The sequence below is a fragment of the Tasmannia lanceolata genome, unplaced genomic scaffold, assembly GCF_043159265.1.
Source record: "Tasmannia lanceolata isolate RefF3 unplaced genomic scaffold, GAP_Taslan_0.1 ptg000021l, whole genome shotgun sequence".
NCBI lineage: Eukaryota > Viridiplantae > Streptophyta > Magnoliopsida > Canellales > Winteraceae > Tasmannia > Tasmannia lanceolata.
The window spans coordinates 9776705-9920883 of record NW_027518698.1 but is presented as its reverse complement, the minus strand read 5'-3'; the positions used below and the strand labels follow the sequence as shown (position 1 = coordinate 9920883).

Below are 144179 nucleotides of genomic sequence, written 5' to 3'. Positions count from 1 at the left end.
GTCTTAACACAATCATGATCTACAACTTAGACATTCAAACACATTAGTGATATAAAATCACTTGTGTATTGGAATCATCAAAAGAAGATAGGAATGCCAAGGTGGGAACCATTAGGCTCACAGTATTTCTCTATCTCTCTCTCTCTCACTCTCTTATTTATTTGTGCTTGCATTTTTAGATATTTGGAATTGAGTGAGTAGTTAGCATTTTAGTTTTGATTGAATATTTGTACCTTCCTAACTAGGCTATAAATCACCTAATTAAGTTTGATAATCAACAAGGGTTTTTGAACTAATATTAATTTGTAATATTATTTAAAGTTCAAATATTTCAAACTTAATTAAACAAGGAATAAGTCTCGTGTGAAATTTTAGGAAAAGTTTTTAAAAGGCAAAAGTCTTATAAACATCCTATTCACCCCCCTCTAGGTTGCCAAACCAAGTTACTATTTGGATTTCAATTGGTATCAAAACTTGGGCTCTTGATTAAGACCCTAATCGGTTAAGAGTTAAACGATCTAGTTTTTGGCAACTTAAAAGATGGGATCTAGACTACCTATTTTGGATGGTTCGGATTATGGATCATGGTTGATCCATATGAAGACCTACTTAAAAGGTGTATATAAAGATATGGTAAAGATAATTGAAAATGGTTTTGTTTTAAATGTTAAATCTAAAAGAATAAATGATTATGATAAAAATTTATCTTTACTAAATACAAAAGCCCTAATTGCAATATGTTGTGCATTACCACCTAACATTTATGAAAAAATATCATTTTGCAAAAATGCTAAAGATGTTTTAGACTCTATTGAAAATCGTCAAAATCAAACATATGCTTAATGGGATTATCAAATGAAAACCCCTTGGATAATGCCGAATTCACATTTGAAGAACTTTTAGAAAATGTCCAAGAATTACATAAGAAACTTGAGGATCAACTAGCTAAGAATTCAAACTTGAAAAATAATTTAGCTAGTATTAACAAGGAGTTTAGGGAACTAGAAAAAGATCATGCACATCTTAGTGAAGAAAATGAAATGCTTAAAAATAATTTTATTGAATTAAATGAAACTATTATATCACTAAGAGAAGAAAAACAACTCCTTAAAGAAGACGAAGAAAAGATAAAAATATTTTCATCTCTTGAATCAATCAACTACAAAATGAAAATAAATGATTTGATAATCAAGAATGAAACATTAAGGTTGGAAAATCATAAGTTACAAGAGAATGTAAAATTCAATTACCATCATGATCACTCTTGTAATTCATCATGTTCATCCCATCCATCTACCTACTCTTATGCATCTTGTAACTATTGTGGTAGATTTGGACATTACAAGTTTAAATGTACATTTAGACTTGTAAAAAGTAGTAAGTTTGTTTGGGTTAGAAATGACTTATCACCTAGAACAAACTTGCTTGGAACCAAGATGGTTTGGGTTCCAAAACCCCTAACATGATCTATATTGTGTTTATTTAAGATTAGGGGATGTGCTTTAATTGAATATCATTTGAAAATATATTTGTTGATACAATGTGTTTGTTCTTGTTTAATTTTTTTTTGTATCAATACATATTGTGCCTAAAATTAAAAATCCTTTCAAAACATGTATATATAGATATCATATGCTCATATTTTCTTAAATAACATATATCTATATATCACCTTAAAATTCAAAGTCTATATGCTTAAATGTAATTAATTTGAGACTTTGATATGATGAGCCTAATTGAATATCATTTTGAGTTTCTTAGTCTAAGTGCCCACATATACTCAAAAATCATCATGCACTTAGAATATGTCATCCATCCACATGACAACCACAATAAAGCATTCAATGTGAAAATCATAAATTATGCTTATAAAATATTCAACCACACATCTTGCCCATGTGTTCAAATTAAAGCTTCAAGTACATCTTCAAAACTTGAACCCTTTTTTGGTAGTTGCTAGGAGTTAGGTTAAATGATCACATCATTCTAGCAAAACCAAAAGAAAAAAAACCCATTGGTTTAAAGACTTGAACTTAAATGAAAATTTTTGGCAATCAAAATTGTACTTGAACAAAAATTTGAAAAAAAACCAAAGTATCATTCTTTAAACTCTATCTTTGGACAAATATGGCACTTGCTAGATAATTATGTGCTTAAATTGTTTTAAAATATCATTTCTAGCAAAACTAAGATATTTAATGCATTGTCTAAGAAATCAACTCAAATCATTTCTTAAACATCTTTATATGCCCTAGGTGAATAAACTTGTTTATTACTTTGCACCTAGTTGTCCTATCAAACCCATTCTATTACATGCTTAATAATTTTCATAAAATGTAATAAGAATCATAGATGGGTTAAAAATTTGTATATTTCCAAAAAGCTTTAATTGGATAATCTCATGACTAAGATGAACCAAGTAATATGTATAGGTATTTTATATGTAATTCACTTCAAGTAGTCATGAAAGCTGATATTGGAATACATGTGTCCAAGGTGGTTTCTATCATGTGATAAATATATTCTAAAAAATCCTTGGTCTACTCCCTACAATCATATAAGGATATATTATATAGGGAAGTTAAATCATGAATCTAGATTCAATGTATGACTTGAGAAAATATCATAGGAATCTAGAATCATATTTGGGCATTTACTCACTTGAGTAAAATTGAAATTCACAATAGTGGTTGTATACATTAGATTGTGATGGGAACATGTGTCTCCCACACAGTGTTGGTTTTCAATAGGGCTTATGCACCTTGTGCCTAATGCCTTGTCATTTTATATTTGGATGTAGGATGTAGATGTAATGTTTGGATCTTGTACATTATGTGTAATGTCCTTTGTGTCCAAACATGGTAGATTATCCATGAAAATCTTGATGATCATATCTTTCTCATGAGGTATACTCTCACCTTCATGAATCATGGATGTCTCTCAGACATGGTACTTTATCGACCATTTTCACTACGTCTCAGTCCTATAGAATTGAACTAAAATTGGTTTATACACGTATAGTTATTACCCCTTGTTTGATAATATCTACACGTATGAGATGTTAAACCTTAATCTTAAAAGTCACTCAATTGGTGCCCTTAGCCTTCTTAGTTTCTAAGAGGGAGATGGTACATTCACCTTAATTAAAACACTTAACAATTTGGCCTTGTGCCAACATCTCAAACATGAATAGATATATATGTGTGTGTGATCTCCCTAGCTAGTTATGTATGTTACATACATAGGGAGTAAAGTATGAATTTGAAAAATATTTTATCACATTTAGGAGGAGCATGAGCCAAAGATTGAAAATCTTTTGTGCTATGCTTGTTTATCATGATGAGCTTGACTATGGCTATCATTTTATCATGATAAACTGACACTTGGAGAGTAAGTGTCATTGTAGCCAAATGGTTGAGTTTAACTTGGTATCTTTTGGAAAATATATCTAAAAACCTTTGGAGTCTATGCAAGAACATCCATTTGGATTAATGCATTGCATGATTCATTTTCAAAGGGGGAGCTTAAAGGTAAATTTGTCCTTAGTTACTTATCATATGGTTCCTAATGTGTTTATCACTTCACATATGATAAGTACACTCATTTGGAGCATGGTTGCTCTTTATGGGTTGTCCGGGCTTGTCTTGTGTTCTTACTTTGGTATCAGTTCATTTTTGTACAGACAAAAAGCCCATAGCCTAAAACTTAGTGTTATATCCTTTAGGCTTTTGACTTATCTTGGATAATCGAATGTGCTATCATCCATTCCAAGGATAAGGTTTGTTAGCCAAGTATTCAATTGATATATCTTTGGCCTATTGTATCATGTCATGTCTTGATTCATATGGTTTATATAAGGCCAATGACAAATACAAAGGGGGAGATCTAATTTTTGCTATTTTTATGTTTACATGGATCATTGTGAGATGCTCACATTATCCATTCAAACATATCCCCTCTAATTGTTCTAAAAATTTGCATATCTTAACAAAAAATTAGAGCTTAAATGATTTATCCTTTTACACAAGAGCTAAAAATTGCATATCTTTCTAGATGTATATTCATAGGAGAAAATTAAACTTGCTAATCTATCTTCTATGAATTTGAGTGCCTATCATGTGTTTTTCACTTGGCTATCTGTGTATCCATGATAGAGCTAGCTGTCATGCCATATATCTGTCATGCCATATATCCTAATAGTTAGCCATATTATGATCAAATGTCAATTTCTATGCATGACAATTTAAGAAAATATTTTTAACTTGAAAAATATACATTCTTGCTTATCATGATGAGTCTATCATTACACATCACCTCATGATAAGATTCTAATAGGAATTTCAAAAATAAAATGGGGCTTATCATGCTAAACTTTGAACTTGCTTGTTTTTCTTTCATGATAAGTAAAATATAAGCTTTAACTTGCTAATCTATTATTATATTACGGGTCATAGAGTAGATTTATATTGGATTTATATATATATACTAAGATATACCCTAAACATTTGTGCTAAAATTGGAATGTCTCTTTATTTTTCCCACATATGCTTGATTTGTATTAGTTTCTTCCTTTCCTATGTTGGTTATCTCTTATCATGCTGTATAAAATTAATTTCAATTGGTAGATAAGAAGCTAGGGGAGCATCATATTCTCATTGAATATCTTTGATGCTTTATGTAATTGTGCTTAAATGTTTAATCCTTCCTTTTTACTTATGCTAAAAGTGGGAGAATTTGTATAATTGATTAGATCCATTATCATATGCATTCTTGTATTATAACTTATTAATTATAACTCATGCATATGTTGAAGGGGAGTAGTAATGAATAAATTGTTTATCTAATCCTCATAGAGGTTCCTCCAACCTATCTAATTAATTTGGTTTGTCATCATAAAAAATGGGGAGATTGTAAGCCCAAGGGTTTCCCAGGGTTCATTCAATCACCTTATTTTGATGATCAACAAACGCAAATTGATTAGTCGTTTATGGACTAATCATCTGCCTTGAGTGTTGTGCTTTAGACAGGTTCTACACAAGTTAAATCATACTAGCACACACCTTGTTGGCCTATGCTTGAATATGAACCAACCAATAGACAAATGAGCTAGAGCATTCTTGGAGAAATCACACCTTGGAAGATCCACTAAGGAGAAGCTCAACATCATCCATATCAAGCATTGAACATACAGAGAAGTTCATGAAGGCCAAAGCTGGAGGATCAAGAACCTAATGCAAAGGACCAAGGAGCTTGTACCACAACTTGAAGATGTCAAGCATGGAAGCTCAACCATAGAATATCCCAGCTCAAGAGAAGAGTTCAAGAGAGTGATAGAAAGGGTAGAATGTATTCCCATCTCTCTTGCATTTTCTCTTGTCAAGGTACATTGTTTTAAACCCCTAAAACTAGTGAAAAATAATATTTTCCAAAGAGACTACAACACACCCTTAGAGCCTAATTGGATTAGTGAATGACCAAGTGATGTTCCATCATTGTGGAACCCTCATGACATTCCATTTAACATGATAAAATTAAGTTTCAAAAGCCTAAAACAAAACAGCTCTAAAACCAGGAATATCTTACTGTTCATAGGCTTCTCGGAACTTCGAGATTTTTCTCGAAGCTCCGAGCTCGGAACTCTGAGAAATGGTCCAGGAGTATAATGTCATACTCTGTCCATGTTTTCTCGGAACTCCAAGGATATTTCTCGGAAATCCGAGAATGTCTCGGAACTCCGAGAAATGTTCTCGGAACTCCGACAACACTACGAACTCAAAACATTATAGCTGTTGGAGGCCCAACGGCTAGTTGACTGTTTGACCCGAAAATTGCTGTTTTGCCCCTAAAACGGTAATATTGAGTTGGGAACTTATATATACCCATTGTATGGGTTCAAAAGACTCGATGAATATGTTCCAACCTTAACAAACCCTAGAAATTTATTTGCAACCATTTTTGGGTTAATTTCTCTCACCAATCCATTGTGCCTTGATTTGTGAAAATCATTTGAGATTGGTTTAGGCTTAAACTTGTTTATCTTTGAGAGAATATTGTGAGAGCTTCATTGTGCATTGTAGCCTACTTAGAGGCAAAGCTGTTATCTTCTACTTGGTCTGTATAGGTGGTGAGGGCATCCGTTTTTAATTCTCTTGGAGAAGCACTTAGAACTTGGCGTAGTAGGAGAGTCTTTGTAAAGGTGGAAGGGCATCCTCATTTAATTCCCTTAGAGTGTAAAAGTCTCGGAGCCGGGCGTCGTGGAGGTCTCAATAGTGGAAATCCTCAAGTGAGACCTTGAGTAGAGTGGAGTAGGCCGTTAGCCGAACCACTATAAATCTTTGTGTCACTTATGTTAGTATTTCTCCACCTCTCTCTCCCTCTCACTCACTTATTTATTTGTGCTTGCATTTTTAGATATTTGGAATTGAGTGAGTAGTTAGCATTTTAGTTTTGATTGAATATTTGTACCTTGCTAACTAGGCAATAAATCACCTAATTAAGTTTGCTAATCAACAAGGGTTTTTAAACTAATATTAATTTGTAATATTGTTTAAAGTTCAAATATTTCAAACTTAATTAAACAAGGGATAAGTCTTGGGTGAAATTTTAGGAAAAGTTTTTAAAAGGCAAAAGTCTTATAAACATCCTATTCACCCCCCCTCTATGTTGCCAAACCAAGTCACTACTTGGATTTCAGTATTGGAGGGAGGACCAGTATTGTGAGTATCATCACAGCTTAGGTCACTGAACCAACAGATGCTTGGCTCTAAAACACAAGATCCGAAACATGATTGAAGAGGCAGAACTCACAGTCGAGAAACCCAATGTCACCCGTGATCAGCTGCCAACTCACGCGGTTGTTAGAGTTGGTGCCCTAAAACTTAGTATATTTCGCATGTTAATCAAAAAAAGTTTCTTTTCATGACAATTTATGGGTACTAAAAGTTAAATATGTGTGATATGTTACTTGTTATTGACACGTAGGTAGCAAAGTAGGAAACCCATGCTCATGGATTCACAGATCCTAGGGAGCAAGGAGATATGAGATTCCGGTTCTTTGCAGACCTTAGTAGTTCCTAGTTGGGGTTGAGGTTGGACACCTCTTCCTGCACACAACTAGCATCTATCTTGCCTACATGCATGAGATGTTGAGTGACTTATCTCAATCACTTGGGTAGTGGACCCTAAGCAAGATAGAATGGGTACGACAATGAGATTGTGTACTAAACATGATCACATTAGAATAGCTTGTGGACATGAGAACGTTGAGCTATTCTACCAGACATGACCCTTTACATGTCCTCTGACATGAAGGGTCATATTGGTCTGTTGGCGAGTCTCTCATTTTTTGTCTATCTAACCATGATTCCATTGGAGTCACCAGAGGGTAGTACTGGAGTGTTGGACAAACCTTCAAGGTCAATAGTGATACCTAACATGGAATTCTCCGCCTATTTAATAGGATAACATCTACGGTTTTGGTCAGAGTAGTAGGCCTAGAAAAATACCTGGCCAGGTGAATTTGATAAGATGTTTATCAAAATGGATTTAACAAAATAAGTTTTTAAAATAGTTTTAGCAAATGCATTTGCAGGCCGACACTGCTTGACTGAAAGGTATATCATGAGTGAGCCCAGGGGGTAGTTAATGTCCACTCCCTGTAGGACTCAACTCGGTAGATGTGGACTCTGAGAAAGGACTCGCACATTTGATGTGATTAGGGGTATGATGATTTGACATTTATCTTAAGGTTTAGTCTCGATGGAGGCCACTGACTCAATGCGAAGTGGGGCCTACTTGTGGGTTCTGTAGATCTACCGTTAAATCCCTGCTACAATCCCACTCACAAATCGAATGACCTGTTTACATCTATATGATAGGGTTCCCTCATTTATTGGTTCGCACACACGAATTATTTCTGCAGCATTTGATGCAAAGGGAAAGATTTAGATAGTTCTAATGGTGCATACACACCATGGGACGCAATGAGAATACTAATTTAGTTAAATGTTAACTAAAGGGAATTTTGGGAGTTATTAAAAAATATGAATGGAGCTTTTATCCCATTGGATGGGAGGAAATATGTTTATTTAATTAAAAAATTAAATAAACAATTGTAAGTTTAGCTTATAGACTCGTTTTACTAAAACAGTCATAACTTACTCACCTCTTTGCCAAAATTAATGTGTGAGTACTCGTTTTGAAGAACGTTGAAAGATCTACAACTTTGTAGTTTATGATGTTTTCTAAGTTATCCATTTACTTGTCCAAAAATAAAGTCAAAATTTAACCTACAGCATTATAGCGGGAAAGTAGAAAAATGATAGATTGTAGGAGATATTTTAGGGATTGTTTTTATCCAATAAATCAACCCACTTTTTCTACTTGGAAAATGCCCAATTTAGGGCTTTCTAAATGTCCAAGAAATTCTAAAACGTTCCCCACATTGTTTAGTTTCTATTTTGAAAAAAGCAAACTAGTTTGTTTCTAAATTGGAAGTTCCCAATTTTGACTAGTTTCCTTTTTTTTTAAGAATTCTCTAGAAACTTTGGATTGTATCAAAGAAAATTCAAATCTCTATAAATACAAGATAAAGGAATAGAGTTTTCTACAACTCTTTCATAATCCATGTGCTAAAAATTGAAAGAGACACAAGAAAATTCGTCCCCTTTGTTCTCTCTCTCTCTCTCTCTCTCTCTCTCTCTCTCTTCATCAACTAATTTTGGGTTTTTGAACTCAAAGGCATTCATCCAACTAATCTTCATTGTTCTAAACAATAATTCACATATTATAATCTGATTAAGATCAAATTATAAGGTAAACAAACATTTGTTTATAAGATCCTTCGTGCAACAAAATGAATCCATCGATTCAACTTGCGGTTTCGTCTCGATTAGATCGTCGGCGAATTTTTGAGGAGTAGATCAAGCGGACGAGTTCTTTTATACAGCAACTTAAAGGTATTTATACTTGTGTTTATTAAATCACAATAAAAATCAATTAGTCCTTAGGAATCCTGGGTTAGAGCAAAAGTTTTGTTCTACACGGTTTATTCTTCAGCTACGAGTAGCGATTTTGCTCGGGGGTTTTCAACCCTTCCAACAAGTGGTATCAGAGCAAACTAAGAAAAATATTAGGAGGCTAACGAACCAAATATAGATCATGCGTTAATTCGCTGTGAGTCTGGACGTTTATTGCGGCTATCCGAGGTTTTTAGTCTTCGTGTGTTTTTTAATAAACATAGGACTGTTTGTAGAAAAATAGTGGAACTGAATTGAACGGTGGATTTATGGATTGATCTCTTTACATGGTTGGAAAGTACACTTAAATACGAATCCAACGCATAAAAAATTATCAAAATCTGACTAGTGGTTTAGGAGATATGATTTTTCAAAGTTTGGTACAAGTTGTTGGAATTCAGGAAATTAATTCCGAAAATTAATTTGGTTTTTGTTTCTCCACGCAAAAGCAATTTGTAAAAAGCCTATAACCTAGGCATAGACTTTTCAAATAATATCTTGGCATGTATGTAGCATGACCAGATTATTGAGAAAGCATTCGAGTAACTATATCTCACTCAAAGTTACTCGAAGTGTCATGCTATCCGGATTGTGTTCCCGGTATGGAACAATTTTGTTTTTCATGACTCAAACGATCTTGTTTTCCCGCAAAATATTGTACACTGATTTATTAGACCATATAAAGGTTTTTATGATGTTTTTAAATAAAATCAGGATGGTTATGTGTTAATCAAAATTGAATTAACCCGATTTTTGTGCGAATTGATCGCTATTGGTGAAAGATGGGCAAAAGGGAGATTGGACCTCACTTCATGCATGAGAAGCATGATTTTTCTATGGATATGTTATGATGTTTTATATTATGGTTTGAAATATTAAAGTGTAATGAAATTTAATAATTTCAGCTTGTAAAGTACTCCCTCTGGGTAGTTGGGCGGACGACTGATTCCCCATGGAGATTGATGATGATGTATAGATTACCTAGGCTAGTGTAGGACAATAGGGGCAGTTTATATTTATTTTTCCAAGACCAATTGAGGATAAGATCATCTCTTGGAGCTAAATCGATGGATTGTGGATACTACGGCATAAGAATGCTCCAGATTGACTGACAGATGGAGGCAGATTCGATCCAACCAAAGAGGGACGCACTTGCTAATATTACTGATGTTATTATGCTTCATATAATAATGAAAATCTGATTACACTCTTTTAGAAATTCGCTTCGAGGACAGCGAAGTTCCCCTTGTGCCGTTGCACAAAGTTGCCCATAATTCACCCTCAATTTGGATTTATGATGTTGTAGGGATTCCCTTATTCAAATAAGGTTAGTGGGAGAATCCTTATGATCCAAGATGCCAAATTTGGTTTCATGGATGGTGTGTGATTATTTCCATGGTTTATTTGTTTGTTTTTCATGTGATGGATGGCATGGCTTGGTTTGCTATGTATGTTTTATATTCATGCAATGGTTGCCTAAATTTTTACTCCTACATTAAATAACCCTCTTAATAATATTAAGTTGATAAAACGGGTCAAGTCGAAAGGACAAGACCTCCTGACCTTCCATAGCCATCTAACCGTTAGCTAATCTAGGAAATAGGACGGTTTAAAATAGAAGTCGATCATGTTTCTTAACTAGAGTAACCATTAGGTTCCTACTAGGATACTAAGAATATGCATGATACATTGATCACATCCCAAAGCAGAAGACATTGTAGATTTGTATAGTTTTCCCAGACGGTGCGTATAACTTAACCAAGCAAAGGGTATTGACGCCTAAAGGATATACATATTGCAATGCTTGGAGGCCGAACATAAATCGAATCTCATAGGATTAGATGAATCCACTTATTCAAAGTTTTTGAATAAGTTTCAGATGCCAATTGGAGAAATTATACATTTCTCTTTATTCCTGAGGTTGACGGGCCCGTGAATGAGAATGCAATGGGCGGCTCTATCGTAGATCAAAATCCCAGATCCGATGGACATGTTATGAAATTAACTAAAATGGTGTTTTTGCTAATTAAGCCTTTTTCCTTCGCGCGTAGATACCATGGCTTCATTTAACCCATTAGCTAAGATCCTAGATGAAAATAAGAACAGTGCCTTTCTAGCAGAGGGTAATGGACCATCAACACGTCAGCCAAAAGCTAAAGGAAATGGAAGAGCAAAAGGCCAAGGCTCTAAGAAGAACATGCTAGTGGTAAAGAACAAGAACTTTAAAGAGAAGAAGTCAACCAAAAACTTGATTGTGATATTATAAATAACCGCAAGTGCACAGATCGCGTGTAGATACTTGTCGAACTCAGGAAAGAGAATTGTGATTTCTACCCTTATACTGTTTGAAAAATAAACTTACGATATATTGTTGCATGGAATGTGCTCAGGATTTCCGTGGACTACAACCTCGGATCCAACAATATATTTAAATTTATAAACTAAATAGATACGGGTTGAACACAATGAAGAAACGATTACCAATTCAATCCTTATATTTAGGCAAAATGAACCAACAAAGGATTTCTATTAATTATCTAACCTAATTAGAAAACTAAAATCTAAAACCTAAATTAATTGGAAATTGATTGCAAAACTACTCTAAAGTAAATTGGAAATTGATTGCAAAAGTAATTAAAAATTGAATTGAAACCTTAATTCGATTAAAAGATTACTTAGGGTTAGAATCCACCATGAGTTTAGATTGTATTTTTAATTAAACCAATTTTTGTATTGAATCACATAATTGATAGTTATGTCCATGAGAGATAAGATCAAAGGATGTTATTTCCCATGAGTAATCTATCAATTATACTATCCAATTTTTTTGAATATATAAGTATTTATAGTGTTTATTGGCAACTACTCATACGAAAGGGAAAAGCCAATGGAATGAATAATTGGGAATCCACAAATATAAACCCCTATATATGATGTTATTTTATGCCATTGATTTTAATTAATCATCTTTCTCCTTCCCATGGCTTCATCTAAACCCCAAGTATATGGGTTTAGTTACTCATGGAGAAAGGGAAAAACACAATAATAAAGAAAAATAATGCCATTGACGAATTTAGAAAAGAAAATAAACAAAGTGAACTTTTCTTTGATTGATATTGAAAGCGCAAATACATCAACTTGTAAATTGAAATCAAAGAAAAAAGTAAGATAAACTTAGTCTTTTTCTTCTCCTTGCAATGCTTGAATGCTTGTACCCCTTCAATGCTTTGATCTCACCCTTGTATTGTTAGCTCTTCAAAGTGGAACACCAAGACCTCCACTTGATTGAAAGAGAATAGAGTTGGGCAAAATTTCTTGTGGAGGGAACAAGAAATAAGTGGGCAAAAATATTATGTAAAAAGAGAGGGCTAATAGGTTGAAATTAGGGAAAATAAAATAAAAAGAAAAGCAAGAAGAGTGCAAGAGTTAAACGAAAATTGGAGGAGAGACGACAAAGATAAAGAGATGGAGTGTGATAAAAAAAAATTCTTTTCAAAACCGAACGTGTGTTCTTCCCCTTAATTTTTTATATATATTACACCACCCTCTTTTCCAATATATTATGCTCCAAAAAAAAAAATCCATCGAAAATTTCCAATAAAGAGTCAAAGAAACAAATTGTACTTTCCTCTTTTACAAAACTGACACCCTCTCCTTTCTAATAAAATGTCAAAAGAAAAAAAATAAAAACTTTTGCAGGCAAGGAAAAACAAGCAAGTTTCCAAAGTAATTATAACCGACCCCACCTTGAATGGTTTTTCCAAAACATGACTAACTTCCTTTTATAAATAAAATTTTCGAAAAAGAAAGGGAAGAGAAAGCTATTTCGGTGAAAAAGAAGAAGAAATGGCAAGTTGGTTTAAAAGTAGAAAGTGGGAGTCGGCTGCAAAAAGCAAGTCTTGCCTTTCTAATTCCTAAATGAGAGAGATGATTGCCTTGTTTAGAAGAAAGAAAAAGGAAGTTAGGAAACAATCCAAAACATGAGATTCTAAAGGAATATACATGACCTGGTATGTATAGGAAGGAGAGATTGGGTCGGTTGGGCTTTTTGGGTTTTTTTTCATAAACCATCGAATTTAAAACTTTCCAAAAATAATATAATGTCCACCAATTCAAAATGCCTTGCTGTCATTTTTCCATGCATGTGTTTTTATCATCTTTTGCATGCAAAGCATTAATATACGTGGCCTTGTAATACAACACCCAAAGTGGTTTGACGTTAGTGCATAGGTGTGGTGGTGTAATCCGAACCATCCATTTTAATGCCACAATGTAAATTGGTTGTGTGACCAAAATGTCATTTGTATTGATTGATCTAAACCGTTGATCAAAAGCAAAGTTAGCATCCCAAAATATCATTTCCCTTTATATTTGGAGAGAGAGAGAGACAAATTAGGAAAAATAGCTAGTTCGTTGGGGGTATACTTGGAGAGAGAGAGAGAGAGAGAGAGAGAAAGAGTTCTATTTCGGTGGGGCAAGGTGGAGGAGAGAGAGAGAGAGAGTACTACGAAATAGGGGAGAAAAACAAAAAAAAATCAAAAAAGAGAGGAGAGAGAACTAAGTCGATGGCCACTTTTCCCTCTTTTTTCTCTTTGTGTTGTTTGTGAAACTGCCAAATTATCCCTACTTTTCCACATAATTGCAAGCATGCCACATATTTTCGCAAATGGAAAACCTACCCTCGAATGTAATGCACATAAACAATTAATAATCCAATTCTCCTCTTTTGATCTTCAAGGAACGATCCAAGACATCCAATTGACGGTCCACTTGTAAATTAATTGCACCACTAAAACCATTCCAAGGAGATGATCCGAATCATTGAATTGATGGATCCCAATGTGAATTTTGATTTTACTAATGGTCACACCTCTTGCATCATTTTTGTGGGCTGATCTTAACCGTTCAAACGACAGTCAACAAATGTGAATTAATTACCCTTCCAAGCCCATTTCCATAGGTTGATCTAGACCGCGCAATTGATGAGCTACAATACAAATTGGTTGCACTCGACAAATTATTTTCCAAAGCAATTCCGAACCAACCCATTGATGAACCATAGATCATCTAAACCCTTCAAATGATTGGCCACAATGGTGGTGTTCTCGTATTGTATCTTTTCTTTAGAATTTCATTTCTTTAGCTCCATTTTCCATGAAAATCTATAAATAAGCCTGAAACACCAAAAAACAAGCAAAATACCTTAGTAGTACTGCTCTAAATATGAAATATGCATATTTTTCCTACCTACAATTCACACATAAATGTGCTCATCAGGATACGAGAGGCTTTTTGGACTGAGTATTTTTAGAATCGGAGGGGGCTTTGCTGAACCATCCTTGGGCCAAGGAATCCTCAATTTTGTTACCGATATTGATGAAGTGTTTGAGGCTGGTGAAGCTTTGAATGGCCAAGGGACGTTGGAAGGACAAGGTCAGGTTCTGCTGCATCATGTTGATCTGCTCTTCCTCGGTGGGCAGCTTAAGCATCTGAGCTGTCTTCTGACACCAACACTTTACAAAATCGGAGAAGGCTTCCATGGGTTCTTGTCTAGTGGTCTGAAGATCTTGACGAGAGGTTTAAGTGCCGTCTTCATAAGAGAACTGCTTGATGAATTCATTCATGATACATTCCCAACTCATAGTCGGTAACTCAGGCAAACTTAGAAGCCACTTCTGTGCCACGCCCTTCAGAGACATCTGAAAGACGAGGGCTAACTAATCTGGGGACAAACCCTGTGATCGCAGCATGCTTTCGAACACTGCGATATGATTACGAGGACAACCAGTTCCATCGTACTTACTGATGTCAGGTAATTTGAAGCTGGCTGGGAGCTGAACATCTGGAAACAACGAGATGTCTCAGAAAGAGAGTCCTGATGACCCTTGAACCTTGATAACTTTGAGGTCTTGACTAACCTCGGCAAACTTATCTTCCCACTGCTTCAGAACCTGGGCAAAGGGATGGTTCTCATCTGCATACTATTCTCCTAAGAACGGGTCTAGAGGCTGAGCTGTAGATTAGTTAGGGGGTGTGGACCCAGATCCGAGAGAGAGGTGGGAGACGAGCCCCCAGCGGCCTCTTGGATCATCCACGTGTGAAGGAGAGCTCTACCAAGGAACTCTCGAAACGGATGCCACCCTCATAGCATAGCACGAGTGGCGATATAAAAGGGATACCTCTCGATTCGGGAACAAGTCCGGATTCGAAACGTATCTAAACAAACTCAGAGTCGCCATCCACGGTATACGGCCATGGATCCTTTAAACAAAAATAGGCTCTGTATACCATGCATAACCAGAAATATATATGGGTTCGTGCCTGATTACGAATGGAGAAGGCCTGAGAGCACCCCCAATTCGTCCGAGTGCAAGCACTTGGTCTCTTATGCCATTTATTATTAACCTCGAAGAGTTTCGGGCGAAAATCATATGAAATAGGAACAATTCTCAAGAATCGTCTACCTAAGCATGCATTTCCTGAGAATAAAGAAATAAGCATACACAAAATGAAATGAAAAGAATGTGTCACCTAAGCAAAGCTAGGTTATGAGTGACATGTCTAATGGATGTCTAAGTTCTGGTGGACATATACATGCAAACTACACCTAAAGGTATAGTACCAGTACAAAAAAAGTAAGAAAAACACATCAAAACACACAACACTTAATCAATTCTATATATGACAGGACAAGACAAGTCCTAACTCTAATGCGACTTGACTCGGACCAAGATGTCCGTACATCCCAGCTGCTCTACGTATCCCGGCCTCGGGAAGAATCGGATCAACGTACTTTGATGATCTATTCTAAACTACGATGCCTAATCGTCTAGAACCTCTATCCTAGACTCGATCCACTAGACTCGACTGATTTTTAAATCTTTTTTACACAATTGCTTAAGTTCATGTGAATTGTAAGTTTTAGGACTCTTTATATGCCCTAACTAAATGCAAGTTAATTAGCCTTAAGCTAATGCAGGTGGGCCCTACATCCTATGTGTAACTAGGCTGTGCAACCTAAGGAAAACCATGGGCTGACTATATGCTTCCTAGTCTAGCCATCGGTTCGACTAAATGTCTAACCGATCGACTCGAGGCCTCTTAACTCTAAGGACACTCACACGACAGGACACACCATATCAAACAAATCAGGACAGACTCCTAACTCTAAAACAAACCAAACGGCTAGGACAGACCCCTGACTCTAGGGGAAGATCTCTTTGAAAAAGGTTTTGAAGAAGTTTTTTGCATTTTTGGAAGGTTTGACAAATTTATTTTTTAAGGTTTGGCTGGACCTGGGATGTGGATCCCAAGCTGCACTACGTACCCTGTAGAAAGGGATCAAGCCAACGTAGTTCGGAATGCGAACTCTCCTAATTACCACTAAAAAGCTTAACACTCCAAATGATTTAAAGAATTTGATATTTTTTAAAGTTTTCATATATTTTTGAATTTTAAGATATTTCAAATGTTTTGTTTTGAATTTTTAAAGTATTCAAGTGTTTTTTTTTTAGATTTTTAAAACGTTTTCACTCTTTTGGTCAAAGACCCAAAGAGAACACACAAAAGCAACAAACTAGGGCAAAACCCTAAAGCTACGGGGAAACCCCGAACAAGCAAACTAGTGTCAAAGACACTTGAACTAAACCACAAACAAGTAGCTGAAATCTAAAATAAAAGAGAAAGGATAAGGATCCCGAACAGGTCAAACTCGAACAAGACTAAGCTAGTCTCTAAAACCTCTAAACAACACTAAAGGGGGTTACAAGTATATCAAAGACACTCTAAAGGAGGGCAAATGAGTTAAAGACTCTAAAACTCTAAGAGAATGTGCAACTGAGTCAAAATATGACTGAAAACACATAAGAGATAAACAAGGGTGCTAATGAGACTGAGAAAGTCTTCTATATACAAATGGAAGGGAGCGCTATTTGGACTGAGCAAGTCCCCTAAGGATAGGCTTGGGCTAGCGCCTTCATCGCCCTAAAAGAACAAAATTCTATATCAAGAGAAAGACTCTTAGACTAGTAAATGAGATATTAAGTTATCAGAATAACTTTAATAAAGAAATCTCTTAATATGCAAAAACTTCAAAACAAGTAGAGTTAGATCTAACTCAAAACAAATGATCCAACAGTAAAGGATATCTTAACAAACCAAAAAAAAAAAAAAAAAAAATTTTATTTTTTTTGCCGAAAAATTATCTAATTTGACAAATTGATGTACATCTGCGTATTCACCCGTAAGAATATCTGGATTTAAACAATAACCTTAGTATTGAGTACAAAAATAAAAAAATAAAATCTAATTGAAACAGGAGTTGAATTAGCATTATTTCTAAAGAAAATTTAAATCATTTCCATTAAACTAACAAGGTTTCAATCATTAACAAGCTACTAGTATGAGCCTAAATATCACATGTTCACCACAATATAAACATGACAAAACAAAGGTAGCATGATCTAGTAAGCTATGATTGTGCCACTATATATATATATATATATATATAACCGGTTCAGTGTAATAACTTCATCTGAAGAATAACTCCTGAATAATGTGCTCACATAACTTACACAATAAATACTCTGCTATAATCCCATGGTGAAACCCTTTTTACTTTTCTCAATCTACACAAATACTTAAATGATCTTACTCATCCCAATTTTAGAGTTTTACCCAACAGGACCTTAGATGAAACTCCTGTTCAGTCTTATAATTTGAAAAATATTCTCACCTTTAAACCAACATCATGTCTTGATGAATAGACACAAACGAATAAACAACATAATACAAATCCATTATCATTTTACAGTTCATTTAGCTAATTATAAGCAACATCAGCTCGTTTGAATAACAAGTACACAATATATTTTAAGGGTATGATTTGAACTTAAAAAAAAAAATCTATCACTAGATAATCATCAAATTCTAACACTACAAAACTCCATAAAACAATATTCATAAGACAAGCTAATTCAAACACATGACAGGCACAATGAGTATAACTTCATATATTTTTGTTCAATTCCGAAATGTCATTATAATTCCCATGACTCTTGCATGCCAATTAAAAGAAAACAACAAATAATAGTTATATAATATATATATATATATATATATGATGATTCAGACCTATATGAGCAAGCTTAATGAGAACATGTATGGGAATACCTTCATTGAAATGAAATAGAACCATCTTAATCTTATGATCAAAACAAAAGTCCAAGACACAAAGAGATAAGAAATTACAACTTATAGGTGTTAAAAAAAAAGGTAGGATCATGTTAGGCTACTAACTTTTCACACCACATCTCTCTTAGATCTGCTCCAATTTTATAACCTCAGATCATTTGAAAACCAAATTATCATAACTCATTAACAAGAACAGGGCTACTATAATCATTTCCTTGTTATACCTAATAAAACATGAAGGCTGCTATGGACTACACTATACCAAAACAGGGGCTGAGATGAGGATAGATTTGCGCCAAAACTGAGGCCAAACTGGGGCCAAACTAAGGACAAATTTGCACAAAAAACTGGGGCCAAACTAAGGACAGATTTGCACTAAACAGGGACAGGTTCTTCTTCAAAATAGGGACAGATTTAGTGGACAGAATCTTGCCTCAAATAGAGATAGATTTACGTGCATGAACTGTGCTGAACATGGACAGATGTGTGTGTATGAATCTGTACTAAACAGAGATAAATTTATGTGCATGTACTATGTCAAATATGGACAAATGTGTATGCATAAACCTGTGCCAAACAGGGACAAACTATGGGTGAAAACTGTACTCAACAAGGGGTTGAAGTTGATGAAAAACTATGCTCAAACAGGGAGCTGAACCGGACAGATTTTGTGTAAAAACTGGGATGAAATCTGGACAGATTTTAAGCATAAAGTGGGCTGAACTGTGAATAGATTTTATGCATAAACTGGGATGAAATCTGGGCAAATTTTAAGCATAAATTGAGCTGAACTATGAATAGATTTTATGCATAAACTGGGATGAAATCTGGGCAGATTTTAGGCAAAAACTGGGTATGAAATCTGGACAGATTTTGTGCATAACCATTAAACCAAAACATGAATTGCACAGTGTTACAACAGATGCATAATTAAAATATATGAGTAATTATTCAAAAAAAATGGCAGTTCCCAAATAATCATTCAACTGCAACCAAATAAAACCATTCAAACGGAACAGAACTAGCTAATTCTTTGCAATTTCTATCCAGTTTTAATTCCTGTTCTGTAATAGTTCACTTCAGCTATGCTCTTCTTGTAGTTGTTCAGTTCAAGAAACAAAAACATATTGTTCAAGAGATACTTATGCATACAACTCAAGCTTCAAAATAAATAGACTCCCAACAAAAATATGAGAACCAACACCTCGATTCTAAGCCTACCACTAACCAGGTATACCCCTGCTCAACTGAATGAGAATAATTTTTGCATAGTTATTTAGATATTTACACTCACACTTTCAGCTAGAACCAATAGTACAGGCCATATTCTCATGTTAAGGAGTAGGGCTGCAAATATCGAACAGGTGATGGGATTTGCTATACAATTTTATAAAAAACCATTTCGTGGCTTATTTTTACAAACAATTCCTTTCGCAGGCAATTCAGCCATTTCATACCAAATTTTTTTTTTTATTTTTTTTTTGAATTCCTATCTAGTATGAACAAGTGGGTAAGAACATTTGAAGCAAACACTATGACAATAAGAAGCCAAAATAGTAGAAGAAAAGTCAACATGAATATTCCAACATAGACCCAAAGCAAGATATGTATATAAATTCAGACTTGAGTAAAAGGAATATACTTATCCATACGCTATGTGTATACATAAAAGCTAAGAGGCAAATCATTTAAACAATTTAAATTCTAGAATGGGTGGTTGTTAAAAAAAAATTTCCAAAAACTTAATTTAAAGCCAAATAAAAGACATCTTCTTTTTTTTTTATGATAATATGCTTTCTCTAAACTCAGTCCACCTTTCTTTACTTCTTTAAACCAGCTCATAAGGATATATATATATATATATATATATATATATATAACTCAAAAGTATCTTTTAACCAATTTATCATCAAAGTAATTTAAAAAAAAAATTTATGAATACATATATCTGACTATCATCCAATTACACGGTCCTGACTTTAAAATTGATTTAGAAATAATGAGTCATTATCTAATTGAATCATGTATGCAAACCTTTAAAACTAGAACAATTTACGAATATAAATTTTTATTCAACTTAACAGGCAATTCATATTTAAAACAATAGAATATTTGTAATCATATAAGATTGAGAATCTTACATAAGCAATGTATAGGTATTATTATAGGACAACTTCAACAGACATGGACAGATTTTATGTCAAAACGGCACCAAGCTATGGACAGATTTGCATTTCAAACAGAGGCTGAAATACTGACCAAACTATACCCAAAACAGAGACTGGATTATTGTGCAGAAAATGTGCAACACTTGCATTAAAACTGGGTAGTTTTGAGGATTAAATCTATACGGGAAAATGAACAAGACTTGTACAAAGACTGGGCAGATTTGAGGACTAAATCCGTAGAGTACAGGGCTAAACATATGGACAGAATTTCATGCTAAACAGGGTTGAATATAAAGACAAAATTTTATGTGAAACTGGGGCTGGAAATATAGATCCCCTGTAAAACTTTAACAGGGTTATGCTAGCATGGAAGACACCATTTGACTTAAATCCACTGCACAGTGCATTGTGCACACATATTCCCATCAGACCCAACCAAAGTACTGCGCATAAGACTCCCACTGGATTCCCCCAATATACAGTTCATAAGTCACTTCAACCATATTAAATCCATAGGCTTTATGTGCAAAACTGGGCTGAAACAGAAACTAAAACAAAGACTTGATTGCGCTAGTAAGGGCTGAACCAGAAATTGAAGAAAAATAATCAAGGACATGATCCCATATTTATATTATCAGGCTATTTACATAGCAGACACTTAGAAATGCAAGGCAAGAAGAAATGAAGCCTTAATGATAAAGAATCACACACACACACACACACACACACACACACGCACACACACACAAGCCTACAAATAACCAACAGGGAAGATGAACCTCAATTCAATGCCTATGTAATGTACAGTTCTAATAGCAGAAAAGGGAACTGAATCTTTGCAACTATTAAACATACAACATTTATTGTATAAAGAATAACATAAACTGCTGAAACTACCAAACTTGTGATGTCTATAGTGTAAAGAAGAACACAACTGGTGTAACAACTATCTCTGTAATATTAATAATGTAAGGGAGACAAGATTAATTTATCAAAGACTAATAAGGGAATTATACATAGCATAACCTGTGAACAGGAAATGGAGAAAATAACAAGATTTGCATGTCTATCAATATATGAATCTATCTCATCACCTAATTAAGGAAAAGCATTAACCTTTACATCTGAGTCCATAAAATCATAACAAATAATACAAGAACAATGCTCTTTAATAAGATTTTCATAAAATAAAATAAGATAAGGTCACTTACCTTTAATCTCACTTTTCTTCTTCCTAACTGTGAGAAAACCTTCAACTCAATCCCTTGCTCCAAGATACTTTTGATGAATCAATAAACTTCTCTTATAAACAGATCCGTAATAGAAAAGCTCTGATTTATGCTTAAAATCACAGATTTGAACTATGAAAATTTCTTTCAAATACAAGCCAAAGAAGAAGGATTAGCCAGAAAATGGACCAGAATCACGCCGGATTTTGATCGGAATCGGAGAAGTAGAAAGCTAAGGTTAGAGTTTGTAAGAAAACTAGGATTTCAATAGGGAAAAGAAGATTCAAAAGCTTAAAGCAGCAACATAATCGAACAAAGGAAAGATCCGGCTGGAGCTTTTAGCCAGAGATCCGACGAATTGCTCGGAGAAGACGAATCAGCCGGAAAACTAACCAGAATCTTGAAGAAGATGATCGGAAAAAATAGAGGAATGAATTAGGGTTAGAAGCTCTAGATCTGAGATTTATAACATCTAAGAAGAAAACAGAGACAAAAAGACTGAGCAAAGAAAACAAATCAAAACTTTGCTGGAAAACTAGACCTGGCCGGCCGGAGATCCATCGGAAAAATATGATCGGAGAAGAAGAAATTCAGATCAAGGGTTTATAGCTGAAATAGTGAAAGAAAAAGGAAAATAAGAGCAACTAAGGTAATAAGGGAGGAAAACAAAGGGATCGGAGTGCAAATCTGATCGGAAAACTCAGATTTTCCGGCGATTTTGCCGGAGAAGATGATCAGATCTAGTTTCTCTCTCTAGCTTTCGCAGAGTTTCTCTCTCTAAAAGGGGAAAATGAAAATTCTCTTTTTTTAAAAAAAATAAAAAATGAGCGTAAACATATATTTATAGCTTTTTTTCTCGATAATTTTTCACCCCCAAATGTGCTCTGGACATCCCCTTTCGAATTTAGCCTAACTTGCTTTTAGATAGATGCGGTGGTCCACAAGAAGAATTTTTAATGAAAATAAAAGACAAATTTGCACCCCTTTAAATACCCAAGAACACCCATCTATTACAAAAATACCCACGTTTTATTCCCAACAGGTCACCTCCTGGTCAGGACAATGCACACCCCTTATTTCTACAACATACACACTACACCACCTACCTCTCTCGTTCGCTAGGCAAACCGCGACGGATTTAAACGAAATTTTGCAAGGACTTTGATAGGACCCCAAGCTAGCCTAGGGTGAAGTTTGGAGTTTTAAAACATTGGTTTAACGATGTTTCACACAAACATGGGAAGTTTAGGGTATGGTCAAAATGGGGTGTCTACAGTGGGCTAGGCTGGTATGGTTTTCTGGATAGGAGGAATAGGTTGTTGAGGTGTAGTAGGTGCTACAGTGGCCTAAGGAGGTGATTTGAAAGCGGTGTTCTCTTCTGAGAGTTGACGGAGACTCTAAGTGAGTTCAGCTACTGCCTGTTGCAGCTCTTGGAGAACCTGAGACTGGTCCGTAGGTTCTGCCATGATGGCAAGAGGAGTTGCAGGACTAGACGGTTCTGAAATTTCTTCCGAAGGAGTAGGAATTGAAGAAATAGGTAGATCCAAGGTTCTTTCTAGATGAGTTCTGGTACGGGACCTTGCTTTTGATTTCTTGGGTGCAATAGTTTCGAGTGTAAGAACTTTCTACCTACATATGAGAATATATACTCTTTTTAGAATTTTTCCATGCTAGGCGGAAGAGTTATGCAAATAATTGGAAGCGTACAAACAAAACCTTTATTTTATTTATATGTCTGACCAATTTTTACAACAAGGCCTGTGCTAGCCTGATTTCTAACAACATTTTTACAAGACTTTACAAAAAGGAAAGAAAACTTGATATCTTCTGTACAGAAGTAGTCCATAGGCTGATAGTTATGAGCCGAGAGGAGAGTAGCAGGGAGCTATATAGCTTCTGGAGGCTCATCATCCGAAGGAATGTGAGAGAGGAGTGCCGCATAGTAATCTGGATGTACCATGTCTTCACGAGGAACATAGATATTGTGCATGGAGACTACTCTGCGATTTTCCCATGCTGCGTACAGAGTCCTAGCAAGATTTGAACTGAATTCCCCCAGTGGATAGAAATGAGAGAGAGGTTCCCATGGTCATTGTTTTCCTCCGAATTGACGCATAATCCGGTGAGGAATGTAGAAAGATGTATTCTCTAGACCAAGAAGGCAAACATCTTCGGTTTTGGTAGTATTCGTGGTGAAAGAATTAGGACCTGGAACTCTCCAAGAGATGTCATAACTTGCACAGGTTCCCAACCAGTTGTACCACTCGGGCATACTACTAAGATGAACTTGTGGTCTCCACGACCTAAAGTTCGAAATGCAAGGGATCGTCCGAGAACGAGGGATTGCTGTGCGAAGCTTTAGACACAACCAAATGTAGAGAAGGGTTTGAGATCCTGTAAAAGGAAGATGAGGGTATTGAGAGACACTGTTTAACCCTTTGAAAGTTTCAGCAAGTATGGTGGGTATAGGGTTGGCATTTAATGACAACTGGTCCACAACACTGAGTAGGGCGAGAGAAACCACGTCAGTTTCTTGACATGGGAGAAACTTAGCATATACACATAATATATATATGCTTCGTGACGACACTGTTGAAATATCAGGTCTTCTAAATCTCCCTATGAGGCATAGGCATCGATGAGCCTATCTAGGTAGACACCATCTGATGACATGAAGTCCTCGGGGTCTTGTCCTGGCATACAAAGTAGCCGAAGACACATGAACTTGTTGATTCCAAACCTAATTTCAAGGCGAATGATAGGTCTGTTTTGCAAGTACTGCAAAAGAGTACAACCTTCTTCGAATGTGGGACACACTTCCTGAAGACCAAAGCGAAAGACGTGGTACTGGGGATCGCAGCACCTGGTCGCTGCTTTGAGGAGGTTCCAATCTATTGTGATAGAATCAAACAGAGGAAAGGTTTGCTCGTGCTGGGTGAGATGACTGAACCACAAGTAGCTCCTTGACTCACCATAACTTCGAATCCATTCGGACATCATTTCGGCAAACATGGTTTGTTCCATGTAGAAGATAACAAGGAAATTTTAAGCAAACAAAAAGATACGTAGAATACCTATGCACATTAATTTATTTATTCTTATTTATTTTTCTCTTTTACACAGAAGCCTTTAGCAGGCTATATACAAAACAAAAGCGGTAAAAGAAAAGAAAATGGTGTTCTTTATCTTCCACGCAGATTGGATCAGCGACCGAGAGCTAACATCCTTCCAGCGACTTCTCTCTGCAAGGCGAGGTAATAGTGGGGTGACACCTCGTCTCCTCAAGCTGCAGCAATGCTGAGGATAGGGATGATGTTTCTTTTTTCCATTTGGAGGCGACTTTGTTCGCCTTCCACTGGGTGCACCCTACTGGTGGAGAAAATTGGTAGAGGGGGCTACAAATTTCCTGTTTGGCCCCATACTGGTGCATGATGCGATCTGGAATATAGAAAGGGGTCTTTTCTAAGGCCAGAATCTTGACATGATTGGATTTATGGGTTGTTAGAGCAGCATATGTATATCCGTCTAACTTCCATAATATGTCTCCTGAAGAGCGGATACCTAACCAAGCAATCCACTCGGACTCGATATCGAAACGCTGACCAAAGGCCCAAGCATTGAAGTTGAAGATGGAGATGTTTATCCTGGATCTCGGGATAAAAACTCCAAGTTTGAGGGTAAGACAAATGTATAACAGAATGGGACATCCTGAAAAAAGGGAGACTCGAATCTGCAGAAACTGCATCTAGGCCATTAAGGGTCTCTCCTAAAATAACTGAAACAGGATTGGCTCCATCTGAGATTTGATCAACAAGGCTGAGGATGCTATGAGAAGCTATCATAGAATTTTGAGCAGTAAGGTACTGGGTGCATACACAAAACAGAAGGGTGCTACATCAATGCATCTGATAGGTGGAATCTTCCAAATCTCCATCTGGGGAGAAAGCACGGAGAACAAAATTGGTTAATACGCCGTCATTGTTTTGAAATGTGAAAGGTTCAAAATGATTCCAACAAAATAACCGCTGGACGGACGCTTGGTAACGACCAGTGATCGTAGGAGCGGTCATGGGCCCATCAGGTGACACTCTTAGCAAAGTGCAAAATTCTTCATACGTTGGACATATCTCTTCTGTGCCAAAATGGAAGACATGATACTTTTCTCTCCCACGACTTTGATAAATTGATATTCCATGGAAAAAGCTTTCATTGGAGCCATACATGGTCATAGAGAATCCAACTACGCCTTGAATTCTTGAATGTCGGTGCCGAATAGGGCCATTAAAATGTTCCTAATTTTTTTAGATATTGTAATTATAACAAAGTATGAAAATGATTAACATATTCTTATTCAAGGGTTTAATTTCAAACAAATGGCACCACCACAAAAGTTGCTAGTGTCAGCCTATTCGTAGTCTAACATGTAAGGATTAATTTCAAACAAATGGCACCGCCACAAAAGTCGCTACTGTCAGCCTAGTCGTAGCCTAACATGTAAGGATTATAACATCTAACATTCTATTAGAAAAATAACAATGAAAAATTGGGACATGATATTTTCACCCCTATCGGTGTATTTTTTACTATGGTTTCAAATTTCAGTTTCGGAATGCCTTTCGGTCCTCACCAAAACCGAAATCCCAAACACCAATTAAAAATAATATTATATTTAATTATAAATTTCGGCCAAAATTTTGGTAATTTCGGTTGAAATTTAAGGAAAACATTATATACTCAACTGAACTAAGCCTTCGTCCCAAACTGGTTAGGGTCGGCTTGGGAAAACATTATATAATTAAAAAAATCAAAATTTTTGGGTTGAAATTTCGGAAAAAATGAAATTTTGGAATTTCGGTCGAAATACAGTTTCGGATAAGAAAAAGGGCTATTTGTCTCATCTCTCAAGTTAGAAAAAGGGGCGAATATATTGGTTCCCAAAAATAAATACCATTTTATTAAAAGGGATTTTTGTTGATTAGTCCCTACATGGCAAAATAATTGCTTATTAGTCCCTAAGAAAAGCATATTAGCTTAACAGTCCTACTTTTAGAAAATATTTACTAAAGGTCCCTAAAACTCACGAACTTCAATTTTCTCCGGCAAAAATTTTAAAATGGCAAATTTACCCCCAAACCCATTTAATCAGTTTTAACGTTTTGTTATTTCCCTTCTAATATTTTTGGAAAAAAACTAGGAAATAAGCAACAATATTATCTCTTCCATTATTCTCGTCAAAAAAACTTCGACAAAAAAAATCATTTTAGGAATTAAATAAATTGAAAATCCTTCTAAAATAAATTAAATAAGGTTGGTTTGAGTTATCTTTTCTTCATAGATAAATAAAGTAAAAAATTTTAGGAATATTTTTCGTTTCTAACTTTTCTAAGAAATTCCTATCATGGTTGGATTGCAAGAAAATATCTCTGATGGAAAATTATTTCTATGGAAATTTTTTTCCATTGATGAATAAGACTAGGGTTTGGCTTCTAATCTTAAGAGGAGAAGAAGGGAGAATGTCAAAGGGAAAGTCAATATTGGAAGAGATAATATTATTGCTTATTTTTAGTTTTTTTCGAAAATATTGGAAGGGAAATCAAAAAACGCTAAAACGGATTAAATGGGTTGGGCGGTAAATTTGCCATTTTAAAATTTTTAACGGAGAAAAATGAGGTTCGTGAGTTTTAGGGACCTTTTAGCAAATATTTTATAAAAGTAGGACTGTTCAACAAATATACTTTTCTTAGGGACTAATAAGCAATTATTTTGCCATGTAGGGACTAATCAGCAAAAATCCCTTATTAAAATAAAGGGACTTCCATGTTTTTCTTGTTGTTTGGTTGTTTATTGTATATGTTTGGAGGAATGAGATGATTTTTTCTTTAATTACTCTCTTAGATATTTGAGAAAAGATTAAAACACATGGTCGTGCATATATGTCTATATTTAGTTCCCTTTGTTGAATATGATTGTGCGCTCGAGCGCATATAGCTTATATGCGCTTGAGGGCACAAAACTCATGTGGGCCCACATTGTTAGGATGATTCAAAGCATTCATTTGAAAGACTGTTACATAGATAGGGTGTGTACAGAAAATCAGCTCCATTGGTTCATCCTAGCCCATCCAAAAGTGGAGGGCAAAATGGACAGACACCGTTTGCCACAAATCTGCCCATTTTTGCCCTCCACTTTTGGAGGGGTTAGAATGATCCAATGGAATTGATTTTTTGTACAAACCCTATCTATGATGGGGCCTTACAAATGAATGGTTTGGATCACCACAAAAAATGTGGGACACATATGTTTGGGCCCACAAACGCATATAAGCTTATATGCGCCTGACCGCACAATCATTTTCCTCATTCCCTTTCCTTTTTATTACAACTTTTATTAGTGAGTAAATGAATGAGAAGGGTGCTGACCTCATTGTAAGCTTTGAGTGATCTAAACCGTCCATTAAAGAGAACGGCTTAAACATCTTTTTCATAGATTGGATCGCCGTACACGTGGCATGTAGTACATCAGACAAACTCACATGAAAATCATGCCTAATTTTTTGCTATGTCTAAAAGACTCTAAACCACCAACGCGACAAGAAGAAAAGACATTTCCGGCCCTTGAATCCTTGACTCGCTTCGCTGTACTTTTTTAAAGGGAAGTAATATATCAACTTCCCTTTCTTACTCAGTACACACCAATTTAGATTATTTATGACTACTGTTTAAGTTTTTTACGCTAAATGGGGCTGTTCAATGTGAAAAGGGGGAAAAATTTATCACTTACCATTTTAAATTCTCTCTCTTCCCTTGAGTCTCTCCCCGCCTTACTCCCCGCCATTTGTTCTCCTTTTCCTTCTCCGAAAACCAGAGACTCTTTCCAAACCCTAGATTTTCAGATCCTTTGATCTTTGAATCCTCTCGAAATTTCCAGCTCGTTGAGCTCTCCAAATCATCTCCATTACCAAATCCAATCGTTAAATTGTCCTGGCGATTTCTGAACCAGTTTCAAGCTCTTCTCTCTCCTTCCAGATCTAAAAATCAGCTCAAAACCCTCTCATTTCATATCCACAAGCAAATTCAGGGTTTATATGTGCTTAATTTTGTCCATTTCAAGTTTTTCTTCATCTTTTCTATTACCGATTTTTCTCAGGCATTGGATGCTTTCAAACATCCATGATTCTTACAGGCAATGCTAGGGTTAATATGTCCTGGATTTTGTCCATTTCAGGTTTTTTGTACCATTTTATCCAGCTCTAATTTTCTAAGTTCTTTCTATTGAATAATTTTCCATCGCGGAACCTTTCCAAGATGGAGATGAGGAATGCTAGGGCTAAATTGAGACAAATTCCAATTTTTCCTGTCATTGTTATTGTTGTTTTGAGCTTTTCATGGGGAGTAAAGTGTCAAGTAGATGACTATAATCAGTCGGATAATCCAGAGGTTGTACCGCTCTTCGCTGAGCTTGTTTACAATCGGCTTTCCAATCTCACAGCTATCTTGTCCCCCGAGATCCTTCGCAAATTGAGCTTCTGCATAAAGGATGTGTGCGTTTTCTACTTTAGTCTTTTCATTTCATTTCATTTAAAATTTTTATTATGTGTACAAGGAATTGGAATTTAGATTTGATATTTGACTCAACATTGCCTCACAGGGATGCTGATTGGAATGGCGCATTTAATTTTTCGTCGAATTTGGGGTTCTTATCTTCTTGTATTCGGAAAACAAGAGGTATGAGCAATGGTCTTTTATTTCTTATGTTTTTTCCGAGGAATTCTAAACTAAGGGGCGCCCTTGCAAAAATGGGGTGAAAGGGCGTGAGCGCCCCCCACTGGCCGAATGTCACCATTGTCCATTTAATGCTCTTTGACTTCCAACCATAATAAGGGGCGCCCCTCATTTTAGCATACCACTTTTTTTCCTGTTGATTATTGGATGGATGCTGATGACAAAGTAAACACTATGATACGTTAAGAATTTTCGCCCCCACTTGCTAGCGAATTGAAAATCTTGAGATTTTTTTGGTAGGAAAATTCATAAATGCTCCTTACCACGGACATGCATTCACTAAGAAGTGAAAATAAAGAAGACAAGTATGCATGGTTAGATGTTGTACATCTAGTCCTCCATCATTGAAGAAAAGGTTTTTGTTACTGTTATCAGAAAAGATTAGTGGACCTCAGTTCTCATTCAGACAGACCGGGCGTTATGATTGGCCTAGTGAAGTTTTTTTAGAATAATTATCCCCCAGGCGCATGCAGTTTGGATCTATATTGCTGGTAAGGCCAACTTATGGTATCTCAATGATGGAGTTAGAGTTCAAGAACCAAGAAAAGATGATCCAACTATGTCGGTTAGAGTAACAAGTGGTGTTGTGATGTCTGCTGAACTCAATGGAGCCATTGAGAGTGGATTTGTTTTCTGAAAGGAAAAACAGTTAATGGAGTTTTAGATATGTGAACTCAATGGAGCCATTGAGAGTGGATTTGTTTTCTGAAAAGAAAAACAGTTAATGGAGTTTTAAATATGTGAATGAGTTACATCAACAAAGGAAAAAACATTGCTGAAGTATACTGGCTAGTATGGCTTCAACAAAGTATTGTCAAGTTGCATGAGGGATATCTCCCTCATGCAATACTATGCAGCAGTTACACCATTATGCATTGAATTGCATTTCTTTGTTCTCATTGGTTCTAATCAAAGAAGCAGGATTCGTTTCTTGGGCTGGGGAATCGCGATTCCCCCGTACGCGGATCCGATTCGGGAATCAGTTCGAATCCCCGAAAATTGGGAATCGGGGTTCGTATTCGTCGGAACCTCGATTCCCGCGATTCCCAATTTTTAGAACTGTGATTCCCAAGTGATACCCCGCGAATCCCCGACGAATCCTCGGCGAATCCCAACTCCCCAGCGACTCCCGGCGATTAGGCAAATCTCCGTCGAATCCCCGGCAAACCCACGATTCCCGCTCCCAATCATCCCCGGAGCCTTTGATTTCTGCTTTCTAATCCCGAATCGAGTCCCGCTTTCGGTTCCCGCTCTGGCAACCTTGGTTCTAATTCCTCCAAGGATGCATAGCTTAGTTATAAATTCCGTTCCAGTCGCCGTTCCGTTTTGGCTACCGGAACTTGTTCCGGCCGTTTCGTTCGGCGTTCCGGTCGAAAAAAATAGTTAAAAATATGAAAAAATCCTAAAAAATTAGAAATTGTTAGACAAATATAAGAAACACTTAAATGAACTAAAAGACATATTTATTACTTAAAAACCAAAGTTTAATACAACTAAGACATAAAAAAGTAGAACATAGAAGAACAAAAACCAAATACATAGTGCCAGCTGCCAGTCACATCTCATATCATCTCTAAATCTAAATCAAAATGGTGGTGAATCTGGTTGAGGATCATCATACTCAACCGACTGGTAGCCCTCATCATCGCCGTCACCACCACCTCTTGGAGGAGTGTCCTCAAGGTTTGCGTCCTCGTCCTCGTCGTCGGCCGCATCAACTCTAGAAGGCGCTTCAATATTTTCCCATCCAATGTCGTCTGGTGTCAGAATGACATCTTCATCTTCCGCAACCCAATCCATCATAACATCTAGGTGATCTATACTCAGTGGGTCGCTAGTGGTAGAAGATCTTCTGTTTAAGTCCCTGAAAAGAATGTCCAACATAAATTAATAAGTAATACTTAAAATTTAAAGGCACGTGGTGAAATATGAGAAAATTAATTCTAATTCAATTAAGTAGCTTACCTTTCTCGAAACTTGAGGTTGTAATGGACAAATACCAAGTCATTCAACCTCTGGTGCTCCAACCTGTTTCTTTTTGCCGAGTGGATGTGCTCGAAAGTGCTCCAGTTCCTTTCACATCCAGTAGCACTACAGGTTTGGCTGAGAATTCTGACGGCGAAACTCTGTAAGTCCGGGACGTCATTTCCAAACTGGTTCCACCATGCAACTGTAAAGGAAACAATAATAGTTAAGCATTTACTTGTGGAAATTTTAAATAAAATATACTTAATTAAATGAACAAACCAATATACCTGGTTCCAATCTGCCTCGGTTGCGGATTGCCACCTTCATTGCAAACATGCCAGTGGACTCCCGATAGTTCTCAATTTGACTGGTGATGGTGTCCTGTGTAACTTCATCAGGTACTAGTCGATTAATACATTCAATCAAACCTCTGGTGACTTCATGATGCTTGGAGAATGTATATGCGGGTATAGCTGTTTTAAAATAGATCGGCGGATATCTATATCTGAAATAGAAAGTAAATGTCGGTTCTGCCCGTGCTTCAAACAATTTTGTCTTCTCCATATTACCATATCTCTAGAGTCAATAATTTGATATGAGGAACTACTGAACTCAATCACTTGCTGCCGTTATTACTAGTAATATGTGTATATGTGTAATTCCCACTATTGTCTATATCTATGTGGATATCAGTATATAACCCGCGTTTCTTTTACAACAAACACGGCAATTTAAAATCTTTTTTTTATTCATTTTTGATGAAAATGAAAATATTCTTTCATTTATTTTATTTTTTATAGAAAACCCAAGGTAAAGTGAGAGAGTCTTATTTGTACAAGAACATAATATGTGTCTGGAAAAGTTCTATTGCTATTTCTCGAGGTAATCCACATCGATGTAATGAAAGCGAAGGGCCCACGACAATGACGGAACGCCCCGAATAATCGACCCGTTTACCAAGTAAATAGAAGTACGTCTTGTTCATTAACATCCCAGAAATATTCTGCCATGGTTAGGGCAGTTAAACCAACTCTCATACGAGCTCCCGGCGGTTCATTCATCTGACCATGGACTAGAGAGGAATATCCAGAAAGGCATTTCGGGAATCGATCTGATTCTATCTCTGTTCGTTCCGTTTGAAGAAAGGAAGGACTACACCTTTGATCGTGAAATATCGATTGCTTGTTGAACCCTGTGAATCACGTGAAAGTAGGATACTCCAAATTCGAGGGTCAAAGAGTTTCATAAAACGTTCTTGGTGGAGGCAGATACTTGGCATGTCCCCCCTCTTCCAGGTCCGTCACAAGGGAAACGAAAACCAAGATTTGCTTTATCAGGTATCAAACGTGAGCTACGGGCAAATAGAACACCTTTCAGTTGCAAGATATGGGAGGGGAGTCAATGCTTTTTTCTTTTTTGGCACTTTTTTTTTTTTTCATTGTTTAGTCCTTGGATCTGGAAAGAATATAGAAATAGAATCAAATAAAAATGAAATGAAGGCAATTAGTTAATCATAGACATATTTTAGTTAATGGCCGTATAGTAGATATCCCAAGTTATCGCTCACGTATGACTCCTTTAGCTTTAGAGAGAGAGGAGGGGCGGATGTAGCCAAGTGGATCAAGGCAGTGGATTGTGAATCCACCATGCGCGGGTTCAATTCCCGTCGTTCGCCCACCGATTACTTATCCTATTCGATTTTCAATATTCCTATTTACTTTACTATTTACGGCGACGAAGAATATAAATATCACTATATTTATTCCTTTTGCTTAGCTTTACATCCGTCCCAAGGTATCATTTCCAATACATCTGTGGGGCAGGCTCGTACACATTGAGTACATCCTATACATGTATCATAAATCTTTACTGAATGTGACAAATAGTTCCTTGATGTTGGGTAAGTGATTGAATCCTCCTCGCCTTGGAATAAAAAGGATTGATATTGGTGTGATCTGATCCATTATCTGGGATCAATCCCGACCTATTCAAAGATCAGCCCTTTGTCTCTGTGTTTTCACGTCGAGAATTCTTTGCAGATGAAGAGATGTCAAAGGGGCTTATTACTTCCCAAACAAATCCTCCTACATCCACATAAAAAGGGAATCTTTTGTTACATTTGTTACAATAGAACCAAAAGTGATGTGGATTATTCAAGAATCGAAGTCGATTTGCTTTATAAAAAGATTTTTTTTTCAGTCAGTATAGCCTATTTCGGAATATTCATAGCGTCTATTTTATATGGTTCTGTTTATTCATCTTTTCAGAATTTGGAATTAATCAACTCATTTGTTAAAATCGGCCCTAAGAGAATTTTCTTGGACCAAATAATAAATGGGATCTACAATTGGTCATATAATCGTGGTTACATAGACCTTTTTTATGCAATCTATCCAGCAGTAGATCCTTTAGATTCAACGTCAACTATGCTCCAACCTAGGATCGTTGGCGAGGAACATTATGAAACTGCGCAAAGAGTTAAGTAGGACTGAAAAAGAGAGCAGGGTGAAGAAAGCCTTGATGGGAGCATAATCTGACTTCTTGTTCTTTAGCCTAGCCTTGATGTTTTCTTTGGCCCTATCCATGGCCTCATATATGTAACCCATTGCTGGTTTGTCTTGCCGGTCTACCAAATGCAGCACCCTCACCAATGGCTTGCTGATGTTTAGAATATGCTTGCAGCTGTCCCAAAATTGTTTATCCAACACTGTACTCACGATCTCTTCACTCAATCCATGTCGAATGTACCTACTAGCAGTATACTCATCAGACACGAACATCTGTTGTAGGGCTTTCCTATGAAGCACCAGACTCTGTATACTAATGAAATTGGTAGCAAATCTAGTCCACGCAGGACGACACAAGTCCCTCCCACCCGTGAATTTCTGTCTCATCAAGTTCAATAGAGCTGCGTGGTTGTAGATAAACCTCGTAATCTTTCGAGCCCTGTCAATTGTGCTTCCTATGAGAGGAAACACATATGGTTTGCCCAAGTGCTCTAAAATCAAGTCTAAACAATGGGCTGCACACGGAGTCCAGAAGAATGTGGCATATTTGATTTCTAACTTCTTCCCAGCAGCTTTATAACTTGGCTCACTATCAGTTATAAACTGCACCACATTTTCCGGACCTACCTCCAAAACAATCTCATCAAAAATTGCAAACAATGCCTCAGCATTCTTCACTACGCCAGATGCATTAACAGATTTAAGGAAAACTACTCCTTTAGGACAGTACACCAAAAAGTTAATTAAGGCACGTTATTTGGTGTCTGTCCATCCATCGGCCATAATGCTACAACCACTAGTTTTCCATGAATTCTTAACTTCCCCCAAGTAGTTGTGTACTTCTTCTACAGTTTTCTTCAATATCCCTCCCCGTAAATCGTGAAAAGAAGGCGCCTTATAACCTGAGCCTACTGCATTTATGGCATTAAACATTGGCTGCCAATATGGTGAATTAGCAACATTGAAAGGCAGGTTGGCATCATAGCAAAGCATGCCAACTGCCATATCTGCCCGATCAAGTGTTTCTTTTGTTGCCAAAGCACTCTTAATGCTTGGCTGGGATCCAGGGGTTGTTCGTGGTGCAAAGAAATCTCTTAACCCCCCTACAAGACCCTTCTTTTTCCTCTTTGCCCCACTCGGTTCTACAACAACCGCTTTCCCCTTATTCCTAGGCTGAGGTGGTCCCATCGGTTCGTCGTCCTCATCCCCCTCCCCCTCCTCCACATCTTCTTCTTCTGGTGCGGCATAAAGACTACCCACCTCTGCCCTTGATACACTTTTCCTAGCCCCTTCTTTTCTCATTTCGCCTAACATTTGTGACATTCTCCATTTTACATCGGCATTAACTTTTTTACATGCCGCTACATCTCCAGGAACACCCGCTAGATGTTCTTTAAACCGAGTTATACCTCCACCCTTTATGAGTTTTTCACAAAAGGTGCATTTAACACAGTTTTTCTGACTCGGAATTACTAGGCCATAAGCCCATGCCGGGTCATCCGATCTAGCGGGTGTGGAACCAATAGATGAGGCTCCTCCAGAAGAACTCATTTTTTAAGTTGAAATGGAGAGAAAGAGAATAAGGAATGAAAGGAAATTAAATAAAATACCTCCACCCTTAGGTTGTAGAAGAGAAGCTCTTGTCTTTAGTATGGTAGAGCATGTTGTTGTAGGGAGATATAAAAAGCCTTTGATCTTCTTGAGCTTGTAGTGGAATTGGAATAATAAAAGCCTTTGAGATGATCTTTGTTGTTGTAGGAGAAGTAGATATAGTTGTATGTAGTGTAGTGTAGGAGATAAAAGAGTTGTAGTTGTAGGAGAAGATTTGAAGAGGAAATGAGTTGTGAAAAAAAATGGTTAGAGGGCTATTTATAGCTTTTGGGGTGAAAAGAGACTCAAAATGCCCTCCCAACAACTATAAAACGGTCATAAAATGAGGGTAGAAGTGTAAAAAACAGTCCCCAACAGCTATAATGGCATTTCTGTAATTTTTGAGATTTTTATTTTATTTTTTTTCAATTTTTTTTGCAAATAGACGAAAAATGCCCTCCTAACAATTATAAAGCGGTCACAAAATGAGGGCAAATGTGTAAAATACACACCCCAATAGCCATAAATGAATTTATGTAATTTTTTTAATTTTTTTTTTGAGACGGTAGAAAAGGAATATATTAAGAACCGAGATAGTTCACAGCAAAGTACATAAAAGAAGAAAGAGAAAATACAAAATCAAGGAGGGAGATAGTCAAATCGCTCCAAACTAGACCTAAATACGCCACTCCGCGCTAGGGAATCAGCCTCTGAATTAGCTGATCTCCTTACATGCCTAACGGATATAGACGAGAGAGAAACTAAATCATCTAATTCCTCAAAGAGAGATAGAAAGCGCCACGGAGGAGAGGCTGCACCCTGAAGCCATAGAATAACATTAGAAGAGTCCCCTTCCACTATCACCTTATCTATCACAGCCATATCCAAAGATTTAATCCCGCAATGAACAGCTCTCACTTCCGCTTCATTTGAATCCGCCACTCCAATGGGGCCCGAGAAAGCCCAGAGAACATCCCCCTTTGAATTTCTACATAGACCCCCAATCCCTGCGTCACCAGGATTACCAAGAGAGGAGCCATCGAAGTTTAACTTTATCATTCCCTCAGGAGGAGGGATCCAGGGTTGTAATATTTTAACTTTACTAATCCCCTCCTTGCAAATAGTCTCCCAACCTTCCCAAAGATCATACGCAGATACGAAATGAAACATAGAAAGGCTTCTAGCCCAAAATATCACATCGGAAATGATACTGATAAAAATCCTATAAGACGATTTTGCCACACCTTCAAAAACTCGGGAGTTTCTTTCCTTCCAAATGAACCACCAAGAAGCCACCATACACATCTTCCATAGCGTCTTACCCTTTCTTTTCCAGGGGCACCAATCCCAGCTTTTAATGAAATCAGAGATGGTGTTTGAGAGAACCCAAGATACCCCAAAGCGAGATAGAATATAACCCCATATTTCTCGGGCAAATTTACAGAGAATGAAAAGATGATCAATCGATTCACCATCTGAAGAACATAAAGGACAATGGTTGACGATAATCATCCCTCTCTTCCGCAGGAAGTCTATTGTTTGAATTCGACCACAACATACAGCCCAAGCGAAAAATGAGATCCTCGGCGGGCAATGAGACTTCCATATCGACGCAAAAGGAGCCTCCGCTTCGCAATACACCAACTGATGATAGAAAGATTTAACAGAGAAAAGTCCGGATGTACACTGAAACCAAACACGGGAATCACTCCCACTCCTTTTGATGTAACACCCTTCTATCAAGGCCATTAGTTCAAGAACAGAATTCAACTCCCGATCAAAAAAATTTCGTCTGAACTGTGGCTGCCAAACCACTCCTGAGTTCAGCCTTTCAAAAAAATCCGCCACCCATCCTATCTTTTGAGTAGACACTAGATACAGATCAGGGAACATTTCCTTGAGAGGAACTGCTGAGCACCACGGATCTGACCAGAATCGGATTCTATCCCCTACATAGACTTTAAATCGAATACCTTTGGAGAAAGGAACCTCAACCTTCAAAATGTCCCGCCAAACAGTGACACCTTTGAACTTATAGTTATCCGCAGAGCACCAATTTCCTTCCCTCACCCCATATTTGCTTCCTACTACTCTTACCCATAAAGCAGACGGTTCTGACCCAAACCTCCACAGCCATTTACCCAATAGAGCCATATTAAAGCCTCTTATTCTCCGAATCCCTAACCCTCCATTTTTCAAAGGGAGGCATACAGAACTCCATTTAACCAAGGGAATTCCACCAGAGGAAAGAGAGCCCCCCCACAAAAACCTTCTTTGGATCTGTTCAATTCTTAGGGCGACACTCACTGGGCATTTGAACAAGGAAAGAAAATAAATGGGGATGCATGATAGAACTGCTTTGATAAGAACTAAGCGCCCACCTTTAGAAATGAGATTACGCTTCCAGGAGTCGAGACGCCTCTCAACTCTGTGAATGATGGGGTTCCAGAATAGTTTATTCGGTCTTCCCACCCCCAAAGGAAGGCCGAGATAAGATGCGGGCAAAGGCTTCAAAGAGCACCCCAGAATCCTAGCAAAAACTGAAGCTTTGGAAGAAGAAACATTTAAAACATATAACCCAGATTTCGAGAAGTTAGTTCTTTGGCCTGTAACCATCTCATAACACCTTAAGATGGCTTTAAGATTCAATACCTGAGAGATCACTGGGGCACAGAATAGCAGCGTATCATCTGCAAATTGAAGAAGCGAAACCTCCACTTTATTAGACCCAATTAAAAAGCCTTCGAAAAGACTTAACTCACTACCTTTCCTCAAAAGCCGGCTAAGAGACTCCGCAACAATCACAAAGAGAAAGGGGGAGAGAGGATCCCCTTGCCTTAACCCCCTAGATGATTTGAAAAAGCCTTTGGAAGAACCATTAATGAGGACAGAAAACCAAGCTGAGGATACACAGGCTCTAATCCAGCCTCTCCACCGAGATCCAAAACCCATTTTTCCAAGACTATAGTCCAGAGACTCCCACTCGACCCGATCATAAGCCTTTTCCATATCAAGTTTGCACAAGACTCCTCCTTGACCACTACGCCTGTATGCGTCAATAGCTTCGTTTGCAATGAGTGAACAATCCAAAATTTGACGCTTATTAACAAAAGCGCTTTGACTATCTGATATTATGGAGGGAAGAACTAATTTGAGACGATCCGCCAAAACTTTGGCCAATACTTTATATAAACAACCGACTAAGCTAATCGGACGAAAATCCGCCACCTTTGAAGCCCCTTCTATCTTGGGAATGAGGGTAATGAAGGTTGCCCCAGTGCCTTTATCTAGAGCAATCCCGTCAAAAAATTCTTGAAAAAAGCTCATCATATCCGATTTAACAAAATCCCAACAAACTTGGAAGAAAGCCAAACAGAATCCGTCCGGGCCAGGAGCTTTATCTTTCGCCAAGGAAAATAAACATTTCTTTACTTCTTCTTCAGTAAAAGGAACTTCCAAAGATGCAGCTTCCCCCAAACATAAGCTGTCAAACTGCACCTCTTGCGGGATAGGGCGGAGGATACCATCAGAAGAATACAGATCCTTGAAGAATCTGAGAATTTCTGCTGTAATCACCTCTTTGTTAGAAACTCTTTCCCTCTCCACAATCAAAGATTCAATTCTATTCTTTCTCCTATGAACACTAGCCATTGCGTGGAAATAGGCAGTGTTTTTGTCACCCTCCACGATCCACTTAACTCTAGATTTTTGACGCCAGGTTATTTCTTCCTGAAGCAGCAAACGATTATGCTCGATACTAACCCTGCCCATCTCCTCCCTCTCTTTTTCCGAATCAAGACCACACTCCCCCAGTGCATTTAATTCCACCATTCTATTCTCCAGCCACCGCTTTCGCCCGTGATCACATAGCTTTCTCTCCTTAACCCACTCCTTCAAGTTTGCCTTAACAACTCTCAGTTTGTTTCCAATAACTTTGTCAGCCGGGCCTGCCATCTTACAAGAAGACCACCAGCCCCCTAACCTCTCCACCATCTGGGGAAATTCCAACCAAGCAATTTCAAACCTAAAAGGAGATGGACCCCATGATTCCATTCGAGGATCTAAAAGAATTGGACAATGATCCGACACCAAATGAGGAAGCGCTTTCTGAGAAACCTCGGGAACGAGTTCTAACCATTTCCCAGAAATCAAGAATCTGTCCAGTCTACTTCTACACTGCCCTCTGGCCCAAGAGAAAGAAGCACCACTCAAGGGAAGATCAACTAACTCATTATCTGCTATAAAATCGGAGAATACCTTCATGTTATTAGTGATTCTAGTACACCCCAACCTCTCCCCTACTGCCTGGATTTCATTGAAATCACCCCCAATGCACCATGGGTGAGAGCAACATTCTCTAACCTTTACCAATTCTTCCCAAAAAAGACCTTTTTCGGTAGATGTGAATGGACCATAGACTCCAGAGAAGAGCCAATCAGACTTATCCACTTTCTTTTGGAGAGAAACTGAAATGGAAAAGTCTCCATACCACACCTCCTGACTAGACCAAGAGATGCTATCCCATGCTAACAGTAAACCTCCCGATGCCCCTTTAGAAGCTAAAAAAACAAAATCCCACTCCTTATTAAAACCCAGCCTTTTGAAATCTAAACGACTAAGGGAGATCACTTTAGTTTTCCTGAATGCAGACTACCTCTGGCTTCCAGACTTTTAGCAGTTCTTGAACCTGAGATCTTTTCTCCTGGGATCCCAAACCATTAATATTCCAAGATAGAATCTTCATAATATCACTTAAATAGAAGGCATCTTCCCCAATCGAGCATCTGAATTTCTACCTTTCTTCTTCGAGAGAAAGCTCTTCCCACTAGAACCCGATTCATAATTAATGTTCGACTTTAAGCGAAGTAATTCCCTTTTCAATCGACTCGAACTGAAAACTGTAGACCCGTTAGAGACAGGAATTCTACCTTCATCCCTTTGTTCTGCTACCTGAATTGCATCTCGGTACTGATCCTCAGGGCCCGCATAGACCAAACCCAATTTCTTACTAATGGTCAAGGTGTGGTCAACCATATACTCAACCAGATCGTTTCGAATATTCATCACAGGGATCATCCCACAATTCTCTTCAAAGTATGAGGATATTCTCACCAGAGAAGATGAGTCGAAACTCCAACGGAAGCTTGGGTTGAATTCAAAGTTGGCTCCTGAAGCAGAAAACTTAACTAAGAATCGAAAAGGAGACTCCCTTTGAAGGCTAAAAAAACGATTCCCCAAGCCACTCATCCCACTGAGGTCAAGCAAAAAAATCTTCCGTCCACGGATCCAAGGTAGACAATATTCTTTCTTAGAAATCAAAGAACCGATTTCCTCTGCATCTCCTTGTTCAGTCAAAACTTCTTTCCAGTCCCCTTTCACCAAATTTGCACCATTTAACCCTTCAGCATCCTCAAAAACCTTCTCCTTTGCCCGGTCCTGTTCAAAAACCAAGCGGGCACTGATCCCGCACGCAAGTATCTTATCGCGATAGCTTACCTGAGAGTGAGAGTAGCTGCATAAGGACGCAGAGAGGAATCCATGGTTAACACTTCCTGAGATTTCGAGAGTGGGGAATTGTCCAGGAGAACAACCTAACAATTTCCACTCAAAATAGAAAGGGATAGACTTGTTAAAAAGCCCCTCAGAACTTAATGGGAAGGGAGGCTGACAGCCTGGGCCCATATCGACTTCCGAGTCAGCCCAGCACGAAGGCCCAAGGGAAAAGGCTGGAAGAGAGAAATTTGATTGAAGTGCTTTTGGCCCACTCGCTTGATCTCCACACGATAAAGGGGGCTCGTTTATCAAAACGTCAGAGCTGGAGGCATTGGGAAAAACCAAAGAATGACTTCTGCAAGGGGAGATAGCAGAGAGGATATCTGCAAAGCTATTAATACTAGAAGAAGTGGGGCCCACTCTAGGAGGGGGAGAACAGTCAAGACCACACACGCTACGCCATCTGTATCTTTCTGGCGACCCCAAATTTTGAAATTCAAAATAACTGCCACCTGTTCCAATGCTATCTTGCACATTCAGCGGCTCATGATAGAGCTGGTGGCTAACGTGCACCGCCTCCTCCGTCCCTGCCACGCCGATGGAAACTCCATGCTCAGTCTCCAAGGACGGAATTTCTTTGGTTGCAGAAATGTCATTCACTGCCTTTACAGAAGCATTTAGTGGTATTAAAGGATCTTCAGCTACTTCTTCTTCATAAAACTCGTCGTTTCCTTTGTTTGTTGAAACCCCACCCTCTTTTACCTTCTCGAATTCGGATTCCCCATGAGAATCAGCTTTCACAAAGGAAATATCACCTTCTTCTTCAAGCAGATCTTTTGAAGCTAGAATCCATCTGATGGACCCATCAAGAGATACTTGAATCGATATCTCCTTCCCTGGTGCACCAGACGCAATTAGAAGAATACGCCCTTTTTTATAGCCATTTCCAGCACAGCATGAAGGATCGATTTCTACAATCTTACCTATTTTTCCCCCAATCCTCCTGAAGTTATCCTCGCACCAAGCTTCCGGCGGGACGCCTTCGATACTCCACCAGAAAGGGTTACCTTCTTTTGGAAATTTGTCAGTCCACACCCTAAGGTCAAGAAAAGGAGAGTTAACTGCGTTTTTCCAGCACGATATTATCTGAGATCTACTAATCCCTCTTGGAATGGATATCTGAACTTCCCGTTTCGCTATTTTATAAACCACCACCCCTTCCGGCATATTGCTCTTCCGAGATAACCAAGACTCCAAAGCCGCCAAATCCCCAGACCAACCTTCGCAGAGATTTCCCCATAATCCCATATCAGCGTTACTGATCGATTTAAGAGGAACCACCTCCACATTAAACTCCATACCTTCCGACGTGGATGGAAAAATCTTCCCCACACTCGGAGCAAGATCTGGCTTTTTCAGGGCACCCACCCGATGCTTCTCTTTTAACTTATTTTCAGGGTAGGAGGATATATTAAAATCCAAGCTTGACCAGAACTTGTTACATTGCCAGCATTGAACTCGTTTGCTGAAATTTCTAAATCCACATTTGCAACACCTCCATTCCCCCCTTTGCCCATTTTTCCTTCTCCTTAAGACACTTTCAAAACGTCTAACATTTCGGTTTTTAATCTGAGACCACCCAGAATCTGCACCAGAGTTCGAAGCTCCTACCCGATTTCCTCCGCCCATGCCAAGAGGAACCAGATTTGCACCCGACGCAAAAGATTTTCCTACACCATTCCCACCTATAGGCATTGTTTCCCCTCTCCTCATTTCCTTCAGACGTGAGACTCCCGGCAATAGAACAGAGATGTGCAGACCCTTCACAGGGGTAAACCCTCCAGATTCCGACTCTGATACCCACGATGGCACAGAAACGGAAAATGGAACCGAAGCAGATGTAGAAACTGAGACAGATACAACAGGAGAAAGAGATGATGCCAATGTGTTCGAGGAAGAAGACTCAGCTTCAGAGACCTCAGAAACCGATTCAGAGGAAGAAGAGATCCTGGCTGAAGCGATGGTTTCCTCAGGAAGCAGAAACCAGACAACCACCTCCACACTTGGACGGCGACGGAGAGGAGACCTCTCCCCACTACCTCCCAACTCAGATTCCCTCCGAGCAGCTTACCAGCCGATAGTCCACCGCCATCGAGAAACTCCAGAACGCCCTCCGAGTCCCATGATATTTATAGATCTATCAAGTGACTCGTCAGACTAGCTGGACAATACCGGAAACTCTCGCCGGAATGGTCCAAGACACGATCGGAGATTGCTGGAGATATCTGCAAGGGAACCAGCGGCAAATCGAGATTATTTTTTTAATTTTATTTCGAATTTTTTGGAAAAAGACAAAAAATGCCCTCCCAACAACTATAAAACGGTCATAAAACGAGGGAAAATCTGTAAAAAAACAGTCCCCAACAGCTATAATGGCATTTCTGTAATTTTTGAGATTTTTATTTTATTTTTTTGTAAAAAGACGAAAAATGCCCTCCTAACAACTATAAAACGGTCACAAAATGAGGGCAAATGTGTAAAATACACTCCCCAACAGCCATAAATGAATTTATGTAATTTTTTGGATTTTTTTATTATTTTATTTCGAATTTTTTGAAAAAAGACGAAAAATGCCCTCCCAACAACTATAAAACGGTCATAAAGCGAGGGGAAATCTGTAAAATACACTCCCCAACGGCCTTAATGGCATTTTTGTAATTTTTTCGAATTTTTTTGAATTTTAGCGCATTTCCGGCGGAATTCCGACCGGAACGACCGGAATGGACCGGAATTCCGGCCGGAACGGAAAATATGCCCATTCCGTTCCGGAATCCGGTCCGGAATTTATATCTAAGATGCATAGGAAGCTTGGAGACGAGAAACTTTAAATTTCACACTACCCCTAATCTGGAATTCGAGTACATGAGAGTTAGAATCCTTAGGAAAAATAATACCTTGAAGTTTTCTTTGCTCTTCTACAGTGTTATAAACTCGACCCGGACGAGAGCTCGGCCAAGGTAAAAAGGAGTCAACCCGGCCGATCCAGTGACGGACTTGGTTCTCATTAACTCGGGCAAGTCAAATGCATTTTTTATTGACTTGGTAGGGCAAAACTCATAATCAGACGAGAACTCGGGAAAAGATAAAATTTGGTTAACTCAACGAGCTTGTTCATGTAGTTTTTTGACAATGCTCTTCTATTACAGAGAGAGAGAGAATTGCTAGCATGCTATATTTCACAGAGGACTGGGATCTCTTGTCACTTATGCTCGGGCGAACTAGGCAAAGGATTGCAAAAGGATTGTTTTTTTTTTTTTGAATGATGGGAAATTTTAGAAAGAGAAAAAAGAGAGGAGGGCCCCCGCAACCGAGATGGTCAATACAAGAGGAATACAAAAACGAAAGAAGAAAGAAGAACAAGCATAGAACCATAAGCCTCTCAAGGGGGAAGAAAATCAAACAACTCTAATCCTTCTCTGGCAGCTCCATCTCTAGCTAACTAACCAGACCTCCTCTCCATTAGTTGATCTTCTGACGTACTTATAGGTGATGGATTATCCCGCCACACGCTTCTGGATCTCATCTAACCAATGCACGAATCTCCATGGGAGAGGGTGACTTCCTTTCAACCATCAAATAACATTGAGCGAGTCACCCTCCATGGTTAGGCGATTGAAGATGTTACTCTCTCTGATCTTCATACCCTGGAGAACCGCTCTCACCTCCGTCTCATTAGTGTCTGAGATCCCAGTGGGACCTGAAAAAGCCCATCTCGTCTCTTCATACTTATCTCTTAATACGCCTACTCTTACTGGCCGAAGATTCCCCTAGCTAGATATGTCAAAATTAAACTTCATCATGCCCGGACCTGGCAGTTCCTATCCAGGGATGGAATCTCCATTTGCTCGCTACTAAAGCACATCTTTCTCCATCCATGCCAGAGGTCATAGATGGAAAAAAAAATCTAAAGCTGGGGAGGGTTTTTACCTATGCAATAGTGAGGCAATTAACTTTGTATTGATGAATTTTTCCCTTTTAAAACAACTTTTAAATACTCGTGCATTCCTCTCCTTCCAGAGGAGACATATTGTGGTGCATAAGACACCTTTTTTAGAGAATCTTACCTCTTTTCCCCCGTGGAGAGAAGAATCAACACTTCAACAGGTCAATGAGCCTTGAGGGGAACGCCCATAAATGCATGAAAAGGGTGCGGGGGTGGGGAAGCATAGGGTCTAGAATAGTCTAAGGTTTGGAGCGTCATGGGAGCGTTAATGTAATATTTTCATGATATGTATTTCAAAATTTAAGTACATAAAAAAATAGCAATTTCTAACTATCTTCATATAAATCTTTTCAAAATTTAAGTACATCAAAAAGTAGTAATTTCTAACCGTCTTCATTTTCATGCCCTCTTTCCTCGTGCTTTCTGAAGATTTGCCTCTGTGCTTGCTCAAGTAGCAACTCCTATGAATCCGAGTGATAAGATTTTAAAGCATGACAATGCTGAAAAAGTGGATCCTTCTATTTACAGAAGTTTAGTGGGCAGCTCCAATGAAGTACTTTGGACAATCGGAGGAGTTTGATGCAAGTAAGTTGGGGATGGGATAACTAATGGCGTAATAGAAACAGGTTGGGAGCGCCATGGGAGCAGTTTCCATCTCTCCAGGATCACTCTCCCAATAAGCTCCTTCCTAAGGAGCGCAGAATCGTGGTTCCGGGTTGGGAGCGGCACCCGGAGGAAAGATTCCCGCTTCTAAGGGAACACCCACGACACTTTGAATCTCCCCAAAACTCTACTCTACACTTATCTGCCCATCTTGTAGTGAAGGAATATATGATCCATTGTCTCATTTGACTCCATGAAAAGCGCTCAAATGTCCAAAGTCATCATGCCGATTGCACAGGTGGTCAACTGTAAAGATTCTTTCAAGATAGGCAGTCCATCAAAATGCACACCTTGGGGTGCTGGAACAGCCAACTCTCTAGCTAAGAGCGAGGCCCGGGACTAGGAACAAGCTGATGGTAGAATAATTTGGCGTTGAAGACCCCAGAGTTGCACCAGTTCCAAATACTCTTATCTTCACCAGTCCTCCTGACGTAACATGCATCTAGCACCTCCAACAACCTAGCGACCTGGTCCGGCTCTGTCAAAACAGTTCCTTATGAAATTAATCTTCGGAGATATCCTTCCCTTCGCTCACTCAAACCAATCCTTTAGTAACACTTCCTTTTCCGTAACCACAACAAATAAGTCATGAAAGACACCTTCAAATAGTCCTCTTGAGTGACACCAGTCACACCGCTTATCATGTCAAAATCTGATCCCGTCACCAAACTCAACTCAACTCAACTAAGCCTTTTTCCCAAACTAGTTGGGGTCGGCTAATGAATCCTTTAGAAAATTTTCATGAAGAAGGTGAAAGAACCTACGAGGCTCAAATTGACTAAGTCTAATCCTGACACTAGTTGGGTTTGTCTACATGGATCATTTTCTTCCATTCTCTCCTATCCAAGGTCATGTTCTCTATTATGTTCCTAGACAACAAGTCTTTCCTCACTGTTTCTACCCAAGTTGTTTTCGGTCTGCCCCTACCTCTTTTTACTCCATCAACTTGGCACGAGTCACTTCTTCTCACTTGAGCATCCAAAGCCCTACGTTGGATATGCCCAAATCATCTTAAGCGGTTCTCTCTCATCTTCTCCTCAATTGATCCCGTCACCGAAGTAAACTCAATATCATAGCTGCTCATAAAACTTGTATTTTTAGTTCAAGATACCTCTCCACACTGTAATTCCTTTATGTATGAATCTGTCATCTGATAACCATTGACCCTGTGAAACCCATAGTTGCACTCAACAACCTGAGTCCAAAGATGTGTCTTTCCTCCCCAAACCTCCAAAGCCACTTCCCAAGCAAAGCACTAGAACTCCTCTAAACCTTCTAATGCCCAGGCCGCTACCCTTGACAAGCATGCAAACCTCCCGACTGACTAAATGTAGTTTTTGCTTGTCATCTGATTCTCCCCATAAGAATGTCCTCTAAATCTGTTCTATTCTGGTGATAACACTCATCAGACACTTAAGAATTGAAAGCTAATAAATAGGAGGTTGACTAAAACTGCTACTTAATGAGAGTGATTCTGCTCCAAAGAGACCAAGTTCTGTTGGAGAAAATTGGTGTAGTGGTTGAGAAGAAGATAAGAAGATTCTTCAAGGTGTGTAAACGCTTTCCTTAGGACGATATTCGCCCCCACCAGTAGTGTGCATAGGGGACCACGAACTCGCCTCCAAGATACAATGAAGCTCGGTTCCAAACCGATTGACGTTCTGCACTGAACGGAATCAAGCCTGAATCACCCTTGAATTTTTGCAAGTACTTGAGACCCAAATGACTGTGTGCAAAACAACAGTGCACTTGATAGAAACTTCAAAAAACCAGTAAACAGAAAGTTTGTAGGGGATTTTGAGAGTGAAAAAGAATGTAATAAGTTATTGGAATCAGTAATTTTGGGTATGCAAAGCTAGATTCCTAATTGTATTTGTTTTGGGCGTTTTTTGCTCTTTAAATAGAGCTTCTGGTGTCTTTTTAAGTTGAAAAACACCCTTTATGGACATGCTTTCAGTGGGTTTGAATTCTGACCCTTAGATCACGTCCAATCGCTCCTCGCTACGATGCGGCGTGCAAAGTGTGCCTAAAAAAGGGCCACTATGCACTCTATAGCCCATTGTCCACGCTGCGCGCGTGTGTGCTAGCGCGGTTCCATCCATAGCTAAGACCCATTGTGCAACAAACATTAAAGAGTAGTGGGTAAAGCTATTTAAACCCATCTCCATCTTTTTGTCAAAGCAATGTGGGACTGTCTTTTCCCACAACTTTTGCACTCTTCTCTCTTTCTCTCTCTCTCTCTCTCTTGCAAAAAGTAACTCTTTCCAAAGAAAAGTTTTTTTTTTCCAAAACATCCTTAGAAAACTTTTTCCAAAACTCTATTTTCACTTAAAACTAATGATTTTGAAAATCAAAATCTAACAAGTTCCGCTTCCATGTATCCAGTCTTTTCTCCACAATTTCCACCATTGGATCCCACTCCCTCTTTTGAGGTTTATCCACACACAATGGGAGACCTAAGTATGTTGACGGAAACTTATCAACGTTCAACCAAGTTGACTTGCAAATCCTTTCACTACCTCATGGTCCTCATCTGATATGTGGATTCCAAGGAATATAGATTTGCAAAAAATTGACGTCTGACTTGTGCCCATCTCGCAGCATTGGAGAATAGACTCCAGGTTAAGAACCTTATCCACTTTAGGTACATAGAAAACACCAGGGTATCATCTCCAAGTTGCAGATGAGAAACTTTTAGCTGTCGGTTTCCCATTCTTGTAGCATTCAGCTAAGAGTCTTTGCTACTATCACAACTACAAAATGAGGAGAGGGGATCGCCCTGCCTTAAGCCTCTGGAAGAATTGCAGAAGCCTTTAGGAGACCCATTAATCATGATTAAAAACTAAGCTGAGGAGATGCATCTCATGATCCCAACGCACCATCGATTTCCAAATCCCATTCTCCTTACGAGATATTCCAAACAATCCCATTCCACTCGGTCATAAGCTTTTTCCATGTCCAACTTGGATAAAATACCCTGCTCACCCTGTTTAAAGGGAAATCGTAGGGAGAGAAAACCTGCAGAGAATTGTATGAAATGAGCTTTTGTGGAAAACTGACAACTTCGATGTTGTTGAATGCGGTATCAGACTGGTTGCTTTGGGGGTTACATTTAGTGTGCTACCTGTTTGCTTTTTGACCCACCGCCTTGTTGCTGTTATATGGATGATTTTAATCGAAAAGGAATCATCATTTTTTAATCCAAATCAGGGTTTTTGTCTCAGAAGTCACCTTAGAAATTTTGATTGAAGTTTTATATACCAGTTGCCTTGATGTTTTTGTGAGTATAACTGTTTTCTTGGGGATCCGTTGAGTGCGTAACCCATTGGTTCATATTCCTTTACCTTCATGCAATTATATGGAGAATTTGATCCAATAGAGTGTTTTTTTTTGTGGTGGGGGCAAGGTTGCTAGAGCGGAAATCAAAAGCGGGAATCAAAGGCTCCCGAATTGGTCTGAAGCGGGAATCGTGAAGTCGTCGGAGAGTCGCTGGAGATTCGCCGGGAATCGTTGGGGAGTTGGGAATCGTCAATGAATCTTCGGGGAATCACCGGAAAATCGTGTTTCACATAACATTAAACTGCGGTTCCCAAAAGTGGGAATCGCGTTTCCGGGGAATCATAAACCGCGATTCCCACAAAAGTGGGAATCGGGTTTCCGGCAAATCTGAACCAGGATTCTTAGTTTTTGGGGATTCGGGAACATTCCCGTTTCGGATTCGCGAACCGGGGAATCGCGGTTCCCCACTCCCAGGGAAGAATCCTGCTTCCTTGGGTGGGTGGAATGGTTGGCCTTTTGCTCACATTGAGTTCTTGCATTGTCAAATATATGATTGTCCTTTGTTTAGCTGTTTATTTAGGATACTTGATCCTCTAATATCATAAATGGAGGCCCTAAAACTTTGATTTAATCACTTTTGGTTTTGCTTTCTTCTCTTCCTCTCCATGTAAGGGTAATTTTCTTAAGGTTCTTTGTTGCCCACTGGCAAGGCATGGCTTGTCTCCTCCATAGTATCTGAGCTCAATGTTTGATCCAATATCTTGTCTGCTTTTTACCACCTGATTTTCAAGATATCCAAATGCTCAACTGGTGCCAAATTTTGTAACTGATACTTTGCAATCATAGCATCACTCAAACAAAGATTTATTTTAGGAATTCTTTGCTCATTTTAGTTTTTTCTTTTTTATTCTTTTATGTAATATGGGGTCACATTTCCTCTGTACCTTTATTTACTTCCTTACCCTTACCTTTTGCTGAGATGGAAAAATTACAGCCAGACTAAGTCTGATTGTTTCATGAAGATGCCTAAAATGTTATGACCTAGTCACGCTAATAAGCACGACAAACATTATAGTGCTGAACATAAGTGCATGCAATTTTGCTAAATTTTTTTTCTTCTTTCACATCAAGTGTGTTATTGATTATAATTAATTTGTTATTTTCTCATTTGAGGGGTCCTTTCATACTATTAAGAATGACAAACATTACAATTTGTTTTTGAACGGTGACAAATATTACTATTTTAAACATAAGTGCATCTAGTTTAGATAAAATATGTCATTTTTCTTTAAAATCAAATATGTTATTGATTATAATAATTTTTTTAATTTCCTCTTTTGAGTGGTCTTTATGTCATTTCTATGGAGCGCAACCTATTGATAAAAAAGGGCGGCCCAGTGCACAAGGCTCCCGCCATTGCGTGGTCTGGGAAGGGCTAGATATACGCAACTTACCCCTGCTTTGCATAGAGGCTGTTTCCGTGACTTGAACTCGTGACCACCAGGTCACAATGGAGCAACCTTACCGTTGCGCCAAGGCTCGCCCTCTGTGTACAACCTATTGATGCTATGGTTAAATGAACTTGATGTATGTGATACGCGTATATAATACCCATTCATCTTTGTATAATAGATTAACAAGATTTTTTTTTTTTGAAATATTAATATATTGAAGGAAGGAACCGAGAAGGTTCACAAAATACAAAGAAAAGGAAAAAGAAAATACAATTTACGGAGGGATATATTCAAACCACTCTAAACTAGCCCTGCTAACCCCATATTTGGCAAGGGAATCAGATTCGCCATTTGCCGATCTCCGAATATGTGAGAAAACTGCAGCCGAATCAGAAACATAATCAGAGATCTCATCCATAAGACTAAGGAATCTCCACGGCGGCGGAGCAAAACTCAAAAGCCACTTTACCACATTTGCCGAGTCCCCTTCTACTATCACCTTGTCCAGGATGAGTTTATCTAAATGTAATATTCTGGAAGCCGCTTTTACTTCCGCTTCAGAAGAATCGCTTATACCGATTGGACCGGAAAAAGCCCAAACCACTTCACCTCTATCATTCCTAAGAAGACCACCAATTCCAGCTGCACCCGGATTCCCAAAAGAAGCACCATCAAAATTAAGCTTGAAAAAACCCACGGGAGTAAGAGCCCACTTTTGAATCACCTTTGATTTGGAAAACGCCTCATTGCATATGATCTGCCAACCCTCCCACAAATCATAGGCAGAAACCGTACAGAAGAGAGGAGAACTTTTCGCCCAGTGAATAGCTAGGGCAATAATCTTCAAATATAGACCATAGGAAGATTTTGCCTTTCCATTAAAGATTCTCTCGTTACGCTCTTTCCAAATGGACCACTAGACTGCCAATAAACAAATTTTCCAAAGAACCTTGCCTTTTTTCTTCCAAGGAACAAAATCCCAGCTTTCAAGAACTTGATCAGTAGAGTACGGAAAAACCCACTGAATACCGAATTTCACCAAAATCAAACCCCAAACTTCGCGAACATAACTACAACGTATGAATATATGATCAATTGATTCTCCATCCTTTAAGCATAAAGAACAATGATCAACTAGCCACATACCTCTTTTTCTTAAGAATTCAATAGTCTGAATGCGACTGCAACTAACAGACCACCCAAAGAAACTTACTCTTGGAGGGCAATGGAAATTCCAAACCTTGGCCGATAAGGATTCCTCAGAGCCAATAGCACCCCAATCATAAAATGACTTAACTGAGAAGAATCCGGACGAATCCAACATCCAAATTATTTTATCCGAACCAGACTTCTTATAAAGTATTTTTCAATTAAATCAAATAATGATGAGAGAGAAAATAATTCCCTTTAGAAAAAATTCCTGCGAAATTTTAGACACCACACCACTTTCTGATCCACTCTTTCGGAGCAATCGCAGACAAGAACATTCTTTTCCGCAGCTACAATAAAAAGATCTGGGAAAACAATATTCAGAGGGTCCTTTGAACACAAACATCAATCCAAAATCTGATCCTATTTCCATAATAGACTTTGAAGCAACACCCTTTTCTGAATTCATGGCTCAAAATAATAATATCCCTCCAGGTAGTTGTACCTTTCTTTTCAAACCGATCATCCGACTCCCAATTTCCGGAGAAAAAACCATATTTACTCCCAATAACTCTCACCCATAAAGCAAACCTCTCTTCTCCAAATCTCCACAACCATTTGCTCACGAGAGCTAGGTTGAATTGCTTAATTCTGCGAATACCCAGGCCTCCATTTTTACGAGGAAGGCAAACTTTATCCCATTTTACTAAAGCAATTCCACCCCCATGATTTGATCCGCTCCAAAGGAATCTACGCTGGATTTTCTCAATCCTCAAAACCACACTAGCCGGGCACCTGAATAAAGATAGAAAATAAACTGGGATGTTAGCAAGAACCGATTTAATCAGAGTTAATCTCCCCCCCCCCCCCCCCCCCCTTGAAACTAATTTTCTCTTCCAAGTTTTCAATCTCCTCTCAATTCTATCCACAATTGGATCCCAAAGACTTTTTTTTGGTCTTCCAACTCCCAAAGGTAGACCAAGATAAGAAGATGGGAAAGAATCCAACTTGCACCCCAAGATTTCTGCAAACAAACCAATTTCTGCAGAAGAAATATTAATAGCAAAGATTCTGGATTTTAACAGATTTGTGCTCTGCCCTATTATCAGTTCATAGCATCTTAGGATCGCCTTGAGGTTTTAAAGATTGTTGTTCTTTGGCACACAGAAAAGCAAGGTGTCATCTGCAAATTGCAAAATAGACACCTCTACTTTATTCTTACCAACTTCAAAACCTGCAATTAATCTCTTCTCGCAACCTTTCTGGATCAATTTACTAAGAGTTTCTGCGACTAGAACAAAAAGAAAAGGAGATAGTGGATCACCTTGCCTGAGGTCTCTGGATGATTTAAAAAAACCTTGAGGAGAACCATTAACCAATATAGAGAACCAAGCCGAAGACACACAATTTTGGATCCAACCTCTCTAAATACTTTCGAAACCCATTCTCCCGAGGATATAATCTAAACAGTCCCATTCAACTCTGTCATATGCCTTCTCCATATCCAACTTACAAACCACTCCTTTTCCACGACTTCTCGAAAAGTAACCGATTGCTTCATTTGCAATCAGGGAACATTCAAGAATTTGTCTGCTGCTTACAAAACCACTTTGACTATCGGACACCACCCTAGGAAGAGCAACTTTTAAACGATCAGCCAAAACTTTGGGTAAAAGTTTGTATAAGCAACCCACCAAACTAATAGGTCTGAAATCTGAAACTTTCGAAGCACCCTCTACATTAGGGATCAAGGCAATGAAAGAGGCACCCGATCGTTTATCAAGAGAAATACCTCTATGGAAATCCTTGAAAAATCGAAGGACGTCAGATTTGACATAAAACCAACAAGATTGGAAGAAAGCTAAGCAGGAACCATCAGGACCAGGAGCCTTATCTCTCTCCATAGAAAAAAGGGCAACCTTCACCTCATCCTCTTCAAAAGATCTTTCCAAATTAGAACTCTATTCTAAACATAAACTATTGAACTCCACATCCTCTGGAATTGGACGAGATAAATTCTCAGAAGTGTACAAGGATGAGAAGAATTCAACAAAGGCTTGAGAGATATCATCCTTATTTGTGATCAAATCATTACCAGTATTAAGGACTTCAATTCTGTTTCTTCTCCTTCTAGCACTCGCCATAGCATGAAAAAATGCAGTATTTTTGTCTCCTTCCTTCAGCCATTTAATTCGGGATTTCTGCCTCCAAGATATTTCCTCGTGTAGAAGAAAAGCCTGGTGTTCTTGATTAAGTTTACCCAATTCTTCCCACTCCTCTTCCCCGCCCAAACCACTATCTTCTAGAGCTTTTAATTCCTCCATTTTATTTTCCAGTACTAATTTTCTGTTTAAAATCTGTTTTTTTTCTTCTTCCACCACACTTTAATGTTCTTCTTCACAAATTTGAGCTTCTTCCCTATTATCACATCCGTTGGACATTCCACGTGATAAGACGACCGCCATTCTCCCAACCCTTCTACCATCTGTGGATAATTCAACCAAGCATTTCAAATCTAAAAGGAGCCGGGCCCCAAGATTCTAGCCTTGGATCAAGCAAAATAGGGGAATGATCTGAAACCGAATGAATCAAAGCCTTTTGGAGGATATCCGGCACCATAGCCATCCACTCAGCACAAATAAGGAATCGATCAAGTCTGCTTCGACGTTCTCCTCGAGACCATGTAAAAGCTGATCCTGATAAAGGAAGATAGATCAGTTCATTATCCGCTATGAAATTAGCAAAAGACCTCATACATTGATTAATACGATTGCATCCCGCCCTCTCTCCTATAGATTTTATCTCATTAAAATCACCCCCAATGCACCATGGATAGGAACATAAACCTCTGATTCTACCCAACTCTGACCAAAAAACCTCTTTGTCTGCCCTTTGAACCGGCCCATAAACACCAGTGAAGAGCCACAAAGACTCATCCTCCAGCCTCCTAAGAGCCACTGAAATGGAAAAAGAGCCTTTCCACACTTCAATACTTTGCCAAACACACTTCATCCTAAGCTACAAGAATTCCACTAGAAGCTCCCAAAGAAGGAACAAAAGAAAAATCCCATCTGCCTTCACAACACAACTCCTAATTATTTCTCTAGAAATATCTTCCAATTTTGTTTCTTGAATGCAGATTAAATCCGGCTTTGAACTTCTAATGAACTCCTTTAATTGATTTTTTTCCCCTGAGACCCTAAACCATTTGAATTCCAAGAAATTATCTTCATAATGGACTAACATTTGTGAGTGAAGCTCCCCTTTTTACCCCCCTTTTTCTCCCCTTCTGAGCTGATTTTGAATCTTCTCCAGAAAAACCCCCTTCATAATTAATACCAGATTTCAGACGTTTTAACTCTCTTGCCTTTTTTTTAATCAGATCTTCAGCCTTATTAGCCGAAATCCGTTCTTTCAAATCTCTGATCTCAGATTCCTTTATTTGCACCTTGAAATCTTCCATACTCCCTGGGGACCTTATCCCCAAAATCTGGCTTACACCTGCCGTGTGATTGACACTACCAAATCTACCCCTCCTTCCAAACAAAACTTCCCTGCTTTTGAAGAGCAAACAAAATCATCTTGCTTCGATACAAAATCCCCCGAAACACTATTCAAAGAAGATTCCGGTAGAGCCTTAAGCTCTACTGACTGATTAGAAGACTGCAACAATCTTCTTCCTTTAAGCCAACCCTGAATTTCAGAGAAAGGAACTTTGAGGTATGCTAAACCCTCCAAAAAACTATTCATCAAGGCAATAAGCGAAATAACATAGAACATGTCTCCATCTATTATATCCACATTAATCTTAAAACAAAAGTTGGACACAAGTCCAGAATCCTCCCAATGAAAGAAACTCGTCTGTGACTTCTGATTCTTCCTATGAAATCCCTCTATTTCAGAGAACCTATCATCCCTAGAAAGTTTCGGAAGATGGTTCTCGATCAAAACCTCGAATTGGACTTCACCAATCTCAGCGCAGTCATCCAAAACTTCTACTGTGTCAAAATCCAGCCGTGAGACTATCTCCTTTGGAAAACTCCTTTGAAGATCAGACTCATTGTTGGAAATTTCCTGAATAACGGCTGAAAGGTTTTGACTGAATTTCAAAGGATAGGAGCCAGGGACCAAACAGCCCAGACCAGAGCAAGAAAATGAAATGCTTGATTTGACAGACCCAAAGCTAGAAGAGGTAATTAAAGTGGATCCAGAGTTATAACTTATTGTTGGGCTTTCTTCCCATCCAGGTTGATGTAATAAAGAGTCCAAAGCCCATGGAATATTGTTACTTTGTGGACTAACAAAATCCACGGGCACAAAATTACCCACAGATGATGAAGGCTCTGGAACAATACAGCTGGCCTTAATAAAATTAGAAGATTCAAAATATTCATTTAATATAGAGGTGGGGTCCACAACAGCCGTATCAACAGAGCCTTTCCCAATCAAGCACTTCAACCTGTACGCTGCAGGAGAAAAGTCATTTCGAAATTCAAAATCACCGCCAAAAGGAAAGATATTAACTTGCGCCACAGCGTAGGATAGCCAACAGAGCTAAAATACACTTCTTCGATTTCTCCGGTCGCCTCTGGTTCAACCAATCCCCCGCCGACCTCATTATCGATGACTAGAAACCCGCTTTGAGACTCAATTTCTTCCACTTCTTGATAAGAACTAGAGCCATTCAAGCTACTAGATTGATCACTTTCCTCCAAGAATACACTTATGGGTCCTTTAGGTTCATTTTCTTTGATCTTTTTGAAAACCCTCACCCATCTCAAAGACCCCTTCAGGGAAACCTGAAGAGAAATTTCCTTCCCCAAAATCCCTTCAGCAGATATTAAAATTTTAGCAGTTGAATAACCCTTACCAGCCTCACAAGAAGAATCCAACTCCAAAACTTTCCCAACCCATTCTCCAATTCTTCTAAAGTTTTCTTCACACCACGCATCAGGCGGAACGCCTTCAATACACCACCATTGGCTCCTGTCAGCGTCCACAAATTTTTCCCTCCACAAAGAAATCTCAACAAATGGGGAGTTGATGGCTTTTTTCCACGCCTCAATCGATTTATTTCTACCCACCCCTGATGCCAAAATTATCAAGATTTCTATCTCTGAAATCCTGTATACTAGAACCTCCCCCCTGTGAAAAGTTCCTCCTTGTCAACCATAATTCCATAGCAACCAAATCTCCAAACCAACCTGGACTAATTTTACCCCAGACACCCAAATCTGCGTTGCAAATAGATTGAAGAGGTATTGCTTCCAGATTGATAGCAACACCCTCAGAGATCATTGGATCTATTTTCCTTGAAATATTCATGACAGACTTGGGCCTTTCAAAGGATGTGGAACCAACGTTCACCATTCTTAGCTGCGATGGGAAATTAAAGTCTCTTCCTGACCAAATCTTTTGTGCAATTCCAGCATTTCAACCTTTTTTTGAAGTTTCTGAAACTGCATTTGCAACAACGCCAATCCCCAAAACCAGCTTCCCTTCTCCTAGCTGCAACCCTGTCAATCCTCTTTGCTCTTTTTCCTTTAGCTTGAATCCAGTGACTATTTGACCCAGAGGCATCTTCCACTCTCACTGTTCCTAGTGGCACTAAATTAGCCCCACTAGCGAAACTGGGAGGGATTCTAGCTGACATCAACCGCAATTTTCGCTTCTGCCTTTCTATTCACAGGTCACTATAATGGAGCTGAAACATCTCTCTCTCATATGGTTGGCAGTGGCAATTGCAGCCTATGTCACAAATATCTCCTCTATTTTCAAAATATCGCGTTTTTATTGTGACATTTTGCTAAAAACTACAAAATCTTGAAAGAATCCCGAGATTTTAAAAATATAGCAATATCACGATATTTTTATTTTATATTTTTTCTTAAAATTTATATTTTTATATAATTTTTAAATAATTTTATTTTTATCATTTTTTCCTGATATAAACTCGAAAAAAATAAAATAAAATTTATGTATCCGAAGATTTTCCCTTGCAGAGAAATTCCCAAGAAAGATATTTGTAACATAGATTGCAGCCACCATTGCCAGTTTCTTTTGCATTCCCTGCTCTGCAAGGGAAAGAAATGTAGATGGCTGGTAAGCAGTAGCCAAAATAGGAAGTGATGAAATGTCTACAGCAGTTCTGGGGGAATTACTGTAGACTAAAGAAATGAGTGTCGTGTATTCACGATTTTTTTTTTTGCTAAATTAGTGTCTTAGTGTATCTTTGTCTTTCCTATTGTCTATTACTGATGGCATCTTCAATTGGATCAACAGGAGACCTTACACAACGCCTTTGTACAGCAGCAGAAATAAAGTTCTATTTCAGAAGTTTCTTTGAAAATGGGAGAAAGAGTACCAACTACTTGAAACCTAACATCAATTGTAACTTGACTTCATGGGTTCCTGGATGTGAGCCAGGATGGGGTTGTAGTGTTCCCTCAAATCAAAAGGTTGATCTCAAAAATTCCCAGAATATGCCTCTTAGAACTCTTGACTGTCAGCCTTGTTGTGAGGGTTTCTTCTGTCCTCATGGTATTACTTGCATGATACGTAAGTATTTAATCTCTCCTAGTTTTTTTTCCGTCCTAATGATTTACAATGATCACCTTTATATTAGTTTTCATCTCATTGATATTCGTTAAAATGTTTGGTACATATTTTTAAAAAATATATGATTTGCATATCTTTAAGAAAATATCTCTAGGTAAAAGTCATTAACTTTCTATAATTTTTTTTAGTTTGTTGATTGATTGGATGGTGAATGACTATTCTGTTGTTCTTTTGGTTGGTATCATTCTGTGACACTTCCTTTTCTGATGATGTATCACTCGTTTGCTTGTTGATTTGCACGTTAAAGATCCCCATTGTGATTTGTTATTGATTAATTCAAGTCTCCACAATATGGCTTTAAGTTCTGTGAATTTAAGTGACCAATATTTTCAAGACCCACACTAGAGACAAATTATGATAAAATCATAAGGTTCCAAGATAGTTAAAAAACAGAATTCAACCCTGAAACAAATTATAAACATGGATCCAAAACAAATTGGATACAAATTTTTATTCACCACTTTTTTGTAAAGATCTTCGATGATTTGTTTTTAGGCGATTTCTATGAAGATTTTATTTGCATAGTATCTCTATGTTGATACCACATGATTCTTTTTTGGAAATTGTTGGATAATTAGATATCTCACTAGATGATGTGTGCTTGATAATATAAATGTTACCTTAATCATTCAAAAAATAAAAAATACAAGTGTCACCTTAGAAAGGTTTGGATAAACTTTGATATTCTCATGCAGACACTCAAGATGAAAATGTGACAAGAAGTGCATGGAGCTTAGTTATGAATTCCGTTTCATTCACAGTTTTGTTTTGGCCAGTGGAACGGAACGTTTCAGCGTTTCGTTTCGGAAGAGACCCTACGACGACCGGAATAGTTTTCTTTTAATAGTTAAAAATATGAAAAATCCAAAAAAAAAAAAAAAATTGCTAAAAATTGGAACAACAGGGGTCATCCTTTGCAACCCAATCCATATAACATCAAGGATGTAAAAGATACAACATTTACTTCAAGAAAAATCACTATCAGCTGAAATGCCTGTGTTGACCAGTGCTTGACTAGATGAAAATTTTTAGAGACCAAATTATGAGATTTTTTACCGGACTTTTGGGATTTAATAATGTTTGGACGTGATCATGACAGAATTTATAAATTTTTAAAATTGAAAACATACCGCATCATTTGGAAGTTAAGATTTTCACTCGGCCCGAAATGACTGAAGGTCAAATTTTATACTAGAACTGGAAAGTTAACTTTTTATCCTTTTCGAACAGGGTCTTGAAACTATTTTTAATAAATCCAAAGGGATGGTATTCCCTTATTTACTTGTAAATCTTAAGTAAATGGTTAAGAATAGGAAAGAAGAAGAGAAAAGAACTAAGAAGAGGAAAGAGAAGAGAAGAAGAAAAAAAATAAAATGGAGTGTTTCAGTCAAAACCGGACGAAATTCTGAACAAAACAAAATTTGGGGGTGTTTCTTTCCCCTTTTTTCAGATGAGGAGATGCATCTCATGATCCAAGCTGAGGAGATGCATCTCATAATCGAAACACACCTCAAAAAGTATCACATTTTTCCCAAATCTTTTTTATAAAAATCCTTTGTAGCTCCCCTTCCACATGGAAGATAAAGGCAGTATCCTATCCATTGAGGATAATAACATCCACGTATACAAGAAGAATGGTTGTACTATATGTGTCACCATGTGTAAATATCATATGGTCTGATTGATGATGGGATGGCGAAAGCCCAAGTCACATATCACTTTGCTGAAACAACTAGAAAAGTGGAGAAGAAAAAGCCTGCGTATGGCTGACAAACTTCTAAGCTAGTAAGGTTAATCGCCTTTCCAGAACCTATTCAGACCACTGTCCTCTCTTAGTGTCCTACCACTCCCCACCCAAGATCAGACAATTCACATTCCAAATGTGTGGGCCAGACACCCACAACTCCAAGATGTAGTGAGGGCAGCCTTGACTCTTTCCCTTATTAGTAACCCATTAGAAATTGTCTCAATATACCTCAAAAATACCAAGAGACTTTTGAAACCATGGAAGACAGAGGTTTTTGGCAATGTTTTTCAAAACATCATAGATGAGGAAGATGCTGTCCTCCTAGTGGAGACTACTCTTCAGAATAATCTTAATCAAGCCAATGCAGAGTCCTTAGAAGCAACCAGAGCTAAACTCAATGAAGCCATCCTCCAACAATGTTTTAAATTTCGGTTTTGTTGTCACAAGAACGGAAACGTTTCGGTAAAGCCATCACAAGAACAAAAACGTTTCGGTTGGGGTTGTAAAATTATAGAAACGAATGGAAACATATGCAAATGATAGAATTTTAAGATGAAACTTCTGGAAATACTAGAATAAACACAGAAACCATCACATAAGCAAGAAAAACCATCCACAATGGTTTAATAACATCAAACACCTTGTGACTTGCACTGTCATGCATGTCTGATAATTCAGTGCATACCACATTTCAAATGTAATTCATATTAATATATATATACATAGTATATACACCACATTTCACATGCAATTAATATAGATATAATTATAATATAGTAAACCGCTATTGTACTTGCGGTTTTGATTTTGATATGCATTTCGATTTCGGTATTGTTTCAGTTGGGATGGAAATGGAAACATTTCCGTCGTTTCGTGTCGATTTTGGTGGAAATTTAAAACCCAAGAAGAAATTTTCCTCAAAAGGAAAAATCTATAGAAAAGTGGCTCGAGGAGGGGAACAAAAATAGTTAATTCCTCCACGCCTCCCTTTAGCAATGATTGAAGTATGGGGGAGTTAACAAACTATGGCATGAAGGTTTGTGGGTCGAGGACCGAGGCAAAATGAAAGAGCTAGCATTCCCTTACAGAAGGATTCATGAAGAACCCTGCTATTTTGGATCACATCCCAACCCTAGCAAGTGCCAAAGATAACTTTATGCGTTCTTTCTCTCCTTCTAAGGATGAGGTAAAAGAGGCCATTTTCAGTAGTTCCCCCCTTTAAATCGTCCCGTGGCCGGATGGTTTTAATGGAATCTTCTATTCCTGTTGTTGGGATATCATCATGATATTGTAGCATCAACCCAAAGCATTCTTCACGGTAGATAAATTGTCTAGACATTATTCTTCCACCTTATCCATTATCCCTAAAACTGAAAATCCAGAAGACTTTTCGGAATTCTGCCCCACCAGCCTATTTAATTTCTTTTATATAATATTTTCCAAGATTATTGTAACAAGATTTGCAAAAGTCTTGCCTAACATGATCACCTTCGAACAACGTACTTTTGTCAAAGGCAGATGCATCCCATGTAACATAGCCAGTGCTCAAGAAATGAAGGCAGGCATAGGGAAAAAGGCTAGAGGAGGTAGCATAATGCTGAAATTTGACGTATCCAAATCCTTCGATTGGCTGAATTGGTAGTTCCTATAAGATGTGCTTTCGTGGGTCGGGTTCTCAAGCATGTGGAGAGAATTGGTGAGAGAAGCTACCCAAAGATGATGGTTTCAAGTGGTGTTCAATGGTGAACCCAACAGCTTTTTCAGATCATCTAGAAGTCTGAGGCAAGGAGACCCGGTTTCTCCTAGTCTTTTCATCCTTGCAGAGGAAATTCTTAGCAGGGGTCTGTGTAACCTTTTCCCATCTGGCCACACTTCCTATTTTGTGAGACAAAGGGGCAGGACCTGCTTCCCATCTCCCATTGCCTTTCCGCGGATGATATCGTTACTTTCTCAATGGGTTCAAAACATTCTAAAGAAGATCATGGAATTCCTGGGAAGCTACGAAAGTGTCTCTGGGCAATAGACAAACAAGAGGAAGAGTTGCTTTGCAGTCTCTGACAAATCTCCCTTACCAAGACTCCGAATCATTGAAGAAACTCCCAGATTCAATCTGAAGAAATCTCCTATCACTTGAGCCCCACTTTACACGGGAAGATTCAAATTTCTGTATTTTGAGTCTTATTGTAAAAAATCAGATAGATAGAAGGACGGAAGGGGAAGTTTCTCTCCTCTGGAAGGGGATTTGTCCTTATAAAACACATCTTAAGCAGCACACACACACACACACACACACACACATATATATATATATATATATATATGAGGAGGGGGCCACATTTTTTGGGGGATCCAAAGCATTCATTTGGAAGGCCCTTCCATGGATAGGGTGTGTACCAAAAATCAGCCCTTTAGGATCATCCTAACCCTGCCATTTGTGGAGGGAAAAAATGGGCAGAAACAGTGTCTGTCCATTTTCCCCTCCAACTTTGATTGGGTTAGGATGATCCTATAGGGCTGATTTTTGGTACACACCCTATCCATGGAAGGGCCTTCCAAATGAATGCTTTGGATCCCCCAAAAAATGTGGCCCCCACTATGGTTTGTGCAGCCATGCACAAATAGCTTATCTGTGCAGCTGCACACAAACCATTTCCTCTCTCTCTCTCTCTCTCTATATATATATATATATATATATATATATGAGAATAGAGTTCCTGAGGGTGCCCTCATATAGCTTATATGAGGTGGCTCTCACAAAACATAAGGGGCCCACATTGTTAGGTTGATCCGAAGCATTCATTTGAAAGGCCCCATCATAGATAGGGTGTGTACAAAAATTCAGCTCCATTGGATAATCCTAACCCCTCCAAAACTGGGGGAAAAAATGGATAAACACGTTTTGTCCACAAATCTGCCCATTTTTGCCCCCACTTTTGGAGGGGTTAGGATGATCCAATGGAGTTGATTTTTTGTACACACCCTATCTATGATGGGGCCTTTCAAATGAATGCTTAGGATCATCCTAACAATGTGGGCCCCTTATGTTTTGTGAGAGCCACCTCATATAAGCTTATATGAGGGCACCCTCAGGAACTCTATTCTCTCTCTCTCTCTCTCTCTCTCTCTCTCTATATATATATATATATATATATATATATATATATATATATATTATAAGCTTATATGAGGTAGAGCTCACAAACATAGGGGGCCCACATTTTTTGGGTGATCCAAAGCATTCATTTGATAGGCCCTTGTATAGATAGGATGTGCCCAAAAAATCAGCTTAATAGGATCATCCTAGCCCTTTCATTTGTGGAGGTTGAAGTGGACAGGTATAAACCTCTATAAATCTGCCCATTTTTAACCTCCAGAAACGGAAGGGTTAGGATGATCCTATGAAGCTGATTTTTTGGGCACACCCTATCTATATGAGTACCTATCAAATGATTGCTTTGGATCATCCAAACAATGTAGTCCCCCTATGTTTGTGAACTCTAGCTCATATAAGCGTATATGAGCACTAGTTCAGAAACATTTTCCCCATATATATGTATATATATATATATACATATATATATATATATATGTATATATATATGTATATATATATACACTAGACCCCCTGTAGTTCTGACACATTGAACTTAACCCCTAATGTTTAAAAAGTTACAAGTAGACCCCCTGTGGTTTCAATTTTTTGTAAGGTAGACCCCCTCAGTTGACGATTCGTCCACAGATTGATGGGTTAGGATGATCCTATGGAGCTGATTTTTTGGGCACACCCTATCTATGTCAGGGCCCATCAAATGAACGCTTTGGATCATCCAAACAATGTGGGCCCACTGTGTTTTTGGTAGTGTTTGGATTCGGGTATGGGGTTTGGGCCCACTACCAAAAACACAGTGGGCCCACATTGTTTGGATGATCCAAACCGTTCATTTGATGGGCCCTGACATAGATAGGGTGTGCCCAAAAAATCAGCTCCATAGGATCATCCTAACCCTTCAATCTGTGGACGAACCGTTAACTGAGGGGGTCTACCTTATACAAATTGCAACCGCAGGGGGTCTACTTGTAACTTTTTAAACATTAGGGGTTAAGTTGAATGTGTCGGAAACCACAGGGGGTCTAAGTGTATTTTTCCCTTATATATATATGGGGAAAACGTTTGTGAGGGCGACCTCATATATGAGCTAGTGCTCACAAAACATAAGGGGCCCACATTGTTTGGATGATCCAAAGCATTCATTTGATAAGCTCTCACATAGATAGGGGTGTGCCCAAAAAATCAGCTTCATAGGATCATCCTACCCCTTCCATTTGTGGGGGTTAAAATGGACTAGACGAGTGAATAGATTGTGGGGGTTAAAAAAAAGATTTTTTCTTCCCCATTCATTCTTTTTTTTCCCTTATGACGCAACAATCAAATCTCTCGGCTTTTTCGAACAAAACCTCCATCTTAGTTTGAATTCCATTAGAGTTTTGATTCAATTGAGGAGTAGTCCTATTTATTTCTGGTTTTAGGACCAGTAGTTCTAGGGATCGACTCGGTTCTTTCAAATTGTTTCTCATTAGTAGGAAAAGGTAACGAAGATAAAATATGAGCTTGTTTAATAGCAATAGTAGTTAATCGTTGTTGTTTCAAGGTGAATCTATTCACTCTTCTAGTCCATTTTAACCCCCATAAATGGAAGGGTTAGGATGATCCTATGAAGCTGATTTTTTGGGCACACCCCTTTCTATGTGAGGGCCTATCAAATGAATGCTTTGGATCATCCAAACAATGTGGGCCCCTTATGTTTTGTGAGGGCTAGCTCATATAAGCTATATGAGGTTTCCCTCACAAACATATATATATATATATATATATATATATATATATATATATATATATATATATATATATATATATATATATAGTTGTTAGAATATGTGAGATCCACCGTTGGATTAAGTGTAGATCTCACCGTTAGATCTTCTTGTGGGAGATTAGGCAAGTTGGTTAATGAGGCAACCCACTAGAATAGGCAGCTAGATTTAATTAGTAAGTAGATTAGATTAGAATTTTCCATCATTATCTCTTTCCATAGTCTGCTTGATCTCTTTCTATGTTTATCATGTATGTGCTCAATATAAGCACACCTTGAGCTCTATTGTAAATCATCCAAGATTAATATAATTCTCTCAAATTTTTCATGGTATCAAAGCCAATGGTCTCGAGTTCAAACCTCCCGGATAGCAAAAAGCAAAAATCCACATGCGATGGTCGGCCCAAAGTGGGACCACATGTGCCACGTATTTGCCAAGTGGGCCACACGTGCGGGGAGTGTTAAAGTATAATAGATAAATAACACCTTTCTCCAAAAGCTTAAGCTTTTGGAGAAGTTGGTAAGTTAATGTAAAATTTGAGAGAATTATATTAATCTTGGATGATTTACAATAGAGCTCAAGGTGTGCTTATATTGAGCACATACATGATAAACGTAGAAAGAGATCAGCAGACTATGGAAAGAGATAATGATGGAATATTCTAATCTAATCTACTTACTAATTAAATCTAGCTGCCTATTCTAGTGGGTTGCCTCATTAACCAACTTGCCTAATCTCCCACAAGAAGATCTAACCGTGAGATCTACACTTAATCCAACGGTGGATCTCACATATTCTAACATGCCCCCTCAAACGTATATGGATTGAAAATCGATATATGTTTGATTACAATAAAAATCCCCAATATGAAAAATAAAAACCTCCACTTGAAATTCCCATAGGAAAATAGAATCTATGACATGAGCACGCTGATGAATTTTGATGATGAATATCCCTTGATGTTATAATATCCTGATGTTGTTGATGAAACGCCGTTTGTTGATATGCCGCCAAGAGGGCTTATAAAAGCCAATGGATCATAGATCCTAGAGAAGACTCAAGCCTCGATGGGCGAGTAATAATGAGTCACTAAGGACCAATGCCGGAATGGGCAAGAAATGGTGGGTCACTATGGACCGATGCTGGAATGGCCAAGAAAATGGTGGTTCACTATGGACCGCTGTCGGAATGGGCAAGAAAATGGTGGGTCACTATGGACCGATGCCGGAATGGCCAAGAAATGGTGGGTCACTATGGACCGATGCCAGAATTGGCAAGAAAAGGGTCACTATGGACCAATGCCAGAATGGGCAAGATTGCCGGAATGGGCAAGAAATGGGTCACTATGAACCAATGCCAGAATGGGCAAGATTGCCGGAATGGCCAAGAAATGGGTCACTATGGACCAATGCCGAACTGGGCAAGAAATGGGTCCTTATGGACCAATGCCGGAATGGGCAAGAAATGGGTCACGATTGACCAATGTCGGATCATGGACAAATGCCGGAATGGGCAACAAAGATAAAAAAAAACAAAGAGATGGGCGGCAATGAATGACAAGCGGCAACAAACAGTGGAAGATTTTAATGACAAATTAGGCGACAACACGTAACTTTTAAAACATAGGACAATAGTAAGAAGGTTTATAAAAGATGGGATTTGCAAGATGGGAGTTGGGATTATGAAACCCAAGAGAAACTATTCTCATCCGCTATGACAGAGAGAGCATGACCATTTCCTATGCGGAACCAAGAGAATCACCCTGTCTAAGATTAGAATGAAGGGGAACAAGGAAAAGAACACCGAGAGCACATGACCGTTTGGTGAGAGATGGAGGTCCGGCATGGGAGATTGTAGGAGGCCCGGCGGACGGCTAGATCGGTCGTCCGCCGGACAACGGTGTAGCAAACTTCGCAGTCAAGGCACCTTAGGACCGAATTGCTTTGATACCATGTAAACTTACCAACTTCTCCAAAAGCTTAAGCTTTTGGAGAAAGGCGTTATTTATCTTTTATACTTTAACAATAGTCTACTATCAGCACTCCCAAACAGATTATAAAAAGAATTGACAGCCTTCTCTCAAACTTCTGGTGGGGTAATAGCAATAGGGGTGCCAATAAACATTGGGTCTCATGGAATCATATCTCCAAACCCAAGGAGGTAGGAGGGCTTTACACTAAATCTATGGCAGAATTTTGCATAGCATTCAGAATAAAATCACTCCACAATCTGCACCGAAACAATTCTTTTAGTAGCTTGTTCATTAGAACACTTTATTGCAGACGGCAGCACCCAAATTTGGTAGATCCAAACAGAGCAACCTCAAAACAATGGAGGGACATCATTCCTAATAGGCATCCTTATCCTATCTTCGGAGGGTGAAGTTAGTTCACTTCCAATCAATAAAAAACCCGCATCTTTTCTTAGTTTGAAATCCCAAGCGGTTTCCTCTTCGGCATTTCGAATATGTTCATTGTCCTGAGCTTTCGAAAGAATTCTGTCTAAGAAAGATGGAAGGCAGATCCAACACCACCCCATGGGTTGTAAACAACGTATCAGAGAACATCAAAGCAATGGCATCCAATGTGCAGCCGTCCATTGAGCCAAATCTTTTAGAGAAGTTATCTTGACCAAATTGGAATAGCCAACTCCTCCCAATGATTTTGGAACATCTCCTTCCAAAATTAACATTTTTTGTTTGGAAATTATTCCGTAATGTGGTGTTTGCGGATACGAATTTTATCAGCAATTCAATTTGGATAATGATTTGAAACAGATATCTCCAATAGAAAGAGTATCTCTTTGATTTTGTCCAAAAGGTTCTTTTATTCAAGACAAACTTGTTTCTCTTGCTTTGAAGTGGTCCAGCTGCGATCATTATAGAGTGGATTATATAGACCATATGTTCATTGATAGCAGCCTTGCGAGTTCCCTTTGGGACTTCTTCTCGGTCTCTCTGGATATCCCATTGATTCATCATCAATCTATCGACGGATGACTCCTCCAATGGTTCAATATCTCTAAACATGTTAACTCTGTTATAAATTGATTGTTAGAATAGCACCTATTATTGTTTAGGAAGTATGGAAGGAAAGATGCTGTCAGAGGATGGTTGGAGTTTACAAAAAGATATTTCAAATTAAAAGAAATGTGATTCTCTGGTTAACTTGTTTGGCTAAAGCCTATATTTGTCATGGCCATGCAATTTAGTGGAAGGTCTGGCTCGTTCCCAGTTGGGCCTAGAAGATATGAGGATGCCTAACGCTAAAATTCTTATTGTGGTTTAAAATAAACCCAAAACGAACAACTTAATACCTAATGTAGACGGAACTTCAAAAGGAATCCTGGTCTTTCTGGTGGCAGTAGCATTTTTATAGACAATGGTGGACGATACATCTTTTCTTATTCTCACTATTAGGGAACGAGAACTAATATGATGATTGAAGCTAGAGCTTTACTGGTTGGTTTGAGATGCTGCAGAAGTCTGGGTTTTAATAACATCGTATGGATCAAATCAAACAGCCAAGTTTTGATTAATCTTGTGATTTGCTATGTTTTAACTGAGATCATGTCTTCTCTCACTTATTTAAATGTTTTAACTGAATCCTTAGCCAATCATACTTGTTATACTTTTTGTAATGATGTTTATTGCAATTGGGATGATCTTCCTAGAACTACTACAGGTGCAGTAAGGTGTGTTTTGTTAGGAATTTCTAACATCTGTGTTGGGTAGTTCCTTCTGAATTAGAGGCAAGGTGGTATGTCCTCCTCTTCATGGTTTAAAATTCCAGCCAAAATTCTGAAATTCCGGCCGAAATTTCAGATTTCGATCAAGGCCAACACCAAAAGTACAGGTATTTGGTGTCGGCCCAGATTTCGGTGGCCGAAACCGAACCCAAAATTATAACCTTGCTCCTCTTGTATTTGGTTCTATTATTACTGGCCGATTCCTAGATAAATTCTGGGTTAAAAAGGCTATTTCATTCAGCTAAAAGTCGAAGCTTCACATTTAGTGTGCTTGTGTTGCATGCATTTTCAATCTATTGCACGGCTCTATTAAAAGGTCCCCATGTATTATATTTGTACCACTTTTTTGTTGTAAAAATGATTTTGTAGTTCCTTCCCTGCTAGAAAGATAAAGATGTATTACATAATCTAATCTCCTATCTGCTTACTACTCTGTGATTGTTCAGATAGAATTGTTGCATATTCTTGTATCATTATATCTTGTGGTTGGTTACAATACACTACCTATAACCATATATCTTAAATCTCGTCGCAGTAGATTGCCTATTTCCCGAATTTGATGGGTGTGAAATGTTCCTAATTCTTTATTTGGATCCGCATGTTTTGTTGCAACTGAAGCCTGTCCCCTGGGTGCATACTGCCCACTTGCAAAACTCAATAAAACTACTGGCATATGTGAACCGTAAGTTGATTTATATGCAAGTTCATTAATATAATATTTACTTTTATTTATGCTATCTCTTATGGTTATATCTGAAACTTAAACAGATACCGTTACCAGCTACCTCCTGGGAATCCAAACCATACATGTGGCGGAGCAGATATTTGGGCGGATGCGGGGAGTAGCAGTGAAGTATTCTGTTCAGCAGGGTCATATTGTCCAACTACCACCCAAAAAATTCCTTGTAGTAGTGGGTATTGATTTTTATCCTGAAGCTCTTCCACTTATGTATTACTTTGAGACTCTTTTGTTTATTGCAGATGATCAAGAACATCTTTTTTGTCCTCTCGATACCAGAATTGTTATGATATCTCAATTTGTTTTGATGCATTATTCTATTTACTAATTATATTTAATCCTGAAATTTCCAGACATTACTGTAGGACGGGATCTACAACTGAAACAAGTAAGTTGTTAATCTAAAATTCAGTTGCAAGTTTTGCAGAAAATCAGTTTGTTTTGCTTTTCTCCTTTAAGTTGTGCAGCCTTTTATATTTTATTGATGGGGACAATTCATTTTGACATCTAAAATGTATGTTGATAGCAGGAAATTGTATGCTAGGTATACTTTTTGGGCATGATTTTTTGTATTGTCCCAAACTAGTTGGGGTCGGCTAAATGAATCCTTTAGAAAATTTCACGAAGAAGGTGAAAGGAATCTACCCGGCTCTAATCCTGGTTGGGTTCTTCTACGTGGACCATTTTCTTCCATTCTAATATGTCCAAGCTCAAGTTCTATAGGATTCATTTCATAGAAGAGTGGCAAAGTTTACGGCCGGCTGCCAACCTGACGCCCACACTCCTCCTTTGTACCACCTTACTATCTCCTATAATTCTGTTATATGACAAGAGAATAACCAGCAAATGGGTGAAGATAAATTCCATTGGATATGCAAATTTTGTGTGGGATGAAAGGGAAAATTATGTACCCTGAAAGCTAACTAGCTAACAAAAATCTATTGCTGTATGGCTTGTCAAATGATTTCCAAATTGAGATAATTTTGTCTAATATATGTTGACGTATTTATTAGAGAGAATAAAAAAGGGCGATGATTTTTTCAACCCCCTCCCCCAACCCCCACCAAGATTATGTGTCCCCCTTTTAGCATGATCTGGCGCCAAAAAGCGTTAAAGTCTGCCCACAATTCACGCCTTTTGGCTTTAACGCTTTTTGGCGTCAAATCACGGTAAAAGGGGGGCGTATAATCCTACGAGGGGAGGGGTTCCAAAAAATCATCTCCCATGAAACATGATAGCCAGGCAGGATCACCCCTACTGAAATAAATGATTCACGCTCATCAAAGACGATCTAACCACACCCTTTTTAGGAAAAAAAATCTGCCTCTTCATATCTCCCAGAGTATGTGACCACATGAGTCTAACAGTTCTTCAACCGAGTCTACCAATCTACATGAATACAACTATTCATTAATCACCCAACTCATGAGATCCAAACTAGGAGAACCTTGTCTTGTAGTTAGGTGATCGTTTATCTAATTTTGAGCTATTGTTTGCATAATAATATCTCTGATATTTAGTGGTCGTAGAGTTTTGGTTCCTTTGGCTGTCTGACAAGTGTGGCATCTCTGAACATACGTGTGTATGTCTGTCAATACCAGGCCAATAAAAAATTTCTTTCACTAACTACGTTGTCTTGCTCTTCCCAAAGTATCCCTGATCTTGTAACTCTCTAATGACTAGCAACCTCAATGAAGAATCTGGAAGGCATAAGCAGTTACCCCTGAAAAGATAACCATCATGCGGGTGATATGTCACGCCCCAAACCGAGTTTCCGGTCTAGGCACACAACAACGCCACATATTCATCAACCACGAATATGTAAGACATTCACACTAGAAGCATGCAATAAACAGAGCTACTAAAATTAACCAAATTAATTAACTATCAGAGTAATCAATGCGGAAACTAAATATCTCTGTCCAACGGACTACATCAATTCAAACAAAATATAATAGCTAAATGTTCATTCCAACTAAAGCTACTGTCTGAATAACTGAAAATGACAAATCCTAAATTGTCACATTTGCTCACTCCCAAGCCCGCGAAATCAAGCATCTACTGTTCTCCACCTGTAACATAGAATGCGTGGAATGAGCTAATGCCCAGTGAAATAAACATGTCTACACTAAAATCATAATACCAATTAATAAAAACAGAATAATTGGCAATATATGTAAATCTGTAACTGGCTAAATGTTCATTCCAACTAAAGCTACTGTCTGAATAACTGAAAATAACAAATCCTAAATTGTCACCCTTGCTCATTCCTAAGCCCGCGAAATCAAGCATCTACTGTTCTCCACTTGTAACATAGAATGCGTGGAATGAGCTAATGCCCAGTGAAAAAAACATGTCTACACTAAAATCATAATACCAATTAATACAAAAGGAATAATTGACAATATATGTAAATCTGTAACTGGCATAGCAATCTAGCTAGCAAACTGTATAATTGGCATAAACATGCATAACTGTAGCTGTAACTGTAACTGTGCTTGATGCCTAGTGTAGTGAGACTAGTACTGCTAGACTACGTAACCAACGGAACCTGCCTACTAACTCGTAGGAAGCCGAATCCCAACGATCTTGTACAGGATTACACCCTCAAAAATACTGCGTAGGGTGGTACTGCGGCTTGATCCGTGACTTTCCTTCGACGGCCTAGAAAAAGTCTCATACACCAGTAATCATGCAAAATACTTCGTCTCAAGGAACGTTAACTGTTGCATCCTCACTTGGACAACACCATATCTTAATCCAAAAACTGTGACTATAAAGTCCAACTAACACATACGTGCATATGGTAGATCCGAACTAGGAGTCAATACCATACTATGAATATTGACCCTCGTATACACCAACACAGTCAATTTCAATCAAGAACATGCACACTTGCATAAGAAATCATATTCAATATTAGAATAACTGTGGTAGAACAAGTCTACTCACCCGTGGTACTTGTTTGATTTGTCTTTCACGAACAAGGTCTTTTAAATCACTTTGTAGTATCACCTACAATTCATATTAACCCTTAATTAATGCCTTGGATTAATATTTAGTTCTTACGGAACAACTCTGTGTCCCAAAACTCACTGGAAAAACCTCCCAAAAATCAGCACTTCATAGTGTGTTCGGGGGTCCGTGGACCCCCTTCGGGCGTCCGAACCACCCTCACGGGCGCCCCTGCATTTTTCCCCTCTAGGGAATTTTCGGTTATGGGTGTTCTGGCGCCCGACCCTTGCCCTTCGGCATGGTTTTAAATTTCGGCCGAAATATTTCGGTTTCGGTGGAAACCGAAACGAAATTCACTGTGAGTCGGAAAAGTACCAAACTTCGCCGAAACATTTCGGAAATTTCGGCCGAAACGTTTCGTTTCGGTAAAATTTCGGTGAAATTTCGGAAATTTCGGTGAAACTTTTCGGAAATTTCCAAAATTTCACCGAAATTTCGGTGAAATTTTTACAAGATTTCGTCCGAAATTTCGTACCGAAACCGAAACGTTTCGGTTTCGGTGATGACCGAAACCAAAACCGAAACCGAGATTTAAAACCTTGCCCTTCGGGCGTTTGAAGACCATTCTGGCGCCTCCTTAGGGCGTCCGAACCTCACGATTTGGGCTTTTCCCAAAACCCGCAAGAGCACTGTTCCTTCCAGATTTTCTACCTGAAAACCCTTCTTTCTTATTCCTTTAAACATATTAAACATCTTAATAAGTTATTTATTAATCTCCTCACTTGATTAGGGCATCTAACGCGAAAGAGTGCGAAGGTCTTCCAGAAAAAAACCAATTTTCTCAACCCTAATCAATGGTTCTTCGATCGAAGAAGACAAGGCTTGATTTAAATCTATATAGATATGATCTCTTCTTTATGCTCAAGAGATCTAAATATTGGTAGAGAGTAGAATAAACAAAAATCATATTTTAATTATATTTACATTCCTCTTTAGGAGATGGATTTCCAAGCTTTTCTTCGTTCTCTCCCAAAGCTCCACAAAAGTTCTCCTTAGAGTTAAAGTTCTAAAATCTGTAGCTTAAGAGTTTATTTATAGACTCTTGTTTTTAAAATCCTAATTTAGCAGGCTTTTGGAAACCCTAACTCATTCTGACTAGAAAACTAACTTGTTTCTAATTTTTAATTTAATATTTTATAATTTTACATTTGAGGACAAAAATACCTTCTCCCCACGGCGACCCCCCCCCAAAAAAAAAAGTTTCCACGTTTGGAACGTTTGGGGTATTTCATCATACTCATCAGATCTGCCCTCTTCTGCTAGTCTCACAATTGGCCCAAAGAACTCATCACTATGCAATTGTTCTCTGACCAAATCAAATCCAATCACCTCAATACTCATGGAACTGTTAAGAGAGTGGCGACGACTAAGAGCATTTGTGGTTTTATTCTACACCCCTGACTGATGCTTGATGGTGAATGTATACTCTTGTAAGTAAGCAACCCACTTTGCATGCCTGGCACTGAACTTATGTTGACCCTGTGAGAACTTGGGAGCCTGGTGGTCTGAAAATAGTACAAACTCTCTCTATATCAGGAATGTCACCAATAGGTCAATGCCTTAACGATGGGACAGAGCTCCAGGTCATAAGTAGCGTATCCTAATGCTGCACCACTTACCTTATTGTTGTAGTAGCCAACTGGACAGCCAGCTTGGCTAAGAACGCCACCAAACCCCACCTTGGAGGCATCACAATCCTCCTCAAATATCTGTAAAAAATCAGGACAGGCCAACATTGGTGCACTGGCAAGACAAACCTTTATCTCCTCAAAGGCCTGCTGAGCTGTTTGGGTACAAGTCACCATGCCACAGGAGGTTGGTAATGGTTGCCATAACCATACTAAAGTGATGAATGAAGCCTCCGTAGAAGCTAGCCAATCCATGAAATGAATGGACATCATGAATGCTTTGTGGTACTGGCCAATCAACAATCGATGCAACCTTGGCCTCATCAGGCCTAATCCCCGCTGCTGAAACATGATACCCCAAAAATATCAACTGTGGCGCCATCCAAACGCACTTCTTGAAGTTGGCATAAAGCTTTTCGGTCCTCAAAGTAGTAAGGACAACCCTTAGGGGACATCCTGTGGTGAGCCTTATTTGGAAGCATGGCCTCTGGCTTAAGGCCTATCTGGTGCTGAATTTCCCTCAAGGGGGCAACTCCCTAGGCAGCTCCTGGGGAAACACCTCCTCAAAGTCACTGATAGCCTGTGCCACACTAGGAGGTAAAGAAAACAGCCCCTCCTTCACACTGTCTGCTGCAAATGTAGTGGAGACTTAGGCAAAGACATCCTCTGACTCTCCCATTTCCTCCTCAAACTCGGCCCTGGAAAGACAAGTGACTTTCTTCTCTGTAGTAGATTTTCCATGCTTCTCTGCTAAGGGTTGGATTACTAACTTTCTGTTGTTCCTTATGAGGGTGTAGGTGTTCTTGTTAAAAAGTATAAAGATTTAATAACACCTTCTCCAACTGCTTAAGCTTTTGGAGTAACTGGTTGTTTCACATGGTATCAAAGCCAAAGATCCCGAGTTCAAACCTCATTGACAGTAAAAAAAAACCACATGCAATGGCTAAACTCAAAAGAGGGGCACATGTGCCACGTGTAGGCCAACCCTAAAAAAAGAGGGGCCACACGTGAGGGGAGTGTTAAAAAGTATAAAAGATTTAATAACACCTTCTCCAACGGCTTAAGCTTTTGGAGTAACTGGTTGTTTGACAGTTCTTACGATCGTGGTAAAGAACACTCCTATCGTACTGCCAAGGCCGTCCTAACAGCAAGTGACATGCATCCATGGGAATCACATCAAACCGGTCTGATCAAAACACTTGTCACCCATGGCAAACAAAGCACCTGTGAGTGACCCACATTCATTGTCTTTATTCAACCATACTAGCTTGTACGGATTTGGGTGTGGATCCATCTTCAAACTCAACTTTGGGAAACCTCTTTAGAGATCACATTCTCACAGCTACCAGGATCTATAATCAAGTGCAAACCTTGCCGTTGATGGTGCACTGTGTGGTGAAGATGTTATGCCGTAGCCAATCTTCCTCTGGCTTTGGTGCGAGGCATAAACGGCGAGCCACATAATCAATGTCCTCCTCTTCCTCAACATCCTCCTTTGGATCCTCTGGCTCCTCATAAGACTCATCCTCTACATCAGCCTCATGTGTGTACAGCTGTTGTCTGGACTTTGGGCACTCATTGGAGTAGTGCCCCATATTCTGCATGGTTTTAAATTTCCACCGAAACTGACACGAAATGACCAAAATGTTTCCATTTCCATCCCCACCGAAACCGAAATGACCGGAATACATAAACCAAAATCGTAAGTGTAATTGTGGTATACTATATTACTATGTATTACATAACTATATGTATATGAATTGCGTGCAAAATATGGTCCATGTATTATGTACAAATAATTTATATGAATTACATGTGAAATTTGGGATGCACTAATTACCAGACATGAGAGATAGTTCATCTTACTAGGTTTTCGATATTTTTAAACAATTATAGATGGTAGTCTTGGTTATGTGATGGATTCTAAGTGTGTATTTGTGCTTATTCTAGCATTTCCTGAAGTTTCACCTGTAAATTCTATCATTTGCATATGTTTTCTTATGTTTACTTGATTTTACAGGATTTCCTCCGAAATTTCCAACCAAAACTGAAATGTTTCGATTTCTTTAGTGACTGAAACCAAAATCGAAATTTAAAACCTTGATATTCTAACACTTGAAGAACTTTATGAAAGCCTTATTTGACTGCGGCTTCCATGGTGCCTACCCTACTATCTGCGAGCGTGTGACAAGCCTATTAGCCACTGTCGTAGACATGGGAACAGCTGGTGCATGTGTAGAGACAGCGTGTTAGAGTATATGCCCTGAAAAGCCAGTAGAATGGCATTTTCTAATTAGTAAAGATTTATTTCATGACATGAATGGGTAATTATAATAATGAATGTGTGTGATGTGCTTGCTTATTGACACATGTTCGTCCTTAGGTGGCGTAGTAGAAATGCCATGCTCAAAGGATTCACAGATCCATGGGAGCAAGGAGATATGGCATCTCGGTTCTATGCAAGCCTTAATAGTTCCTAGTTAGGAAAGAGACTAGACATCTCTTTCTGTATACAACTAGCACCAGTCTTGCTTACATGCACGTGTCGTGAGATGACTTATCTCTGTCATCTGGGTAGTGGACCCTATGCAAGAAGAGTGGGTGCGGCGATTGGATCGCGCAACCGAACCGGATCAAATAAAGAACAACTTGTGGACAAGAAAGTATAAAGTTGTTCTTCCAGACAGGACCCTTCACATGTCCTTAAGACCTGAGGAATCTTATTGGTCTGTCGGCCCGTTCTACGCAAGGTTTTAAATTTCGGTTTCGAGGGTGATTTCGGTCCCCAAATTTTAGGCATAAATTTCAAAATTTCGGATGAAATCCACGAAATCAAATAAAATATAATTTTATTCCATAGAAAATTTCGACCGAAATTTCAGTAATTTCGGCTGAAATTTCGGGAAAGTTTTATTCAACGGAAAAAATCTACTTTTTGGGTGAAATCCCTTAAATTTTGGACGAAATTTCCTTGGAAACGAAATTTCGACCGAATTTTTATACCGTTTTGAGTATACCCAATTTCGGTTTTGTTCTCGACTGAAACCCGAAATTTCGGATTTCGGTCGAAATTTAAAACCTTAGCTCTAGGGTCTTAGTTTATCTTATAGTAATTCTATTTTATAGTCACATTCGGATAGAGTTATATCCTAGAGCAAACCCTTGAGACTAATAGTGATACTTTACAAGGGATTCTTCGCCCTAAAATTTGGGGATTGACATCTACAATTTTGTCAGAGCCGTAGGCCTATTAAATAGCCTTGCCAGGTGGATTTGATAAAATGTTTGTCAGAAAGTTTTATGAAACATTGAATTGTTTTCATAAGATTTTACAAATGCATTTGGAGGCCGAACACCGCTTGACCAAAATGGTATACCAAGAGTGGGCCAGGGGGTAAATGGTGTTCACCTCCCGTATGACTCAACTAATGTAGTTACGAAGAAAGGAGTTGCACATACATGATGTGATTAGGGGTAAAGATGGTATGAGGGTCATCTTCAGGGTTATGTCTCGATGGAGGCCACTGACCTAATGTGAGTGTAGTTTAACTACAGAGCGAGATCGCAGTGGGGCCCACCATAGGGTTTTGCAGGATCGACTGTCGAATTCTTGCAACGATCCCACTCATAACTCGAATGACTAGATAACATCTAAACGGATCAGGGTTCTACATTTTATGTAATTGCACGGACGGATATGATCCGTTTGATTGATGTGGATATTAATTAAGGGAAGTGATATTTACGCCCCTTTTCATCACCAGGGACACCCAGCGTCAGTGTATCAATGGCAAAAAGGGGGCTCATGTACTTTATGTCAGAAAAATCGAGAGGCTTTGATTGCAAAGTACACTGGCAAATGGTGTCCCTGGTGATAAAAGGGGCGTAAATATCATTTCCCTTAATAAAGTATATATATATATATATATATATATATATGTTGATATATGTATATATACATGTCTTTGTTAAGTAAGTAACAAGATACAGTAAGAGAATTTTTTGAAGACAAATTGGAGCCGAAATAACCCTCATTGGATGTGAGTTATTAATTAATTAAATTGTTAATTTATTATTTAATTATTAAACATTATTATGTATTATTAATTTGATTAATAATAAGCATAATAATGTGTAATCTAAATTTCCAAACCGGTTTTGCAAAAGTTGCGGAATTAGACCGGAATTGGGAATTGGGATAGGATTACACATTTGGATAAGGTTTGTGGGGCCCACAACACTCCTAAGTCAGTTGGAGAGCTGGGGAAAATAGTCCCAATTGCTCAAGGACTTTGAGTTGCACTCAAACTCCTTGTTGGATAAGGTTTGTGGGGCCCACAACACTCCTAAGTCAGTTGGAGAGCTGGGGAAAATAGTCCCAATTGCTCAAGGACTTTGAGTTGCACTCAAACTCCTTGTTGGATAAGAATTGCTAAATTGTAGGATCTACAAAGCAAGCAATTTGTTTCCAACACCAACTCTTATTAGATAAGGCCACAAGGGCTGGAGAGAGGCATCCATACACGTTCTCCCATGTATCTTGAGGGTCCCACACAACCTTGGAGGTTTGGGAGAGTCCCATTCACTCAAGGAGTCTCAATTCAAGTTGGTTTCTCAATTGGATAGGAATTGGGAGAGAGAAACAAGGATTTATGAAACCAAAACTCTATTTTATATAAATGAGAGAGGGCTGAATGAAATTTTGAGTGAGGAATACTCAAAAATTCGTTCTCTTTTGCTTCCCCCTTTGGAAAAATCATTTTCCATCTCTCTCTCTCTCTTCCAATTATAATAGTTTCAAAGAGAAAGACTTCCAATCAATTTCTCTATTCTCTACAACAAAGGTACTGATCAGATCAGACCTTAAAGAGGTGAATACGAGTTATTCACATCCACAATAGTCCAAGCAAAGAAAAAGAGTCCATCGGTTCAACTTGCTAGGTTCGCGACGTTTAGAACGATCGCAACCGTTCAAGGAGTAGATCAAGCAGCGTGGTTCCTTGATTTTTTCTTCAAAGAGGTATTTCTTTATGTTTGATTAACATAATTAACTTATCAAGACTCTAGGATCTTATGCGATTGCAAGATCGAAAAGAAAAATTTATAGTTCTATGCGATTTTTATTCCGCTGCGCATAGCGATCTTGCCGAAAGGGGATAACCTTCCTTCGCAGCGATGGTTGTTCTACCAGTCCTCTGAAAGTTGCCTGTACTGCCATATGCAAAGCGACTGCTCGACCCTCTCTGTTGTGCCTCTTCTATGGCACGGGCTTTAATGAATGCATCGGACACATCTTGTAGCGTATGGCCAATCAATGCATCATGTATAGACTGTCTAATCTACTGGCATATCGTGCCAATGACTGCACTCGAGTCTCTCAAATTGTTCCTCGCTACGAAGCGATGGAACTCTTATGTGTAGTCAGCCATGGAACCTGACCCCTGTACCAATCTATGGAGATGCTGATATAAAGTATGTCTGAAATTGAAGGGAAGAAACTCCCTTCGCAACTCCCTCTTCATCTCCTCCCAAATAGAGATGCAATGTTCACCAAGCTGTCGTCTCTGGTACTTTTCTGCTTGCCGCCAAGCCAATGCTCGGTTCCTCAGTTTCATGGCAATGAGGGGAAAAATCTTGTCCTTAGGACTTTCTTGCACTCAAGAGTCTCATCAACTACAGCCTCCCAATCAAGGTAGTACTCTAGCTCTAACCCACATTTGAAATCTGGTATTTCCAGCTTAAAGCCAGAATCCCAGCATGCATCTCTACGGACTGGTGGAATCTCGGGTGCTGGCGCTGGCTGCCTGTATAGAGCGGGAGCTTGTCTCCTATGCCTCTTGGGAACCTGATCCCCATACATATCATCTCGGTCATTAGGGCTGTTCAATCGGTTAAAACCTAACCGAAATAATGAAAACTAACTGAACCGAAAATTTTCGGTTACCTATGTTAACTTACCAACTTCTCCAATAGCTTAAGCTGTTGGAGAAAGGCGTTATTTATCTTTTATACTTTAACACTCCCCCGCATGTGTGGCCCACTTGGCAAACACGTGGCACATGGGTCCCACTTTGGGCCGACCATTGCATGTGGATTTTCGCTATCCGGGAGGTTTGAACTCGAGACCTTTGGCTCTGATACCATGTTAACTTACCAACTTCTCCAATAGCTTAAGCTGTTGGAGAAAGGCGTTATTTATCTTTTATACTTTAACAACCTACATAAGACAACCGAAACCGAAACCGAATTATATGTTAACTGAACTGAACTGAACTGGAACCGAAGAATATTTCAGTTGTTCGGTTAGTTCGGTTATAACCGAATTCTTGATGTTTGATTTTTTTGATAATTGGTTTTCACATTTCTAGTGGAAGGTGCTACAAATTTGGGGCTTTCAAAGCGGAAATCTGATTTCTGAGATCTGCAAACAATTAGGAAAAGATCTTGCAAAATAGTGAATCTTTCAAGTAGATTATAAACGCAAAAATTAGGGCAAAAATCTAGCGAAAAACCTGCTATTTCTTGTTGTAAAATGTGACGGAAAAAAAGGCAAAAATCCAGCCATCTTCTTCGATTTCCTGCAAATGATCCATTTCCTGCAACTGCAATTGCACGGCTTCCATTTGAAAGAGGATGATTATTCTATATGTAGCAAACTTCTTCCAAATCCGGTGAAGTGCAGGCAACAATGAAAATTCCATTGATCTTCTTCCATTTCCAGTGTCAAAGTGCATGCAAAAGTTCTAGAGAGAGAGAGTTCCCTAGCTACTTTTATTTTCAATGTGGACCATGTGACCAAGTGGGCGACAGCTGCATGCCTCATTAAATTTAGTTCACTGCCCCACGCCTAAATCCATGCACAAGGGATAAGAATCATTATTGTTTGCTTTTTCAATGGCAGTAGGTAGGTAGCTTTTTCCAACTTTGATTTTTCATTGCCTGCATTAAATTTAGTTCACTGCCCCAAGCCTAAATCCATGCACAAATCTCCAACTTTGATTTTTCGCTTTTTACTTTTTTTTTTACTAACTCCAATTCTGTTTTGCGGATAAACCGAATTTATTTTTGACGTAAACCGAGACCGAAACCGAAACCGAAAACTGAAATGTGAGTAGATACAAAACCGAAACCGAACCGAATGGCCAAAAAACCGAACCGAAATAACAGACCGAATTCATCTCGGTTGGTTATTTCGGTTTTAACCGACTAATGAACACCCCTATCGGTAATCCTCATAAAAATCCTGTGGTGGTGGTAATGGAGTCTATCGCCAGGTGGCTAACCAATTGACTTTATCCGTCAATATCTCCATCCGAGCCTCTAACCGAGCTTGTTGTCCGGTTTTCTATCTCATAACATCAGCCTATGTGTATCCGCTTGAGTCTGATCTACCCTCCTCACAGTCACCCGTAGTGGCTCGCTTCGGTGGCATTTCTGCTTGCACTACATTGCCAGGAAGCTCTGAATGCTTGTGTTTACTGCGAGAATACTGAAATATGATGGTTGCACGGGCTGCAAGTCTTTCTGGATCAATCTCGCCTTCTATTTGATGCTCCATGAGGCAAAAATTAAGTACAAATATTGAAACATGTATCTGGAAGCTGAAAACTGCTCAGCTCTATCTATCTCAATGACCAAACCACCAATTTGGATATGATGGTCAGATTGGCAACTGGACAGCAGCTGAAATGCTATCAGCTTTAGAGAAATCCAGTCAAAATTTGAAAGCTTGGGCCTCTTATATAGAAAAAAAATGAAATAAAGTTATTAACAAGGAACTCAAGAGACAACTATGGTCAAGAAACTAGTGGAAATTGATTGAAGCAAAACGACCACGGAATTGGAGGAAAATCAACAAGAAAATGACAGAAAAATAGGGTTTGCCGAAGAACAAGTGAAGAAAACTTCAGGGAATGGTGAAGGACTCAAAAAAATTGATGGAGAATGGTTTCTAAGATAGAAACGACCAAGATGATGTGGATTTAAAGAAAATAGTGGAAGAAAACTAAATTGGGGAAAATATGAAGTGATGAAACAAACATTAACGATTTTGAAGGAATTGCAAAATTCCTTTGGAAACTATCTTTACTACGAAAAATGACCAAGGTGAAGTGAAATCAATGGAGGAAATTGATGGAAGAAAACGTGAATATGTCAAGTTTTTTTGGAAATTTTGAAAATTGCAATTATGATTGCAATTAAAGAAAGGAATGATGCAAATAGATTGAAGTTAGAGGCAAACAACAATCTACAAGTGGAAATTTCGAATTCAAAGCAAAGATCGAAGAGAATTTCAAAAATGTTAAAAATAATTGGAAAAATAGCAGAAATTGGGGATTTTCAATTTTTTTTCGGTCAGATCTTCGAAAATTGCGTTTGCAATTGCAAATTGAAAATGGATTATGAAAATTCAGTGAGTCTTGTAGCAAGAGACAAAATCAAAGCACTAACTTTCGAGAATTGGTGCAGATAAGACGAAATTCGGAGCTTTGGATCGCGGAGAAATGAGAATTTCTTCCGGATCTAGCTCTGATTTCAAATTTGATGTAGATCTGGTATGAATCTACTCTTAATTGGTTATTTAGTATCAAGAAACCAGTTTAGATCAGAAAACGAGCTCTAATCGAATGACAATTCTGCGAAAACCAGTCCAAAAACTTGAAACTTGCTGTTTTAAAACAGGAAATGCAGTAATGAGCAGAAAATGGGAAGAAAACAGCAGAAATTGCACTAGAACAAAAATGAGGCCAAAGAAACTGAAATTTTATTGAATTTTTGATGAAAATGATAGCAAGAGGTAGTTTAAAGCTCAGTTGATCTTCTTGAGCCGGAATTCTCTTCTAACATCAATATAAGCTCCTCTTACAAGTGTCTTCTCTCCCCCAAAGCTAGGGTACAGCTCTCCAATTTCAAATCTCAGCAAAAGTCCCTCCAAAATTCAAAAAGAGAGCTATTTATATGGGTAGCTCACACTTAATTACAATTGACCTCACTACAACTCTCAAATTACAAGACTACCGCTCATACGAAACACAAACGCCCCTACTAGAAGAGAAAATTACAACCCTAGCCTCCTCCTGTTGGAGCCTTCTCATATAGAAACCATGTCCTTTGCTGCCCTCTCCAGGTCCCTAGCAGCCTTGTCCTTGAGCCTGGCTGACCTCCTTAGGACCTTTGGATGACTAAGGTCATGTAAGACCTCCTCCTCCTCTTTGTCGGCCATGTCTATGGTGATGTGGTCCTCATCACCTTCTGCTAGCCAAATGGTGTGGGTATACTACATGAATTATGCCAGTCCATCACTTATGAACGCCAGCAAAATTAGGCATGCATTGTGCATATGTGGAACCATTATATTTGTGTATTGCATCCAGTGGCCCCCATAATTTATCTCAATGCTTCATATGAATCATATCTATTGCAGGCATTTTGCCTGTGCAACAAGCATGGCCCCAAGCATCTCTTATTTTGTGCATCTATTCTTCGCATTTTGTTCACACATTGTATGTGTATAGGTGAAGGAAAATAATCCTTAAATACAAAGCATCCATCCAAAAATAAAATTGTAAATTAAAAAATATCCATCTCGCATTAAATGGCTTTTGTTAGGTCATTTAATCTTCCTATAATTTCAGATAATAAATATTGGGATCAGTTATTTAATAATGTTATGCCACTACTTTTGTACTTGTCTGATGGTCATACTTGTACCAAACAATGTTCCATTTAATGCAATTTGACTTTTCTCCCCTGTTGAGCTAACTGCCTCCTCTTTTTTAGTTCAACCTCAAAATAAAATGTTCTCCATCATTATTTGACTGTAAACACTAATTAAGTTTTGCTAACTTAACTGTGTGATTAACATCTTGCAGGGTGCTTCAAGCTGACGTCTTGTGATCCAAATACTGCAAACCAAAATATCCATGCATACGGTATCATGCTTATTGTAAGTGGTTATCTGATATTAATTCTCATTGTGTCATTATCTTGAATCATAAAACCTGTACTGGTCTTTACCTCCACAATTTGATTGTTTGGAAGTGATCAAGTATGGAATTAGTCCACAGTTGTTTCTTTCTGGGAACTTTTCTCAGGTATTGTAGTTAGAATCAAGAATTTTCTATATTTCTGGAGTATATATATTTTTTGAAAGATGACAAATTTTATTGATTCTCAAACTGCATTCGGGACCAAAAGTCCTAGCCTGCAATACAAGAAACAAACATGTTTTGGCATAGACATATCCACTGCCAATTAAACTAAATCATACAAATATAACCAACAAACATAAAATCCCTTCTCCTTCTTTTCTACCTTGCTTACTGTAAACCTCCTAATGCACTCCAAAAACTTTCAATTGTCCTTCTGAGAGTGCCCAAAAAACTCTGGATAGCCGGAACGATAATTCCTCCCCGGAAACCCTAAGCCGCACACTTCTCAAGATTGTCCAGGATATGCTGGGTCATAAAATCTGGCATTTCTACAAGAAGCTCCTCCGGAACTTGCTCCAGACGGCTAGGGAGATTTCTATCCGCAATCCTTTCTTCCACTTGCCGAATACCAATAATTTTGTTGGCTTCCCAATTAAGCCTCCTTATATCTTTTTCTTCTGCCAAAAGGAATTTAAAAAAAGGGTGTGCAAAGAGAGGCGATTGGGTTACCCTAATCTCCGATGACCCGGTGAGACGAGTCAGGGTAAAGGGGCATTTCTGAGCCTCTTGCCTGAAGATGTCCCATTGCTTTCGGAGTAACTCATCAGCCACCTCTTTGGGCCAAGGGTCCATTATAGCGGCCTTTCCGTCATCGTAAACCATCTCTTCCAGCCTCCTTAATATGTTTTCCAGAATCCTTATCTCTGTAGATAAGCACAATCTTCTGTCCTCAGAGGAGACAGACAAACTATGAGAAGCGCCCTGATTTTCCATTCTCAAAATATAAACTATGAGACCAGACCCAAGACCAAACCAGGAAACGCCCCAAGAAGCAAGATGCAACTTGTCAAGAAGGACGCGAAGAAGCAGAACATAGAAGAAACCTAGAGTTGACTAACGAACTAAACCCCAAAAAGTTTGTAAAAAGGAAGCGAGAGGACGAATGGACCCCGCCTCGGGACCCCACAAAAAGAAAAAGGAAAGACCCCCCAAACAAGGAAACAGACGAAACTACCCTAAAAAATTAAAGTCAAAGCCAAAGACCCTAAAAGCTAGGAACCAGCTCACAAGACCCAGGCTGGCCTGTGCCGACAACAGAATTTGAAATTTGAAATCAGAGGGGGCAGAATAGACTACGGGGCCCCGACCCCACCCCATGATCAGGTCGAGTCCAAATAGCCGGGAGGCACCCGTCAGGCCAAAGGGCAAATGAGCTAGAATACTTAGGGATTTCAATACCAATCGTATAGGTTTGGTTTAAAATTCGAATTACAACGAAGGAGCCTGAGACAATCCGTTGGGAAGCAAGAATTTTGATCGAGACAAAGCTCATACAGTGCTGATGGTTTCCTTCTAATCTTGTGTCTAGGACTCTACCAAGCAAACCTCCTATGGCCTCCACCGTTGATATTGCCCAAGCATGTAGAGGGATGCCATAAAGGTTGACCCACATAGGTTCCTCCCCTTGGACGAATTCCTTTTTCCACAAAGTACGCGAACTCAAATAGGATGCCAAGGATTCAGGACTATTAGAAAGAACCTTGAGAGCCTGTACTTCAGACTTCAGAGTCGAACATAAAAGGAAGCTCGTCTTTTGACAAAATACATGGGCATTGTAGCGATGGAATGTTCCAAGTGCTTTTTGCCCAAAACCAGAGGTCTTCTCAAGCTCCGTTAGAGTTCTTCCTTTTCCCAATCAAGCAGGACTTTAGGGATTCCATCTGAGCATCCACTTCCTTACCCGAGGTGCTCAATATCGGGGATCCTGCAATCTTCTGAGATATAGTGCCCGTGTCAGGCCATGGATCATCATCCCTCTGGTTCAAAACTGGGCAGGCTAGGGGGCGGATTACGGAGCGAGGAACCCACTTGGAAGGGGTTCTACTTCGGCGACACCAACGACAGTTTTCTCGCCACTCAAAGCTGAGGTACCGGCAGGGGAGACATTGCCAGTTCCCCCTATCTTTCTTTCGATTTCTTTTGACCCCCGCCCCCGCCGCAGCCTGATTCGTCATAGGTCGATTGCATATTCTACAAATTTTTCGCCAGCTGAAATTGTGAAATTGGCAATGGAGGCATTGCCAGTCCTCCGACCAACTTCCGACCATTTTCCAGACCCTCACTGTTCTTCCTGATCGGTTCAGGAATCCCGTCGGCTTCAACAGATCCGGACTCTTGTCATCTTTGTTATTTCTGGAGTATATATTGGAAAAGTTTGTGATAAAGATCTTCCCTGGGTTTTCTAGATGACCAGAACAGTATGAGATGTTTATGAAATATAAATCAACAATTCCCTGTCTTCTCAAAATTATTCAAGTGATCTCGTCTGTTGTAGATAACCGAACACCAAAGTACTCTCCATCAAAGTGGCTTTTGGCTTTTTTCCTAGAAGCATGAAGAATATATCTTGATTTGCCAACGCATACTAATTTCCTCCTGATATGACCAAAATATTTATGTCATCTAAACTGGCTACCTTTCACTCGTTTTGCATTATCTTTTCTTATGTTTATGTTGCAAACTTGCAATATATCTACACAGTCTATGTCACAAATATCGTTCTCTGGAATTTCTCGGCAAGGGAAAATCTCGGGATTTTTTTTTTTCGGGTTTATATCTTGAAAAATGGCAAAAATCAAATTATTTAAACAACATAGAAAATATAAAATTTAAGAAAAATTATAAAATAAAAATATCATAAAAATATCGTGATATTATCGCAATATTTTATGATAAAAACGAAAATATCGCTATATTTTTAAAATTTCAGGATTAGTTCCGGATTTTGTCGTTTTATCAAACTGTCGCGATAGATACGCAATATTTTGAAAATATCGAAGATATTTGTGAAATAGTACACAATGAGTTTTATTTATAGATTTTCTTTTTCTGATAACTACGTTTATTTGTTCATGCAGGCTGCATTGAGTACTTTGCTACTCATTATCTATAACTGTTCCGACCAAGTTCTTACCACTCGTGAAAGACGGCAGGCTAAATCGAGGGAAGCCGCTGCTAGAAGTGCAAGGGAAACTGCACAAGCGCGAGAAAGATGGAAAGCCGCAAAAGATGTAGCGAAAAAGCATGCAATTGGGCTACAAGCACAATTATCTCGTACATTTTCTCGTAGACAATCCGTAAGGAAGCAAGAACCACTTAAGGTTCTAGGTCAACCTAAAAGTGGACCTGATGTTGCCCTACTTCCACCAATGCCCTCAGGTGCTTCTCAGCAAGCATCCACATCATCGGCAACAAAGAAAAAAGAACCTAGTAATCTTACAAAGATGATGCAACAACTTGAGGAGGACCCTTCTAGTAATGAAGGTTTTAATCTTGAAATTGGAGATAAGAACATAAAGAAAAATGTCCCAAAGGGTAAACAAATGCATACTCGTAGCCAAATTTTCAAGTATGCATATGGTCAACTTGAGAAAGAGAAAGCTCAACAGCAACAAAACAAGAACTTAACCTTTTCGGGAGTAATTTCAATGGCTACTGATACTGAGATCAAGACCAGACCTGTGATAGAGGTTGCTTTCAAAGATTTAACCCTCACTTTGAAAGGAAAAAACAAACATCTGTTGAGGTGTGTGACGGGAAAAATTATGCCTGGCCGGGTTTCTGCTGTCATGGGGCCTTCTGGGGCTGGAAAAACAACATTTCTTAATGCTCTGGCTGGAAAAGCAACTGGATGCACGATGACTGGTTTAATTCTTATAAATGGAAAGATAGAACCAATGCATTCATATAAGAAGATAATTGGTTTTGTGCCACAAGATGATATTGTGCATGGGAACTTGACGGTGGAGGAGAACCTCTGGTTCAGTGCCAAGTGCCGGTATGTGATGTTCTTTGTGAGTTTCCATGCTTGAGATATTTGGCCTATGCCACTTTTCCTCTGCCACTTTTCCTCTAATTATGTTTGAAAACTTCTATTTACAAATCCAAGAACACTGTTTTGCAAACTCATTTCTGAGCCACATAGCTTTATTAGATGGGCTTTTGTTTCACTGCCATCATATTGGTAATGGTATTGTGTCCTTAAAATATATCTATCCAAGCTTGTCAATGGTCTAATGCACAAATCTCTGTCACAAAGTTACAGGAACCATTTGCCTGGTAGGGCTGTTACTGTTCAATAAGATGAGAAGACCACAAATGGTTGCCAGCTGATTCTTTTTCTACATTGTTTAATCAATATTTAGAAACTTGGAGTCGACTAGGACTCCTCCTTTGATTTCCTAGGTTTAACTAGTTGAAATCAACAAAAGATCCACCAATATAATAATAAAACTAGCGAACTTGATACTAGATGGGCCAATTATTTATAAGATTGGACTTCCGATTTGTTGCTTGAAACCTAGCTAAACCAAGTCTACTCAGCTGTCAAATGGCTCTGAGCGTTGCTCCAACTATTCATTTTTTGCCAATTGTAATTGGGAAAATCTTATTATGTTCAAACTGATTACTTGTGACTATTGCTGGTTGGTTTATATACTCATTATTAAGTTATTACCGTATACATGAGAATTGCTAATCGGAGAAACAGCTAACTCATTATTTAGAAATGATGAAAATTTTCCATTTTTAACGTTGTTCTAAACTTAATTGTCTATTTCTCTTATCAAACAGATCTTTATTAAAATTCTTTCTAGGATTCATTTCTCATCTCTTGTTATTTTAGTTTTACTATTTAATCATTTGTTAAAAACCTGAACTGATAGAAATCAGAGAGATCAAAATCATAATTCTTAGCTTTCTAACTTCAATCTAACCTTCCAAGTTATGTTTGACATACTTATGCAGTTCTCTGAATAATCAATCTATGGTTAAAAATTCTTGCTTGTCTTTGTTTGTGCTTACCTGATGAAGATATGTCTTTTTTTTTCATTTGACATTTTGTTTTGTTATGTAAGTTAGAGTTGTTATGTGATATATTTTGTCTGCTGATTGTGATTTCCCTGCTTTTTCCAATGGCTTTTCACTATTGAAGACTTGCTGCTGACATGCCCAAACATGATAAAGTTCTAGTTGTTGAAAGAGTTATTGAATCTTTGGGACTACAAGCAGTACGGGATTCCTTGGTTGGAACAGTGGAGAAGAGGGGAATCTCAGGAGGTCAAAGGAAAAGAGTAAATGTTGGGTTGGAGATGGTAATGGAACCTTCACTCTTGATTCTAGATGAACCCACATCTGGTCTGGATAGTTCTTCTTCTCTATTGCTTATTAGGGCTCTTCGACGTGAGGCACTTGAAGGGGTAAACATCTGCATGGTGGTTCACCAACCTAGGTAAGTTGTTAAGTTCATAAGAATGCGAGCTTTTAATGAGTATGGCTTCCTATTTTTTGTGTGTACTCTCATATTTGTGAATCATTTACAAGACTGCAAATAAGAAACTGCCTGGAAGCCCAAACTAGTAATATATTCCCTTCATTTTCTAGTGAACACGATGGTAATTCTGATTTTCCAGCATGAATTTATTAAATTTCAAGAATGACGCAATCCCCTTCGCAATAGCTGCGGGACAATAAATTTGTCACTTTTGAAGATTTTCATAACTTGAAACGATCAGCCATCTGAGAAGGATTGCCACTTTCCAAATTCCCATTCATCTATGGCTGATGGCACAAAATACCATTTTTGGAAATTTTCAATTATTTTGTGATATTCGAGTGAGAAGAGGCAACTCGTGCCAAGTTGGAGTAAAAAGAGGCAGGGGCAGACCGAAAACAACTTGGGTAGAAACAGTGAGGAAAGTCTTGATAGCTAGGAACATAACAGAAAACAAGACTTTGGATAGGATAGAATGGAAGAAAATGATCCACGTAGAAGAACCCAGTTAGAGCCAGGATTAGAGCCAGGTAGATTCCTTTCACCTTCTTAATGAAATTTTTCTAAAGGATTCATTTAGCTGCCCCCAACTAGTTTGGGACAAAGGCTTTGTTGAGTTGAGTTTTGTGATATTCAAGCAAAAAATAAACCAAATAACTAGAATTGTTGGACAATGTAGGAATATGAGGAGCTTTTAGCTCTTATTTGAATGGCAGAAGTCATAAAAATATTAATAATGAAATGAGTTCTATTATTGGAAAAGATTGAAAGGTTTGTTTATTAGCCACATGCAAGTAGTGGTCGATGGTTTAAACCCGCCAAACAAGCCCCGAATCCATATATTTCCTCCAAAATCGAAAACTACCTGAAACTTCCTGTTTGTTTTCATTTAAAAATATGACAAAACTCCCTAACTGTTCTTTGTCCAAACCCAAACACCTCCAAAGGGATGCCCAAATGGAGAAAAATGCTTCTGAAGGTGGTTCAGAGCGTTTTGTTTAGGGGTATGGGTTCTGGTAGAGGTCGGGAGATATTCATGGTGGATAGATCTACAAGGCTTGAGAATATAACGCTTGCCTCATTATTTTGAAAATTAAAGTGAACTTATGAAGCTTATTTCTTCAATAATCCTAGTGATGTGGTTGCACAGGGTTCAGTTATGAGAGTGACTGGAAATTTTTTGTATAAACTGCTAGTTTATTATTCTTTTACCAAAAAATAATTATATTTATATATATTATATTCTCTTTGTAGTCTCACTTTACCACCATCTGAAATACATGGAACTTTGACTGTTGGAAGCCAGTCCATGAAGATTCTCCTTATTCTGACATGGAATTCCCCCCTTTCGGTAGCCATTCAGTATCTCAACAAATAAACCTTTCTCTAAGCCTCTCATGTAGCTTATAGCCTTATACATCATTTGAAAGCTCCTAGAATCCAATGAATAGCTAAGGTTTGTTGAAGATCCCCAACTCCCTGTAATGATCCTACTCCCAAATCTAGTTGCTTGTTGGAATGACCTGAATGACAGGTGCCTTACATGACAAGGGGGCAATGTTATTAATTACACTCCTTGGATTCTTGGAATGCTGCTAGTGAAACCAGTTACGGGAAAGTTGGGACGGGCCAGGCGAAGGGCCTCTGTCCCGGAAGCATGCGTCTGGCTATAGACCATGAGGATATATATGGGTATTGGTCGGTATATGGTTCTATATCGGAAGAGTATGCTACATATGGAACTGCTCCAACTGCCTATGATTCTCTTCTAGACCCAGTCTGATCAAAAGCATACTCGATAGCCTTATGCTATGGACTCAAACCAAGTAAGACAGTTGTATTGGATAATGGAACCAAATATGTAATATATCTATTTGTCCTATTCAAGGTTTTAAATTTCGGTTTCGGTGTCGGTTTCGCTCAGCATGGAAATGGAAACATTACTGTGTCGGTGGAAATCTTGTACAATCAAGGAAACGTATGGAAACATATACAAATGAACCATTAAAAAAAAAGAAACATATGCAAATGATGACATTTTTTAATCTTTCAAAAAACATGTGCAAATGATAAATTTTAAGATGAAACTTTGGGAAATGCTAGAATAAGCACAAATACATACTTAGAAACCGTCATCATACCATTAAAAAAAACTTAGAAACAATCGCATAAGCAAAAGCCATCCATAATGGCTTAATCAAATCGAACACCTAGTGACATGCGTTTTCGCACATGTCTAGAACAGTAAAGTCAATTAAGAAGTACAATGTAATGAGGTATAACTTATAAGAGACTAAAATGACCCTTCTCCTCTCTGAGGACCCCAACTCTATGTCAATACCCACATGGAGTTACAAGGAATCATTGGTCCCATGCCAATCTGGCACCCTATGCATAAGATACAGTTCAATGATGTTTGCTTAACAAATATCATTCTCTACATTAATGAAATCAAATGCAATTAATAACATCTTTCCATTTTTGTCGTTCCAGCCATGTCGTTCAAATTTCGGTCGAATTTCGGGAATTTCAGTCAAACTTCGGGAATTTCAATCAAAATTTCAGGGAAATAATGACGTAAAGGAAATCATGTAGCTTTCATTTCGGTGATGATGGAAATAGAAATATTTCAGTCATTTTGGGGAAATTTAAAACCATGGTCCTATTTATGCTTATGCAGCTGCTTCAAGCTTTTGACCTAGTTAAGATATTATCCCTGATCTACTAACTTGGTTCGAAATTTCAGTCGAAACATGTCAGTTTCGGACGAAATATCCAGAAATATTTGTGTCATTAGAGTGTTTCAATTTATATTTCGTCTATTTCGGACTCCCTTCTGTTTTGTTTCATTCATCACGACTGAAACAGTACAAAATGCAGTACAAAAAAAGAAAAAAAAATCAAAACTACGGCTGAAGTGTCAACATTTCTACCAAAGAACTGACAAAAGACCGTTTCAAAAAACAATCTGTGGCAAAGGGGAAGATTTGGTGAAGAATACGATACTGCATCAACTTTAAACTTGATACTGAAAAAGGAAATATTCTTTCCTAAAATTTGTGATTGTTAAAGTATAAAAGATTAAATACTGCCTTTCTCCAATAGCTTAAGCTTTTGGAGAAGTTGGTAAGTTAACGTGGTATCAGAGCAAATGCCTGGGTTCAAACCTCCTTGATAGCAAAATCCACATGCAATGGCTAAACCCAAAAGTGGGGCCACATGAACCACGTGTAGGCCAAACCTAGAAAGTGGGGCCACACATGAGGGGGAGTATTAAAGTATAAAAGATTAAATACTGCCTTTCTCCAATAGCTTAAGCTTTTGGAGAAGTTGGTAAGTTAACAGTGATTATTTTGTATAAATTAGGGTTTGAAGCCTCATTTTCTTCATGCTTTATTTTTCTTCCTTTTCTTCTTGATTTCTTCATCTTCTCCAAATCTTCACCAAATCTGTTTTGCTTTCATCATCTTTGCGAAATCTTCCCAAATCATCTTCTTCGTGAGATAAGTCATGAGGTTCAGCTAAGGTTGCCCTTCGTGCTGGTTTTCTCCATTATGGTAAGCTTGAAGCCCCAATTGGCCCTTTCCTTTGTGTTTATAACTTTATAATATTCTTACATTGTAAAATTATTGAATGACATTTGTGCCTTTCTTTATGAGTCTTTAGTCTTTAATTATTTTTTAATCTTAATAAATCATGTGTTACCTTAAAGCTACCCTAAATCCTATATGATGTAGACTGGGTCCCAGCCAAGTGTAAAAGAGCCTGTGCTATTTGGAATAGTGTAGGTGGCATAATTACAATAAGCCTAAGTGGCATTAGTTGTAATTTTCCATGTACATTAGGGTATAGTTGTAAGGGGTATAGTTGTAATAATAATTGAAAAGAGGGGCCTTGTAGGGAGAGCTTTCAAAGCTGCCATCAGATTGATTCCGGAACCATGTTTAATAAAATATGAACAGATAAAACAGTTTTTGATGTTCTATAATACCGGAACATATAGCGAGATTTGATGTTTTATAGTATTCCCATCAGTAATTGATATAGGATCTTAGAGGCTTCAAAATGTCTTTTAAGCACCCCTATCTTGTAAAACCGCTTCTTCAGCATCCTTCCCCCCAATTTGATAGCATCCAGAGTGAAGTTTTTTATTTTAGTTTCTTGAATGAGAACTGCATCTTGCTTTAACTTACCTAATTAGATCTCAATGACTTCTTTATTTTCGGGACCATTCAAACCTCTAACATTCTATGGGACTTTCTTCATGTAGAAACCATGTAATTTGGGATCGCTTTAATCCGTACATTGATTTTATTCCTTTACTGTCTTTAGTTGTCTCTCATAGTTGGGAGTATCAGTACCTCCTTTCCAATGCTGATTTCACCTTCATCTCCGCCCACAACCATGCTGAATTCAGCCATCTGAAAGAAACTTTAGTTGGATCCAATTTGACCATTTTCCCTTTGAGCAAATGCTTGGAAGATTAATTTTGACCAACACTAGGGAGGAGACATTCTAACCCATTTCAATGTAATTTCTTTTTCGTGGCTCAAATCTTCTTCTCATTGCTTTAGACACAAAGCCCTATTACCAATTCTCCAGGGGCTTTTCCCTAGCAAGAAGTAGGGATCGACTTCCAATGGGAGGCATACTAGATGAAAAACAGTCATTTTATGATGGTTGCAATCACCACACACTGCTTCCATACTCTTATCTTTGATTCCACAAGAAACATAAACTCTTCTAGCTTTTTCTTACAGGTCTTGCACGTTTCTAGTCAATTTCTGTATTTATAGCAGTTTTAAATAGTTATTCAACTTTTAGTTTCTTTGTAGCCAACTTTTTTTTAATATTTTTTTCGTTAAATGTGGACCTGGTTCTCCCATTCCTTGGTTTAGATTCAAAGCTCCTTGGCAACATGCAGCCTAAATGTGTGAGCCTTGTATTTCAAACCCTCATGTGAGACTCTTTAGCTTTTTTCATCATATAACTAATAAATCATATTTCTAACTTGTTGATGATAAAAAGTAGCTCTATGATTAAAAAATGAAACTAGAAAATAGTTCCAAATAATAATCAGCTCAGTAAAAAATAATTACAAAAATCATGATAAAACCTTTATTGGTGATGTTGAAAATGGACAATTCATGCATTGGTTGGCAAGAGTAACTAATTCTCACCTTCCATAACTATTTGTAGAAGAAGTTAATCTTTGAGATATTAGGTTTTCCTTTCTTGCACTAAATTACCAAGAGCATGAAAATTCTGGGACATATTTTCAGCTTGTCGTGTCTAAAATAGATTATATGTAGAATGAGTTTATCTCCATTTCATTAGACTAATATTAAAGGGTAATTTTCTGCTTCAGCTATTCCATATTCAAGATGTTTGATGACTTAATACTTCTAGCAAAAGGTGGTCTTACTGTATATCATGGATCGGTGAAGAAAGTTGAAGAGTACTTTGCAAATCTTGGGATCAATGTCCCTGACCGTGTTAATCCTCCAGACCACTTTATCGACATTTTGGAGGGTATAGTAAAGCCAAGTACCAGCTCAAGTGTGAATTATAAACAACTGCCCCTCAGATGGATGATCCATAATGGGTATGAAATACCCCCAGATATGCAACAAAATGCTGGTGGCATTGATACAAGTGTAAGGGGCACAAATTTGAGAAATGAAGCAAATCCGTCTGATGTGGGACCAGGGGAACGATCTTTTGCTGGAGAATTATGGCAGGATGTCAAATGTACTGTTGAGCTCAAGCGGGACAATATACAGCATAACTTCTTAGTATCCAAGGACTTATCCGACCGCCAAACTCCTGGTGTATTCCGGCAATACAGATACTTTCTTGGGAGGTAACTTTTGTAACTTCTTTTCTTATGCAACTACATGTAAACAATCGTTCTATTTTATAAAAAAAAAAAATTGTTTATAAAAAAAATTGGAAACCCGAGAATGCTCTCATATTCTTATACCTTTAAGTGACTAAAAATCTTTTTTTCTAGGTCCTACTGGATTGTAGGATTGGTATTTGGATTCAATTGATATTCCAGAATGTCACTCTATACTTGCTTGAAGTTAAACCTAGGAAGGGGATTGGTTTTCCTTAGAGTCTCACACATATGATTCTAAAGTGGAATATTTGAGTTTTGGGATAAAATTATTCATTCCTTTAACCATACTTTGTACAAAATTCCTTTGAAGGGTAGTTTGATTGTTCTACATATACTTTGGCTGCTGCTTTTTTAGTGGTTGATCACGAATTTCTGAGATGCTTTAATTTTCTCCAGACTCGGTAAGCAGCGCTTACGGGAAGCCAGAATGCAAGCAGTGGATTTTCTTATATTGTTGCTTGCTGGGGCATGCTTAGGAACACTTGCCAAAGTGAGTGATGAAACCTTTGGGGCCCTTGGTTACACCTATACAGTTATTGCAGTATGTAAGTTCAAAAACTCCACTCCTAACTATCATATATCTTCTGAATTCAACTTGTTTTTGAAGCCGTGGCCATATTCAAGCAACATTGAGATTTTGAGGAACTGCCATATTCCATGCTTCTAAAAGTTTTGACATGTCAAACTCAGTTCAACTGTTAACAATGACTGAATATTTTTGGTTTGCTCTTAGTGACAGATGTTATTGTAAATTATGCTGTTAGGAAAATTTCATTGGTCCATCTTTTTACCAACAAATAGGAAAATTAAAACTTATTTTTTGGGCTGTAAATGTAGTTTTTGTGTCAGATGTTACAGGTTGCAGCCGTGTTAGTGCTTTGTTGTAGTTGATCTAAATCCAGCTTCTACACTTGACCTAGTTACATTTCTATGTTTCGTATTATCTCTTGTGGTGTTCTTCTCACTTCTATTCTCAAGTCCAAATGGAAAGAATGCAAAATCCTTGTAAGAATGAATGACATAAAGAAGAGTTTTGTGTTTTCTCCATTGTTGCAGCAATAGACTGAACTCATGGTAGCCGAGACCAGATCAACGGGGACCCAACCACTCGCTATGTTTGTACTTAGTGCACATGCAAGTAATTTTATGAAAAGAAACATAAATGCTGTTTCCCAGTCTGTAGTTAGAAATAAGAAAAGAATTATGATTTCTTTGGGATGATTAATATTTCCACGAAAATGGGATGTGAAGTTATCCTGGTTATATTTCGTGAAACTATTATTGTTGTCACTCATCTTACCTAGATAAGTCTGTAAATGCTTCACATATATGGGGTTTTCTTAAGTAAGGAATTAGACGGTGTTCAACACAAATTCTACATGAAACATAAGGCAGGTAAAATTACATGTTGGGCCACCTTCACAAGGATCCAGACCGTTGATTTGTTGGTCCTTACCGTGGATAGACAATACCCCAAAAATCTTCTCCATCGGGCGATCCTAACCATTCATATTGTAGGGTATAGAATGGATGGCTCAAAAAGTTAATTAGCAATGGTACACAAATCTATGCTAAGTGGAGGTTTAGGATTATCCATGCAGGAGATTTTTGGTCTATGGCCCATCCATCGTAGGACCCAAAAGATGGATGATTTGGCTCCATAAACCACTTGAACCCAACTTATACTTTGTTGCTAGTGTTCCCTTGGAAACTGTGTATACACTATATAACTTCCACTCAAGCTATTCTGCAATGATTCTTTGTATGGACGCATTGGGCTTGAGAATGTTTTTTTTACTAGCAATTTATTGGATTTAAGAGTGCATTTACATCTTATTTATATGTTTTAGCTGGGCGGTTTGTTCAACAACCATTTTTTCCCTCTCAGTTGTGAGACAGGTGGCCCAGTGACACATGTAGTTATGAAAATTCTGTTGCTGTAATTTAACATTTGTTACCCCGTGAATCTGAAGATTAAATATGAACTTAAAACATTTTAGTATCTTTCCTCTAGGTTTAGCGGGCTGTAACATTGAATATTCATTCTTGTAAATAAGGCTGTTAACACCTTAGCAGCCTATGTTGAAGCTAATAAACCCCTTGATGTATTATTTGTTATCATTTGCTTACTATAGAACCTTTTTCTTTGCCGTTATACGGCCTTTTCCTTCCTCGGCAATTGATTGCTGTTGTATCTTCCCTTATATTTTATTTTCATAGCATGATTAATGAATGTTTAATAAATAGGAGTGCCATTACAAAAACAAGTGATCGCTAATATTTTTTTCTAAATTAAATGCCATTCAAGGTTTATGATTCCCTGGTCTACTAATTTATTGCACACTCATCAAAGGTCAATGTAGAGAGAAGTTAAGGAGGCCTAAAATACCTAACTTGATGTACTTTTTTCCCATGAATATGAAAACTCCCACATTTTAGTTCCGTTTTTTGCACTCGGAATATGTGTGTGTGTGTGTGTCCAAATTCATTTTCTCATTTAGTCAAAATTTTAATTGCAGCTCTCTTATGCAAGATAGCAGCATTGAGATCATTTGCACTTGACAAGTTGCACTACTGGAGAGAAAGTGCTTCCGGCATGAGCGGGCTCGCTTATTTTCTCGCAAAAGATACAATCGACCATTTCAATACAGTTATCAAGCCTCTGGTTTACCTTTTCATGTTTTATTTTTTCAACAACCCAAGGTCCTCTTTTTCAGATAATTACATTGTTTTGGTCTTCCTTGTTTATTGTGTGACGGGTATTGCCTACGCATTCGCCATCTTCCTCGAACCCGGTCCAGCCCAACTGGTGCGTATAGGATGTTCCAATTGCAACATATTTCAGTCTAGATTGTTGTCTTTTTTTCCTTTTAACTTCAAGCTACTTTGATTCCTGCAGTGGTCTGTACTACTTCCTGTTGTTTTGACTCTCATAGCGACTCAGCAGGAAAGAGGCAGAGTTGTGAAGACCCTTGCCTCCTTATGCTACCCAAAGTGGGCTTTGGAAGCATTTGTTATTGCAAATGCTGAAAGGTTTGGCCTTCCTAACATTTTCACATGTAAAGTGGTTTCCCAGATATGATTATCCATGCATGCTCCACAGGTGCTCACGTGCAAGGTTTTAAATTTTGGTTTTAGGAAACCAAAATTTTGGCCGAAATTACCAGAATTCCGGTTAGTAAAATTGTGAAAAAAAAAAAATCATTTTCCCGAAATTTCGGGTTTTGGGGATTTTGGCTTTGGTCCCAACCGAAATCTGAAATTTTGGTATTTCGGCTGAAATTTAAAACCTTGCTCACGTGCATGCAAACGCAAACCTGTGCACACACAATTGATAGAGATAGTTACAATGGTTACTGATTAGTAATGCTTGGAAAGATGGATCACAAATCAGTTGCATGGAGTTGGGTGGTGCTTTCATAAGACATGGCACCTGGAAGTCTATAATGATAAGATGATATTCAAATGAGTGCATTGCTTATTAATTATAAAATATAGAAATAATGTTGCAAGTGTGATGCAGGATGGGCCTATAGAAGGGATGCTAGGGGTAAAAATGAAGGGTAAAAATTAGGTTTTGGTTCCTAAAATATGTTATGAGAATGGGAAAATATTTCAACTAGGCTTAGGGTCGGTTTAGAGTTCCGCAGACATATGCCGGGAAGCTTTCGAAGGATGCCGGGAGGTGTAAAATGAGTTTTGGGGAAAAAACGAGAGAGAAGCGGGATAGAGATGGATTTGAATGATGTTTCTGCGGTTGGGAAATTTTTTTAATGGATATTTTAAGGGTTTTGTGTAGAAGGTGAGCGAAAAATAATGCAAGAGAGGTTTTCGGGTTCCCGTGAAGGTGATTTAAGAGAGAAACTAGAAAAAGGAAACACGAAAGAGATAAATAGCAAGGTCGGAATCTAACCTGTTATTCTAAACATTATCTTGATGATCCCTTTGTATCTTGGGCAATGAAAAACAAAGAAGAACTTGAATCTAATGAGATGGGTTCGAAATACCTTTTCACCATGACTGCGGCTTTAAGCTTGTATATTGACGATCCTTTAAAAAATTTCGGGGCACCCTTGTTCTTCTCTTCCTTCACCACTAGGCTTATGGAAAACATCTCCTTATGTGTGCTTTCTCAAGAAAGAAAAGGAACACTATGTAGTAAGAGGAAGAGGGACCAAGAGTCTCAATATATAGGCAATGAAGCTCCCATAATACTTCTATATTAAGAGGAATTTGTTTGGATTATTTGGTATAAAATTAGCAAGACCTTTAGTGCATAGTTTTAGCCCCAAATCCTTTCCAAACTTAGGTGATTAGTTTCCAAAACAAAAGGTTGCTTTAATGCAAGGTCATTATCAAAATTAGAAGTTTTAAACATAGAAACTTCTAACAGTCTCCCTCTTGGCGTGCATGGGCTTTAAACCTTTTGCAACATTCACTAATCATAACAACCTTATCCTTACATTACGTTCATTAAGCGTACTAATAACGGATCATGTAATCATAGGACTATTAACCTATCCAATAACCTCCCCGTGGTCACAATGCGAGTAAACCTACCAACATGAATGATACTTTATGGTCCACTTTATGTCATTATCGACATTCTTCTTACAAAAACATCCATTCAATGTGCATTATACAAATAAGGGAAAAGCAGACAACTTTATTAACCAGGATCAAGCTCAAAAGTGATCACGTTACAATGTCTATAACTTTTACCAGACTCCCACCAATCAACGTAACCGGCCTTACCCACCAACCTTATCCACGCTTTATGGTCATTAACGACCTTAAGTGGTAACCTCTCGTTATTGGATATGCTAACATAAGTGCGGTACTTATGTACTCATTAGACATTAATTGATCATGAATTATCTTCCTCACGATAATATGTCAAAACATGACTCCTTACTTTATTTGTTTTTCTTGAAAGAAAAAATATAAAATAAAACTGCAACGGAATTATAACAACAAATTCTCAGTAACTTGTTGATTATCAACAAGGTAATTGTTGAGAGTCATACTCATCTCCAACATGTGCAGGAGGGGACGGGCCGGCGTGACATGGCGCGGTCCCACTTGAGCGGATACGGAACCGGCGTGGTTAAGTCCTCGATAAGCTAGGACTTGAGAAGCTCGGTTTGTTAGCAATTAGATTAGAAACTGTTTTGGTTAATTTGAGTAGAGGAGTCCTACGAAGTGTGAAAGTCTAATAGTTAGCTTCTAGATAAAGTTTAAAGATAAGCAACCGTGTGGTGGTCAAAGTTTGTTGGAAAAGAGGAGAGTGGGTTTCAGATTTATTTAGGAGTTATCTTTGTGATGGAATTAGAGTCCTATTAGGTTTTTGCCTTTTAGTCTATAAATATAGTAGAGAGAGAACGTGAGTTCTGACTTGTGAGTAATACACAGAGAGTTGCTTTCACGTTCTTGAAACAGTGTGCTTCTTTAACGTTTTTTATTAATTCTCTCTCCCTTGGTAATTCCAATAGTATTTCTTCAAAATTAACCAAAGGAGGTTCACAGGTGGTATCAAAGCAGGTTTTCGATCGGAATACCTGTTTGTTCCTGGATTTGCTTTGAGGGGATATCGAAGTGGGAATACCGGTTTGTTCTTTGGTTTCTTCGAGGTGATATCGAAGTTGGAAGAAGAGATGACGGAAAGTGTTGGTATGTTGGCGGGAATCGAAAAGCTCAACAATACCAATTACATCTATTGGAAGTCGTGCTTGGAGTCGTATCTTCAAGGCCAGGATCTATGGGAGATAGTGAATGGCAACGACACCGAGGCACCAGAAGAGGGAGCGGATACGCTACGGAAGTGGAAGATCCGTGGCGGAAAAGCGTTGTACGTATTGAAGGCGTCAATACAGAAGGAGTTGATCGAGCATATTAGAGATGCGAAAACTCTGAAAGAAGCGTGGGAGGCACTCTCATCTCTCTTTTCACGGGCGAACGATGCACGGTTGTAGTTCTTGAAGAACGAGATCGGTTCATTAACACAACGTAATTTATCCGTTTCTGATTATTTTATGAAAGCTAAAAACTTGTGTAATGAGATATCTCAATTAGACGAGGAGTCTAAGATTAGTGAAAGCCGTATGCGGAAAATGATTATCCGCGGCTTGAGGCCTGAGTTTAGTGGTTTTACCACTGCTATTCGTGGTTGGCCAACGCAACCGTCTCTTCTGGAGTTGGAGAATATTTTGATTAATCAAGAGATGTTGGCAAGACAGATGGCCGGATTGTCTATGAAAGAAAGCGAGGAAGCGCTTGCGGTGAATAGTAAACGGAAGTGGAAGAAAAATAAGAAGCCAAAGGATGGCTATAAGAAAAGTGATCGATCTAATAACATTGAAAAATCACAAGAAAATCGTGATTTTTATTGTTATGGATGTGGCAAGCCTGGTTATATTAGAAGAAATTGTCGGGCTAAGGTTGAGACCGATGATGGGAATGTTGCCATCGAATTCAAAGACAAGGAGGATGATGACGATGGTGAATGGGACATGCAAGCTTCTTTTGCATGTGATGTGCCAGTGGAAGAGACTGCTACGGAATTTGACTTTGAGGGGGAGATTTCTTTTGCACTGAATGTTGCAGAATCTCCTGTTGTGAAGAGTCATGATTGTGAAACAAATTTGGTTGGTGATCAAGAGACACTTACAGAAGAGTGTAATGTCTTAGAAGATCATGAGGTGGAGGAGCCACTTACGGTAGATTGTAATGTCCCATAAAATCGTAAGGTGGAGGAGCCGACTTCTTTTGAAGAGGCAAAAGACATCAAGGAGTGGCAAATCGCTATGGGCGAGGAGATAACTGCCTTGAAGAAGAATGAAACATGGGATCTGGTTCCACTACCTAGTGGAGTGTCACCTATTTCGTGTAAGTGGGTGTACAAGGTAAAGACCAGAGCGGATGGGTCGGTTGAAAGGTTCAAGGCGAGACTTGTTGCTCATAGATTCTCTCAGAAGTACGGGCTTGACTACGATGAGACGTTCAATCCAGTAGCCAAAATCACTACGGTACATGTGCTCATTGCCCTTGCTGCTTGTAAAGGGTGGAAGTTATGGCAGATGGTAAAGAATGTATTCTTGCATGGTGAATTGGATCGAGAAATTTTTATGGAGCAACCCAGGGGGTTCGAGAGTACTAAGAATCCACAATACGTGTGCAACTTGCAGAAGATGTTACATTGGCCGAATCAAGCTCCAACAGCGTGGTATGGTGAGATAGCAAAGTTTCATGATGCTTTCGAAGGGTTGAGCTACAAGAGGTTTGTGAAGTACAAAAGGAACTTGGCGTGGCCAGTAGAGAGTCAGCACTGAGGGGGAGTGTTGAGAGTCATCGCTGACTCGTCTCCAACATGTGTTGGAGGGGACGGGCCGGCGCGACATGGTGCGGTCCCACTTAAGCGGATACGGAACTGGTGTGGTTAAATCCTCGATAAGCTAGGACTTGAGAAGCTCGGTTTGTTAGCAATTAGATTAGAAACTGTTTTGGTTAATTTGAGTAGAGGAGTCCTACGAAGTGTGAAAGTCTAATAGTTAGCTTCTAGATAAAGTTTAAAGATAAGCAACCGTGTGGTGGTCAAAGTTTGTTGGAAAAGAGGAGAGTGGGTTTCGGATTTATTTAGGAGTTATCTTTGTGATGGAATTAGAGTCCTGTTAGGTTTTTGTCTTTTAGTCTATGAATATAGTAGAGAGAGAACGTGAGTTGTGACTTGTGAGTAATACACCGAGTGTTGCTTTCACGTTCTTGAAACAGTGTGCTTCTTTAACGTTTTTTATTAATTCTCTCTCCCTTGGTAATTCCAATAGTATTTCTTCTTCAAAATTAACCAAAAGAGGTTCACAGTAACACCCTGAGACAAAATTCCGCAACTTCAAGGCATAGCTTAAGGCCTTGTAATGCACCATGAATTCCAAACCCAAGGTGGAAGCAACTAATGGTGTGTTTCTTACGTTCTTCCATGATTCAAGAATTTCTGCCAAAATATCCTTAAGCAGAACTTTAGGTGTTTGATAAAGTCAGAATTAGATTAACCAATTTTCTTAGGGTCATCTGATCTACTATACGTGAGCCTTCAGTCCCTTACACACAACCTTCTTGGTAGCTTCCTAATGATCTATTATTCATAGGATCACATTGGTACTCTCTAAGCTGGCCCACCACATAGGTTATTCAGAGACAGGTGCAAACTCAAGCATTTTTTAAACTCCCAAATGCGAACACTATATAGAATTCTCTTTTACTTGCTCCTGTTCGATCCTGGGACCTACAAACTTAAGTGAATATATCATCACTAACCACAAGGGGAACCACTAGTAGGGCACTTATCCATGTTGATAATTCAAGGACCTTTGTCATTATAGGCTTTCCGAGATAATCCCGGATTCCTGGTAATCCTCGAGTCCTAATTAGGTGAACATAGACTTTTATCATATAGAATGTTCCACGTAAACCTTTATACCAAGATTCCTTCCAAGACATAGTCAACATGGCATTAGAGTAATTCATCACCTTTGGGCAGAAGGATTAGCCAGGAGGCCAGGAGCCATGGACAAAATAATACTACTAGAGAGTAGTACACATCACTCCTATTGTTCCTAAGATATATTCATTTATCCGTGACATCTTCATTGAACCCATATACTATGATTAATATGTAATACTTTTAAGTACCATTACCGAGACATCCGGTGCAACTTCAGAACAAAGAGAGCCAAAAAAACCATGACTATACATAATGAGTCTTTCTTTGAAATTAGAGAGAAAATTTCTTTAAATTGTATCCCTCCCTTATGAGTGCAGCCTTTTGCAATTAGTTTTACTTTATGCATCTCAATGTCATCCTTGGAGTCAAACATTGGTCTTAAAAATTCCACTTATCGCTAACTAGCTTGACTCCATTTGGCAACTCGCTGAGTTTTCAAATTTGGTTCCTTTCTATTGAGAGCGGCTCTTCCTTCCTTGCGTCAAGCCACTGAGCCGACTGATAACCTATTATGGTTGGATGGGAAAAGATAGGATCATGGCACTCCCACTAAGGTCGCCATTATTCCAAGCTCAGCGTATCTAGTCTCTTAGATACAGGTATTATCTGTAAGACGAGATAACCAAAAACCCTTAAACCTCTTATGATAATCAGTTAAATAGCAACTACTTCTCTTAGGGCCAAACTATTCTTGTTTGGGAATTATAGACTTTAGCCTCGGTCGATAAATCCTCATGTGCAAGTATTCTAATCCCGGCTCCCTACTGACACACAAGGAGTCATAAGTGTTCCCTAACTAGGAATCTGAGTTAGGATCTGCACCGCTGTCTTTAAGGCATCTCCCCATAAGAACTCAAACAAAGATGGTTTGCACGGTGTGCTCATCATTATATCCATAAGAGTACGGTCTCGCTTTTCAGCAATACTGTTCTCTTGCAGATTTAAGGCCAAAACCCTCAGACCACAGCTTTCAGCATTCATTTAAGAGATAAACAACAACAGTTGAAAAATTAAACTATAAGGGTCAGAGATTAATGATCTCTTTCACTAACATTCAGAGTAAAAAAAGGTCTATCGATCACCCTTAGACCCTTACCATTATACTTTTTCCTCTAATGTACTCCATAGAAACACTGGAATCAGTAGAATCAAATGAATTTAGAACTTTCCTTTCAATCAATCCATCAAACAGATATGTGGTCCAATGTTTGAGCAACTGATTGGATAAGCTCTTATCCACTTGATTTGCTTATTTCCAACATTGCTGACTATCTTATACTCATGTAAGGTAATTCGAGTTTGATCATAAGAAGAAACCAATTTGAATCTTTATGGATTGTACTGAAAAAAACCACATACATACTAAATGGGAATGTGGAAATTAGAAAGAATCCGTTATGCTTTCAAACTATGATATCATCCTAGCTGAAAGAACCAAGTTTCCTGAAATAAGATTTCTAAAATCAATGAAAACCCATATCTAGAAATGAACAGAGAACAATAACGACGTCAAATCTGTACTTTATTCTCATTCCTTACTGTACTAATCCAATTTTCCTCTACTTGAATCTACTCATAAGAATCCTCACATGAAGATTAAATACGGATAGTAAGATCTGAATCTATTCATCAATTTGTTGTTAGGAGTACTCACTTGGAAAAATAGGGTCCTATCATATTTTTCCAGTCATCACAAACTTAAGGTATTGTTACTGGATGCATCATCCATCTATGATAAGGGCGACACTGAATATAAAGTTTTAATCTCTTACTAATTGACCCTGCTGGGTCACTATATCTGCCGGATATGTTACCTTTGAAATGACCTCAGAGTGAACATTATTAAGGTTGTAAGCTCCAAGACTTCAAAAATATGCTCATAAAGACCTCTTTGGTCAACTTACTTTTGGGGTTATCTAATCTCATCTTGAGAGTACTAATGAGTGTCCTGAACGATCATTTAAAAAGTTCATCAGCTATGTCCACAATCCTCCTTTGCATTAGCCAGAACAATTATCTCGGATTGCGGTCAAGATATAGTTCTTAGACTAATACGATTTGTGCACTCCTACTATTCACAAGTTTTCTTCATATGTGAATTTAGTGGGCATGTCTAACGTATAGTCTATCCATCTAGCCTGGAACTTTTTGATCCGTTACATCACTCGGGTTTTATCCTACCAATGTATTTTAATACACTTGGGTATCCATGATAGACACCCTTTAGGGTTCAATGTCATGGACCTAAATTTCCTAACAAGCTCACTACTTTTAACACCTATTATTCACAATTGGAGCTTAATTAGCATTTAACATTTTATGATTTGTTAAGTCTTTACAAGATCACCCAAAATATCCTTATGTGATCTTGCCGAGACACCCATCATGTCATTGTAGCCCTTCCGTTGGGCCTAACCACGACACACAGTGGGTTTTCCCCACAAGACAAGTGAAAATGAACAACCTAGCAGTAGGAATTCCATCACCGTTGGGTAGAATAGAATTCCAATCCCGATTATTCATTTCCAACATCCTCATACCACCCAAACAATTCGGACAAGCATTCTGGTTTGGTTAAACCTTTTCATGCTTGGGTGGTATCCAGTTGAACATGATCTCATATAATAGATTGTAATATACACCCACACAATAATTTATGGAGATTACATAATTAAAGTTGGCCATAAAGATAAGATCCAACAAAGTATTTATCTTAGAAAATACAACATCTCAATCACATGCATAGAGGCTACAATTATGAAATTTTGCAATCACATATACAAAATTACATAGGAGCAATGACCTTTCGTTGCGGCCGATCATTTCTCTTACGCAATTTCCAAGATTGAAAACCCTCACAGTGTGCATACATATGTAAGCCTCTCAATTTGTGCCTCACAACCAATAGAGATCCTTTGGAAATTTTGTTGTTTGAATCCAAAGAATCCTTTACATATAGGCACAAGAATATTTTATGTGAGGCCCACAAACACATTTACACATGAACTATAAGATGCGATCCTCATATGGCTTCGAAGCCTACGCCAATGGATCCGGAACGCCAGAAAACCTTAGGAAACAATCATATCTTGTAAAACATTTCCCAAAAAAATGGCTTCAAAAAACTTGTAGTAAATGAAAGGCTATGGCCCTAAAATTATTACCAAAGATAGAGAGGACCTAGAGGGTCCCAAAACCGGTTTCGGTTTGCCAAGAACTGGCCGGGAGAAGGCTGAAGCGGCCCCCAAAAGGATTCTAGTCTCGGATAAATTCACCCCCTTCTATTTTTTCACCTCACGGAGGATAATTCACCCCCTTTCTGGTTGTGCACATCTCACGCTAGTATTAAAATAGTTTCCAAATTAAAGTTGCTTTCTTTATGAACTATCATTCAATGATAGTTTCCGTAAATCCTACTATTTAATACCAATACTTAGAAGTTTTAAAACTACCATTAGAAACCAAAAATTTTGAAAATTACCCATGAAAACCAAAGGTCGTCTTCCCCGACATTGTGTTTCCAAAACCTCTGACTTTTTCAAAAAATTATAGAATTGCCATCCTACTTCGAATCATCCGTTCTTCGTCTCCTGATGTCCGATTGACCTCAAACTTTAGAGGGTGGTCCGTCAATCGAAGAGGAACAAAAAGATACCGGAAAAGTTCGCCGGTCGCCGGCCGGAATTATTTTTCATCAAAACTCAAATTTTCATCAAAACTCAAATTTTCTTTGAATTTCAAAGCCTACAACCTATGGCTCTGATACCAAATGTTGTTCTAAACATTATCTTGATGATCCCTTTGGATCTTGGGCAATGAAAACAAAAAAGAATTTGAATCTAATGAGATGGGTTAGAAATACCTTTCACCATGACTGCCGCTTTTAAGCTTGTATTCCGACGATCCTTTAGAACTTTTCCCAGGCACAAAGATGGCTCGGAAACGCCCCTTGTTCTTCTCTTCCTTCTCCTCACCACTAGGCTTATGGGAAACCTCTCCTTATGTGTGCTTTCTCAAGAAAGAAAAGGAACACTATGTAGGAAGAGGAAGAGGGACCAAAAGTCTCAATATATAGGCAATGAAGCTCCCATAATACTTTTATATTAAGAGAAATTTGTTTGGATTATTTGGGATAAAATTAGCAAGACCTTTAGTGCATATTTTTAGCCCCAAATCCTTCCCAAACTTAGGTGATTAGTTTCCAAAACAAAAGTTTGCTTTAATGCAAGGCCATTATCAAGATTAGAAGTTTTAAACATAGAAACTTCTAACATCACCAACCAAAAACCCAAGGCATCACACCTTTGCAAGGAGTAGACATCACATCCACAAAAGAGGAAAAACTTCAAATCTGTTTTCATTCATCATAACATAGCATAGCATTCTTTTTTTTTAAAAGTGCCCTAAGGCTTACAATATATAAGAAAGAAGAAGAGAACTAGAACTTTCTGAAACCTTAAATAAACCAATACTATTGGACCAAACTACCCTCTTACTTGCTTCCTACTTAAAATCCCGTACTACACATGTGGGACCTCTTTAAAACATACATAACTCAAAAGAACTTAAGCTATTTTGATGTAAAAAGACTCTTATACCCCTACTATAACATAAAGGACTTAAAAGACACCTAAAACACACTTAAAAATTAAAATATTGCCCTATGATGGTCCTCATCAAAGTGTGTTTAAGTTCAATTTCCATTACAATGGCTCCAGTATTTAATATTCTATATTGTTTGTGAATGCAAGCTGGAAAAAGTGTGCTTATAGAAAGTGTTTTGCATGCCTCCCTCCATCTCAACACAATACGGCACAGATGATCCATCTTAATATATGTGTCCATGAATATTGGGAATAGATCTAATAAGTAGTTTTATAAGGTTGTTGATAGACTGAGTTTTACAAATTTAGAATGGTTGACTTTTTTTACGAAAACTATTCTACTAAGTACTAACAGATTTGAAGGGTTATTGTTGTGCCCAATTCTCAGAATATTTGGTCATTAAAGGAAAACATAGCAATTCTCAGAATATTTGGTCATTAAAGGAATACATAGCTTGTTTTCAATACATAGAAATCGAAGCATGTTTCTAGAAAAGGAACTCTCTGTTACATATTGAGAAATTAATTTGGTATTACATAAAGGAAGGTTGAGAATTTAACTAAAAAATCAGGGACTGGGAAAGCATAACAAAGAATTTATATTAGCAAAGAACTGGAGAACTCTAGAAGATTAGAGCTCACATTTTCACAAGGTGCTACTTGACCAATGGCATGGTAATAAACAAGAAGCGAACACTTTTATATACCTCTGAGACTTAGATAAGTTTTTTACAAGCAAATCAATATAGGAGTTAAGCCATAGCTAACATTAACATAAAGAAACATAAAGATGAAATATAATGTTTAGATATAACAAGCAAACATAGAAACTGTTTTGAGTTTTATTTTTCAATAGAAAAAAGTGCATGCTGGTGTAGAAATTTTCTTTGTTGCCGCTATAGGAACAAGACATAGTTTTGAGTCTGAATAAAAGAAGGATGACTTTGAGTTTGCTCCTAATTTATTCAATGATCACAATAAAGTAGAGCTGTTCATGTACATATGCTGACCTTAAAATGTGCAGAAGAACCCTATAAATTGGTCTCAAAATTTCAAGAGAAATACACCATTGGAACTCAGGCAATCTGAGTAGCAGAACATTTATAAAGAATAGGAGCAGCAACCACCACAGAGAGAAAACTAAGTATAATATTGTCCAGCACACTATTCTGCACTATTACTTTGCAAGCTGTAGGTTGTGTTCGTATGCGAGGTTTTAAATGTCGGTTTCGGTTTCAATTTTAGTCACCACGGAAATGGAAACGTTTCGGTACCGATTGGAAATTCCAGTGGAATCCTGTAAAATTACGAAAATGTATGGAAATATAGGCAAATAAGATGAAACTTCAGGAAAAGCTAGAATAAGCACAAATACACACATAGAAATCATCACACAAGCAAGACAACCTCTAGAATGGTTTAACAACATAAAAAACCAGGTGACTTGCATTGTCGTGCATGTTTATAATTCAGTACATACCACATTTCACATGTAATTCATATAAATATTTATACATAATATATACACCACATTTCCTGGGCAATTTATATAAATATAATTATGTATCACATACTAATATAGTATACCAAGAGGGCGAGCCTTGGTGCAATGGTAAGGTTGCTCCATTGTGACCTGGTAGTCATGGGTTCGAGTCACGGAAACAACCTCTCAGCAAACCCGGGGTATGGCTGCGTACATCTAGCCCTCCCCAGACCCCACAATGACGGGAGCCTCGTGCACTGGGCCGCCCTTTTATACTAATATAGTATACTACTAATACACTTACGGCTAACGGTTTTGGTTTCGGTATGCATTTTGGAGGGGATGGAAACATAAACTTTTCTGTCGTTTCGTGCTGTTTCGGTGAAATTTTAAAACCATGTCTGTATGTACGCCTAAATTGTAATTTTAGTGTACATAAACACGAACTCCTACTTTGCATGAAATAATTTATATTAACTCATTCATATCTAAAATTCCCTCTTGGAGAATTCTCATAATAGGAAACTCTGTCAGAAAAGTGGATATTGCATGAAAAATATAGTTGATTAATCCACAACTAATCTTTTTCCGTGTATGTTACATTTGTTCTATGACAGGTACTCTGGTGTGTGGCTGGTTACTCGTTGCGGCTCACTTATGAGCAGTGATTATGATCTTCATGACTGGGGTCTTTGTTTATTCGTCCTCATTGCCTACGGTATAGTCTTCCGCATCATAGCCTTTTTCTGTATGGTGACCTTCCAAAAGAAGTGAGTCCAAATTATCTTTCTTTTCCTATAATTTTTGTGTACAAAAGGGAAAGTCAGTTCTGATAGGCTTGTATCATAGCAACTGTCTGTTTCATTGGAGGTTCCCGGGAAAATGTACAAGATTTCCCTTCTTTCAATGGGAAAAAGTAACTTGAGGCATTGCATGTAAGTCATATCACTACAGGAACAGCATTGAACTTCAATATTTGGTGGAAAATGGACATTTAAATGATTGCATTTCAATATCATACAGGATTGAGTTTCTGAACCTTTCTTAGATGAATATTTTGCAAGGTCAATCCCATTTCTTAGATGAATATTTTGCAAGGTATATTTTGCAAGGTCAATCCCATTGTTGGCTTCTTGCTATGATTTTTAAAGGATACTGATATTTGCACTACCATGTTTTAATAATTGCACAGACCCAACTTGTCTTTTCTTTTTTTAATTGGCTTTTGAGACCTTTTTGGGAACTGTAATAACCTTTGACAGCTGTTTAAATCATAAGATCCCTTGTTTGTTCTGAGATTATCTCCAAGGGTATCATGTCCCTAGTTGTTCTACCCTCTTCCTTAAATATAGCTCTAAGGATTGGGCAGTGGTCTTGTTCCTGATATTTTATCATCTTTCTTTATTAAATATTCTGGTACGGGTCCGCCTAACCCCAACTTACCCATCAAAAAATTATCATAAGAGACAAGATGAGTTTGTGCAATTATCAAAACATGTTAGTGCCAACATGAGTAGCCTTTTTAGAACTTCAATATATTTAGAGAAGTATATCATATATTGTGTACCCCAAAATTCAGTGTATACACTATTCGCCCATTTGATTTGATTAGAGATTGGTGATGGGCTCAACACCTGCCCAAGGACTAATTGAGTTGGTTCACTTGTTATTGGTGTCATGATAAAGTGTATACACTGAATATTTGGTATATGAGATGCTGTATTATTCATCTTTACAAAGCTTGGAGTGAATATCTATACCTAGCAGTGGTTTTGTATGTGCTTAATGTTAATCGAGGTGCCCTAAAATCGAATTTCGTCCAACACTTGAGGGTAGATTTGGAAGATATTATTGGTATTAATATCTTATTATTTAAATAATATAATATCTTGGTCTATATCTTTTTTGGGGGAATAAAAAGAAAGGAGTTTCTTAGAAAAAGAGAAAGAGAATAAAGCGGAGATCATTTAGGAAATTTTTTCAACCAACAAAAAGCAACCCACAATTTCCAAAGCTTGGACAAGCTTATAACGTCCAAGTTTTCTTTAAAAAGGAATCCCCACTTTATAGGCTTCCTATTTAGAAAAGGAAGAAAACTAGTTTTAGATAATATCTAAGTGAGATATTATAAGTTTTCAAAAGGCAAAGCTAATCGAAACACTAAATATATAAAAAGGGGTGGACGTTCGTTTTTTAGTAGAAGTATTGCTTTTGGAATACCTCCCATAAGTGAGAAACGTCCTCTCTCTCTCTCTCTCTCTCTCTCTCTCTCTCTCTCTCTCTCTCTCGCTACAATACGTCTAATTATTCACCATTAAAGCTCCATCTGCAATTGAGATAATCCCATTCATTAGATCTGATTTAGATCAGAATTGTAAATAGAACAAGAGTTATTCTATTCCTTTGTGTAAAGATCAAAGGATCCCATCGGATCAACTTGTGTTGTCTGCGGCAAAAAGTTTGTTCGTGGCGATTCGGGAAGTAGATCAAACAGACGATCTTCTTCGTGGTAATTTCTACAAAGGTATGTTTTTTATCTGTTTATTTTATCACCAAAATATAATCTAGTTCATAGAAACTCTAGGCTAAGGGCAAAATCGAAGAATAATTTTTATACTATCTGGTTTGATTCCGCTGCGCATAGTGATTTTGCCCGGGGGTTATACGACCCTTCTAACAAGTGGTATCAGAGCAAACTAGGGAATAGATTAGAGGCTAACGAACCAAAGATAGATCGTGCGGTTACCCGCTGTGAGCCCGGACGTTTATCCCTGCTATCCGAGGTTCCTAGTCTCTGTGTGATTTTAATAGACATAGAACTATTTTGAGAAAACAGCGGATCTGATTTGCTTGTTGGTTTTTTTCTGATGATCGCTTTACATGGTTGGATAGTATACTCGAATACGAATCAAACGCATTAAGAATCATCAAAATTCAACAGGTGGATTGGGAGATATGGTTTTTCAAAGTAGCATGTAATTTGTTGGAATTGCTGGAATTTTTGTGCAAAAATTGAAACGAGTTTTTGATCTTGACCCCAAACAAGTCTGAAAAACCTGTAACCCAGGGATGGTCAAACAATGTCTTGGAGAGTTTGTTGCATGATCAGAACCATGGTTTGATGGTTGGATAGTATACTCGAATACGAATCAAACGCATTAAGAATCATCAAAATTCAACAAGTGGATTGGGAGATATGGTTTTTCAAAGTCGCATGTAATTTGTTGGAATTGCTGGAATTTTTGTGCAAAAATTGAAACGGGTTTTTGATCTTGACCCCAAACAAGTCTGAAAAACCTGTAACCCAGGGATGGTCAAACAATGTCTAGGAGAGTTTGTAGCATGATCAGAACCATGGTTTGAAATTTTGGTTTCGGCATAAATTTCGGACCTAACCGAAACCGAAATTTTGGTACAAACCCTCGAAATGTCGTTTTTCTGGGCCAAATTTTTGGTAATTTTCGGCTGAAATTTTTTAAAGGAATTAAAAAATAATATTTTGTCCAAAATTTCTACCGAAATTATGTAAGTTTCGGCCATTTCGGATTTCGGTGTCGGTGTTGATTAAAATCCGAAGGATTTCGGTTGAAATTTCAAACCATGATCAGAACCATAATAAGTCTTTCGGATAATTGAATCCCACTCAAAATTATCCGAAAGGTCATGCTATCCGAATTGTGTCCTCGGTACAAGACAAAAAATTTCCAAACAAACAACCTTGTTTTTGCGCAAAATTTTTTATGGTGATTTTTTAGATCATATAAAAGTGTTTTATGACGATTCTAATGGAAATCAGAATGGTTGTGTATTAATTAAAAATTAGTCACCCCATTAAAAGTGCGAAATAATCGCTAAAGGTAAAATATTGGGCAGAAAGGGAGTTTGGACCTCAACTTGTGGCCTAAAAGCACGAGTTAATTTATGATTTTATGTGTTGATGTGCAAGTTATTTATCTTCTCATTCGTTGTTTGTCCCACATATTGTCCGCGATGCATTAATTTTAATTTTATTTAATTATTATTACTCCCTCTGGGCAGTTGCGTGGACAACTGGTTTCCCATGGAGATTTTATCATGATGTAAAGATTACCTAGGCTAGTGTAGGATACTAGGGTAGTTTCTTTCATGTTCAAATAAGCTCAATTGATGATCAGATCGTTGACTTGGAAGCTGACGGACGGATCGAATCAACCGTGGCATGGAAATGCTTCAGATAGTCTGGCGGATGATGGCAGTTTTTTATTCAACCAAGGACGGACATGCACGCTGATGTTGCTGATATATTTAGCATCATTTGATGAGGCATATATCTAAGATTTACCCCTTTGAATGATTCGCCTTCAGGTCAGCGAAATTCCCTAGTGTGAAAACACTTAGTTGCTCAAACTTCACCATTGGTTTGGTAATGTGGAGTTAGGGGTGGCCAACCGGTTCGGTTCTCGATTCTCGGTTCATTTTTTTCGGTTCTCGGTTCTCGGTTCCATGAACCGTAAGAACCGAACCAAACCGTACTACACAGTAGGACCGAACCGAACCGGACCGAACATAATCGGTTCGGTCCGGTTCGGTTCTTCGGTTCTAATGGGTAATTATTAATTATTAATTATAATTTATAAAAACTTTTAATTAAAGTTATAATATAAGTTACTTTCTTATTATAAGAATAGTATTAACTATTACTTATTAATATTATAAGTAATTTATATTATTAAGTATATGTATAATAGAAATATAAAAATATTATATATATATATATATATATATATATATATATATATATATATTCAAAGTTCGGTTCTTTGGTTCCGGAACCGAACCGAGAACATTAGACCCGGAACCGAACCGAAATTTTTCGGTTCTTCATCAGTGGAACCGAACCGGACCAAAAATATTTTTTTACAGTTCGGTTCTGGTTCGGTTCTTCGGTTCCGGTTCGGTTCTTCGGTTCTGGTTCGGTTCTGGCCACCCCTATGTGGAGTTGTGGGGATACCCTTATTGTAATAAGGTTAGTGGGAGTTCCCTACAACCCAAATACCAAATTGAGTCGCCTAAAGAGAGATTGAGAGAAACCGAACTGGTGCTCTAGGACTCGTCATAAGGCTCTTCCTCGCGACACCTATCATTAGTACCACCTTGACAAAATTGGGTATCTACAGATGCCCCTCTTTGGTAGATGGTGCAAGGCACCTGAATGCCAAAGTAAGGAGACAACAAAATTTTGTCACTAGGGACTAATTATAGGTTTGCAAGACTCACATCGGATCCTAAGGCGTGCAGCCCTCACCGAAGAATCTTGTTGTCAGGTCATTGAGTGGAAACATCTTGCCGACTGTTTTTTGGGTTTAGAAAATACTACCATTAGAACAAGTCTTGGGTGAACGTCGTTACTAACAGCCGGGAGGGTCATCGGAAGTCAGGTTGGGGAGGGACCTCGAGGGATGTTGTTTTGACATCCAGTACTGACACTGGTAAAGGGGGTGCCTGTGTGGCATCCGATGATTGGTACGATGGATCGTATGCGAGATTTGGTTTGAATAGAGCAGACGCATAATCGTCAATTGCTCTTAGATTTGGATGGGTTGATTTGATTGAATGTAGTATTGCGTACAAACAGATTTACTCGGGTTTCAAAGGTTACACCTGAACATTGACTTGTTTGTGAATGAACCAAAATGTTGGGAATTGGCCTGGCGAGCGAGTGAGTTAGGGCCAATGGAATCGACCAGGTGAGCGAGAGAGCCTATGTTGATAAAGGATTGGTCTGGCGAGCGAATGTGCCAGGGCCAATGGAATCGACTAGGCTAGCGAGTGAGCCTGGGTCAATCAGGGATTGGCCTGGCGAGCGAGTGTGCCAAGGCCAATGGAATCGACTAGGCTAGCGAGTGAGCCTAGGTCAATCAGGGATTGGCCTGGCGAGCGAGTGTGCCAGGGCCAATGGAATCGACTAGGCTAGCAAGTGAGCCTGGGTCGATCAGGGATTGGCCGGGAGAGCGAGTGTGCCAGGACCAATGGAATCAATTAGGCAAGCGAGTGAGCTTATGTTGATCAGGGATTGGCCTGGCGAGCGAGTGGGCTAGGGCCAATGGAATAGACCAGGCGAGTGAGTGAGCCTGGGTTGATCAGGGATTGGCTTGGCGTGCGAGTGTGCCAGAGCTAATAAAATCAACTACGCAAGCGAGTGAGCCTATGTCGATGAGGGCTTGGCCTGGCGAGCGAGTGGGCCAGGGCAAATGGAATAGACTAGGCAAGCGAGTGAGTCTGGGTCGATCAGGAATTGGTCTGGCGGGCGAGTGTGCCAGGGCCAATGGAATCGACCAGGCGAGCAAATGAGCCTGGGTCAATCAAGGATTGGCCTGGCGAGTAAGTGTGCGAGGGCCAATGGAATCAACCAGGCGAGCGAATGAGCCTAGGTCGATCTTTTCTCTTTTCTAAGTGCAATGGTTTCGAATGTGTGAATTTTCTACCTGCAAATGGGAATATTCATACACTAGTTTCAGAGCTTTTGCACGCAAGGAGGAAGAACCATACAGACATTTAAGAGTTCAAACAAGATTTTTCATGGAATTATCTTCTTTATTTACACGTCTGATTAACGTTTACAATTTGTACAAGAGACCCGTGCTAGCCTGATTTCAAAAGTTTTTTTTTACAATTTTCTCAAATTTTGACAGGACTTTGACAGAACCTGGACATGCGAGGAGCTGAGAGCGAGGTGTGCTCCTACGGTTGCTGACTGGGAAAACACCCCTGAACATATTGAGTTTGATCAGAGTTTAGATAAAGATCTAACCCGGTTCTTGAGATGACAAATGGACAGAGGTCCGACACTTTGATTATGACAAAGGTTTAGCTGGGTATATCCTCTCATGAGAGGATATATTCATTTGAACATAGCCCTAACGCTTTGACCACAAAAAAGGTAGTCGGAATAGGTTTGTCTTCAAAAGTGAAAACAACATGACCTGAGTATGGCTTGAATTGGGGTCATGATATTGATAAGAAAAGGGGCCTATCTTCTCAGAGGAAGATAGAGACAATTTGGACAGAGTGCTGCCACTGCTTTGACCATTACGGATGGTCGGAATAAGTCTAACCTTTCGAAAAGACTGACTTGGATTGAGCAGAGCTCGGGTACTGTGACCATAACAGTGGTCATGACAAGATTATCTTCGTACAAGAAGACAGGTTTGTTTGGGAAGAGCTCTGCCGCTTTTTTACCATAACAGAGGTCTATCTATTTGAGAGGATGGATTCAAAAAGGATTCGACCGAGATGGTCGGAACAAGTGTATTGATAGACTTATCTAGGCATAGCTTCGTCGTCTTGACAATAATGATGGTCAGAACAGGGCTAGACTCGATAAAGCAGTAGAGCGTGCTGAGGCTGAGACTAAGACGGTCTGGATAGGAAGATGATTGAGGGGTTAATATTTCAAAAAGAAATAATAACCTTTGAAAGATGGAACCAGAATGAAGGTCTTTTGCTTAAGCATGTTAAGCGCAAGATGAACATCCTTCCAGGGTACAATGGTTGCTTATCCAAGGAATATGATGATATGGGTTTGCAAAAACGACTCTGGACAAAACTAAAGGTTTGGAAACAACTCTAATTTTGGGTCAAATGAGCTGCGACCGTTTACGCATTGAGCTAGGGTAATGACATCCCTAGCAAGAATAGGCAACCTGGGGAAACCTTTCTAGATTCGCTCAACATGCCCGAGGTGGGCCAAAGGTTTAGTGTATTCCTATTCTGGGAGGACGCTCACATCTATCGAGAGTAACGAGTTTTGGCTTCGCCTAACTCTAAGCTCAGCATGCCCTATGCGGGCATGGTAACATCTACGTGCGTATGCTGGGCTTATGCATTGTGATAAAGGCTTGAAGGTCCCTCTCGCCAAAGTGATCAAACAACCCTTGCCAAGTGATCTCCAGCGCGGCGGGAAGTTTAATACATCATCGTTTTAATGCCACCACAAGGGCGACGTGCAAAGAGGTGGTGCTTTCACATCAAATGGAGGTGAGATCAGCGGCATCCGGGTGATGACATCCCAAATGTTACCCATCCGTTCCAAGTGCTAATCACTCTCGAGGGTAATAGGTATGCAAAATATGGTGTGTGCATGTGTTTGCATAAAAATAAATAGGTAAGCCTAGGTGCCTCCTGGGGCATTTTCGCACAATTGGCGACAATTTTGAGCATTGGCTCTTGCAATCCCTGCAGAACAAGTATATGGTACTGAAAAGTAAATCTAACACTTGTTTTATTTTGCACGTTTAGGAGCGTCCGCAAATTGCCGAATGCTTGCAACTTGCGGATACCCCCAAAGGCTACTGGACTTTAAGGATAACCCTAATAAAGGAGAAAAAAGTCAAGTTATTTGGTTGAATTCTTCGAAATGCCAAGTTAGGTTAATATAGAGTTATAACCTTTTTTATTTTGGAAACAAGTCTGCTGAAAGAGATTATCATGTTTTCTCAGAATCCCCAGCAAAGTCGCCAATCTGTGGGAGCCGATTTTTTCCCTCGCGCACAGGACAGCAGGGGATCACCACATCAGGTTTTCAGGGAGTGTTTATTTGATCTGTGTTTCTTACGGACTGGGGACCGAAATCCTAACTTCGCAAGAAAGATAAACTCAGATTCGCCACCTAGGTTAACGCCTAGGACCCGTGCCTGTTCTTCTAAGGAAAGGAGTAGTGGTACTCGAATTTTGTTGGAAGAACAATAACCAAATGGGTTCTTTTGCTCTGGGCCTAGAACCTTATATTTTGCTCTGTTTGTTTAAGGCATGGTCCTTACAGATATTTGGGTAAGGGTTATGGTTACAATCGGGGAAGGTGTTAGGCACCCCTCTTGCCCAGATGAATCCGGTCTCTTAACTTAGATTGACATTTTTCGAAGGATTTAACCAGGATAACTTATCTTTTTATCCTTTACTTAGATTATGCTTATTTCCAGGATGTAAATAAAGTGAATTTACAAAAAGATAAAAAATAAGCGGTAGTTATCCTGATTGAGATCGTATGTTGTTATATGAGTCCCGGAAGATATCGCAACTGATCACAATCAGGTTAACTGAAATCTAACAGAAAAGACAATGCGGAAAGAAAAAGAAAAGTAGAGGGGTTTATATCATAAGTTCTTAAGGCAATGTGAGACGGAGATCTTATGATGTCACCACCTCGTACCTTACTTTGTAAAGGAAATTACATAAAGCTGGTAAATAAATGTAAATTTACCAGAATCAGAAGAGAAATAGGCAGAGTAACTGCACTATTCTGAAAAGAGAAAGTTCCGAAGTTGCGGAGATTTCGACGGCGTAACGACACTGTGTTGACGAAGAGACTTCGGGTTTTGCCGAGATTTTGGCAGAACAACAACGCTATTTAGATAATAGGGCCTTGAGTTCTCCGAAGTTCGGCAGCGCAACGGCGCTGTATTGACGAAGAGGTTTAGGGCTTGTCGGAGAATCGGCGGCGTAACTACGCTATTCTGACAAAGGGGCTTCGGGTTTGCCGAGATTTCGGCAGAACAACGAGGCTATTATTGAAAAATAGCTCTTGGTTCTACGAAATTCGACAAACAACGGCTCTATTTGGAGGATGTCACTCCGAACCTTCTGAATTTAGGCAGAATGCCGATGCCCGGTGTGAGCTACCTAGAGTTTCTCTACTTTCTCTCTTCTAAAAGGCAAGTAAACTAGGGTTTTCTGGAAATTCAACATGGGTTCAATACAAATTCAAAAAGGGGAGAGAGGATGGGAAAATTCACCACACATCACCACCCTCTAACCCTTACCCCCCCCCCTCTATTTATCTTTGGTAATTTCACCCAAATTTCACTGGGGGCGAAATTGGGAGTCCAATTTCGCCCCAGCGAAAAATTGGATGATGTCATCCAGATGATGTCATCATTTTCGGGACTTGCGGGCTTTCGTCTCTTATGCTTTTTCGAAAAGCGTGATTTTTTCTTTTATCGCGGAATTTCGAGTGTCCGTAACTTCTTTGATTGAATTCCAAATCACACGCGGTGAGATCCATTGAATTCCTCGTTCTAGGGACTTTTCAATGAATCTAATATCGCTTGCTTTTGGAAAACGAAGTGTACTTTGGCTGAAAACGGAAGTTTTCGACCCAAAGTTAACTTCTCGATTGAAATTTCGTGTGAAAACGGGCTTACCGGCTTATGCCGTAAAAGGCGGATGTTGTGTAAAAACAGGATTTTTGTTGCCGCAAAGACAGGTGCTGTGTAAAAACAGGCTTTCCGGTTGTAAAAACGGCTTTCTGAAATCGTTTCTTTTCGAAAATACCCTAAAGAGAGATTGAGAGAAACCAAACTGGTGCTCTGGGACTTGTCATAAGGTTCTTCCTCGCAACACCTATCATTAGTACCACCTTGACAAAATTGGGTGTCTACAATGCTGTGTTTGTCCTCTGGATTTTGCTTCGTGATGAGGGTGGCGGTCTGTTGACCTTGACCGCTCTCTCTGATGCCTCCTTGCATGTTCAGACGTTATGGAGCGTACTGATCTTCTTGGTCGGTGCTCAGGTGTAGGGCAGCGGTGATCTCTTCGTGACAGTTCCTCAGCATGTGCATTGGAGGTTCTTCGGGATTGCTAAGGTCTGTTGTTAGGCCTTGCTTGGACAGCGAAGTTCTCGGCCAGGTTTGCCATTTGGTGAATCAAAGTGTTGAATTGTTCTGCTGTCGGGGTGGACAGTGGGGGAGGCTGAACTGGTGGTTGTTCAGATCGATCCTCTCTTGGTGGTGTGACGATCTGAGATGCTATTTCTTGTCTGGTGTTTCTGCTCCTAGGGTTAGACCGTGCCCCCCGAGCGGAACTAGTGTGTGCACCTCTCCGAGCTCCTGCCATTTTTGGACCCTTTGAGACTTTTTGCTCGGGTCCCACGAATGGCGCCAATCTGTTGCGGTCAAAATCTGTGAATGGCTGAGCTGGAGGTGAAGAGTGAGTGGACGGCCTTGCTTTTGACCTACACACATGAGGAAACGGTTAGAAGATCGACCTGGAGGGGTGTTCTCCAGGAAGGCCCTCCGATGCTTAAGTCAGTGGTAGCAACAGATAAGGAAAACTCAATGGAAATAGTAAGTTTTGGGAATCGTGTCCCTTACCTTTTGGAATTTTACCTCTATTTATAGTTGTTGAGTATGCAGGGGTTAACCTATAATTTCCTTTATGGTGAATTACCATGTTTCCCCTGAGCGAGTGGCAGTGAGCCGTAAATATTGCTTTTTGTAGGGGTCCTTTATTGGTTGCGGGGAAATTACCTTGAGGCTCTTTGACATGTGTAGCCTGTTAATTGGGCGGTTATTTTTACCCTCATCAGGTCTAACTTAACCAAACAAAGGGTATTGAAGCCCAAAGGATAAACATACTGCGATGCTTGTAGGCCAAAAAAAAAAATCGGATATTATGTGAGACATAACGGATTAGAAGAATCCGCTTGTTCAAAGTTTTGGATATGTTTCTGATACCCATTGGAGAAATTACAAATTTTTCTTGATTCACGAGGTTAAGGGGCCCGTGAATGAGAAGTACAAAGTGTGGTACCATCGTAGATCGAAAATCCAGATCCGATGGAAATATGTCATGAAATTAAATGAACTTAATTTTGGTAGTCTTGCTAATGTGTGCCTTTCCTTTTTCATTTAATGTAGATCAATAGATTCCTTCAACCCACTACCTAGGATCCTAGAAGATAATAAGTTAACCAGCCCTAATTACATTGACTGGAAAAGGAATTTGATGTTGTTTTTAACAACTGCGAAAGTTTACTGGGTTGTTACCACTGCTGAACCTGAAGAGTCTACTGTCGATGCCCCACATGCCGAAAGGGACAGGAGGCAGAAATGGATTGATGATCATGGCTAAGTGTTATATCCTTAGCTCCATATCAAATGTGCTGCAATAGTAACATGTTGGAATGGCTACAGCCGCGGAAATAATGCTTAATCTAAAATAATTATTTGGAGAGCAGAATCGTACAGCTAGACTGATTGCGATAAAGGGCCTTGTATCCACTAAGATGGTAGAGGGAACCCCGATCAGGGACCATATGTTAAAGCTTATGGGTTTTCTTAATGAACTCGACATCTTAGGGGCCATCATGGATGCAGAAACAAAGATAGACATTGTTCTTGCTTCCCTACCAAGGTCATTCAAAGAGTTTGTGATGACCTATCAAATGAACAAGTTGACGATGATGTTGACTGAGTTATTGAACCAACTCCAGTCAACTGAAGATCTGCAGAAAATAAATAAGAAAAGTGTTTTCTTAGCTGAGGATAATGTACTTTCAGTCTACAAACCGAAAGGTTGGGGTGGAGATTGGATATCTCCTCCTGTACACAACCGGCACCAGTCTTGCCGACATGCACGTGTCGTGGGGTGACTTATCTTAGCCACTTGGGAAGTGGACCCTAAGTAAGAAGAGTGGGAGCGACGATTGGGATCGCGCTCTGAATTGGATCTCATTGGAAAAGCCTATGGACAGGAGATAATAAGGCTATTCCACCAGATATGACCATTTACATGTCCTTTGATCTGAGGGATCTTATTGATCTGTGGGCCCGACCCGTTATCTTGGTCCATCTTACAATGGTTCTCTTAGGAATCATTTAAGGGTGGTACTGGAATCGTGGACAAACCTATGAGAGTAATAGTGATACCCGACAAGGAATTCTTTGCCTCATATAGATGAGGGTACCATCTACAGTTTTGGTCAGAGCAGCAGGCCTATAAAATACCTGGCCAGGTGGATTTGATAAATGTTTTATTAAATGATTTTACAAAAATATTTTGATTGGTTTTAGCAAATGCATTTGCAGGCCCTAAGCTGCTTGACTGAAAGGTATACCTAGAGTGGACCCAGGGGGTAGTATATGTCCAACCCCAGTAGGACCTAACTCAGTAGATGGAGAACAGAGAGAGGAGTTGCACGTATTGTATGTGATTATGGGTAAGATGATTTGACGGTCATCTTCAGGGTTAGGTCTTGATGGAGGCCACTGACTCAATGCGATCGTGGTTTTCGAACTATGGAAAAGGATTGAGTGAGGCCCACGATTGGGCTCTGCAGGATCGACCGTTGGATCCCTACAACGATCCCACTCACAACTCAAATGACCGATTGTATCTATTAGATATGGTCCCGCATTTATTTGATTGCACAAACAAACTTGTTTCATTGCATTTGATGCAAAGGGAATGGATATCATAGTGTATGTACACTATGGGATAGATTGGGAATACCAAATTGGTTAAGTATTAACCAAAGGGGTATTATAAGATGGAGATTCATTCTCATTGGATGAGAATCATTTATTTAATTGGCAGAATTAAATAAATATTTGAATTTAACCCTATTGGACAAAAATTTCATATTGAGGGCAAGTGGAAGATTGTTAGTCGATGTGCCCTAAAATGAAATTTCGTCCAACACTTGAGGGTAGATTTGGAAGATGTTATTGTTATTAATATCTTATTATTTAAATAATATAATATCTTGGTCCATATCTTTTTTTTTGGGAATAAAAGAAAGAAGTTTCCTAGAAAGAGGGAGAGAATAAAAGAGAATAAAGTGGAAATCTTTTTGGAACCAACAAAAAGCAACCCACAATTTTCAAAGTTTGGGCAAGCTATAACGTCCAAGTTTTCTTTAAAAAGAAATCCCCACTTTATAGGCTTTCTATTTGAAAAAGGAAGAAAACTAGTTTTAGAAAATATCTAAGTGAGATATTATAGGTTTTCAAAAGGCAAAGCAAACACAAACACTAAATATAAAAAAAAAGGTGGACGTTCGTTTTTTAGAAGTATTGCTTCTGGTATACCTCTCATAAGTGAGAAACATCCTCTCTCTCTCTCTCTCTCTCTCTCTCTCTCTCTCTCTCTCTCTTACTTCTAATTCTTCACCATTAAAGCTCCATCTACAATTGAGATAATCCCATCCAATAGATCTGATTTAGATCAGATCCGTAAATAGAACAAGAGTTGTTCTATTCCTTTGTGTAAAGACCAAAGGATCCCATCGGATCAACTTATGGTGTCTGCAGCAAAAAGTTCGTTTGTGGCGATTCGGGGAGTAAATCAAGCAGGCGATCTTCTTCGTGGCAATTTCTACAAAGGTATGTTTTTTATTTGTTTATTTTATTACCAAAATATAATCTAGTTCCTAGAAATTCTAGGCTAAGGACAAAATCGAAGAATAATTTTATACCATGCGATTTGATTCCGCTGCGCATAGCGATTTTGCCCGGGGGTTATACGACCCTTCTAACACTCCACGGGACGTAGACCACCGAGTGGTTGGTTTTTCCATACAACAAGGATCTGCTTGTTTGCACAATTTCTGGGGTTTACTCGATGTTTAGGTTGGTTTTGGGGTGCCACATCATTTACTAGTATTTGGTTGCATTTTTTTATTCAAACTACTAGGAGACTACTTGCCTTGTCTCTCCCTTGTTTGCCCATGTGGTTATTTTCCCCCCTTCTTCGAGATATTAAACTAGAATTGTAGGTGATCTTGGATGGATTAATAGTGAATGAGAAGAACAACAAGAGCCTTTGAGAAAAGGCACATATAAGAGTATTCTTATAGTAATGCCACCATCAATAAGAAGACGATTTAGAGATTCAACTTTGTTAGAGATTTTACAAAATGATATTGAGAAAATCAAGTGAGTTTTCACAAGTTTTATTTAAATTATAAAAATAATTTTAAGACAGGGTCGGTCGACCGGGGTATACCGGGCGACCGCGGATAGATTACTGGAATCTTAATTAATTTCGAGGGAGGTGTCGGAGGTCAACCGCGGTTCTTTGGATCGTGAAAAATAAAATGAACAGGCGCATGCCGGCAGGCGAATTTTGGCTCGATCTCACATAATTAATAGTTACAACCCCATTGGTTAGTAACTCTCTTATAGTACTATGTCTAAGTTCTATATGTCTGGACTTACCATTATAAACATGATTATATGCCCTAGATAGTGTGGCCTGACTATCACAATGGACATAAATCGATGGCATTGGTTTAGGCCATAACGGAATTTCCAATAATGAATTCCTAAGCCATTCTGCCTCTTTACAACATGCAGCCAAAGCTATAAACTCTGCCTCCATAGTAGAAGTAGTAATGCATGTTTGCTTTTTAGAAACCCAGGAGATAGCTCCTCCACCAAGAGTGAAAATCCACCCACTGGTTGATGTATGGTCTACACGTTCAGTTATCCAACTGGCATCAGTGTATCCTTCTATCATTCTTGGATACCCACTATAGCATAAACCATGATCCGTAGTCCTCTTCAAGTATTTAAATACTCTATATATTGCATTCCAATGTGCAAAACCTGGACTACTGGTAAATCTACTAAGTTTACCTACTGCAAATGCTATGTCTAGTCATGTACATGTCATAGCATACATGAGACTACCAATAGCACTAGCATACTCTAGTTGGAAAATAATCCTACCATTATTAGGATATAGCCTCCCACTACGATCAATAGGTGATGAAACAGGTGAACACTCAAAATGATTAAACCTTTTGAGCACATTTTCTATGTAGTGAGATTGAGTTAGAATCAAACCATTGTTATTTCTTATGATTCTTATTCCCAAGATTACATTTGCTGCACCCATGTCTTTCATATCAAAGGTTTGAGACAAAAATGATTTAGTATTTTGAATATATTCAATATTTGTACTAAATATTAACATGTCATCAACATATAGACATATTATAACACCTATATTACCGTCAAACTTACTATAGATACATTTATCTGACTCATGTATTCTATAGCCATTTGACACTAAAACTTTATCAAATCTTTCATGACATTGCTTAGGAGCTTGCTTTAGGCCATACAAAGATTTGATTAGTTTACAAACCTAATGCTCTTGTCCTGATAATATGAAACCTTCAGGTTGTTCCATGTATATTTCTTCATCCAATTCACCATTCAAGAATGTAGTTTTAACATCCATTTGGTGAATATGAAGTTTGTATATGGAAGCAAGAGCTATCAAGACTCTAATGGTTGTAATCCTAGCAACCGGTGCATAAGTGTCAAAGTAGTCAATACCAGGTTTTTGTTTATACCCTTTGGCAACTAATCTTGCCTTAAACTTCTCTATTGATCCATCTACTCATCTTCTTTTTGAAGATCCATTTACAACCTATTGGTTTTGACCCAGGAGGTAGGTCAACTAAAATCCAAGTCTTATTTCCCATGATTGAATTTATTTTGTCATTAATTGCTTCCTTCCAAAAAGCAGCATCTTGCGATTTTATGGCTTCTTCATAGGTTTTATGATCACTTTCTATATTTAGGTCTAACATGATCGAAGTTTTGAGTTTTTCTCTTGTTCCTTCTACTAGAAAGGTAACAAAGTCAGGACCAAAACTTTTTTCTTTTCGATCTCTTTTACTTCTTCTTATTTCACTAGTTTCACTTGCTTCTCTTTGAAGTTCTAGAGGGGGTGCCATGGAAGTACTAGACTCAACTTCCTTTGGAATAGAAGTAAATCTATTTTCATAGAAAATATCATCTCTTGACTCAACTATAGTGTTTACATCAAGATAGTTATTGGGTTCTATCACTAGAAACCTATAGGCCTTACTGTGAATGGCATATCCTGAAAAGACACATTCAATACCTTTCTCTCCTAACTTTCTTAACTTAGGCTTAGGGACTTTAACTATAGCCCTACAACCCCAAACTTTATGGTAATTTAAGTTTGGTTTTCTTTTCTTCCAAAACACATAAGGTGTTATATTATATTTCTTATTTGGAACTCTATTCAAGATGTGGCAAGCCGTAAGCAAAGCTTCTTCCCAAAAACTTTTGTTTAGACCAGAGTTTACAAGCATTGCATTTATCATTTCTGTTAAAGTCATATTCTTTCTTTCAGCCACTCCATTTTGTTGAGTATAAGGGGCAGTAGTTTCATGAATAATGCCTTCCGATTCACAAAAATCAGGAAAGTAATATTCACCACCCCTATCGGATCTTAAGCATTTAATCTTTGATCCACATTGGTTTTCTACTTCATTTTTATACACTTTAAACTTTTCTAAAACTTTATTTTTGTGACTAGGGGTGTAAACGAGCCGAGCCGAGCCGAGCTTTGCCAGGCTCGGCTCGGCTCGTTAAGGTCAAAGGTTAGGCTCGGGCTCGGCTCGGGCTCGAACTAGGCTCGGCTCGGCTCGGCTCGGTCAGGCTCGGCTTGGCTCGCGAGCCTTATCGAGCTTGGCTGGTTGCGTTATATTAAAAAGAAATTTGCTAGCAAACTTCTACTATTGCATTTCTCGGGCATGTGAACATCATTTTTGCAGAGATTCTCGCACATGCAAACGCCCCTAGCAAAAGCAAAAAAAAGAAAAAAAGTAATCATTACGGAAAAAAAAGTGAATAGCTGAATGTGTATAGTTTTAAATGGAAAATTACCGATTGAAGTTAAAAAGTTATTACAATTACTAAAAATTTACCAACAGAAGTTCCGACGTTATGACAATTACGGAAATTACGGAAAAAAGTTATTACTTATGATAATTACACCTCAGCTGTTTCTACTTTATTATATTTATTACTATTATTTTATACGGTTTTTATTAACGAGCTTTAACGAGCCGAGCCGAGCCGAGCCTGGCCTAAATCGGGCTCGGCTCGTTAAGCTTAACGAGCCTGGCAAGCCGGCTCGGCTCGGCTCGTTAAGGATTCGAGCCGAGCTCGAGCCGAACTTTTTTCGAGCCGAGCTCGAGCGAGCTTACGAGCCCGAGCCAAAATTGACACCCTTATTTGTGACTAAGGAGATATACATAACAGTACTTTGAATAATCATTAATGAAAGTGACAAAGTATTTTTTGCCTCCTCTGGTGGGGACACTATGTATATCACATACATCACTATGAACAAGATCTAACAAGTTATTAATTTTATAAACTTTAAGAAATGACTTTGTAACGATCTTAGTTTGCATGCATATCTTGCATATTTCTACCAAGTCATGTTGATACTTAAGAATTAATTCTAATTTAACCATATCATCTATTTTCCTAGTATTAACATGTCCTAAGCGACTATGCCATAAAGATAAAGAAGAATCAACAACATAAGCAAACACATTCACTTTATTGATATTCAATTTGAACATTCCCTCATACATATATCCCTTTCCAGCAAATGTACCCCCTTTAGAAAGAATAAATTTGTTAGATTCAAATACAAGTTTGAAGCCATTCTTGTTAAGAATGCTTTCATACACTAAATTCTTTCTAACTTCTTGTATATGATAGACATCGGTTAGAGGGAGACATTTTCTAGATGTGAATTCTAATTCCACCTTTTCTCTTCCTTTGACTTCTGCGGTCGATGAATTGCCCATGTAGAGCACACTTCCATCCTGAACCAATTCATAGGATGAAACCAAATTCTTGTCTTTCCAGACATGCCTCGTCGCGCCGGAGTCAATCCACCAATCATTGCCATCTTCAAGGACATTTGCCTCTGAAATCATGGCCACAAACTTTTTTTGTCCATTGGTGTACCCTGATGGGACACAAATATGGCGTCGCTCTCAGATATCACCACGTGTCGTCCATGCACAAGGAGAGCATAACCATCATGAAGAAAGGCATTGGAAAACGGCGAAGACCATATGATCATGACACGTGTCGCCCTCTCACCGTCCAGGCCTCATCATCACAAGCTGTGGAAGGAAATATCCGGCAAAGCCAAGCGCGCCGGCAGAGCAGGGGGCGGCCCAATCCTGCAAAGGAAGGTTTTCTCTCCATAATGATGAAAAAGGCCCGCGCACCTCCCTTTAAAAAGGAGGGAAAGGAAGAAGAAAGGAGGGTTTTTTTGGAGAGACATCCTTTTTCTCAGCTCCCGCATAACAACCGGAAAAAGAGTCGAGGCATCAACGGAGGAGACTAGGAACTTAATCCTACTCTCCCTGCTAGTCCCCTCCTACCCACTCATCCGTACACCCAGAAAAGAACCCGCGCCTTGGTCCTGGTAACCCTGATAAAAAACCCTTCCTCTGCTCGCTGTCCTTTATATTGATTGGTCGAAGGATCTGGCTTGGGTGTCGAAGTGGTCGTCCGGGACCCACCCCGAACCCCCTGACCCCCTTTGTTTGTGATTGCAGACCCCGCGGATGCCCTCTACCGACCTCGTGATCGCAGACCCGGATTCAGACGCCATCATATTGGCGCCATCCGTGGGACTCGTCGAGTACTGAACGCCTTATGGCGATGAGAAACCACACCCAACAGCAAGAAACAGGGGTAATAACCAGGAGTCAGGCTCAGCGCGCACAAACCAACACCTCAAACTCCCGGGAGCCTAACTCACCGCTCTCGGGCCGACACCAGCCCGCCTCCAGCACACCGCAGATGGTCCCTACCATGGAAATGTTCAATGAACTCCGCCGAGAACTACTCCAACTCTTGCCTCCGCCGGAACCTTCCGCCCCGGGGAGGCCCTGGCAACACAGGACCGGACGGAAGCCTACGACGAAGGTGACGAGGAACAGCCGGGGGAGCGTCATCCCAGGCAAAGACGAGCACCGGCCCGCCGGACGCCGTCCCCATCGGCAAATAGCCCTTTGCCCCCCACCGCTAGGGGACACCAGCGAGACAGCGGGAAGCAGGCTATGCTAAGCCGCGCTCCCCCTGTCCGGACTGCTCGCTTCCAGGAACCGCCCCCACCTCGGGCAGAAGAAGTAGCAACCTCGGCGCAACCACCCAGCATGGATCCGATAGCCGACCTACAAAGGCAAATCCGAGAGGTAAAACTGGAAATGAAAAAGGCCCGCGCACCTCCCTTTAAAAAGGAGGGAAAGGAAGAAGAAAGGAGGGTTTTTTGGAGAGACATCCTTTTTCTCAGCTCCCGCATAACAACCGGAAAAAGAGGCGAGGTAGCAACGGAGGAGACTAGGAACTTAATCCTACTCTCCCTGCTAGTCCCCTTCGACCCACTTATCCGCACACCCAGAAAAGAACCCGCGCCTTGGTCCTGGTAACCCTGATCAGAACCCCTTCCTCTTCTCGTTGTCCTTTATATTGATTGGTCGAAGGATCTGACTTGGGTGTCGAAGTGGTCGTCCGGGACCCACCCCGGACCTCCTGACCCCCTTTGTTTGTGATTACAGACCCCGCGGAGGCCCTCTACCGACCGCGCTATCGCAGACCCGGATTCAGACGCCATCATATTAGGAAAGTTGAGATCCTCCGGGTACCACGAGACATAAACAACCGAGCAGATGCATTGTCAAAAATGGCCTCCGAAGAAACCCATGACTTCGGCAGCGTGCTCACAGAAATACTGTCCCAACCCAGTATCGATGAGGTACCAGTCTTGGAAATTCAGCCAGGACCAAACTGGATGGACCCCATCATGCGATACCTGAAAGACGGGATACTGCCCGAGGACAAGCTGGAGGCCCGAGCCTAACCGCAAGAGCCGCCCACTACGTGGTCCACGGACCCAGGCTCTACAAACGGTCATACACATGGCCATATCTCCGATGCCTGGTACCCTCCAAATCGGAGTACGCACTACGAGAAGTGCATGAAGGAATCTGCAGAGACCACGGAGGCGGCAGAACTCTAGCTCAGAAAATCGTAAGGCACGGCTACTTTTGGCCTACGATCCTCAGGGACGCCAAGGAGTTCGTCAAGAAATGCAATACATGCCAAAGGTACGCAACCACCCCCCGTCAACCAGCCACACCATACACCGCGATGGCAGGGCCCCTGCCTTTCGCCATGTGGGGCATGGACCTGCTCGGACCGTTCCCAAAAGCCTCCGGGGGGCACACAATGTTGTACGTCGCCATCGACTACTTCACCAAGTGGGTCGAAGTTAAGGCAGTGGCAAAGCCCAATTCAAAAGCAACGGAGAAGTTTTTCTATCATGACGTGGTCTGCCGCTTCGACATTCCAAGGATACTCGTAACGGACAACGGACCCCAGTTCGCAAGTGCTGAATTCGGCAGATTCTGCGATAGCCTAAGCATCGAGCACCGTTTCGCCTCCGTGGCGCACCCTCAAGCCAACAGGCAAGTAGAGGTAACTAACAGAATCCTGCTCCAGAGCCTCAAGAAGCGACTAGGAGAGGCTGAAAAGAACTGGGTGGAGCCACTCCCTAGCGTCCTCTGGGCTTACCGAACGACGCCACGGACTGCAACGGGGGAGTCCCCTTTTAGTCTAACTTTCGGGGCCGAAGCGGTCATTCCGCTAGAAATCGGCCTCTCCAGCTTCCACACGGAGAACTATGACGAACAAGGAAATTCCGAGCTCCTCCGGAACACTCTCGATCTCGTGCTTGAGAAAAGAGAGCAAGCCCTCCTCCGAACCGCCTCCTACCAGCAAAGGGTGGCACGAGTAAAAAAGCGCTCGGTAAAGCCCGGAGACCTGGTACTACGACGTGCGGAGGTATCCGACCCCCGCAATGCCGGGAAACTCGCACCTAAATGGGAAGGACCTTACAGGGTCGTTCGAGCACTCCGCGCCGGGGCCTACCAGCTAGAGCGCCTTGACGGGACCCCAGTCCCTCGAAGTTGGAGCATGGATAACCTCCGAGAATTTTACCAGTGAAAAGGTAGGGTAAGGTCCGTGTTTTTCTGTTAAGATATGACAAATGTTTTGTTTGTTTCCTTTTTTGGTTGCTAGAAGCAAAGCTGTGTTTTTCCTTTTACAAAATCAATGGAATAGCGTTTCTACCTGAGCCATGCGCATCTCCACTTTCTGGCCCATGATAAATAAGGGGTCTGAAAGAAGACAGGGAGTGAGACAGAGGTAGCAGCGGGGTCAACCACCCCGACAATACCCTAAAATGCTCCCCATGAAAAATGATAGGGAGTGAGACAGAGGTAGCATCGGGGCCAATCCCCCCGAAAATACCCTAAAACGCTCCCCATGAAAAAAAGACCTCCCCTTTAAGGGCAGGCAGGACCCATTAACCCCGAACCTATCACTCGAGGGGAAGATAGTCCTTCTACAGACAAGACGCCCCACGGGGTGCACCAGAAATACTCTCGCCGATCAAATTGAAATTCAATACCAAAAGGCACGAATGGTCCGGAACACATTGTATATAAAAAAAAGGAGAGAAGAAGAAAAGAAGGAGAATTCAAAAAGTTATTACAGACCCAACGTAGAACCATAAAGAAAAGAAGAAACATAAAATCCAAAGGGCATCCTGGCATCACTGAGCCCCCTCAGAAGTCTCAGCGACTACAGGATCTACCAAGGCAGCCACCTGCTCCCCGACCGGCCCCGGTGCTTCCACTGGTACCGGTAAAAGATCCTCCGGAACGCCTTCCTCGGCCTCGTGCATCAGCTTGTCGAGAGGGAAGGAAGGATCGACCTCGCGGACACGCCACCGGCATTCAACAAATGCGTCTATCTCAACATCCACGCTGAACAAAGCGGCGGCCTTGAGAAACTCCTCGGAGTCGCGCCATTCCTCCCGCACCTTCGCCAGTTCCCTGGCATGCGCTCGTCGAGCCACCGCCAATTTGTCCTCCGCACGGCTTCTCCCTTCTATGGTTGTCCGGAGGTCTGCCCGAAGTCGAGCAACAGTATCATCAAACGCCACTTTTTCCGCCCGGGCCTTGTCCAAGTCCTCACTCAGCTTCCGGACTCGCTCCTCAAAAGCACCTATCTCAGACTCGTCCTCGCGCAGGTACTGCACCATCTTCCTGGCATAACTTTGAGACTGCAAAAAGCAAACCATCAGAAATTTTCCAACTTGCGACCTCAAAAACAACAAAAAGGGAAAAGCACAAGCAAAAAAACCGGCCACCCGGTACTTACGCAAGATGTCGACTGAAAATACTGAGCCCCCAGGGCCCTACGATCGAAGCCCTCTAACTCAGCCTCGTCGCCAGCAAGGGTGGTTGTCACCCCTAGCTCCACCCCAACCCGAGGATTCGCAAGGACGCCATCCTCGACGCCAATCTTCCAGTCAAGTTTAAACAGCTCTCCCCTCGCCTGGAAGCACTGTGAAGGAAGCTCCACCCGCTCCAGAAGGAGCTTGGTCATAACCGCCCCCTCCATCCGACTTGGCACGTCCTCCGTAAAGGCAGGAGGACGCGCCGCACGGCCAGCATCCCCATGTCCAGCGCCAAAAGGGACAACCCTCTTGGCGGAAGGCTCCAACTCCCAGCGAGGAGACATGGCCGTCCCCTTTTCTCCAATAATTGACCAGAGGAGCTAGATGGCGCGGATGCAGGAAGCTTAGCCTGCGACCGGCCCAACCTGGCCGCGGCCATAAAATCGGAGGGGATCTTCCTACAGCTCACCAGACCCTTCGTCGCCGCCGCGACCCCCTTTCCCCTGCCAGCATCACCAGAAGAAGACATACCTACCACCAAAAACAGAAGAACAACAACCACTCAGAACAAAAAAAAAGAATATATGCTCAAGGCGCCTATGGACAAACCCAGGAAACAAGGCTCACCGCGACGGCTGGCGGAACTCTCCCCCGTTCCCTCGCCCGTACAGCGGGCCCTCCTCTCCATAACTCCCAGCAAACCGAGCCTCCTCAGACCCCTCTCCCATCTAAACTCGAAAACATTAATAGCCTCCCCAGAGGCGAGCTTCCCCAAGTCAAACTTGTTGCAATCAGACTCGTCGGGGAGGGACTTCCTTCGCCACTCAACGGAGCGCCTCCAAGAACGAGGAAAGCCCCAACCAGCATCCGATGGAGGAATGATGAACACATACTCCTCCTTCCACTTCTTAATGGAAGAGGGCAAGTTCCCCGCAATTTTCACCTGAGGACGCTGGGTCAGATACAACCAGCTATCCTCCCCCTTCACCAACGGGCAAAGGGCAACGCAACCCCGGAGCAGAGCGAGGGTAGGCTGAATCTGGAGAAGACCCGCCTTGGCCACAAAGGCCAAAAGAGTGCGCCAACCATTAGGCGACAGTTGAGAGGGGGCCACCCGGTAAAACTCGAGGGCCTCCACTATAATACCCAAGAGCGGAAACCTAATCCCCGCCCGGAAAGCCTCCACGTAGAAAGCTACCTCTTCCTCCGTGATACCCTCACACACCCCCTCTGCAAAGGAAGGAACCCTAATCCCATAATCATCGGGAATGTGAAACTCCCTCCTAATCTTCTCTGCCGCCCCTTCTCCCAAAGTGCTCCTAAAACACGCCACCCTACCGGGACGGATAACGGCACCAGACCGAATGTCCCTAATCTCCGCTTCACGAGCAAAAGAAACTCGAACAAGAGATTCCGAAGGAGCGGCCCCCACCGATGATCCAAAAGCCCCGGAGCTATCTTTCAACTCCGTGGGCTGCTGTACATCGAGAGAGTCGCTGCCCCCTCCCTCTACCAACAGCCGCCTCCTTTTTCTTGGCGGAGCCCTCTCCACTACTTCTACCGACTCAGAAGAGGGACTCTGAGAAACGGTTGCGACAGACATCGTAAAATTATCAAATGTCGGATGAAATAAAAAGCACAGAACTCATCAGGGCATACGAACGAAGAAAAACCAGAAGAAGGTTGGTGAAGAGCAATACGTAGAAAAATCTCCGCGGAAGAAAGCCCGCTTCTCCCGAGGAAAACGAAGAAATAAGACAAAGAATGAAATCCCCAAAAAGGCTTTAAAAAGAGCTAGCGTTTCGACACGCGTCGATTGATCTCCCTTCCTTTCTAATCCGATGGGACGCGCACACGTGGCGCCGATTGGGAAATTCAAGGGAACCGCCAAAAATCGAAGCGCCATGCTGAAAAGACGTCGCTACCCCTACCGCTAAGTAACTTCCCCAGCAAGCCATCCCTAAATCCTCCCCACCTAAGGGAAAAAGGAGGGTCCGAATGGAAAATACCACGTACGATGGCAAAAGGCTCGGGACCCATCACAAGGGCCCGGCATACAAATCCACAAGATGGAAAATACCACGTACGATGGCAGAAGGTTTCGGACCCCATCACAAGGGGCCGGTATACGAATCCACAAGATGGAAAATACCGCGTACGGTTAAGAAAGGCTCAGGGCACGTCACAAGGGTCCGACGTACAATACCACCAGACGAAAAAATACCAAGCACAGCGAAAAGGGCTCGGGTCGCGGGGGAAAGCAAACATGCGAAGGGAAAGCAAACATAAGATACAAGTCGTAAAAAAACCGAAAAAAGAGCCATTCATAACTATTTCCTTACGGCCCACAGGCCTACAAAAAGGGGAGAGTGAAAGCAAAGAGGCACGCAGGCCCGGGCCCCCAAGGCCCCCAACAATAAAAAAGAAGAAGAGAGGGGGAGGGGAAAAGCCTCCTCCAAAATCCTGCTCACCCCGCCGCCTTCAGCTCAGAGCGACTAGCCGCTGAAGGAGTTTTCCGCATCGGAAAGCTCCTTATCACTATGCTCCTCCTCCGAAGAGCTCCCCCAACTCCGATTCTCAGCAAATCGGGTCTGGTCATTTAACCACCGCACCCGGTTCCTCAACAAATCATTCTCCGCACGCAAGGCCGCTATCTCTCGATCCATGTCGATCATCCGGCTACAAACCTCTATTTTCCTACGATGGACATGAGAGAAGAACAAGCGGTGGCGATGAACAAAAGCTTCATGGGACTCCCTCTCGTAAAGGGGAGAACGAGGAGAACGATGAGGAAGCCTTGGAGGCGGGCTCCTCTCAGAAATTCTTTGTTGAGGCCCCAACCCATCAGGGTTTGTCTCAGGACTACTGGGAGGACTCCCCTCGGTAGCAACCCTCCCATCGCCACTTAAAGAGAGACCCTGGAAAGACGACGACATCCCTGACAAACCCGAAGAAAGGCCGAAAGAAAGCAAAGAAGGGGAAAGGAACGGAAAGGTAATATGCATACAAAGCAGAAGAACTCGCTCCTTATAAACCCTATGGGAAACCCTTGGGTAGGAAAACGAAGCGACTTGCCCTACACGTGTCTGTTTTGGATTACCGGCCAGCACCGCGTGATGGCACCACAATTCCTCGGGAAGGAACCGCCGGACGAAACAGCACGTCCCCTCGTATCCCAAGACTCCCATAAATGCCTTCGTCACGATATCCCTTAACCAGGTAAACAAGCCTGCTCCCTTGGACCATTCAATGGACCAAAGGTATTATTATGATGAGGCATAAAAACGACGCTGCTCTCGGATCTCGCCGCGTGTCGCCCATGCACCCATACAGCCTAATCTTTATTAAAGGCAATGGGAAACGGCGGGCCCAAGCTCATTTATCGCAAATCACTCCCAACTCCTCCCCACCGAATGAAAGGGAAGAGTCCGGGGGTAGGAAAGGAAGCAGAGAGGCCCGACCTCCATCCCACTAGAGGAAAAACGCGCGCCCAGGCCCGGAGCCCCGGCACGAGACCGCAACGCACAAACACAAACGGGCAAAGGAAACTAAACCCACCAGGGAAAAGCTCGGAATCCCGCACAGGCCCAGACAAAACATCACCATTCCTCGCAACAAAGATGGTTTATGCCAAACAGATGGAAAAAGCAACACAAAGAGACACGTCACAAATTCATAAAGACCGTCCATTCACATCCTCCTGGCCCACAGGCCCACAAAAAGAAAGGAAAATAAGAAACAGAGCACAGGGCACGGAGGCCCCTGAATCCCCGATAGGAAAAAGAAAAAAAAAAACACAGAAAAACAGGAAAAGCCAGAGACTAATCGGAGGAAGACTCCTCTCCCGAAGGGTTCCCCTCCTCTTCCCAAGAGCTCTCCAGCAGGGGGTCCACCTCATATTCAAACAACTGCTCATTGAGAAAGTGAACATTTTTCTGTAAAGCCTCGTTCTCCCACTTCAAGTCCTCGATCTCCCTACCCATCTTCGAAACACGGCCACGCAGTTCCGTTCTCTGGTGATAGGCTCGGGAGAAAAAAGACCACTCCCTGGCGACACGGGACCGAGACGACTTGTCCTCCCTAGGCAAGGAGGAAAGGCGAAGGGGGGGAAAGCTTGAGGAAGGGCCCGAGTTTCTCCTAGCCTTCTTCTGACTAGCCGCAAGGTCCTCCTCCGGATCAGAAGACAAGTCGGGGCCACTCGACGATTCCTGGGGAAGACAGGCCTTGCCCCTGACTCGCGAAGGAGAACCAGACATGTTGTTGAAGAAGGCACGAAAGAACACTTACTACAAAAAAAAGGGGGGGACGGAGAGCCACAACAAAGCACCAGGGTAATTTCCCTTTCTAAGCTCAAGAAAGGAAACCGGTGCCTCGAAACAAGGCAACCCAGCTAACGACGCCACCGCTTCCCGGGGACGACCGCCGGATAAAACGCCACGTCTCCTCGTACTCCAGGGCCCCCATAAATGCCCTCATCATGACGTCACTCGAACAAAACGTTACTCCCTTGGCCCATCCAAATGGACCAAAGGAGTAAGGGGGAGTTATGATGGGACACAAATACGGCGTCGCTCTCAGATATCACCACGTGTTGTCCATGCACAAGGAGAGCCTAACCATCATGAAGAAAGGCGTTGGAAAACGGCAAAGACCATACGATCATGACACGTGTCGCCCTCTCACCGTCCAGGCCTCATCATCACAAGCTATGGAAGGAAATATCCGGCAAAGCCATGCGCGCCGGCGGAGCAGGGGGGCGGCCCAATTCTGCAAAGGAAGGTTTTCTCTCCATAATAATGAAAAAGGCCCACGCACCTCCCTTTAAAAAGGAGGGAAAGGAAGAAGAAAGGAGGGTTTTTTTTGGAGAGACATCATTTTTCTCAGCTCCCGCATAACAACCGGAAAAAGAGGCGAAGCAGCAATGGAGGAGACTAAGAACTTAATCCTATTCTCCCTACTAGTCCCCTCCGACCCACTCATCCGCACACCCAGAAAAGAACCCGCGCCTTGGTCCTGGTAACCCTGATCAAAACCCGTTCCTCTTCTCGCTGTCCTCTATATTGATTGGTCGAAGGATCTGACTTGGGTGTTGAAGTGGTCGTCCGGGACCCACCCCAGATCCCCTGACCCCCTTTGTTTGTGATTGCAGACCCTGCGGAGGCCCTCTACCGACCGCGCGATCGCAGACCCGGATTCAGACGCCATCATACCCGACTTCTTATCCTTAAGAAGTCGACACTCACTCTTGTAATGACCTGGTTTGCCACAATTGAAACAAGCCCCTTTCCTTTTCTTTTTCTTATTGAACTTCTTTTCAGGATTCTTGTTTCTCTTTCGATTGCCTTTCCCTTGTTGATTCGATTCTTTGACAATTTCCACCAAATGGAGTTTAGAGGATAGAGGTTCATGCTCTTCTTTGTTATCTCTTATCCTTGACTCTTTCTCAATCTTGAGGCATTGAGTCAAATCCCCAAGAGACATTTCCTCTTTCTTGTGCTTGAGACTTTTTCTAAAGTCTTTCAAAGTTGGTGGAAGTTTGTCAATTATCGAAGGAACAATGAAAGAATCATCAAGAAGAATACCTTGTAAATGTATTTGACTTACTATATGTTGAATTTCATGCAACTGATCAATTACAGGCCTATCATCTACCTTACAGAAATTCAAGAACCGATTTACAGTAAACTTCTTGCTACTTGCATCTTCCGCCATGTACTTTGCTTCAAGTGCAGTCCAAATCTCACTTGCTGATCCCATGCTTTGGTATATGTTGAAAAGTGAATCCGGCATAGCGTTGAGAATGTGCCCTTTGCAAATGTAGTCATCTTGCTCCCATTTTAGCCTTGCACAAGCCTGCGCTAGAGTCTCATTTTCAACCGCCACCGGCCTTGGAATCGTGAGAACACGAACCACCTTGAGTGAAGTGGGAATGAAGTGCAACTTCTTCTGCCACCGCTTGAAGTTCCCTTTGTCAAAGCGCTCAAGTTTGACGAAGTCTTGGGTCATTTGACGAACAGAAAACAATGCCATTGAAGCACTCGGAAACAACAGAAGAAAATTTGTCTTAAGATTATTGGTGGGATTTCTTAAAATATAGAAATTAGTAGAGTTGCTTCAAGTCCCGTAATCGCTTTCCTTAAGGCAAATTTTGCCCCCACCAGTTGTGTGCAAAGGGGATCTGCGAATTGCCTCCAAGATACTATGAAGCCTTGTAGGAATGTCCTACAAATGTTTGATGACACTATGCACAAGTGGAATCAAACCCATTATTCAAACCAATCCAAGAGATGTCTTGAAGGGATGTTTCCTTTAGTGAATAGACATCTTATGCTCTATAAAAAGAACAGAAATCTGTCTTTTTCAACAACTGAATTGCTGTACTTTTCTCTCTCTCTCTAGTAATCTCCTACTCTCTTGTTTTATCAATTTGTTGTGTTCATTAAACAGTACACAAAAGATTGTTTTCTGTAGAAACAATTTTGTGTTTTTCTCAAAGGCTTGAAGTTCTTAAAAGGGCATTTTGGGTTTGATTCCACTTGTGCAAAGTGTCATCAAACATTTGTACGACATTCCTACAAGGCTTCATTGTATCTTGGAGGCAATTCGTAGATCCCCTTTGCACACAACTGGTGGGGGTGAAATTTGTCTTAAGGAAAGCGATTACGCGACTTGAAGCAACTCTACTAATTTCTATATTTTAGGAAATCCCACCAAAAAACTTTACCTTTGTCACAACAATTACGCGAAGACACCAATTTTCTCTGATCCTTTCATCGACCACAATTTCATTATTTAAGATTTTTAAAGAAAGAAGCTGATTTTAGAATTAATATCCAATCCATATGAACTTCAGCCATATCTTAAAGGTTGTCTTCTCTACTGATAAGAGATTTCAACCTTTTCTCTTAATAAGAGATTCCATGTTGATTTGGTGAAGAATTTTCCTCTCAGAATTTAAAATCTTATCGAATATAATGCCTCCCTCAAATTTCAATTTCAAATCTCTTTGGTTGCATTAATTTACTAGGAAATCCATTAAAAATCCACTTTTTATGTACTTTCCCAGGAAAGTGATTGCAACCAGACAGACTGAATGGCCTCTTGTGAAAAAACTAAAAAATTACTTCTTATTTGCAAGCAAGACTGTAAGACCAATTTGGAAGGCATTTAAGTAAGATATAGAAAGTATCATTAGCTCATATGTAAAAATAAAACTACATGGATAAAAGATTACGTAGGAAGATTTTTGAGCATGCAAACAGGCCCTAATTGTGAACTAATTGCGATTCTACATGCATTGGAGATTTACTCCCAGATGATGAAGTCGCATTTTGGACTATCATTTTGATTTGCCATATTACTATGTGAACAATGATATTTCTAGCCCCTCCCCCCTCTCCCTTCCCAGCAGTTTCACGGTTTCACCCCCTTTGTTTGTACTTTCTCTAAAATTGACTATATTCCCAGGAAAAGACAAATAAAAGTGCGTGAAAATGAAGTAATTTTTAGGAAAAGATAAATAACAAGTGTGGAAATGCAGGCAAACAGGGTGGAAATATAATTTCCTTTATATCAAAAGATCATATTATATAAAATATGCAAAACGTAATTAGGTGTGTCAATGGACCCGACTGTCTGATGGACCATCCAAATCCGAACATAAACGACAGTATCTGGACACATTAGCAGGATCCATGGCACATTTCGGATCTCTATCATATGATTTGAAATTATTTCTGATAGACAACTTAAAACCCATGTGACAGTCCTGAATCTGATTGTATTATACTATTTTGTGAAAATACGCTCCAATTTTCTTCATAATTTTAAGTATTATTTCAAGAGTGTATTAAAAAAAAAGCCATATACATTTTTTTCAAATGGTTCTTATTTTTCCTATTTTGTCATTCATCTCCCTTAAGGCTTGAGTCATCCTTTTCTCTTACCTCTCTAACCATTTCTAAGCATTGTTTTACTTATTAAGAAGTTTAGATTAGTCTTAGATAAAGGACTAATTTATCTAAATAAATTACATAGCTCCTCACTAATAGTGAATTGAACATTCTAAATTCATTTTATTATAAATGTGTGCATTGTAAGTAGGGCCTACTAGCACACTCCGATGGATGCGATTTGAAATGGATTGTGACCGAGATGAGAAATAGAATTCAAATGACACTGAATCCTATCTGACCTATAAGAAAGTCGAATGTATCGTGACTAAGGCATAAGTAGATCTGATCCAAAGACACCCCTAAACGTGATATATGAATTTTCAAGAAATGATTAATGCAATTTCATTTGATAATTTGTCCTATTGTATCAAGTTATATGTTTTCTGCAACACAAGATCGTTACACCCATGTCTTTGTCTTGGTCGAAAGGCAACATGCCAGATTCTTCACAAGTGAATGAAAACCATCTTCATATTTATTTCATTACTTTTGGGGAAATGATATCCCCCAGGATAAAATCCCCCCTTTGAAACGCACGTGCGGTTTATCTACATAAGAAAAATAATCATCTAATCAATAGCTACCATGAACGTAAAAAGATGAATCCATGACGGATAAGTGGCTGAGGACAGCAAAAAATTTCGGATGTTGCGAACTAATTAAACATCAAAGTGAGTATCGTTAGGTTATATTTAGATAGGAAAAAGGATATAATATTTTGACATTCAAATAGTAGGCAAATTCATCCAGAAAATTTGGATGATTACATGATTGATACATGACACGTTCAATAAATTCTTAGAATAAATTCAATCATTTGACATCAAGCTTTTGTAAGAAATTCTTCACATGTCAGCAACTTGGGTGAAATATTTCAGAATATTCTCATCAAGAGATAATATAATGCATATGAGACATGACCTGACAAAGTACGGTACAAAAATAAAACACATAGTTAGCCTGTTTCATAACAACTCTAGGTTTTAAAATTGAGTATTTTCAGCCAGTGCTCATATGAGCACAAAGACCTAAAATGGAATTTAAGAAATGGAACCAAACGATACATAAGTTTGAGGCGGGCTTCATTATGTTACCTGTACAAAATGTCACGCGAAGTCGTTCGTCAAAACAAACCTTTCGCCATCCAAATGAGCCCTTATTTTGTGATTATTCTTACGGGAAATTGACTGCACGTGCAATCAAATATCCACCATGCCAAATTAAGTACAAAATTTAACACTAAAATGAAAATTTTCATGTTTTTAGTTTTTCTATTTAATACAGTACATAACCGTGTAGCAAACCTAAGGCCAGGATTTCACTCCTCTAGGAACCTAGGCACAACATAAAATTACTAAAATTAATCCTTGAAAGTCATTTAGATTACGAAAATGTTAAAAGTAACATCAAGTTTTTCAACACCGATCTTTTATAAGTTCCAGAAGCATGCTTTTTCTTTCAACCGTGACAAGGTCATTTGCATAGAGGTAGGGCAAATTGGGCTTTTAACCTCTCAACAGAGCCATCAGGTAGGTATTTGATAGTGAACACCCACTTACATCCGACTACCTGAGCACCAGGAGGAAGGGAAGCCAACTGTCATGTCTGGTTTTTGGCCAAAGCATCCATCTCAGCCTCCATAGTTGCTCCCCATCTCGAATCAAGCATAGCCTCTCGAGCAGAGCTGTAGACACCCCCATTTTGCTACGCTTTAAAAAGTGAAAGGTTTGTTTGGTCTGTGTCAGTCATCTGCATTAGGTTAGGCATTCTTGCATTTTAGGGTGAATTTCACCTCATTTTAGGTGTTTTAAAGTTGATTCACAAATCACGAAGGTCTCTAGGAGATTCCATTAGTTTCCGGAAGATGAAAATTCAAGTTTCCAATCAAGTAAGAAAACCTGCTATTTTTGAAATTTCTCAGGGTTTTTCCTAATTTCATCAATTTTTGCACCACAGAGGTAATTTGGTCATTTCCAATGTGTTTCATTTGACCCTCTGGTTGTGTCTGAAAAATTTTGAGTGATTCCATGAATTTTGAAAAACCTGCTAAATTTAGACCTCTCAGGGGTTTCTCTTGATTTAGAAATTTTGAGTGTTGAGGGCATTTTGGGCATTTTCAGGGAATGCCAAAGTATCTTGTTTGATATTACCCACCAAAAGAAGCAAACTAAAAATTTACTATTTTTGAGGTTTGAGCACGAAAACTTTCCATTTTTAACTTTCCCCTTTAAAAAATGAACCAATTTGAGGATATTTTGGTCGCATTTTGGTGGGTAATGATCAAATAGGGGTATTTCGGTCTGAAAAATTGTTTCTTCTAAAGGGGGTGGTTCGATCATATGTCGATGGTGCACCATAAATGTCATATGAGTTGGGTTCATCAATAAAAAAATTATTAAATTTTTATGAAAAAACCCAAAACCCATGTGAGAAGGCCCATTGGGCTAAAACTCACAAGGTCCATCTGGACCTACCCATGTGGGTCGGCCACATAAGTGGGCTCCCCACATGGGGAGGCCACATGCAAAAACGTCCAACATGGGATCAGGTGGTTAGTGATATCATATTTGTTTTGAAAAAATAATAAAGAAAGGAAGAGCTATAATTAGAAAGGGCTTGTATGATCAGGTTACTAAAACGGCCATAACTTTTTACCTTTTCATCTAAAAAATTCGTAGATATACTTGTTTCGAACATCTCAAAAAGATCTACAACTTTGTAGTTTACGATTTTTCCTAAATCAGCATCTAAATAGGTCAAAAATGAGCTCAAACGTCGGGCAGGGATTTTTGGACGAAAATCATTCATAAAAGCTAGTTTCCTATGTGAGAAGGCTTCTAGATTGATCTTGAAGGATCTCCATTGTATAATTTAGCATTGCTTGGCTTGCAAGAAATCAATATTAGAAGTTAATCCAATTTAGAAGGTAAGGGAAAAGCAAGCCATAGGTAAGAATTTGGAACTAACTAAAGGTATGAGTTCTCACATTGGAAACTTCCAAATCCAATATAACCCTAACTTTTTCTATAAAAGCAAAACAAGCACAACCTTTGGCTTTTCTCTAGAAAAAATTCATCCATCTCTCTCTTCCTCCTTGGAATTCATTCCTCTCTTTTGTTGCTTTTGTGTTCTTCTCTTCCACTTGGTTCTTTACAAAATGCTTCACATATTCAATACATTCAACATATTGGTGGCTAGTTTATGATTCTTTGGGATTTCTAGAGCGTATAAAAGGGTGCGATAAAGCGTATATCTCGGATCTATGCACCCTAGAGACAAGGAGTGCGATCAATGGTAGGATCTTTACCTTTGTAATATCCAAAGTAGAAAAGCATGCTAGGGTTTTAATTTTGATATATCAAATCAATGATTTTTTCCTGGAAATTCCAGTATATTATAATATAGATTATAAGTTTTCGAAATCCAAAATTTCACCAAAAAATTAATTCTCCTCCATTTAATAATGATTTTTTTCATATTTTATTCAATATGGATTTAAATCGGATTATCAAAGCAAGTGTTTGAAAATGTTGGTT

General features: G+C 39.4%; 2 protein-coding genes across 4 annotated transcripts; one reads left to right on the top strand and one right to left on the bottom strand.

The window, feature by feature from the left end:
• Nucleotides 1-28308: 28308 nt before the first annotated feature.
• LOC143855511 (ABC transporter G family member 28-like) lies at nt 28309-110864 on the top strand. 3 transcript variants are annotated; one of them, XM_077365654.1, is made up of 14 exons: nt 28313-29146; nt 29254-29330; nt 57776-58051; nt 69096-69159; nt 69246-69392; nt 69570-69604; nt 83732-83805; nt 86929-87848; nt 89004-89300; nt 94711-95205; nt 95641-95789; nt 97764-98053; nt 98144-98277; nt 110446-110864. In XM_077365654.1, exons 1-14 carry the CDS (start codon nt 28911-28913, stop codon nt 110600-110602), a joined length of 3351 nt encoding a protein of 1116 aa, XP_077221769.1. In that variant the 5' UTR covers nt 28313-28910; the 3' UTR covers nt 110603-110864. The 3 variants fall into 3 exon arrangements, with proteins under 3 accessions (XP_077221771.1, XP_077221769.1, XP_077221770.1); XM_077365655.1 differs by lacking the exon at nt 57776-58051; XM_077365656.1 differs by lacking the exons at nt 97764-98053; nt 98144-98277 and having other exon boundaries at nt 28309-29146.
• LOC143855387 (uncharacterized) lies at nt 30854-35413 on the bottom strand. Its single transcript, XM_077365504.1, has 4 exons — nt 34765-35413; nt 33792-34578; nt 31353-31589; nt 30854-31251 (listed from the first exon to the last, which is right to left on the bottom strand). Exons 1-4 carry the CDS (start codon nt 35411-35413, stop codon nt 30972-30974), a joined length of 1953 nt encoding a protein of 650 aa, XP_077221619.1. The 3' UTR covers nt 30854-30971.
• Nucleotides 110865-144179: the final 33315 nt, after the last annotated feature.

Coding starts and splice junctions, on each gene's coding strand:
- LOC143855387 (XM_077365504.1), bottom strand. CDS start 35,413: ATGAGTTCTTCTGGAGGAGCCTCATCTATTGGTTCCACACCCGCTAGA. Junction 31,590..33,791: donor TTCCTCGCCAACGATCCTAG/GTTGGAGCATAG, acceptor AATTTCCACAAG/TAAATGCTTAACTATTATTG. Junction 31,252..31,352: donor AACCTCAAGTTTCGAGAAAG/GTAAGCTACTTA, acceptor CATTCTTTTCAG/GGACTTAAACAGAAGATCTT.
- LOC143855511 (XM_077365654.1), top strand. CDS start 28,911: ATGGAGATGAGGAATGCTAGGGCTAAATTGAGACAAATTCCAATTTTT. Junction 69,160..69,245: donor ACTACTGGCATATGTGAACC/GTAAGTTGATTT, acceptor AAACTTAAACAG/ATACCGTTACCAGCTACCTC. Junction 87,849..89,003: donor TGGTTCAGTGCCAAGTGCCG/GTATGTGATGTT, acceptor TCACTATTGAAG/ACTTGCTGCTGACATGCCCA.